Source organism: Pseudonaja textilis, chromosome 6 (assembly GCF_049901715.1).
Source record: "Pseudonaja textilis isolate UNSWEBS1 chromosome 6, rPseTex1.2, whole genome shotgun sequence".
NCBI classification, from domain to species: Eukaryota; Metazoa; Chordata; class Lepidosauria; order Squamata; family Elapidae; genus Pseudonaja; species Pseudonaja textilis.
The window spans coordinates 36,215,237-36,359,415 of record NC_141995.1 but is presented as its reverse complement, the minus strand read 5'-3'; positions in this window follow the sequence as shown (position 1 = coordinate 36,359,415).

The window sequence follows — 144,179 nt, the reverse complement described above, 5'->3', positions numbered from 1 at the left end:
GCTTCATAACTACAGACTGTTCCAAGAAATAAAGAATTTGGTGCCAAGAATTTGGTGCACTCTCATATTTCTCAACTGGAGAGAGGTTTAACTACATTCACCTGAATATACTTACAGAAGTGCCTGTGATTGGAAGCCTAAAATTACAATAAATAAGGAAATAAAATCCTAATGCAACAGAATAAATACATTTACTTTCAAATTCTTCTATGGTTAGAATTTCAGGAGTCAAACTGGTGAACATAGCACTACAATCCATCCATAGCAATATCTCAATTGTATCTGAATATGATTAGGTGATAAAAATACAATTCTGTATAAAGGGTTGGTCAGTTTTTTTGGCTGCAATGCCACTGGAAACAGATCACAAAGTATATTATGTTACACAATGTATCATGAACAATAGACACTCATTGAATTGTAGTAGTACAGAATGCATCCAATCAATCCTAAACCATGAAAAAATAACTACACATTATGGGGAGTCACATTGCAACTGAAAAGTCTGAATTAATCTTTCTTCCTTTCTTTTTTTTTCTTCCTTTGTTTTTTCTTTCTCTTTCTTTCTTTCTTCCTCTTTCTTTCCTTGCTTCTTCACTTTTGTAGTCTGTTGTTATCTCCAGAGAAAACCATTTTAAATGTGTTTTCCATGTTTCCTCTTGAACTTGACATTCAATATTCAGCATTTTTCATTCTTCCCTGTAGAACAGGGCTTCTTTCTGTTATATGTAGTTTTGAAAGCATTATACGTGTTTGACACTGATTTTGTGTGCAGTACCAGATTCATGTTAAGTTACTCAAAAGGATAATTTACGACTCCTTTCTTGTTAAAATGTCTCCAAAAAGAAATATGGCTGCTTTGCAGTTGTTAAAATTGCAATGGAACATCTTCTGTAGAAGCATATAGATGTAGAAATTACAACTCTGAATTTCCTAAAACAGAATCAAAAGACTAATGGTAATCAAGGACTTCTTGCTTGAAATATATGATGTGCCAAATAAAAGATAAAGACAGGCCTGAAATATAAGTCAGGGTCTACAGGAAGAGGTTAGTTCTGACATGCCTTTGGGACATTTCAACATTTTGAAAACTAACAGATTGGAGTTATATTTATGGTATGGTTCAAAAGAATAGAAAAGTTAGTATATTGGTGGATGACTTTTTAAAGAACTGAAGACCCAGAATGGATGCTATTCTCATTCAGAAAGGCACAAAGTAAGTTAGCTTGCAGGTATCTCCTTATTGGAACTCTTCATTGTTAGGTCTCTGAGTAGAAAAATAATAGAGAGATACTTGAAGGTATAGTCTGTTAAGAAGAGCCCTGTTTTGACTTGAACTAATTCTTTCTACAATTGAATTAAAGTTTACAAATACAAAGAGAAAAAAACTAATATAAACTAAGAAAAATATAAAAAGAAAGGTGTAGAGAGAAAAAAAGATGATAAAAAAAGACATATAAAAGAATGATCTCCCATTCCTCCAGTCAAATATAAACAACAGTAAATTAACACTTTCTCTGATATTTCAATTTTTAAAAATCTATTCTTCTCATATCTAATCTCTTATGAAATTTTAAAAAACTCATTATTCAGTCCAAATCAGCAAAAGTTCATTATGAGCTAGCAGAAATATTAAAATACATATTTTAACCCTAAGTTGTAATACAAAATAGATTTATTTGCTTATCGTTTTGTCTGAGAAATAAAGCAAAATAAATATTTGTTTATTTTCTTTTTCCTCTATAAACAAATGTTTTAAGCATAATCATTCAGTCCTATTAAAAAAATCCATTAATGGATTCTAGAAACTCCAACTATTTAACTCTAGTTGAATAAATTCATTTTATATTCCCTCCATTTCCTTTAAATAGCTTGATCTTTAATATGATCAAATAATGTTCCCCAAGTTTATTTCTTACATGGTCTCTTTGTCTCATCTCAGAAACAGCCTCAATTGTTTAACATATTCCTTTTATACATTCAAGACAAAGAGGATTTCCAATCACTCATCTGTTTTATTATTTATTATCACTCATCACTGGAGGTTTTTAAGAAGAAGTTGGACAATCATTTGTCCAAAATGTTATAGGGTCTCCTGTTAGAGCAGAAAGTTGGACTAGAAGACCTCCAAGGTCCCTTCCGTTACTCTGATGTAGTTTGTAAGACTCATTTAGTGATTACGTTATTAATACCTAATAGTTATTAAGACATCAGCTGGTTTAATTTGTAAATTAAAATGTGTAAATTTGTATGGTATCTTTTTTGGTATCATTCTTGTAATCTGACATTTTTCAAATCTATTTTCAAATCTATATTAAAATTAGTCTGTATTTGGTCCAGTAAAATGGGTTCTGTTTAACCTAATTTATAGTAGCAGACAAAGTTGAAAACAATTGCTGAGCACATTGTTTCCAAACAGCTTTAATTTCTTCTGCAGTCAAATAATATTGCTCTACAGGTCTCTTCTCCTTTAATTGTAATTCTTGGTCCTTTCTGGCTTTCTTTAGTCAACTTTCAAAATGTCCTCTTATATTTGTTGTTTATATCAAGCATCAAAACTTTCCCACTGGAATATTTCTTATAGTTAATTTCAAAAGATCATCATATACATTTTTATAAATTTTAAATAACCCACAGCAATTATACTTTCAACTCAGTCTGGTCCTTCACTTGCCAGAATCAATATTATTGTTCTCCTTTTCCTGTTTCACAAAAATTTAAAATTCTTCTATTTAATACTTAAACTTACATAAAACTTCTTTCATCCAGGGTAAAAGGAAACTCTCCTGGAATGACAAAAATGCCCTTCATAATGTTTTTCACATCTAAAGAAACCAATAACAAGGAATTTCCAAAGGTGGTTAGGAAAGGAAGGAGGAGAACCTAGTGTCAAATTGCAGTTTAGGCATGATGACTTGTCCATAGCTCCTAGAATTCTCTAACCTGCCAGAGATTACTATTTTATCATCTCTTTGCAGGAAACCTCTGTATGGAGCAAACATAAAAACGATTCTAGCCCTCTCCTTGACCTGACAGGAATTCCAAGGACTCGCTTGTGAATTCCATGGAAACATCTTTAATTCACCAAAGTTTCCCCAGAAATGGCTAGAACTAAAACAAAAGTCATTTGGTTTAATTTTAACTTGAATCAAATCAGTTGCTTATATTTCCCCATGGTCTTTAGTAAGAAAATCTAAATAGGGCTAAAAAGCTATAGCAGAGTTAATGAAGTCTACCCTATTTCAGGAAAATGGATTTTAGGGTTTGGAAGTTTTCAGCAAAATGAAAACAAATTCATTTATTCCCACTGTTTTTGAGGTGCACTTTGTTGGAGCATGCTTGATACCATTATAATCTGTGAAATATTACAAATCTGTGATTATTATTATTATTATTATTTGTGAGCTTCTAATGCTGTGAAGAGGGGATTTTTCTTCTCCTTGCTTTCAGGTGTTTTGATAGGATTTGTATGAAAATGGCACACATTAATTATTCCTAAACAAGGGTCTGAAAAATATTACAATGATTAGTTTAGGGTTCAGTTATTCATAATACATTGACAACACTTAAGCTAATTGAATGGTTACATTTTATTTGGGGTATTTTTGTTCACATGATAGAGGTGACATGATTATTTGAAAGGATAAGAAGGGAGAGAGAGAATTTCATTTGTAAAATCTATTTACCATATTTACACAACAGGAGGATAATGCTTTCCTAATTATTGTTCTGAGTTGGAAGGTGGCTCATTTGCACTGGAAATAAGTGGTAAATGACTGGACATATGCTTACTGATTAGCTTGAAAATTAGCCATTAGTTGGGGGGGACTGTTTGTCAGATGAATTTAATCCTTTTTTAAATACCAAAGAGAATGTTTCTCTCTTTGTCTCTCTTTTTCTTAGTCCAATTATCACTTGGCCTAATATCCTATTTTATCCCTTTCTCACTTCCTCTTAACTCATCTTTCTATTGGTAAAATGTATTGTTTCTTCTTTTGTATTATTTCTGATATTTGCAGACTGGGCAGTATCTGATTAAGGGACTGGAGGCTAAAACATATAAAGAATGCTTACTGGAATTGAGGAAGGCTATTTTGATTAAAAGAAAGACTAGGGTGACATGATAGCAGTGTTCCAATATATCAGAGGCAGCCACAAAGAAGAGGGAGTCAAGCTATTCTCCAAAGCTCCCGAGGGCAGGACAAGAAGCAAAGGGTAGAAATTAATCAAGGAGAAAAGCAACTTAGAACTAAGGAGAAATTTCCTGACAGTTAGAACAATTAATCAGTGGAAAACTTGCCTCCAGAAAGTTGTAAATGTTCCAACACTGGAAGTTTTTAAGAAAAGATGGATAACCATTTGTCTGAAGTAGTGTAGGGTATCCTGCCTAAGCAGGGGGTTGGACTAGAAGACCTCCAAGCTCCTATTCTATTCTATTCTATTCTATTCTATTCTATTCTACTCTACTCTACTCTACTCTACTCTACTCTACTCTACTCCACTCCACTCCACTCCACTCCACTCCACTCTATTCTATTGTGCATGTACTTTCTGTGCAAATGGCATCTACAAAGGACAGGTTGGCATACATAGATATTCTTTAGTATTATAAATAGGATATCTTATTTTACAGGCTATCAATTAGAAGATTAGAATGAGAAACCAGAGGTGGGAATTTTCTAAATAAGGCAATGTCATTGTCACCAAGAATCATAATGATCTGAAAGGCTGTCTTGTTTTTTACATTTTAATAAATGAAATGAATGTTGTATATTGGACCTTCCCATTTTTAAATGCGGCTTCTAGAATGAAGGAAGGGAGAGAGGGAGGGAGGGAGAGACAGAAGGAGGAGGAGAGAGGGAGGATGTCTATCTATCTATACATCCAACTATCTATTCATCTGTCATATCTATCTGTCTGTCTGTCTGTCTATCTACCTACCTACCTACCTACCTACCTACCTATTCAGTTATCCATCCACTCATCATTTATTCCTAATCCAGCACTGATTTCATCTAGAATTAGCAACCAGAGAAGCTATGATTTTGGGGAAAGTTTTTGTTTTTTATTGTATTTATGCCTATAATTCATTTTGTGGTAGGAAGGATTGTCTGAAAAGATCATAAATACATGTATACACTGCAGTGCTTGCATATGCTACATAATAAAAGGAAGCTTCTACCTGTGTATGGTTTTTAACTGGAGTTCTACTTCCCTGCCATCTCCACAACATTTTGTGAGCAATTTATTCCAATTCTTTAGGGTTTATATTACATACACAACCAAATGACCTTTTGATCAATTATAAGAATGGTCTTCGTCTGAAACAATGTCTCTGATCAGTTCTTATGAAGTAAGACTCCATCTCTGAAGCAGATATGGTGCGTCTTACTTCAGCTTTGTTTTCAAAGGAAAAGCTTGGCTCATCTTTGCCCCCAATATTTAGCAACGGAAACAGGTACAACCGAAGCAGAAAATCTGTTTTCACCCTCCTTCCAGTGTGTGCTCAGGTGCCAGGTTTGAATTGTACATCCAGTTACCAACAGCAAGTGTAGAAAAAGTCATGGAGACTTTGACTGAAATAACATTCAACTAAATAGCAGCAGTAGATATTGGCATTTTTGAATTACCTGTGGTCCCTCAAGCCATTCTCCAAAGCTTTAGAAACTGTTGCTGCCTCTGCTGTCACAGTCATTCAGTTGAAAAATGGAGAAAAAAAACACAGGAGTTCCTTTCCTGCACCTTTCCAAAAATTCAGAAAATGAAGTAATGCAGTTTTTCCCTGTGGCATATAGAGAGGACAGCTAAACAAATATAAGGCTTCTCTCATTGTGTGTCTCTGTCTCTCTCTTCCTCTGCTTCTCTGAATTTTTATTCTATGAAAAATTCTGAGATGGAGGCAAAGTATGTTTTTGAAGGCACTATTTCAACCTCCCTGTCCTTCTAATCTATAACTCTCTCAGTTTCAGCAGTAGCCAGATTTCTTTTTAACAACTTTGAAAGAAACATTTTTGGTTTTGATTCCAAACTTTCACAGTATTTCTTTACCCCAATCCCACCACAAATAAATTTAAAAATGAGTTTTCACAAGATATGTAATAAGAAATAGCTGATGTGGGTTAAGGAATGGATAACACTAAGAAATACTAGATTGTTGACATTAGAAGGACATGATTTGTTGTTGGGATGGCATGCTTTTTTATGGTATAAAGGAACTAAAACACAGGAGTATTTTAGAAGACATTATGTACAGGAGTCTCTGTGGTTAAACTGGGAGAAGACAAGAAGGCAATGTTATTTGAAAATTCCAGTCTGGCTACCAACTATTGAAGCATTTTCTTATCCTATAATATATAAAAAGGAACAAACAGTTAGATATGGTGAAATATTGAATGAAAAGGATGAACTTAAATCTATGCAAAAATTAGAGGAACAAGGTATAAAGATGAATTGGTTTTCATATGCGCAAATACATTCAAGGTATGACAAAGATGCTAAAACAGAAGGTTTCTATGGTAAACTGACTGATTTAGATAAGATTTTGACAGGTACTGATGAAAAGGTGATTAAAAAAATTGTATGGATAACAATTAAAAAATTAAAAAATTGTATGGATATTTATTAGAAATTAAACTAGAAGAAGAACAAGTTAAAGAAACTATGATTGCTTGGGGGAAGAATTTTGGATATGGGATTGATCTAGAAAAATGGCAAAAATTGTGGTCTCAAAATTATAAAATGACAATGTCAACAGCATATAAAGAAAATTTGTATAAGATGTTTTATAGGTGGCATTTTCCTCCAACAAGAATAGCAAGAATGTTCAAGAACAAATCTGAAAAATGTTGGAAATATCATCAGATACTTGGATCATATTACCATATGTGGTGGACTTGTGAGGACACTAGAAAATACTGGACTAAAATCCGCATGTGGTTAGAAAAAATGACAAAGAAACATATACACTTGAAAACAGAGATATTTTTATTGGGAGTTTTACCTGATACATACAGTAAAGATTTAAAATATTTGATTGTAAATGTATTAACAGCCGCTAGGATTGTATTTGCTAAGAATTGGAAAAATGAGAAAATACCATTACAGGAGGAAATTATTAAGAAAATATTGGAATGTGCTGAAATATTGGAATGTGCTGATTGACATTTGAAATTAGAGAACAAGAGGATAAACAATTTTATAAAATTTGGGACCTTTTTTTTATCAATGGTTAGATAATAAAATACAATAATAGAATATCTAGAATTATAGAAAATAATGAATATATAAAGATGTATTTCTTTTTTTGTTATCATATCTATAAAATGTTTTTTGGGTAGATTTGGGAGGATTATATGAATTGTTATAAAATAAACTAAGTAAATTATAGTTATCTCACAAAGTATGAATGAACAAAATTATAGTCAAATAATTGTTTAATAGTGATACTAGGGTATTCAATTTTTGATTGATAATATGAGTTATTATGCAATGTAACTGTAATTGAGACTATGAAATGGATGCAAAAAAAAATTGTAAACCAACCGACACACTGCTTGTACATTTATGAAAGAAAGTTGGATGTTTTTATGTTTTGTTTGTTTTTGTTTGTTTTTAAAAACCAATAAAACTTGTTTTTTTTTTTTAAAAAAAAGAAATTTAAAAATGATCACAATGGTCTTCAGTGTTGCAGTTCTTTGCCAAGATGCTGGTTTATATTTGCTAGTCTAGTGCTTGCAGAGAACACCATGAATCAATCAGTGTTCAGCTTGTATCTCTTTTGATGATCAATAGAAGGCTACAAAGAACTTTATCCAGTTAGTGCCTGCCCCTCTGGAATAGAAAAGAAAAGGCAAAGAGAAAAGAAAAGAAACACACGTGCATGTAATAATTATTGCTTTTCTATACTTGGGCTTATTATGTATATTTCTCTGGAATTGGGTGGAAAAGTCAGGTAGATTTCTGAGAGCAGAAGGTATATGTGAACTGCAAATAATATAAACAAATTAACTAATTTTTCATCATCCACAGGTGAAAATAAAAGCTTTGTACTTCCTCATGGTTCAGTATTGTTTTAAAGAGTCCTTGGGTTTATGGAGGTGGCAATTTGGCAACTATAGAATTTTTCTTACAGTTCTTACAGTTTGAATGATGAATGTATATCACTAAAGTAGTTAGAATCAGGAAGATACAAGTAATAGAAAATCCTCTTCCATAAACATATCACAAAACACTGGAGAAGTAAAACAGAAGCTCTGTTGCAGCAATTTGACCCTCAAAATTAAGGTTGCGGAGCCTGGCAAGAATTTCCTCAAACAGTATGTGTACTATTTAGATAAATAGCAGAAATGCCACTGGAAAAGGAGGGAGGGAGGGAGGGGGAGGGAATGAAGGTAGGTATGAAGGAAGGAAGGAAGGAAGGAAGGAAGGAAGGAAGGAAGGAAGGAAGGAAGGAAGGAAGGAAGGAAGTTCCAAAAGAAAGAACAATCCACTCTGAATCTAATCCTGAAGACATGGCAAAGCATTCAGTGGATATTTCCTGATGGATCTGTTTGGCTTAACAATGTGGGATTTATGCAAACTGAATGTACAATCCTAAAACTTCGGTAGATTTTCAGTTCTTTCTAAAACATCTTCATCAGTCATTTAGAGATATTAAGACAGTTTTCTGAAATGAAATCTTTGTCAGATACTATCCATCATCTTCATCAGTCATTTTAGAGATATTAAGACAGTTTTCTGAAATGAAATCTTTGTCAGATACTATCCATCAGTGATCCAAATCTGAAATGGGTCCTATAGTGACCTAATCTAGAGGAAGATCTTACCTACTTATTCTTTGGCTACGTTTTACAAATGAACAGAATTTGTGAGTTGTGCTTTACATTTCCTCATAGAGTTCATATAAGATTTTGTCAGCACTTTGCAGTTCATCAGGTGATAAATTGTTAGGTGGGCCCGCACATGAATGAGAGGCAGAACATGGCAGGAACTGGTCTTTATTGCAGTTTAAATCAAAAAGCCACTCAATCGCGGCTGTCCAAAGCTTCAGCCACTGACTGGACTTTATTTCTTTTGCCAGTGGCTGGGCCAATGAGTGGAGTTTGTTAGCTGACTCCACTCTCTGGCCATATTTGGTCATATGTAACATAAGACATAAGAATTTATAAGACATAAGAATTTATTTGTCATTACACTCACAAGCGGGTGCAACGAAATGAGGTGCTCTTCCACAAGTAAAACTGGACAACACCATTGAAAGAAAAATAAAACTAGACACAACAAACCGTACAATAATCTCTATACAATTTAAAAATGTAAATACCCCATTACTCTCAGCCATTAAATTCCACAAAAATCTTATGACCCTGCATTCAAACTCAAAACTGCACTTGGATAAAAACTGTTCTTAAATCTAGTCGTCCTTGTTCTTAATACCCTGATGCCACAATGGGCATACCCCATATGCCACAATAACAATTGAATTATACTTTATTATTATTATTTATTATTATATGACAGAATTCTGAAAGCCTGCAAGAGATTATGCTTCCTCTCTTTTATATCAAAGAGAATCAAGGCAAGGCAATTTTCTGTTTCTTTCTCACCTTCCAGGCCTAAGCTGCCTTTACATAAGAATTGAATTCCTTCTTTAAAGCTATCTCTATATCCCTGTATGTTTTTCCCAAAGAAGCAGTCTGGATTTGGGGAATTAAAGTCACAAGAGTAACATTCAGCTAATTTTCTACCTTTACCCAGCCTGCACATCTCAAACTGTTTATGAAATGTCTTGCGTGACCCAAAACATTAAACAAAATTGCCCCACCTCTTTGCACAGCTATAGGAGGCATCTATTTCTGCATGTGATGCTAGTACCACATGGTGCTTCCCCCATCACCATTGCACAAATTGATTTCATCTTCATGATAAGCAAGATCAATGCAAGATAGATGGGTGTTGCCTTAGTGTGGGATAGTGTGCCCCTTCCTACCAATGTGTGCAAATTTTCAACTGTATTATATTTATTCATCTGTTATATTTATATCCACAGAAATCAAGGACGTTCCATGGAACTCTCCATTTTTCTTTGGCCTCATGACAAAAATAAAAAAGTAGAAAATCCCATATTCATCATGGTCATAAAATAACTCAACAGTTTGCTAAACTTTCATGGATCCTTAAATCTGTTGCTGAAAATAATCATTCCCCTCTGCCTAATTTTAAATCCAAGTCTGATGACAAGCCTCAAAAGTTGCATGATCTTCCCACAGGTTTACATGCCAATACTTTTAAAAGGATCAGAGAAGAGAAGCAGTGAAAAATCAGATGAACTTTGAATACAGTTAGAGATCCATTTTATCTCTTGCTTGTGATAAGCATCAATCAGAGCCTTTGTGGCAGTTCATCTATGATTCTCCCACAATACTAGAAAAAGCAACAATTGAGAGAATGCTTTCATTTATTCATTCATATTATGGACAATCTCTGCAACTCTTTGCATATCTGTAATGAGAAATGTTATTTTCAGCAAATTTATGTCAATAACATCTAGACCAGAAACAGAAGTCCTGCATGTCACACTCCTCTGTTTTCTATTCAGCTATGGATAGCTTCATTCAATGCTCCAAATCAATCCTTGGGATTCAATCCATGATGTTTTCGGGACTTGTTTACTTATATTTAGTTAATGGCTTCTTTGTAAATGAACTGTAACTCCAAACATTCTGCCTAAAATTACATGATTCTCAGATATGTTTAAAAATTCATGCATCTGTGTTTTGTCTACTTTGTTATCGGAAAGTTTTGTAATACAATAAAGTTAATGGGAATGTTATGACTATAACACTTTTTAAAAGGAATGTATTATATTTGTGACATGCAATATAATTGGATCTATCCAGAAGCTGAAAAAGGTATTTGACATTTATATATGTTTTATAAATGGGTTCTTGACCCAACTAAAAAATTTCACAAAAGCCATTTAAATAGCATTAAAAGTCTGCAGAGGAAAAAAGACATTTCTCCCCATCCAGCTTAAACATGAATGGCAAATGCTGGGAGTGATTAGAAAACGCAAGGTGACAAACACTGTCAACCCTCACAGGTATTGCTGTGTTAAAAAAAACAACAACTGGAGTTTCTACTGATAAGAAGTTCTCTGATTGGTTAGGCCATACAATGAGACATGCTTTAGAAAATTCTAGGGTAAATTTAGGCTGCACTCCCACTAACCTAACATACTACTTAGGTTTGCTATTTTTGCTATTACCTTGGAGAAGGGTAACCTTTACTAGTGCCACTAGAAACTAGCATCATCTCTGTCTCTCTGATCAATGTTCTGATCAGAACTAGCAGTAAAATGAGTGTCTGGGAAGTTTGTTGCATCTGTAGCAGAAGATGGGCAATCTCTCCCAATGACAGGAATACTATTGCTAATAATTCCATATCCAAAGATAGATAAAGATTGACCAGGAACTATCTATATGATATGTGATTGTAGAAATGTTTTAAATAAATAAATGATCCCACTTTATATACTTTAATATGAGAATATTGGAGTTCATAACATGTGTTGGCAATGCCAATACACATGTTATGCTACCCAGATATAATTTGGGTATATACTATTGTTGTTCTCTGGCCCCATCTAGTCGCCAGGGCCAAATACCAATCTGTATTGTTTGGAAGTTGACAGGCTGTTTAAGGGTCATCTACCATAAACCCTTCCTCCCAAAACAAGTGCATCCTGGGAAGCCAGATTCTATTTCCTTTAGTACTGGAGAGGAAACAGAAGCACCAGGAAGAAACCAGCCTAATTCATGGCACACATTCATCTAAGGACAAAAATCCACATCCCATATGCACAGCACCATGGGTGAGATTTAGATTTATCTATATTTGTTAACTGTTATGCTCATCAGCCACTCAACACTGCTTACTCTGTATTCGGACTCTTATTATATATTTCTATTTCCCAAGTTTCACCTATTTTTTTCTTCATAAAACATCCAAATCAATGCAGATAGTCTGTTTTATTGGAGGATTGGGAGTTTATATCAGTGGTGGTATTCTACCCAGTGGTGGGATTCAATTTTTTTTATTACCGGTTCTATGGGCATGGCTTGGTGGGCGTGGCAGGGGAAGGATACTGTAAAATCTCCAATCAGAGGTGGTATTTACCGGTTCTCCGAACTACTCAAAATTTCCGCTACCGGTTCTCTGGAACTGGTCAGAACCTGCTGAATACCATCTCTGATTCTACCAGTTCGGCCTGGTTCTGGCATGCCGGTAGCAACAAAGAGCAGCAGATACCGGTTCTCTCTGAGGAGCTGCTGGAGCTGCTATTGGGCCCATCCAGCAGCCAGGGCTCTCACATTGACCTTTATTCCCTGCTCTTGAAGTGCAGCTGCTCTGTCCAGCAGAGCAGATTGCTGTGTATCAGCTACTGAAGCGATAGGGAGATTGCAGAAGGTGAGTTGGAAAGCCTCTGTGCCTGCGCAAAGTGCGTGTTTGTGTGCAAGCCACACTCACCGAACCAGTGGTAAACTTTTTTGAAATGTACCACTGGTTTAGATGCATGTCAAGTTGCACACAGAGTAACATGTAGTGAGAACAGAACACCAAATATGATTTTCCCTTTTTTTATTTGACTTTGGATGAGAAGTATAATTTTGTAACAATGCAAATCATTTTAAGTCAAGCAACATTTATTTAAAACATTTTTATTTCTCTCTACTAGATACACCTATATTTTCCTTTTTTAAATAAAACTATTCAAATAAAACAATACAGCAAATATTTTATGTGTTTTGACCAAACATTGCCAAATTAATTCTTTTTCTACAGAAAAAATAAAGCTTCCTCCTTCTAATAAGTGTAATAAGCTTTAAACATGGTATTATGTATTGAATGTATATAGTCATGTTAACTGTGCTAAAGTGAAACTAACCTTTAGATGATCGTGTGAACTCCAACTGTTTTGGAGAGAAATTTAGAACATTTATATTTGGGTGGGCTTTTTCTAGTTCTATGATTGGCTAAGGCCCTGTGGGCCAGGAGGCATTTCACAAATCACAGGCATTTACCTTCAGTTCCTCAGTTCCAGGTTTGAGTCAATAAATGCTGTTGCAGCTATGCTGGTCCGGTTCTTGCTTACTGAAGCCCACTACACAATACATAGCTATTTCTATAATCTTAACTATTTAAGATTAAGTAAGGGCATCGGTTACAGTGGTTGGGAATCTCTTTCAGACTGGCGGAAGTTGTTTTTCTAATTAAAACCTGCTTCAGAAACATCTGCAACAAGCAGTCGTCTGTCTCATTGCTCATCTTTCTTTAGTGACTTTTGGACATCCCCAGGTTCATTTCAGGAGTCAACAACCAACAGTGACTAGAATTTATTTTGTGTTATCAACCATAATTCGTTTCTTCCTCAGCCTCTCTTTATGTGTCTACCAGATCTCTCCTTTGTCTGACAGCAGGCCAATTTTCCTTTCTAATAAGAAAAATTATGTCTCTTGTTTGTATTTTATGCTGTAAAATAAAACAGTATATATAAACAGCAAATCCATATGTCAGGATTATAGAGAGCCTTGCACCTATGTACTCACACACTTCCTGTTCATAAACAATCACATTTTTGTAATATATTAAGAAGTCACATCTGAACAGGGTTTTCAGGTGGAAATCAATTCCCATGCCTGAAATCAAGGCTTTTTCAGCCTGATCTAACTCCTTGAATCACCAGCAATCAAAGAATTATAAACCACATTGTTCAGCAACACCATCGAGGTGAAATATCAAGTGATTTATTTTTTATTGATTCAAGGGTTAATAGGAAGTGATAAACATTGTCACAGAACTTGATCATGATCAGTTTGTTCTGAGGGTGAGAACTCTGCTTGACTTAAAATGATCTTGCACTCTGTATTATCGCTTAAGAAAAATCTTTAAAAATTGGCCAAAGGGGGAACTTAATACAGTACTTAAATTTGCATTGATACTTAAAAGCATCATTGCAATTTTTTTTAAAAAAAATCTATAAATTGAATAAAATAAGCACATGGACATGTGACCAAATGCTAGCTATTACTTGGATAATCTATTCCCTCTAATATCTGTTAGTTTTTTGTATTATTTAAAATAAGAGCTGAACTGCATAGATGATTTTCAGTAAATAGAATACTGCAGAGTTGGAAACAAAAATCCTGTATAAATAGATAAAAATTAACAGGACATGATTTTATACTCCCTTTGAAGGACAGAATTCCAGTCTGGAAAAACTTGTACTTTTCCGGGAGCCTGATGTTTCTGTAAGGAAGATTTTTTTTAATTAAAAGAAAAAAGAAAAAAACTCTTGACGAACATATAAGGTGCATTCTAAATGTCAGGGCAATCTGCAGCCATTTCAATCATATATATTTTTTCCCTTTTCTCCTTGAAAAGGACAGGCCACTAGCTGAAATTTGATTAACATTCATTTTGCATAGGATCAGCTGGAAATGGAACACCCAAATTCTCTCCAACCAGAATTCTCATCAAATTTCATTTTAATTGCTATCAGGAACTCCATTTTCTCCCTGTGTTGTAATAGGCTATTTTTTTCCAGTAAAGAATAAAGCATAAATGGAAAAATATACCACCATTATCCCTAAAAGCTTGGTTGCTCCTATGGATTACTAAAGTGAGATATTTAAGCATGATTATGATTATTCATTATACACATATATGACAATCACAAGAGCCACAAAGAATATGTTTGGGGCCACAGCTTAGCCTTGCCTAAGTTAAAGATCCAACTCACAATATTCATGCTTTTGTTGAAAGAAGTAGAAAGTATCCTTATTACTCACTTGCATGCTTGCTTGCTTGGTTGCTTAAACAAGAATTTATGTTTTTATTATGAATATATGAAAGCTCTAATTCAAGCTCACAATATCATGAAGAAATGTGTGGCTATTGCTGTGTGAGACAAAACCAAGGGCTTTTTTGTTCTGAAGTAACATAGGTAATGCAAAATAAATTCTTCTAAATGTTGTTAGTGAAAAACAGACATAGAAGGAAGACTATGTTTTCTAGAAAATGGAAGGATGGCCAGAAGCAGATGGTCATATTGCTTTGCTCAACTGTTTAAAATGGGGAACTTCACACAAAGCATTCAATAAAACAACATTTCAAGAGTTCTACTGACTATCATCATTAGCTTCTGAATTTTAGTATCATATTAAACACACACACTTTGATTAAAAAAAAGTATGTTCTTACTATCAGTGGATTGAATTCCCCAAAGAGGACAAAAGCAGACAATATGACTTTGTAGGACAAATATATACAACCTGAGATTTCAGGGCAAAATACCCTTCCTCCCCTAAGATTGGGGAGAGCTCTAGATTTCTGCAAGAGTTCCCACCAAATTCTCACTTTTAATGTGACAGAATACAAATTATCATGTCTCCGGATTGTCCAATTGTATTGTTCTTTTCAGGAAAGGAGCTAGGGATCAAACTCTGCCTAGGAAAATTCTTTCTCACAGACCATACATCGACCTTGGAATGCCAGCTTTTTGTAGCCGTCTCAGACATGAAAAATGTCACTTTATACAGAGGCATCCACTGAATGAGTTAAGAGATTCCAGGGTTGACTGATGTTTTATAGAAATACTAATGAAATCAGATAGAAAATGGTTTATGCTAAACATTTAATATTTTTTTTTAATAATTTTTTTTTATTTTTTAATAACAAAATAAACATAAACATACATAACAAAATAAACATAAACATACCACAAAAAACATAAAAAAATCCTTCTTCATAAATTTACATACAGTGCATCGATTGGTTTACCACTTTTTTTTGTGCATCCATTTCCTAGTCACCAGTATAATTATATTACATAATAGCTCATATTATCAATCAACAATTGTATAACCTAATATCATCACTAAAAAAAAAAAAATCATTTATAATTTTGTTAATTCATATTTTAATGAGATAACTATAGTTTGCTTAATTTATTTTGCAATAAATCATAAGATCATACCAAATCTACCTTAATAATGTTTTATAAAGATAATATTAAGAAAAAAAATTTTTTTATGCTAAATCTGAATATTCTATCATTATGTTTTATTATCTAACCATTGATAAAAAGATCCCAAACTTCATAAAATTGTTTATCTTCTTGTTCTCTGATTTCAAATGTCAATTTGCTCATTTCAGCACAATCCAATATTTTCTTAATAATTTCTTCTTCTGATGGAATTTTCTCACTCTTCCAGTTCTTAGCAAATACAATCCTAGCCGCTGTTAATATATTTACAATCAGATACTTCAAATTTTTATTATATATATCCGGTAAGATTCCCAATAAAAAAATCTCTGGTTTCAAGTCTATATGTGTCTTTGTCATTTTTCCAACCATATGCGAATTTTAGTCCAATATTTTCTAGCGTCCTCACAAGTCCACCACATATGGTAGTATGAGCCAGGTATCTGATGACATTTCCAACATTTTCAGATTTGTTCTTAAACATTTTTGCAATTCTTGTCGGGAAAATGCCACCTGTAAAACATCTTATACAAGTTTTCTTTATAAGCTGTTGACATTGTCATTTATAATTTTGAGACCACAATTTTTCCCAATTCTCCAAATCAATCCCATATCCAAAATTCTTCCCCAAACAATCATCGTTTCTTTAACTTGTTCCTCCTCTAATAAAATTTCCAACAAATAAGTGTATAATTTTTTAATCATTTTTTTCATCAGTACCTGTCAAGATCCTATCTAGATCAGTCAATTTATCATAAAATCCCTCCACTTTAGAATCTATAAGATACCTTGAATGTATTTGCGCATATGAAAACCAATTCATCTTTATGCCTTGTTCTTCTAGTTTTTGCATTGTTTTAAGTTCACTCTTTTCATCCAATATTTCCCCATATCTAACTGTTTGTTCCTTCTCATATATTATAGGATAAGAAAAAGCTTCAATAGTTGATAACCAGACTGGGATTTTCAAATAACATTTTCTCTTAATTTTCTCCCAATTCAACCATAAAGACTCCCTTATATAATGCCTTCTAAAATAGCCCTGTGATTTGGTTCCCTTATACCACAGAAAAGCATGCCATCCCAGTAATAAATCATGCCCCTCTAGAGTCAACAATCTAGTCTTTCTTAATGTTATCCAATCCTTAACCCACATTAAATTTGCAGCTTGGTAATACAACTCCCAATTCGGGAGGCCAAAACCTCCTCTAATTCTAGCATCTTGCAGGAGTTTTAATTTTATTCTGGCTTTCTTACCTTGCCATATGAACTTCAACACAATTTTATTTAATTCTTCAAAGTAATCTTTACCAAGCCTGATTGGTATGGTTTGGAATAAATATAAAATTCTGGGTAAAATATTCATCTTGATTGTTGATATTCTACCTATCAATGACAATTGTAGATTTTCCCATTTTTCAAATCAGATGCTATCTGTTGTTTAAGTTTGATATAGTTATTCTCTTTCAATGTAGTACATCTTGACGTCAAATATATCCCCAGATATTTGACCTTATTCGTAACTTGAATTTTCGATAAATCTGCCAGTTCATCTCTTTGTTTTAATAACATATTCTTTGTCAAGATCTTTGTTTTATCTTTGTTTATTTTCAAACCGCCATCTCACCATAAATCTCTATCTTTTCCAGTAGCTTTAAAGCTGTTCCTAGAGGATCTTCCAAAATAAAAACCAAATCATCCGCAAAGGCTTGCAATTTAAATTCCTCCTTCTTAATTTTCATTCCTTTTATATTTGGATCCTCTCTAATGTTTCTATTCAGCACTTCCAAAGTCAATACAAATAACAAAGGTGATAATGGGCAACCTTGTCTTGTGCCTTTTCTTATATTAATAGAATCTGTAAAATCTCCCTCTATCATCACTCTCGCCGTTTGTTTGTCATATATGGCTTCTATTGCTTGAATAAATTTTCTAGCAAAGCCCATCTGTTCCAATAACAAAAACATGAATCTCAATTCACATTATCAAATGCTTTTGGGCATCTAAAATACCAAAGCCATTTGTTTTTCAGGGTGTGCCTCGTAATATTCCAAAGTGTCCAGAATTACCCTCATATTATCCCTAATTTGTCTCCTTGGCAGGAATCCATTCTGGTCAGGATGAATAAAGTTATTTAGATATCTTTTGAGCCTTTCTGCCAAGATGGAAGCAAAGATTTTGTAATCTGCATTCAGTAAAGAAATAGGTCTATAGTTCTTAATTTGTGATGGATCAGCCCCTTCTTTTGGAATAAGTGTGATATAAGCTTCTGACCATGTTTTAGGTATTTTCTTATTTAACATGGCTTCATTCATAACTTCTAACAATGGAATGCTCAATGATTCTTGTAATGTTTTATAAAATTCTGCCGGGAGCCCATCTGGGCCTGGTGCTTTTCCATTATTCTGCCTATTAAGTGCTTCTGTTAGTTCCATCATTGTTATGGTACTTTCTAACATTTTTCAGTCTCTTCAGGTATCTTGGGTAGGTTAGCATTTTGTAGATAAAGCTTAATTCTTTCCTCATCAAAATCCTCCTGTTTATATAATTGTCCATAAAAGTCTTGGATAATTATCTTTTTCTCCTTATTACCATAACAAATTTGACCTTTATCATCTATTAACTGTACTATTCTCCTAGATTCTTTCTCCTTTCTCAATTTGTATGCTAGCCACCTACCTGGTTTATTTGCATCTTCAAAATAGTTCTGTTTAGCACTTCTAATTTTTTGTGCCAACTCCTCTTTCTCCGCCTGACCCATCTTATGTTTAATTATATCCATTTTGAATTTAATATCTTTTTTCTGTGGCATATTCTGCAATTCTTTTTCCAGTTTTTTATAATCATCTTCTAAAGCTTTAATAGTTTGCCTCTTCCTAATATTTTTTTCTTTGTATAGTCCATTATTAATCCTCTCGCATATGCCTTCATTGTATCCCAAACATTCTGCATTGAAGTATCTTCTTTTTTATTTTAATGAAAAAGAAGGCCAATTCTTTGTCCATCCATTGTGTAAAGTCTTTTCCTTTAAGATAGCGTTATTTAATGTCCATCTAGATCTTCTTCTTTGTCCTTTCCATTTAATTGTCATAGGGTTATGGTCTGCCCATATACCCGTTTCTATATTTATTTCTTGAATGTTAGATATTAGTTCTGATGAGGTCCAAATCATATCTATTCTGGACCATGATAAATGTCTATTTGAATAAAAAGTATATTGCTGCGTTTTACCATTTCTTTCTCTCCATATATCTTTTAAATTTAATTCATCTACCATTTTAAAAAAGGATTTAGGGAGAGTCTTTCTATTTTGTTTTAATGCTGTCGCTGTATAGTCCAATTTATTATCTACAATTCCATTAAGATCTCCCATCATAATTATATTGACATGGTCCAGTCCAATTAATTTCATATGTAACTTTTTATAAAATTCTTCTTGTTTATCGTTCGGAGCATAGATTGCAACAAGTAATGTTTTTATATTGTTATCCACTATTTCAACCATTAATACTCTTCCATCTTCATCAGTATAAACCAATTTTGCTACAATAGTTTCTTTAATATACAGGACCACTCCTCTTTTCTTACAGTTAGTCAAGGAAGTAAAAATTTTCCCCAGTTTTGGTCTTACCAATAATCGTTGATGTTGTTTTTTAATATGTACTTCTTGTAGGCAAATTATCTCAAATTTTAACTTCTCTAATTTATGAAAGATTTTTCTTCTTTTAATAGCTGAATTCAATCCATTTATATTCATAGAAATCAATTTTTTTTCCTCCATGGTTATGTTTTATATTTAGGTCTAACAGTTCTTGTGGATCTTACTTCACGTTGTTCTTTGGTCTCCATTTGTCCACCTACCGCACCTTCTTCCTTCCCGATCTCATCTGGTCTTCTTGAGGCTCAATTGCAAAGGTTTCTTTTTCTGTCTCTATTTCTCTTCTTCCAAAAAATTTGTTGTGGAATATTTCTGCTTTCTCAATTGAGTCGATTCTGTGTCTCTGTTCTTGCCATATAAACATTAATCCTTCTGGGATCAACCATCTATAATTCACGTCTTTTTCCAATAATTTTTGGTCAAAAATTGATATTCTCTTCTCATCTCTCTCACTCTTCTGAGGACTTGTTTTAAAACCATAATCTCTTTACCTTTATATTTCAGCCCCTTATCTCTTGCGACTTGTAATATTTGTGTTTTAATAGTCTTCTTAGTAAATCTGACATGGATCTCCCTTGGTAGCTTATTCCTCATTGCATATCTTGTAAAAACACGATATATCTCATCTACTCCGTCCATCATCTTTTCCTCTGTTATCTCCAAGGCTCCAGCCAGAATTTCTATCATTACAGCCACCAAATCCTGTCCTTTTTCTTCCTCAATATTTTGAAATCTGAGATAAAATTCTGACCTATCCATCTCCCACTTCAACATCCCATTTATATCTTGTTGCACCATTGTTAATTTGCTAACAATATTTCCAATTATCTCATCTCTTTGTTTATCTTTCTCCTCGATTTTTTGGAGTCTCTCCTCCTGTTTTGCCATCATCTGTTGAAAGTTTTCAATTTTTTCATCAGTCTTTGCAATTCTTTGTTCAATACTCTCTGTTCTTTGGTCAATGCTTATTTTGAGTTCTTGTATTCCTTGTATAATCGTTGCTAGATCCATTTGTACTTTATCTTGCTTCGCCATTATTGATAGTCGTCCTCCAGTTGATGGAGAAGCAGGAGCAGAAGTTGAACTGCCAGAAGGTAAAGTTTTCTTACTCATTTGAATAACTCAAGATCTTTAAGCTCCTTTAATCCAATCAGTAGGGTAGCCAATTATAATCCAATTGGGAAGAAGAAAAACATTTTAAAAAAAGCCAATAAAAATAAAGAGTCCAGGATTAAAAAGAGAGGGAGAAAAAGAAGATTAAAAGAAAAAAAAAGAAGGAGATTCTTCAGGTTCTTCTAGACCTTAATCCTATTGTAAGATGACCAATTATGATTCAAAAATAAAAATTAAGAATAGTAAAAAAAAAAAAGAGAGTAAGACCCAATAATATTAAAAAAACAATGATCAAAAAAAAAAAGGAAAAAGAAAGAATTCTTCAGGTTCTTCACACCCTAGTCCAATTGTAGAATCTCAAAAATAAAAAAAATAACCATAAAAATAAATAAAAATTAAAATGAAAAATAGAAAAGGCAAAAATCCCAATAAACAAAAGGAAAAAGAAAAGCTATTCTGAGCCTTTCCCTTTAAAAAAAAAAAAGTAAGTTTAAAAATTAAAAATAAAGTCAAAAAAAAAAAGAAAAAGAAAATAGAATATACAAATATTACAAAATACTATGGGATTGAGGAGGAGGGATGAAACAGCTAAAGAAAGATAAGAAAAAGAACACACTGCATCTTATTTAGTTATCCAAGGCTTTTATTATGGCTTCTCCACAAATTCCAAAGCCAAACTTCAAGCACTCAATAATAGAAGTTTCAAAGAACACCTGTTAAAACATTCTCCGGTGTTCTTCCCTCTATCTAATCAAGTTCCAGTGTCCTTGAGAAAGAATTCTTCACAGCTTTTTCAACTTTCAATAAAGTATTTTCAAGCCTCTAGTTGGCAGTGTTACAAAGTTTCTTTAGTCCACTCCCCTTCTTTCCCAAAAAGCCTAGGAAAAGAGGGAAATATACATGTATATATATATATTTAAAAGAAAAAAATTACTAAAGGGAGCCTCTATTCTCAAAAGGGAGAAAAAAGAAAGAAAAATTAGATAAATATAAAAGGAGAAACCAGTCTAGTTACAGTTACTAGATCACAATAGAAGTTCAATGAAAACAAAAGTAAAAGTAAAAAGCCAAGCCTCAATTTGACATTCTCTCTAAGAAATCGCCGCTAAATCAGTTCCATCAGTTTTTGTCCTAAGTCTTACAGGATTCTTCTCATTTTAGAGTGTCCTTGAGTTCCCCAAAAAAAAATTCTCACCAGCCGATGCACGTTCTCTCTCTTCCGGAGCTGCCACAGCTTCAGCAGCCAAGGGGGCTGCCTCTCCGCCGATGGTAAAAGGGCTTCTTCTGGATCAGCCAGGGACTTTGCGATGTCCCTGGGATCAGCAGAACGCGCCCCTTACAATCATCGTCTCTACGGGACGATTTAGATCCATAGGACCGACCAGGGACGAAGATATCAGCTGCAATCTCAGAGCCCCAAGATTGCAGCTGTATCGCAGCAACGTGGCTCCGCCTTCCTCCCAAACATTTAATATTTTTAATGCAACATGTATACTTTCCAAGAGCTGGTCTCAACAATAATACATATGCATGCTTGTATGTCTATGTATATATACATATATTAGAGGGAACACTTATCAGGATTCAGGTGGAGATGCATTATAAAGGCAACCTGGTACTGGTGTCACGCTTTTGGGGCATATTGAGATGCAAATTCCATTTTGATAATGAGACTCATTTATAGTTTGCTCTTTGGAAAAAAAAATCTTTGAAAATTAAATGGTAAATCATCATTTTGGAAAGTTTAGATAGAAGTTGGATTAAGACTTCAAATGAATTGTTATATAATAACTGTTTTAGGATATTTTTCCATCTTTGGATTGAATTTAAATTTCATATAATATATTCATGTATTTTTTTTAAAATTTTCCATTTAACCTTGGAGGTCTTCTAGTCCAACCCCTTGCTCAAGCAGAACAATCTTGCCTCCTCCCAAAAGATACTTGGCCCCAACACATTTAATGTTTAGGAAAATGCTAAAAACCTTCTTCATATCCAATGTAATAGAAAGTTTCGTTTCCTGTCTATTGAACATCCAGAAATTATAGTAAGGACTATAATTATCGCCATGCTGCTGGAGATGTATTTTAAAAGTAACCTAATGTAGGCTTATCCTACTCTTGCTATATTTTGTTTCAAATGTATAGAATTGTCAATATCATTTTGGACAATTGGCAAACACAATCTAGACATTTAACTTGCTATGAGGATTTAACAATGGTCTAGTCACCTCTGGGGGAGTAGACATAATATTGTAGCAGAGAATTGGCAGCAAGAGGACTAACGCTAGATGCCAAAATTTTGGATGAAAAAAAACCTGTAATATCTTCCAACTTGATCCCCAGACAGCTGTTCCCCATAAGCAAACTGCAGATACAGAAGTTTCTGTGGCACTCCTGTGAGTTGAGTGGCTAGAGGCATGGCATTCCATTCACATTCGCATCTACAGTGCAGCCTTTAATGACAATATGATCTGTTGTCCCATTTCTTAGCCACATTTTTAAACAATTATTTTACAGCTTCAGAGAGGTTGTGTTAGATTTTTTTTTTAGTCTTTTGGGGAGCAGGTTATAAAAATAAACAACTGACTTTGATCTCCTATGGGAAAGTCTTTTGCTTCGATTTAAAAGATTAGAGTCAATTGGTGGAATCTACATAATAAGAAATAATTTTTAAGGATTTATATAGAATTCAAACCAGTGCTTTTCTTTTGGGACTGATGGATAAACAGATGGAGAAAAAAATGTTTTTGTATCTGACAATTGCAGCAACACTATTATATGCACAATTTTACCCACAAGGAGGAATGAATAGTTAAGATGATGAAGTTTTCTGAGGTGGCCAAATTTATGATTTTAATTAGAAAGAGGATATTACCTAATTTTAATACTGATTGGAAACTCTTTATTGACTTTTTGCATGAAACTATACAAATGAAGTTAGGTTCTGTAGTTTAATGATTAAAAAAACTAGATTACAGAAAAAAGGTAAACAATGTTACAACTATGGAGTAAGAATTTAATTTGCATTTATACTTATAACCATCACATAAAAACCAGAAAACAATTTCTGTATTTTTCTTTTTTTTTCTGTATTATGTTTACTACATACTTGTTTCAGTTCTTTTTTATTTCTTTCCTTTTTTCCTTTTTTATTCTAAATAATAGTTTGTATTGTTTTTTTTTTTATTTTTAGCATAAAATTTTAATAAAATTATATAAAAAAAGATTGATGGCCCATTACACATAGGCAGTAAGGACAAAAATAATTATGTGACATTGAGAAGCTAAATCTACACATGGCTTATGAAAGAAGGTTGCTGATACATGAAGTTTGTCGACATTTAAATAATTCATTTTTTGACAGAAGAAAAATGTATCTTTCTCTTCTAAATGCTAATTATATATAGATTTTATACATTTATATATTAATTTCAAATTCATATTATAGGATTTTTACTAAATGTCTAAATTTAAAAGATGGATTTAAAATTTGTATTTTAGGCAGCCATTTATAAAGAAAATACTGCTGCTAATATTGTATTTTATAAAGGAAAACAGCATTACAAAACTGTTGTTGGCTTCAAATAAATCTGTAAAGAATGCAGAAGAAGCATAAAAATACTTTATGTGGCATTGCTCGCACATTTATCTGTCTGTTTAATATAGGTCAATCAATATTTCACTAGTATTTCAACAAAAGAGTGCTTGGGTTTGTAATAATTCCTGTTTGCATAACTTCCCTTTCCAAAATAACTGAAGCAACATGGAAACTTGGGGGGAGACTGTAATTCTCAAAAGACTGAAACGAAGTCATTTTTAAAATGAGATTCTTATACAATGTATAATCTACTGGATTTTGCTCTGATTACAATTAAGATTTATGTTTTTTTCTGTTTAATAATCTTCAAGTTTCACAGTTTCCACATTCAGGTTTACTGTATATCTAAAAAAATAGATTAACTTTTTCAAGGGGTACTTTCCGGCCATCCTCACCTCACAGGCCCTTTTTAAAAATCTCTGCAGAAACAAAAGCTGGGAAAACTGAGAGACAAAAAAGGATGGACACTCTCTGACTCCAGTTTTGTGCTCCCCTTTTAGAACTGGACAGAGGATAATTTGGCACCTAAATGGATTATAATTTATGGACATAAGTGACAAGGATAGTCAAAGTACAGTGGCTATTTTAAGGTTTTGCTAGGCTTAAATCACTCTTTGAACAGACTAGTTTCCATTCCTGGCAGTGATCTTTGCAGCCATCAGTTTACCTTTGCAGCTCAGATCCAATAACCCTCTTCCACAGAATTCTAGGTGTTCCTCTTAACTCATATGCAACTCAGAGTTAGTTCAATGGTAAATCATCAGTGACTTTATTTGAGCTGTGCCAATCATTCTTCAGGTCATATGGGATATAGTAGCCATCACTTAATATTTGAGCTCCTATTTTTTTTTAATTTATCTGTATCCTATCTTTATTTTTACAAATAACCCAAAGCGGCAAACATTTCCAATATACGCTCTTCCTCTTATTTTCATGACAGCTACAGTCCTGCAAGGTGGGTTAAGTTGAGAGACCAAAGAATCATAGCAGTGCCATAAGTTCTTGATTCCATATTCTATTGTTTGCTCTTTTTGTGCTTGTTTCTATTTTTTCCTTACCTATTGTTTATTAAGGAATATTATTTTCAATTATTATTCCTGTTAAAAGTTAATAATATATATTTATTTCTATTGGCTTACCATATGGCATAATAGATGATTGTTTGGCAGTCTAATTAATCAAGAGCCTCTTGGCAGAATTAATTATGTATATAGCCAAAGTCATTACTTCAACTTTATTCCAATGGGACCTACAAATAAATTAGGATATCATATATTTCAGTTTAATTTGGAATCCATGATATGAAAGTGTTAATTTAGATTAAATATTAAGTGACTCAAACCTATCCCAGAGATTACATTGCTTTTCTTAGCTATAAATTGCTGCCCTTTTCCCAATTCTGTGTCTCAGGCCCATTTAAATTATCATTATCAATTGCTATGATATACTGCTGAATGAAAAATATATATATTATCAGATATATATTTTATTGTGTTCAGATTATGGTAAAAATTGTGCAATGTCATTATTTAATGGGAACCACCAAAGTACCTACTGAGGTGTTTAAAAAAGAGATATATATGTTTCAACTTATCTGTCCTGCCATAAGACTATTGAAGAATGTATGAGTTGTTACACAATACATTCTGCTTTAAAGCCTTCAGTAATGAAAGACTGAGCTCTTTTATATTGTTTTTATAAGAAGAATATATAAAAGCAGTAGGGAGGGGAGCTATAAAGTACAGCTGATTGAACAAATGGGTTGGATAGATACAGAAACATATAGGACTGAAATAGAACTGAATTCAGAGCTTTATTGCAATTCTAATATTGTTATTCCTAAATATGATGAAGCCTAACCCAGAAATTTCCACCCAAGTTTCTGTAATGCAACAAGTTTCACACTTGTGCTTTCTATGAATTGGTTGGTTTCATATTGTACTTCTAGAATTTGGCAGCTGCTAATATTTAACTCTTTCTTGGTTTTCTTTTTTCTGAAATCAATTATGTCACCACTTTTTACCTGTGTTTGTATGCAATTATTGTTTTTGTACCTTTATTGTTTTTAAAATGACAGAGAAACAGAAAAAAAAACAAAATATAAGATAAAAATACATGTATTGTCAAAGGAAAGAAAAAAATCCATAGAAAGTGTTTTCATTAAAAAAATGAAAAAAGTTCAAGAAAAAAGGTATATTATTTTAGCTATCAGTAGTTACAATTCTGTATATAATTACCTAATAATTCACCTATTATTCAAGTACCTACATATTTCTAATACATTTATAGAACAATCTAATTTTTAATCAACTGTATTTTATAAGATGTTTGATGGCCTAGTAACAACATTCCATGTGCCTCAACATATAGTCATGCTCACCACATGATCACCGAAAGTTTTCAGCTCCTTCAGCTAAGAAACAGAAATAAGTATCTCCCCCTAGAATCAGACATGATTGGACAGGGGAAACCTTTAATCTTCTATTTTTTTTTATAAATGAGTCTCATATTTCATTAGATTTGTTTGGAAATCTATGTCTATAGGCCGTCACATCACAGATGGCAAGTGCAATCAGGCCTTCAATCCATTAAGTGAAAGGGGTAATACATTTATGTGGTGATCCGGGGTGTGGCACAAAGGCACACAGCCCTTTAAGTACAGACCCTTTAAGTAGAGGTCCCTTTATTAGTTCCAACTTTATTTATTTATTTATTTATTTATTTATTTATTTATTTATTTATTTGATTTGTTAATCGCTTACAAGATAATAGGTATAAGTATATACATAGTTATGAATACATGAAATGGGTACATATAAGAAAAATAAAAGAAACAATGGGACAGGGATGGTAGGCACATTGGTGTGCTTATGCACGCCCCCTACAGACCTCTTAGGAAAGGGGTGAGGTCAATAGTAGACAGTCTAAGGTTAAAGTTTTTGGGGTTTGAGGAAGAAACCACAGAGTCAGGTAGAGCATTCCAGACATTGACCACTCTGTTGCTGAAGTCATATTTCCTGCAATCAAGTTTGGTGCGGTTAACCTTGAGTTTGTATCTATTGTGTGCTCTTGTGTTGTTATGGTTGAAGCTGAAGTATTCATTGATGGGTAAGTCATTGCAATGTATGATTTTATATACCATACTTAGATCAGACCGAAGACGGCATAATTCAAGGTTTTCTAGGTCTAGAATTTCAAGTCTGGTGGCATAAGGTATTCTACAACAAGTAGAGGATGGAGAACTCTTCTTGTGAAATATTTCTGGACTTTTTCAACTGTGCTAATATCAGATACGTAATGTGGGTTCCAGACTGATGAGCTGTATTTGAGTTCATCTAGCTGTATTTGAGTTGTATCTAGCAAATGTTTTGTATGCTCTAGTTAGTAGTGTGATATTACCAGAGAAGAAGCTACGTAGGATTGGATTAACACTCTTAATGCCTTTTTGGCTATATAGTTACAGTGGGTGGTAGCATTTAGATCATTAGAGATGAGTATTCCAAAGTCCTTTACAGAGCTTGGATCATCAACAAGATCTTGACTATTCAGCTTGTATTTTATTTTCTGATTATTTTTTTTGCCAATATGTAAGACAGAGCATTTATTTGTTGAGATTTGAAGATGCCATTTGTTTGACCATTCTGATACATAGTCAAGATCTTTTTGAAGGGTAGCAGTATTGTCTGTGGTATTGAAAAACTTTGCCCCCAATGATCTGGTTACCTTCCGATCTGGAGTAAAACTCTCCCATGAACCTGCACCAGCCTTTGGCTGCAGATATTCCAGTCCAAGTGTTATAAACTGGAAACTTTAAACTATAAATCCAACAAGGCAAAATAAGGTAATAAATCTGGCAGAGCAAGATACGGAATTCCAGAAATGAAGTAACAAGTAATCAAACCAGTTGGGAGGATGTGAGGAATTCATAACAGCAGCCAACACAAGATAAACTCAACATTTGTTCCTGACAAACACACCTCCCAACTGGTTCTCCTTTAAACTCCCTTCCTAGGTGTGCCTTGTGAAGGGAATCAGGGCCCTTTCCTCTCTCATAAGCCATGCAATCCACGTTGCTCTCTTCTCCATTCTTCCCTGCCTGCCCTAGGATGAAGAGGGGATGGGCCTTGTTCTTCGTCTATATCCCTTCTCCCTTGTTCTACCTCTTCCCTGCTCTGCCCAGCCTGACTTTGACCTTCCCCAGTTTCCTCCACAGCCAACAGAGCCACTCCCCCTCTCCCTGATGGCTGTTCATCTTCTTCCTCAGATTGAGACCCTGACAGGGAGCATGACACATTTATATTTCAAATGCTGCAACATCTTTCAGCCATAACAAGGGCATGGACAATGATGTCCAGATGTTCAATTCCTAGTACTAGGCATATAGTTCAAAAGAATTTTATTGACAGAAAATTTTAGCTTTTGTCACACAATTGTATTTATATAATATAATACATTCTCAAAAAATGAAGTAAATGAAAAACATTGCATATGTTCATTTAATGTAGTAATAATTTCACAGTTCCTTTCCCAGGCCAATATATTTTTATGTGGGAATAAGTTCTATATGTAATGAGATTTAAATATTCATAGGACTGGGCAGTTAATGAAGAAACATTGCTGTTGATGTTTTCTTTCCTTATTCCATATTTGTTTGCTACCACTTAAGTATCTATATTACCTCATGTGAGTTTCATTTAATTGCATTCATTGCTCATAACATAATGTTTCCTATACCCTTAGCCTGTTGGTTATAATGGGTTATTAGTAAATGGTTTATTGTAATCTGAGAACTGTTAAATTGATGTTATGTTTGTGCTCAGGAGACAAAACCATTTTTCTCTTTGAATTTTTTAAAAAATCACTGAACAATTCTCTAGAAATTATTGATTTCTAGTAGGGGTGTTTTCTATTTAATTCTTGCACCTCTATTTCTGTTTCTGCTATTACCTGCTGATTGCTTTATCTATAGTTAAAGTCAATAAAAGTCTTCTTAATGTAGTAAATTCTTGTGTCTCACTAGGTAGTACTGGCAATTGTAAAACAATTTTGAAGGTAACATTTAGAGCCTGCCCTTAAAATATTTACTTTAATTCTGGTTAATAGAGTGATATATAACTGAAATGCATAAAGCATGATCCATTAACATAATTTCATTCTGAATCACAAATACTGTTTTGCCATCTACAATCCATTTACCTACCCTATTTAATCAGTATTGTTGCTTTCAAATAGCAGGGACAGAATCAAGAATGAGAAACTATATTACTGTGGGCATTCCTTAGCTGGAGCAAAATAACTAAAACAAGGTTTTCTTGAATACCATTCATCTATACTTCAACTTATATTTTTCCTAATCCCAAGAAAGCACCCCTCTACATTTATGGTTGGAGGGAAGCACTAAGATTAAGTTTTGAAAAATATTTTAATACAAATAGAGGCAACACATTTTCTGGAACATTCTCCAGGCATGCAATATTTATTTATTAAAATATTTATAGTCCACACACTCCTTAAGATTTCCTGGATAGGTATGGATAAAAATTAATCAACATAATTATATAGAAATACTAGCATGGCTCCCCACATTTGAAGTGTTAATGCACCCAAATTTTATTAATTTGAGGAAAGTTATTATATATAAAGATATACTAAATGAAAATGGGGAACTAAAATCCAGACAAGAATTAAAAGAAGAAGGGGTACAAGCCATTTTATATAAAGAGAACCTATATAAAATGTTCTATAAGTGGCACCTTCCCCCAATAAGATTGGCAAAAATAAGTTAAAATGTGTCAATGCAATGCTGGAAATGTAACACAGTGCTAGGGACATCCTATCATATGTGGTGGTTGTATACAAAGGGACAAGAATTTTGGTGGAAAAGATGATTGGCTAAAAGTAGTTTATACCAGAAGTGTTCCTATTTGGAATTATAGAAGAAAAATATAGTAAAGCAATGATATATTTAATGATACATCTTATAATTGCTGAAAGATTGGTTTATGCCCCAAATTAGAAGATTGGAAACAAAAGATCAGGGCTATCAAACTTGCAGCCTGTGGGCCGGATGCATACGCGCTGGCCACACTCATGCCTAGTTTAGCGAAGGGGAAACATGTCACAATACATCATGTGATGACTCTGTGAGGATGTGAATTTGACACCCCTGCAATAGATAATCAGCTCAGTAGAATACTACAGCTGAACCTATTGAGAGGTTCAGCATGGCTAACAAAGGTACACTTTCTATGGATTAGTTTTCAGTGCTGAAGCCTAGTTTGAAACTTGACTGCAATGGTTCCACATATTCTATATTCTCAAAGCATATTAATTGCTCATCAGTATTTACCATCACATAGTATAATTTCTAAACACATCTGAATCCAGAGTTATTTTTAGGAGCAGCTGCTCCATTCCTTTTTCAAGGTTGAGAGGAATCATCCCTGACACCATGCTGCCTCTCATCCTCTTAAATATAACACTCAAGTTGGGTAAGGGTCAAGCTTATATACTATGAGCTAGAATTTCTTTATTTATTTCCTTTGATCTCAGAAACTAAAACCGATCCCCTGAAAATATGACCAAATGATGTTTCAGTCACTTGCTCCTTTATTTCTTCATTAGTGGCATTAAAGTCTTAGAGGTGATTCACTTTTTCCTTAAAATAACTAGCCAATGCTTGTAGCCCTATCCAAGGATTTGGGCACTGCCAGTAATGAAAATTTGGTCAAAATGACCTTAAAGCAATTCACATACAACTGATAAATTTATTTAAAATGCTAGACAGACAGACAGACAGACAGACAGACAGACAGACATGGAGACAGAGACAGATACGCCATGAAAACACATTTAAAAGGACAAATTATTTTGCTACCTCAGGAAAAAAAAACTATTCCTACTAAATCCTTGACTCACTTAATTTCTACACATTATTTTTAAGAATATAGTATAAGAAATTCATAAAATTTCTGAATCCCACGGATTTTATACTCTAAAATATCACATCACTGCTAGAATCCATAATTACAATGCACTCTCACTCTGAATACTTATTTTGCAACAAACACAAGTTTAGTTCTATCCACTACTGAAAAATACCAGAATTAAAATTAAATCATATTAATATATTGCACTGCTATAAAAAGTGACAATAATTATAAGTAATATTCATTTATAGAATTGTGAAATTATTTATCTACAAAGAAATGTATACAAAAGAAATCAATGAGGATATTTTCTCCCTTTTGTCTTTCTTGAGTGTGTATAATTATACTGATGCCAGTGGTGGGATTCACATTATTTTTTTTACTACTGGTTCTGTGGGCATAGCTTGGTGGGTATGGCAGGGGAAGGATACTGTAAAATCTCCAGTCAGAGGTTATATTTGCTGGTTCTCTGTACTATTCAAAATTTCTGCTAGCGGTTCTCCAGAACCTGCTGCATACCACTTCTGACTGATTACTGAAAATTTCCTGCATAAATATTTCCATGAAGTTGAAAACAAAAGAAAGGCAATGAATAAATGTCTTCATTCTATGAAGAATAGCATTGTGAAAAGCATGTTATGAAAAAACATGTATTAGCTATTCATAAGTATAATTACTGGTAAGAATGGGGAACACTGATCTTTTGAAGTTTCTTAAATGCTGATCAAATAATATTTCAGTGGTTCCATTCTTCTGGCAGCTTGTTTTTTGTTATTTGGTTTTTTTTTTAACAAATGATATTTCAGTTTTGTCAAACATGACAATATAATAAGATTCATTGGTTCATTGGTTACCTCATTTTCAATAAATAACAAAACAACAACAACCCTCTATTCATGAAGAGTTGTTTAAGACAGATGAATGGAGGTATGAAGCTGGCATTTCTCAATTTGATGGTTCCAGATGTGCAATCTTCACTTTCACTAATTACCAGCAGGCCTGGGCATGATACAATCATGGTCTGATACCAACAAAATGACTTAATTCTTGTAATTATGTAAGTTCTAAATCAGAAATGACTAAATGAAAAGATCTTTCGGTGAACCCAATGACACTGATTCAATCCATAAGGATATACTGATCAGAAAGGCTTGTGAGCTGTAGACAGAAAGCAAATGATGCACTCTGTGAACCATCTTCATCTATTATTTTGCCTTTCTTTGTTTAAGAAATTGCTACCCATGGTCCATTTCCTCCTATGTTGTTTCCAAAGCATAGAGCACATTGTGCTCTTTAATTTTCATTCCAGTTGCACATAATTTCTTTTCTGTAAGTAAATTTCTTTTCTCTTATAAACTCATTGCCCAGGTAAGATTTCTTTTCTTGAGAACACACACATATACACAATGTCTCATTCTCTAGTAAGAAAATCCCTTATCACATCCTGTCAGTAGACAATATCTGGAATCCTCATCAACCAACCATTTAACCACAGAGCTTGGCTCTGAAGTGGCTAGCATTGCTCTTAAAATATCTGCTATAATTCAACCAGTCTTCTGTGGAAGATTCAGACCATAACAGTTGTCAAAAATTATCTTCATATTAATAGCAGACTTCCAGATACCAAATAAGAATATTAATTAGTTCTATGAGCTGAATATTTATGGCACAACCAATTGTGCTATTCTTTCCTTTGTATGACTTGGATTTTTGCTAAAAACTGTTTTCTTTCTCTTTACTCGGAAATTAAAAAGAGGAGCTACATATCTCGTTACTTACTCTTCATAATTTGAGGAACATAATTTCTTTTTTTTTTTAGTATAGGATGTAAGATGTGAGTTTTCATTGCTCAAAGACTCTAGAGAGGAAGATACTTTAGTGATTGTCCATTACTTAGTACTTACCTGCTTGACCAGGATTTTAGAATATCCTCATTAGAATTCATTAACAAATAAGCTACAACAAAATCTCATTAGAATTTATTTTATTTATTTGATTTGTCAATCGCTTACAAGATAATAGGTATAAGTATAAACATAGTTAGGAATACATGAGATGGATACGTATAAAAAAAATAAAAAGAAACAATAGGACAGGGACAATAGGCATGATTGGTTTGCTTATACACGCCCCCTACAGGCCTCTTGGGAAAGGGGTGAGGTCAATAGTAGACAGTCTAAGGTTAAGGTTTTTGGGGTTTGGGAAGAAACCACAGAGTCAGGTAGAGTATTCCAAACATTGACCACTCTGTTGCTGAAGTCGTATTTCCTGCAATCAAGTTTGGTGTGGTTAACCTTGAGTTTGTATCTATTGTGTGCTCTTGTATTGTTATGATTGAAGCTGAAGTATTCAGTGACAGATAGGACATTGCAGTAGATAATTTTATGTACTATACTTAGATCAGACCGAAGGCAGCATAGTTCTAGGTTTTCTAGGTCTAGAATTTCAAGTCTGGTGGCATAAGGTATCCTGCAATGAGTAGATGAGCAGAGAACTCTTCTTGTGAAATATTTCTGGACTTTCTCAACTGTGTTAATATCAGATATATGATATGGATTCCAGATTGATGAGCTTTTATTCAAGTATAGGTCTAGCAAATGTTTTGTATGCTCTAGTTAGTAGTGTAGTTAGTTAGTTAGTGTAGTTAGTAGTATTAGTAGTAGTAGTAGTCATCTAACAAATTTGCTACTTCTTGCTCAGATTTTATTTTAATTTTTTTGGTCTTTTGTCTTTCATTCTCTCTCATCAGTACCTAGGATATACTGACTCAAATTTCCTCCCTAATTGTTGTGAAACTCAAAAACAAAAGTAGATTTATTTCTCCCCTAAACATGGAGTGTTTTGAACAAATATATCCTATGTCTTTCTTTGTGTATTGTGAGGTCTTGTCTAAATCAAGTACCATAATAGATCGATACCAGAGAATATATGCAGTGGTGCTTAAAAGTTTGTGAATCCATTTGAATTTTCAATATTCCTGTATAAGATTTATTGAGGATTGCTTTCCTCAATAAATAACTGAATAGCTATAATGCTTTTGTACTTATTTATTGTCTTTATCTAGTTTTAGGTCTTGTGTGGAAAACAGAAAACATTTTAGGTCATATTTATGCAGAAATATTGCAAATTCAAAAGAGTTCACAACTTTTAAGTACTTTTAAGCACTATATATTTAGAAGGGTAAAGACCATAATTTTCCTGCAAGGGTACCTTTGTCAAATGAAGGAAAAGAGGTTTAAGACATATTTTCCTTTTTTATTTCCACTGCTTTATTTATTTTTATTTCATGCTTGATTAAACCTTAAACTGCCAAAATGAGGCCAATTTCTTGGCTTTATCGTTAGCCAGAAACGAACTGTTTCCAATGCATTCTACTGGTAGTAATCAACAGACCAACAGATGGGCCAGTCTCTTCACATTCACACGGTGTGTTGTTATCCACCAGCAACCCTCACTTGAAAATATTGGTTTTACATTTAGGTACTTTCACCCTCAACCTATTCAATGTCCTCCAAGTGAAATAGAGGAGATCATTTGGATGTAAGGCACTATACATACTGTTTCATTGGCAGCAATGCCAACTTGGTTCACATGCGGGGATGCACTCCATACTGGAGCAGCATACTCTGCTGCAGAAATACTCAGGGCTAAAACTGATATTCGCAGCATGGGGAGTTGAACCTCCCCATGTACAGGGGTGGGATCCAACCAGTGTAACTACCAGTTTCGGTTATTTATTTTTGCGGTTCTGTGTCTGCTGCTCTTCAGAGTTACCAGTTCTACAAAGCTGGGAAGAACCAGTAGAATCCCACCCCTGCCCATGTATAATTTCCTGATAATGTTATTCCTTGCACTGGCTTTAATTTTAGTATTCAAGCAATGTTTTTTAAGTGAAAACTTGATCTTTGTGTGGCCACTGCTTTATCATCTGAACAGATAAATAATCGTATGCAATCAGGAACTGGTTGATCATTCAAATATATGTTATACAGAGTCAGAGACGATACACTTCCTTGTGGCAGTCTATTCTTCTGTAACCACCATCTACCATAAAGCGTCACACAAAATTTCTGATTCTGCAGGGAAGTTCCAATAACTCTAGTGAGCCTATTGTCTCCAATAAGTTTACCTTACATAACAATATTTTATGGTTCATAGTATCATATGCTGCAATCTATAAGAACCATTCCAGGGATCAGCTTTCATTCATAGCCATCTTCAATATATTATGTAAGTTAAAGAATTTGACCACAGCATGACCTCCCCAGTTTGCTTGCTCCCTCAGAGATCTTTCCATCAATAGTTCTTAAAATACAGTTAAAAAATCACCCATTCCAACACCTTGTACAGGTGGCAGAGGAGTGACGCTTGTCTATAATTTGGGGGATCATCTGGTTCTTTGCCTGGTTTCAGTAAGACAGTCACTTTAGCCTGCCTCCATAGTTTAGGGATCTTAAACTGGTCAATACATTATTTGCAAAAACCACTTCAATGTACATGGGCCAAACTATTTTTCTTCTTATATCATCAATGACCACTGCTTTATTTAATTTCATGTTCTTTAGGACTTCCTTTAATTCAGATTTCACAAATGGGGCATTTAATAGTCCCTCCTCTTGTTCCTCTGCTTGAATAACTTGTTCCTGCTGTTTTCTTTGTGTTTTCCCATTCATCAACAACTGACTAGTGAGCTGGTCAGCTATTATGCCAGTATGATTATAGCAATAGCAATAACACTTAGATTTACATACCATTTCATAATGCTTTATAGCACTCTCAAGCGGATTGCAGAGCCAGCATATTACCCCCAACAATCTGGCTCCCCATTTTACCAACCTTGGAAGGATGAAAGGTTGAGTCAATCTTGAGCGGTCAGGTTCAAACTCCTGGCAGTGAACAGTGACCAACAGTCAGACAGCCTGCAATATCTAATTCTAATCACTGTGCTACCACAGCTGTAATACTGTGGTTATGTTGAATCATTACTGATTATTGACCTAGATCAATATATTCCCACTAAAACTCTTGAAGGCTTATTATTGTATACCAATAGGATATCAAATATTTCTCTTATTTATGGACAGAGAAATGTCTTATTTGTCCTGGAAAAGGATGTTTTTAATAGTTCCTGCAAGATGAGATTCACAATCAAGAATGACAGATGTGGGGGGGGGCGGAGCTGGCATCGCGACGATATGGCATGCAATCTTGGAGGTCTGAGATCGCTTCCGATATCTTTGCTCCTGGATGGTCCAAGCGGATCTAAACCATCCTGAAGAGATGGTGAATGTAAAGAGTGCATCCTGTCAATCCCAGGGATACCACAAAGTCCCTGGTAGATCCAGGAGAAGCTCTTTTTGCCAGAGGCAAAGAGGAAGCCATTAAAGCTGCTGAAGTTGGGACAGCTCCGAAACGAAAGAGAACGGAAAGAGAAAGTGTGCCGGTTTGGTGAGAATTTTTTCTTTACTTTAAGATTTGAAAGGACACTCTAAGGAAAAGAAAGAATCTGTAAAATTTTAGACAGAAGTGATTAAGCGGAGATTTTAAACAGGAAGTCAAAGTATTTTTTTTTCTCTTTGCTGGATTTTTTTATGTATGATTTTATATTTTGAAACTGTACTGATTTTTTTTCTACCTATTCTTTCTCTCCTGTTTGACTTTATAATATTTTAGGATAGAGACTCCCTTCTGGTGATCTTTTTTAATATCTCTTTCCCTTTTAAATTATTTTTTATTATATCTTGTTTGGAAAAGGAGGAGGAAAATGAAAGCAGAAGAAACTTTATAACACTGCCAACTAGAGGCTTGGAAATATTCTATCTCTTTTTTCTCTTGACCAGACAAAGCTGAGAAAAAACTGAGACTTCTTTTCAAGGACATTGCCTATTTGATAAGATAGAGGGAAGAGCATGGGAGAATATTATTGCAGGTGCTCTTCTGAGTTTCTCTCAGTAGCTGCAGTCTGGTGTTGAAGTTTACAGGAAAAAAAAAGACGATAAGACTCTGGAGAAGACTTATAAATTTTAACAAAAGACTTGGATAATTAAATAAGGTGCAGTGTGCTCTTTTTACTTTTTTTAAGCTGGGCTATTTCTTACTTTAACATACCCCCTTCTTACTAGCTTTCTTTTTGTAATAGCTACCTGGATCTTTGGCCTTTTGGAACTTGTTTTTGTCTTTCATTTTGTTTTTGAAGTCTAATTTATATGTTTGCATTTTATTTTAAAGGAAAAGTTTTAGTATTAATGCTTTCCTTCTTCTTTTTTAAAGGGAGTAGTCTCTTTTCTTTGTTCTCTCTCCCTCCCTTGTATTTTTTTTTCTATTTACCTTCCATATTGGCTTTTTGTTATTGGTGGTGGTGGTGGTTTTTTGTGGCTTTCTTTTTTTTATGCATCCTTTTATACCTGAGACTTTTTAATTGGATTAAGGTGTTGAAGAACCTGAAGAACTTCTTTTTTTTTCTTCTTTAATTTTTAATTTTCTATTTTTCCACCTCTTCCAGGATTTAACAATTTTTTCCAGTTTTCAGTTTTTACTGCTATCTAACCAATTAATTGGATTAAGGTATACAAAAACCTGAAGAATTTTTTTAAATTATTATTACTATTTTTACTTGGAATTACAATTGGCTATTTCACAAGTGGATTAAGGTTGAGAAGAGCCTGAAGATTTTGAATTGTCTGAAATGAGTAGGAAGCTAACAGTGCCTGGTCCTTCAACTTCTACTTCTTCCTCTTCACCATCTGGAGGACAACGCTCAATACAGACGATGTTACAGCAAGAAAAAGAACAGGAAAAAGTGACGCTGCAGATGATTATGCAAGGAATTCAAAATATACAAATAAGAAGAGAGAATATTGAAAAGAGAACAGAGAACATTGAACAAAGAACAGGAAAAATTGATGAAAAGGTGGAGAACATTCAACAAATGATGATGAAGTATGATGAGAGATTCCAAAAAATTGAAGAAGAAGAAGATAAACAAAGAGATAAGATGATCGGAGATACTGATAGCAGATTAACTGTGGTTGAACAAGATAAAAGTGGGATGTTGGGATGGGAGATGGATAGATCAGAATTTTATCTCAGATTCCAAAACATAGAGGAAGAAAAGGGAAAAAACCTAGCTGAGATAATGATAGAAATTTTGGCTGAAGCTCTGGAAATAACCAAAGAGAAGATGATGGATGGAATAGACAAGGTTTATCGAGTTTTCACAAGATATGTAATGAGAAATAGCTGATGTGGGTTAAGGAATGGATAACACTAAGAAATACTAGATTGTTGACATTAGAAGGACATGATTTGTTGTTGGGGTGGCATGCTTTTTTATGGTATAAAGGAACTAACACACAGGGGTATTTTAGAAGACATTATATACAGGGATATATAATGGGATCTATTCTGTCAATGGTTAGACAATAAAACATGGTAATGAAATATGTTGATCTTTAGAAAATAATAAATATATAAAGATGTATTGTTTTCTTATTATATCTACAAAATGATTGTAGGATAGATTTGAGATATTAATATGAACTGTCATAAAACAAATTAAGTAAAATATGGATTATTTCGTAAAGCATGAATGAATAATAGTATAGTCAAATGATTGACTAACAATGATATTAATGTATTTAATATTTGATTGGAAATATGAGAATATATACAATTTAATTGTAATTGAAGACTATGAAATGGAAGCACAAAACAATCTGTAAACCAACCGACACACTGTATGTATATATATGGAAGATGGCTTGATGTTTTTATGTTTTGTTTATGTTTGTTTTTAAAAACCAATAAAAACTTTTAAAAAAAGAAACCTGCCATACTTTGCATTTTACAAGAGGTACAGTAAAAAGTGTTGGTAAGCTATCTTTAACTATTTTTGTCTTATTGTATGTCTTTATTCCCCCCCCCCCACGCACACACTATTTCTTACTCCTTTTCTATCCTTTGCATATTGTTGCTTATCCCTCCTAAATACAGCAGGATGACTATAGTTATATAGCAGATAATCCTCTGCTATGTATAAAAAATTAATATAATTTTGAGGGGGGAAATTCTTCTTTTGATCTGCAGAATGCAGACTTTTAATTTGTATCACATGAAGACAGTGGGGAATCATATAGATTCATTATATTTATATTCTGGTGGACTTTAATAGCTGCTAGCTTTTTTAAAATGATGGCAGACATGCAAGAGAATAAAACAGGAGTCCAGTATTATTATTATTATTATTATGATAACATTTTCCATTATATTCACTAAAAGAACATGAAAGAAACTTGTAGCCTGGAATAGATTAATTTACTGCAGCAAGTCTAAAGCTCAGTTTTTATAAATGTACCTTTCTGTCCATTTCAGTACAGGGAATGCATGTGGCAGTTGCAAATCCTTCATTCAGTGATCTGTACATTTCTCTTTAGGACACGCTTCATGGCTTGCACATTTATTCAAAATTATGTCTCTGAAATGTAGCTTTTTTTCAGTGTTTTTCAACCTTGGCAACTTCAAGATGGGTGTGCAGTTCCTATAATTCCCCAGCCAGCCATGGGAATTGCCTTTGGATATGTCATCTTCCACCTAGGGCTTTCTCACAAGCCTTTAATAACAAGAAAATCACCTTGAGCTTCTGCGGAAAAAAATGGGATAATAATCATGTTAATCACAATGATAATAACAACAGCCTATGTGCGAGATATTCTGGATTGGCTTTTAACTAGAATTAGTAGACTATCTGTAGGGGATGACATCAAATGAATCATGTTTGGAGTTGCTTCGCTCCCACAAAAGATCTAGTTTTTTTAGTATTTATTTGATTTGTCAATTGCTTAAAAGATACAGGTCACTACTACGAGATGGCTGAATTTTCCCTCCATGAGCTGAATATGCATTAGTAAATCTTGTGAATAATCTTATTAAAGAGCAGGGAGAGACCACATATCCCTAATGAGCTTCTGCTTCTGTGTAATGTGAGACATGCATTTTTGTGTCACAGCAGGAAAGAAAAGCCTGAATTAAATAGAATGTGTAGAGTGTTAAGATGGGGTGGAATTCTGGCTTGCTTAACAGGCAAAGAACAACTAATATGAGAATTTTCTATATTTGTGCTCTCAGTATAGTAGGCCTGGTTTTATAGAACAGGAATAAAGAACATTTTGTCTTTCCCCAACTTTCCCCCCCTCACTTTTCTCATATGTGCAAATGGGTGAGTTGGTGACTGGCTGCTTCATGTAAGTTAAGGAGTTCCTTCTTCACACCTTTGTCAATAATATATGTAGTGCTAAGAGCTTTCCCCCCACCTCATCATGGAGCTCCCTATTTCAAGAAATTCAGTTGCAACTGAAGGAGGAATGTAGGCCTCCTTTAAAAGCAACTGTTCATTTGAAAAAGTAACTCCTGCCAGCTGAAAATTTCCCCAGGCAAAGATTCTTGTTAGCATTGAAGCAGAATATATATACTTGGAAATGTATTTGGGAAAATAATTATAACTTGGAAATTCAATTCATGCTGTTGCTCATGCTTTCTGATATTGCTTCAGTATGTTTCTACCTGAAAAACTGATTCAGATTGATAAGACATTAATTATTGACTATAGTTTAGGTGTTTGGCATACAATTTAATAATAACACTCAGAAGGCTAATAGGTCTGTAATTACCTGGGTCATTTCCATTACCTTTTTTATAGATTGGTATGATAATTGCTAATCCCCAATCTTTTGGCATATGGCCCATTTTATCTATAAATGTAAACAGAGATGCTAAAAGTAGAGCCCACCAACTGGCATTCTTTTTCATTATTTCTGGCAGGACATAAATCAAAAGTTTTAGTTTTTGCTAAAAGACCTAGACAATACTCCTGGAAAATAGAAGTGTATAGTTTAGAACACGTCAGGACATTCCAATGTCTTGGAGTAGTTTTCCACTCACAAGGGACATGGAAGGCACACCTATAGGTCCTCAAATGCAATTAGATACTTTTTTAGATCGGTGGAGGGCAATTAGTACCTGCAGCCTTAAAACTTTTAAAGGCCAAAAGATTGGCACAAATTCTATATGGGGCACAAACAGGAATCCTTGCAAAAAAAAAAAAAAGACTTGCTAGAACCTATACAAACTAAATTCCTGCAAGCCATCTTAGCTGCACCCAAAGGAACTCCAAATGCCCAGGTAAGAATTCAGACAGGCATGCCTCAAATTCAGGTAAGAGCCTGGAAGATGATCATCATTCATTGGCTAAAAATTTCTTCCCGAAGGGACTGACTCCTCTAGTATTGACTGATAACTACCGCTCTCCCTGGAAACAGGCAATTAGACCACAAGCTGGGCTCTTATGGGCTCTCACCAGTATTCTTAATGTCCCCAGGCTTTGACCAAGCAAAGCAAGTAGTAATCAATAGAATGAAGGACATGGAGTTCCAAGAAGAACTAAATAGGTTGGCTCGCCACAGCAGGGACAGAATTAAACAGGGAGTGTGGGAATCAGCAAGATATCTAAATGATCTGATCTTCCCAAAACAAAGAATAGCATTCTTCAGAGCCAGATTTAATATTCTCCCATAAGCACTCCTTCAGGGCAGGTATAAGAAAACACCAATAGCAGAATGGGTATGTATATGTGGTAAAGGAAAAGTTGAAGATATCTCACATGTTTTATTGTACTGTGAGTTATACAGAGTTTATAGGTAATTGTATATTCTCCCCTTACTAGAGAGATTGCCAGGGAGGGCAGACAATTTTTATGTAGACTTTCTCCTCTAGGATTCAAACCCAGCTATTATGCGTGCAGTGGCAAAATTCTGTGTTGCTGCAATGCCTACTAGAAAAAAAAACGGTTACAGAATTATAGCTGTCAATTTGTGACAATTTTTGGAGATAGAACAAACTTTGGAAAATGACATTTACACACATACTTATTGGCTCTTCACTCATATAAACCAGGGAGTGCCCCTAATTGTTTGAGAACATGTATTTTCTTAACAGATGTTTTTATCCACTATTAATGTATTATAATGTGTCAGTATTTTTATGTATATTGTAAATAGTGATGTCTATTGCTGGTCTAAGACCATAATAAAGTTATATTCATTCATTCATTATTGACTATCTGTACTACCAATCATTATAGTTTGGCTAGATGACATAGTTTATTGTATATTGTTATTCCAATCCACAGATTTCTCTGTCCCATCATTTTGAATAAAACTATAAGAAGTAAGAATAAAGATGTTGGAATTCCCTATCAAAGTAGCTTAATTCACAAGTTCATGCAAGTTAGATGATTAAATATGTCTTGATGGCAAGTATTAAGGTATTATTTAAATTCTAACGATGATTTTATAAATGTATGTTTAAAGCCTTTCATGATAATTCTTGCTTTTAACATTTATTGAAATATTAAAATAGTATATATCTCACTCTGTCTCCCCTTTTTTTCTTTCTTTGTATATCAACAAGTAAAACAATATAAAAAGATTAAAAATCATAAAAAACATGTAAGGGTTTAGAGCTAAAACTGATAGCTATGCCTGTAACAACGATTTTGCTTGATAATTATTGATGCTGCATAAAGTTCAAACTTTTTCCATTTTTCTTCTCTCTATATAATAGTAACAATTCTGAGGATGTTTGCTTTAACATTTTTAAATACATTTCCATTTCCAACATGTTTTTATGTTAAAAACAAGACCAACATGTTTTTAGTAATTAAAATGCCCTTCTTAGCCATTAGGACCTTCGTGTGTGTCTTTGCTCCTATTAGCTAAAGTGTCCATATTTTCCTGTCCTTGAGGAAAATCCTAAGGGATAACTCACTGAATGGTAGACTCAGAGCAGTTTAATCTTCTGCTCAGAGCAGAAATTCAGAAGAAAGCATGGGAAAGAAATAGTAGAAGATCTCATGAGGAAATGCCCTTCACAAAGTTTTCTTCAGTTGTGAAGTTCCCTTTTGAAGAGAATTCTGTCATGTGAGAAATTGTTGAAAATTTCCCTTCTCTCTGGAGAAAATTTTCTTTCCCATTAATTTCATGAATTTTTTTAGAAAGACCATTCATGCCAGAGTTAATTGGAATCATGGTTTCTTTTAAATTAACAGTGATAAGGAGATGGGTTTAGACTAGGTCTTCAAATACCATTTCAATGAAGAAAGAAATATGCAATTCTGTGGTTCTCTTTTTGATGATGTATTTTCCCTTGCTTATAAAAGAAGTGGGCACACTAGAATGACTATTTATCTCTTTCCTTTCCTTTTGCTTCCTATGATTGATTTGGAAAAGCTCAAACATTGCATAGCTAATCAATAGTTCAGAATTGATGAGCTTATCCTGAAACTTTTTTCTGTTATTCTATTCCACTGGAGCAAGATGGTGACTTTCTTTCATAACAGAAAGAAAGTCACTGCAATGGTTAGAACAATTTTCTCTGCCATATCTATTTCTACTTGGAGTAAAGGCAGTACCAGGGGAAATGAATTTGAAAATGGTGTATTATAACTACAGTCAGACATCCCATCCTCTTGCATTAATTTCAATCTGGCTCATTCTCCTATCAACTCTACTTTATTTCTCAGTCAAAGTACTATATGTGTGTAAATAATTGAATTTGTTTAAAAGAAAGCAGAAAGATACAAAATAGTTTTTTCCCTTAAGATACTTAGGTATATTTGCTTAATACTGTATTTTATTGTTTGAATATTGCCAATATAATTTCAATATTTGTTTGTGCAAATGTATTCTTTGCATTTAGCTGGAGAAATGGGCAAAAGTTACCCTGGAGAATCTTTTACTCTAGAGAATTTAACCATGATTCACTCAACAATGTAACAGATGGGGGAATTGGCAGGGACCATTCCTACTTAGGAGCATCCTATACATGAGTACTTCTCATACTTATAACAGAGCTTGATCTATAAGAGTTTGATAACTGATACTGATGGAAAGGAAAGGAAGGAAACTTTAAAAGCATGAATAAATCCGATGTGATGATTTTCCTAGGCACTTCTCTACAGATCTCTACAGATGTCACCTCAGAGGAAGAAGAACCAGTTCCAAGCATATCTGGAGTGGACTTGGTTAATGGCTCCAAGCAGCTGTCTAAGAGGGATTTAGCTCAAGCACTGTTGCAGCAGAACAGTCCTGAGGCTTCAGGTGGAGAAAGCATGCAGCTGCAGCCAGTTAGTGGTGAAGAGGAACTACCTTCTGTATCTGTTCCAAGAATATGTAGGGGCAGAGAAAAGGCAGGAGCAGAGAAGGTCAGTCAGATTATTCACAAGAAGAAAGCCTTGGCCTTCTTGATGGGCTGCATCAGCAGCTGGTTATTTAGCACAGCAGGCAGATGGAAGCTATGCTTGGAACGACATATTCATTTCCTAGCTGGGTATTTTCTGGTCATTGTGATTCTTGCCTTGCCTTACTTTGGATTGACACTGCACTTTGACTTGGATTGTACCTTATGAACTCTGGACTTTTCTTGCCTCATGGACCCTCTTGTCTTGTGGATTTAATTTTGCCTGGTGGTTTATTTTGATTGGGAAACTTTCAAGTGCCCTATGGACTCAATGGTCATGGTTCTGTGGACTTACATTGATCTACTCATGGCTGGACTTAAGTGGGACAGTTCTGTGATTTTGGTGAATAGAATTGTGGGGGAATATTAATAAACCAAAGTAGTGGGGGGGACGACATGAGCAGGACAGCACATCTGAAGACAAGAGTTAACTGGGCTCTGAAATTGCAAAATATTCAAGGTTCCAACTTCAGAGCAAACTCTATTAATGTGAAGTAAGATGGCTGGCATATTTATCCATAGCTCATTTTAAAGATTCTTGGGGAATGAATATGTGGAGATCAAATAAATTCCTTTGTTTGCTCTGCCTAGGGATTACTACATCTGGACTGAAAAAATCCAGATCATCACAAAATAGAAGAGGCATATGTAGAATAGGCTCTTTGTTTCCAATGGTGGCCTTCTAGATTTTAGCTGCCCAGGTCTGCTTCTTCCTCAGTTTTGGTCTGACGATTTGCCTATCTCTTGCTTGTGTTTCTTTGGCTTTATTTCTGTTCGTGTTACAAAATACCCCATTGGGATTTATTCCTTGATATATACACTAATTTCATCACTGACTTAATATTTTTGATACTAACGACAGTGAAATATTGTTTTGCCTGAGGGAACTGGCTGCAATGAAAACACTTACCTCTCACATTTTAATTGCATTGATTTGGGGCTCATAATGAAGCTGACAACATCTTTGAAATAAATGCATCATGTATGATACATTTGTATGATACATTGGGTCATCGTCTGACTTCATGGGGAAGTCAACCATATTCACTTGTCCTTTTATTCAGAAACTCTTAGAAAAGTCATCTGACATTTTTACATTTGCAGACTGTTCCTATAATAATAATAATACGAAGCTATGCATCTCCTGTAAACAAATGCAGAACATTATTTGATATAAGATATTTTTTTCCTTTATAAATTTGGGATTTCTTGGACACTATGGGTCTTTTGGGACTGAGTTGGATTATTATTTTTTTGGCTTAGGATTTTCTGTTGGTTAAATAAAATGGTTGTTTATTAAGCTTAAGTATTTTTAAATATTATTCATGGGATTTCAATCCCTTCTTTTCCTTCAGAAATTAAGATTCTGCACATATAATTTCTTATACTAGTGTTTATGAAAACTTACTTCATGTTAAATATTTCCAAAAACAGAAACTACAGGTTTAAGTTTTCTTTAGGTAAAATTCAGTAACAACTGACCCAAAGGAAAAAAGTTCAACTTTGCTTATTTAGAAATCTGGATTTCATTTGTGTTTTTCTTCATGATATTCTTCAAAACTTTCATTCGTACTAGCAAGAAAACTATCTCTGTGTCTAGAAATGACAATAATCATAACATTGCCATAAAACAAATTGGCAGAAAGAAAAGAATCAATAGGAGAAAAAAGTCCTGTCATCGCACCCCAAACAGCTGCCGATTTGGGCAAGACCATTAATTAGAAGCAGAATAACTGAAGCAAGATCCATTATGGTTTCCACACAACAGTGACTCATTTAATGTTCTCTGACAATATAACTGGGGTTTGTGTGTTAAGAAATCTGTATTTCTAATTAAAAATAAAGTGAAAAATAGCATTTTCATTTCTTTAAGTATATTTCAAAGTCTACCATAACCTCAAGATTTGTGTTCTGCATCTCAGTCCAAAGGGTTTGATGTTCAACCAGTTTAATGTTCTTTTAAAGATACAAATTGGAAATCCACGAGTTGAACATATCCCTGAGATCCTTTAGGGTATTATAACTGAGTTTCCATTTTTCATTTTGTCAGCTACATGCTGTACATTTATTAACACCATGGAACTTTTGCTGAGTTTCAGTGAACTATGTTCACCCTTCAGGCAAACAAGCACCTCAAAGCTCCAGGGCTTTGCCTCACAGGCTGTCTGTTGTTTTGTTGGTTAAGGTTGATTTCTTGTTGTAAACCTTAATGTGCACAATAGGATCACAATGAAGGAATAGCCTAAAGGAAATATGAAGGATACTGACAATATACTGGCAATGCACACATTTAAAAGGAAAGGACTTATCTCACCCATTTCTTTGCATGCTCTTATTTCTGTGTCCAGTGATGCTCAGCAGGAGATCATTATTAAGACAGGGTATAAGTCAGTGATGGTGTTCAAATCTTGCAAACAAAAGACCCTTTGTTCAATTACTAGCATCTTCAGTTAAAACAGTCTCAAGCAGCAGAATTGGAAAAGCCCAGAGAGCCTGCAGAATCACTGTCTGTCAGACAAATTGCCCTCACCCAGCAGAAGGAAACTTTATGGAATGTTTGAGTTCATAAACATTTTATTAAGGAAAGAATGTCAGCAGAAAACTTTCTCACCCGTTTGCTTTTTCAGAAATGTGAATACAATCACATTTAAAAATGGTAAAAAAAAAAATGTGTCTTCCTTTTTTAAAAAACCTTTTCCTCTTCCAGCCCGGAAAAGGAAGTGGAGGATGAAGATGAAGGAGAAAAAAAAATAAAAGAAAGAAGAGCAGGGGATAGAAGAAAAATCTTCTCTCTAGGCATCTTGCCTGAGTGGTTTCATCTTCCAATGTTAACAAATAATCCTAGGTCTGCTACATCGGAAGGATACGAAAAGCACTAATTCATATATGTCTCTCCTAAAAATAACGATTATATTTTAGGCAGGGGGAAATTGTGCATCTGTCATTCTTTTTTTTAAATAAATTTTATTGTTTTTTAAGACAAACATAGACAAACAAAACATAAAAACATCAAGCCATCTTCCATATATATACATACAGTGTGTCGGTTGGTTTACAGATTGTTTTGTGCTTCCATTTCGTAGTCTTCAATTACAATTACATTGTATATATTCTCATATTTCCAATCAAATATTAAATACATTAATATCATTGTTAATCAATCATTTGACTATACTATTATTTATTCATGCTTTATGAAATAATCCATATTTTACTTAATTTGTTTTATGACAGTTCATATTAATATCTCAAATCTATCCTACAATCATTTTGTAGATATAATAAGAAAACAATACATCTTTATATATTTATTATTTTCTAAAGATCAACATATTTCATTACCATGTTTTATTGTCTAACCATTGATAGAATAGATCCCAAATTTTATAAAATTGTTTATCATCTTGTTCTCTGATTTCAAATGTCAATCTACTCATTTCAGCACATTCCAATATTTTCTTAATAATTTCCTCCTGTGATGGTATTTTCTCATTTTTCCAGTTTTTGGCAAATACAATCCTAGCTGTTAATACATTTACAATCAGATATTTCAATTCTTTACTATATGTTTCAGGTAAGATTCCCAATAAAAACATCTCTGGTTTCAAATTTATATGCTTTTTTGTCATTTTTTCCAACCACATGTGGATTTTAGTCCAATATTTTTTCGTATATGCACAAGTCCACCACATATGGTAATATGAGCCAGGTATCTGATGACATTTCCAACATTTTTCAGATTTGTTCTTGAACATTCTTGCTATTCTTGTTGGAGGAAAATGCCACTTATAAAACATCTTATACAAATTTTCTTTATATGCTGTTGACATTGTCATTTTATAATTTTGAGACCACAATTTTTGCCATTTTTCTAGATCAATCCCATATCCAAAATTTTTTCCCCAAGCAATCATAGTTTCTTTAACTTGTTCTTCTTCTAGTTTAATTTCTAATAAATATCCATACAATTTTTTAATCACCTTTTCATCAGTACCTGTCAAAATCTTATCTAAATCAGTCAGTTTATCATAGAAACCTTCTGTTTTAGCATCTTTGTCATACCTTGAATGTACTTGCTCATATGAAAACCAATTCATCTTTATACCTTGTTCCTCTAGTTTTTGCATAGATTTAAGTTCACCCTTTTTCATTCAATATTTCACCATAGCTAACTGTTTGTTCCTTTTTATATATTATAGGATAAGAAAATGTTTCAATAGTCAATAGCCAGACTGGAATTTTCAAATAACTTTGCTTTTTAGTCTTCTCCCAGTTTAACCACAGAGACTCCCGTACATAATGTCTTCTAAAATACTCCTGTGTTTTAGTTTCTTTATACCATAAAAAAGCCTGCCACCCCAACAACAGATCATGTCCTTCTAATATCAACAATCTAGTATTTCTTAATGTTATCCATTCCTTAACCCACATCAAATTTGTAGCTTGGTAATACAACTACCAATTAGGCAAACCAAATCCTTCTCTTATTTTAGCATCTTGCAAAAGTTTTAACTTTATTCTCGCTTTCTTACCTTGCCATATATATTTCAACACAATTTTATTTAAATCTTCAAAATAGTCTTTTCCAAGCCTAATTGGAATTGTTTGAAACAAATATAAAATTCTGGGTAATATATTCATCTTGATTGTTGATATTCTCCCTATTAATGACAGTTGTAAATTTTCCCATTTCACCAAATCTAGCGCTATCTGTTGCTTAAGTTGATATAATTATTCTCTTTTAGTGTACTACATCTTGCTGTCAAATGTATCCCTAAGTACTTGATCTTATTCATGACCTGGATTTTCAATACATCCTCCAGTTCTTCATTTTGTCTTGATAGCATATTCTTTGTCAAAATCTTTGTTTTGTCTTTATTTATTTTCAAACCAGCCACCTTTCCATATACCTCTATCTTTTCTATCAATTTTGATGCTGTTTCTAGTGGGTCTTCTAAAATGAAAACCATATCATCTGCGAATGCTTGCAACTTAAATTCTTCCTTTTAATTTTCATCCCTTTTATATCCTTTTCTTCTCTAATATTTCTGTTTAATACTTCCAAGGTTAACACAAACAAAGGTGATAGTGGGCATCCTTGTCTTGTTCCTTTTCTTATATCAATAGAGTCTGTCAGTTCTCCCTCTATCAATACCTTTGTCGTTTGATTATGATATATAGCTTCTATTGCTAGAGTAAATTTTTTACCAAAGCCCATCTGTTCCGAGTAACACGACCACCTGATAGATATCAGGCTAGTGTTGTATGCCAAGTGAATACAGTTCCAAGTAATTATAGTGAATTAAAACTGTTTCCTGCTAAGGATCAGGCTGCTTGGCAGAAAGCAATGGATAAGGAACTGGAATCATTAAAAAGACTGGAGGTATACGAAAATGTTAAGTTACCACCAGGTAAACATGCCATAGGATGTCAATGGATATATAAGTTAAGACAGGTGTAGATGGAACTGTTACCCATAACGCCAGGTTAGTAGCACAAGGATTTAATCAGAAAGCAAATGAATATGATGAGGTGTTTGCACCTAGTCTGAATGCTACTACATTAAGGGCAGCATTAGTGTGGGCAGCTAAGGAGAAATACATTGTAAATCATTTGGATGTAGAGACGGCATATTACATGTACCGTTGCAACACACTATATATTTAAAGAAACCTTTAGGTATCAAAGATGATAATACAAATGATTGCTGGAAATTGAAAAAGAGTCTTTATGGCTTAAAGCAATCAGGATATGAGTGGAACCAATCTATAGTTAAAGAATTAACTAAGATAGGTTTTGTAGCTGGCATGGCTGATCCATGTTTGTTTAAAAAGGAAACTAATGGTATAATTTCATTGTTGCTATTATTTACTGATGACATAGCATTAATCACCAAAACTGAACAAGAAGCTACTGAGATAATTTCACTACTGGAAAAGAAATTTAAGATAAAACAATTAGGAGAAATCAAACAATATCTTGGTTTAAAGATAAATAAAACTAGGGGAGGATACAAGATCTCACAGGCAGAAAAAATTAACCAATTACTAAAAAGTTTTAAAATGGAACTTTGTAAGCCGGCTAAGACACCAATGAGCCAGGAGTTTAGCCATAGTGATGTTCAAAGTCCTGTTTTTGATAAGCACATTTATGAGTCCTTGATTAGTAGTTTATCTTATCTCAGTAATTGGTCGAGGCCAGATATTGCATACTGTGTTAATCAATTAGCGAGATTTAATGCTGAGCCAACTGAAAGTCACTGGCAAGCTGCTAAATGTGTGTTAAGATACCTGAAACAAACAATGCATTATGCATTGTATTTGGAGCCTAAAAATGAACTGAGTTTAACTGCATATGCTGATGCAAGTTTTGCTACAGACATAAATGCATGAAAATCTACATCAGGTACTGCTGTATTATTGGGAAAAGCATTGATTGGATGGAGGTCTATTAGACAGAAACATCTAAGTTTGTCTCCAATGGAGACTGAATTCTCATGTTTGTCTTTACTATGTACAGATTTAGTTTTGTATAAGCAATTATTAATTTATATGGGAATTGATGTAACAGATCCTATTGTTTACGAAGATAACCAATCAGCAATACAGATGGCTTCAAATATTGCTGTTAAAACAAGAACGAAACACACAGATTTAAGATATTTAAATGTGAGACAATGTGTGCAAAGTAAGATGATTACTCTAGAATACTGTATGTCAGAAAACAATATAGCAGATCATTTTACAAAGGCCCAAGGCTCTATAAAGCATAAGGCTAGCTGTGAAGATTATGGACTTAGAATGTAAGGTTGTATATATTGTCTTACCCCAAAGGGGAGAATGTTAGGAATATGAGTCACCTAACAGCTATTTGGGTTAGAAATATATAAACCAGGATAAACATTTTAAAACTGTATCTTTAAGAAAATGCAAAACTGTAATTAGGTGTGGTTACTCAAATGGCCATAAGATGGAGCCAGAAACCTGGGCTGTTTAGTCTTAGTCTTAGTCTCAGAAGAAGTCTGAGTGAGTCTGTTTTTCCTTCTGTTGGAAAGTATTGCCGTTCCTCCATTTTTCCTAATTGACTGATATTTCTGGATTTAATGTAAGTCTGTTACTGAACTGTTTTTGACACTGGAATTTGTTATTGGATCATCCCTGGATTAAAAAACTGACTGATTTACCTGTGAATGATTTTTGGACTGCCTATTTTGAACCTTTCTGGAAGTAAAAATGTACATTTACTGTACAGTGTTTCTGTGTTCTGTGTGTGTATTATTCAAACACTATTCTCTGTACGTCTCCCTGTATGCGCTCATTCTCCTAATGCGGAATTACCTCAACAATTACTTATTAGAATCTTTTCTTCAGCTGGCCTGCTTTTGAGACTGTATGTCTAATCCGCAGAGCTCAGCCTACTGCTATTGTATCATTCATGCAAGTCTCTCCTTTGTACTTGGTGGCTGAACTTCAAAGTCTAAAATATTTTGAGTGATGCAGTCAAGGAGTCCTGAACACTTGCTGGCTCTAACTTCACCAGAGTTGAGACGTTGGTTCTAATGCTGTTGGAATCAGTCCAAGACTATTATCCCTAACCATATCTTTCTAGCTTTACTTCCCTTTCCTCCTAATCAGAAAACAATCAAAGCAGTGCCATAAAAAGCAGTGATTTTGTTTTATATTTTTAATGTATGTACAAATATATGGACACAATCTAACTTTTCTCTTGATCATACTGAGGTTATTGGATTTCAGTTTTCTAATAGAAAAATGTGTCCTTTTGATATCCGAAATGTTTAAGGGAGCATATAAATTAGGAATACTATTAGGACATTATATCATTCTTCAAATTACCTAAATTTTCTCTTCACATATACTTATTTTTAAGAAATAATTAGTAATTTTGGCAACATTAAAAAGTATTGTCCATTTTGCCATGCCCACAAATTGATTCAAGCAATATTAAAAGTGTTGATTTAGTATCTGTCTTTAAGTATCCACTAGTATTATGCTCATTATAATATGCATATTGATAATATCTGCATTTTTATTTGCAGCAGGGTAAGGTTAGTTTTATCTACATTCAAAACTGGCACATCTGTTTTTATATCTACTTGCTGATTAGACTGATTAGCATATCATTCTCCAGCAAAATGTCAAATCTTTTTGGAATAATTATACTGAAGACTCTTAGCATCTTCTATAACTCGCCAGACACTGTAATGGGCCACATGAAAACATGAACTCCATATTCATTAATTTTATTGCATTCTTTGCATAAGTGAATATTTCTCACTTATATAAATGGTACAGATATGCCGATTTCTGTTTAATAAAATCCATTAATTTGAACTTATTCACATTGTTTCCATTTATAGTGCAATTGTTTTTAATAAAAAAAAATCATATCCAAAAATTTATATTATAAAGTATGTCATAGATATGTATATCAATTAGCTGCCCTTTTCCAAATTACACAAATTAAATCACTTTCTAACAAGCTGTTATATAAATATAAGCCCATTAATGTTGGGCTTATATTTCTCATTGGGTTTCCTTGCAGCTATGGCTGTTCAAGAAAATATTTGGAAGCAATCAGGCAAAGGTGCTTTTTTCAAAAGGCAACTGGACATTGTTTTTCCTTGAAGATATTTTGCTTTTCATCCAAGATGCTTCTTCAGTTCAAAACTTGGATAAGAATTGAAATGTTTTTAAGGAAAAACAAAGTCCAGTTGCCTTTTGAAAAAAGCACCTTTGGGACAGACATGACCTGGATGACTGAGAATTTTATAGACAACCAAAACGAGACCATTTCCATTGTAGCAGCCCTTTATTACCCATCATCTTCCCTATTTCTTTTGGAGATATCGCTCTAAACCACCACACCAGCCTCATCTTATTATGAGTTTCAGCTTTCTTAACAGTCAAACTGCCACTTTATACTCCTTAATTACTAGAATCTATATCCCATTCCTATATAGTTATTGTTTAGTTTTGCTCTTCGTCCCTACAGATCATTTAACCTTCTCTCTCTCTTTTTTTACTTCCTTGGGGAATTGTTTGTATTTCTGTGTTAATAATTCATTCTTTTCAGGATCTCTCACTGATTTTTTAAACTTGTTTATTCTTTAAGATTTCAAGACAATTTCTACCAAAGAAAGTCAAAAAGATGATCTTGAACAGAAAAATCAAGAGCCATTAAATAAGCAAAGAGGGCTGAAATAATCCTTAAGTCCTATGAGGCAAGATAGTATTCTGAAAAGTTTCAGGCAGACTCCTTCCTGATTCAATGGGGTATAGAGGAGGAGAAGGAAAGCACAGCCAGGTTTATAAAATTCAGTTACTATATTAGCCTCTCTTAATAAAGTATAGCCCTAATCTTTCTGGAACTCAATTCACAATCTGCTCTATCTTGTAAGGCTGATCTCTAGTGCTCATATTTTCCATCACATTCATTAAAAAAAAAATCTGACTTCCTCAGGTCCAAGATATATGATTATTTTTCCTCAGTGTAAGTAATCCTCAAATTACAATAGTTTGTTTAGTGACCATTCTAAATTACATTCAGAGTTAGAAATGGATGGAAACTAATCAAGGAGACATCCGACCTAGAACCAAGGAGAAATTTCCTGAAAATTAGAACAATTGATCAGTGGAACAACTTGGCCCCAAAAGTCATGGGTGCTCCAACACTGGAGGTTTTTACGAAGAGTTGGACTAGAAATTCTCTAAGGTCCCTTCTAACTCTGTTATTCTGTTATAATGGCACTTTAAAAAGTGACTTATGACTATTTTTATACTTACAACCACTGCAGCATCCCCATAGCTACATAATCAAAATTTGCATGCTTGGCAACTACTTCATATTTATGATAGTTGTGATGTGCCAGGGTAACATTCTCACCTTTTGTGACTTCTAACAAGCAAAGTCAATAGGAAAGTCAGATTCATTTAATAACCGTGTTACTAATTTAACAACTGCAGTTATTCACTCAACAACTGTGGTAGAAGGTTATAAGATGGGTCAAAACTCACTTAACAGCGGTCTCATTTGGTAACAGAAATTTTGGGCTCAGTTGTGTCATAAGTCGGGGACTACCTCTATCTGGTCCATCATGCAGTAAACACAAATATATGATTATGCATTAACAGGGTTATTATAACTATATGCCGGCTCTCCTCCTGCCACAGCTGTGAAAAGAGGTGGGGGGAATTAAATGGTATGAAAAATATAATGTCTTCTTAATGAATTCTATGCAAATTATCCCAGGCTTCTTTACTTTAGCTGCTTACATTTCCAATTAAGATATCTACATTTTCTGATGTTAACATATTTTAAAATCAGAGGACACCAAGTTAAACAGCTACACAAGCTTTTTTTTCTTTTGCAACAAGAGCAACCAAGAAAGATGACTTTTTCAACAATTCCTTCTTACACTTAACTGCACATTTGACATAATAATGGGTGAGTTAATTTACTATAATTAAATACCAACTGGCCATTAATGTGTTGTTGACAGAAACCAGCTAAGTATTAATTTAATGTGTTGTTCAAATATTTAAAAACTACCAATGTAAAAAACCAGAACAGCTTCTTAGTGTTTATGAAATAAATCTAAATCTGAGGTGATTGCATGAAAATAATTGGATGATTATTATGTATCTGGCAAATAAAAGCTATGCGTGAGGCTGAAAATATGTTACGGGAGATGGTCCCATAAAATCAACATGCATTAAAAATTACCTCTAAAATATAATAAATAGCAATGATCTCTCAAGAAATGAAGATTTCTTAATATTCTCTTTAGCACCACTTTCTTATTTAGCACTGAAGCTATTCAGAATTTTATTATATTTTTCTGTTTTGAAATAGAGAAATATTTGTTTTTGAGTTCTCTAGGGCATATCAGCTAGAATCAGTCCTGTTCATCTTTCCGTGTTTTCCATCATGACATAATAGAAGCTAAAATAAATCTCCCATCAGTGGATGGTAGATTCAAACAACTCCAAAATTAAAATAAAAGCAATACATATTTAATTCATCTTTGAAAGAGGTAAGAGAAATTATACCATGGATTTTTATTAACCATGCCTGTATCAATACTGCAAGAGAATCTTGCTTTGGAGGAATTTGTTCCATATTTTCTCATTTCCCAGGTAAATCAAAGATCCAATTTTCTCCCTACAATTTTCCAGAAATAATTTATGCCCAGATTTAGCTTGGAAGATAAGGGGATCCTTATGGGATAATATTCAGGTAAAAGTTTCTGACAGGAAAGAAGGCTGGCCGTTTTCAAAATCCAATTATTATAAGCTATGTTATTACCAACTGGAGTTGAACAGCCTAGCTTAATTTAAAATTATGTCCGCGCAGAATCAAGATTTTAGAACAGCAGAACAAGATATACCACAAACCCTTTCTTTGTTTTCTTCCAAATGCTTACTCAAAAAAGCACTGACATAAAACACAACATTTCTAAATGAATAAATTACCCAAAAACCCTGACTCATTAAAAAAAAACCCTTTTTTAGGATTCCATTGTCACTGGCCAATGTATTTTGCATTAAAAACAAATGACCATTATTTAGCATTTAATTTTCAAACAAAAAAAGCTTACAACAAAATCTATACAGGGCAGGGTTGTCACATTGCTAACCTTTCTGCTGATTTATTACATTGATGGGGCTTCAAAGCTAGTCAGCAGAAACGGGCTAAACAATTGAGGGTGAGGGTAGGGGTAAGACAACAGGCTTTCAAGGCCCTTTCAATTCTGAACAACTTCATTCATCAGTTTTGTAGGATTCTAATATTTCTACAGCACTGCGCATGAATAGGCCCAGTGTGGACTTCAGAGATGTGATTGTCTTTATTCATTTATGTCCATTAAGTACATTTGTATGTCTTAACAAGGCTATTAAAAATCCACTAGAAAAATCAACTACACAGAGATATAAAAGTAGTATTTCTTGAATGATCAATTAAGTTTAATGTTTTGAATAAGAAGGGAGTCTCAACAAGATTAGCTTGATTTAATTTGCTCATTTAACAGTTTCAGTTCCATGATCTTTAAGTTGGAAAAACCAAATAATAGCCATTGGTCAAATGCAATATTTACTTTTCCTTCCTTCCTGTAAGGGTCCCTTTCCACCATGGAAGAGATGATAACTATTTGTTTACAGCACCTTTCCTTGTTACATTTTCCCAATTGTCTTTTCCCTGAGGAATTGCAATTTAACATGATACAGTATAAGAATTGTTTTCTCAGTGATGGATTTTTGCATCTAGATCACATGTTCATTACAATTCATCTCAGTTTCTCAGGCTGCTTTTTAAAATCACAAAATGGATTACGGGAATATTTAATCAGTGAGTCCTTTAATTGCTTATTTTGTGAACATGAAAAGAAACAGAAAAAAACTTTTTACAAGCAAGATGTAATAAAATAGTAAAAATCAAGGTTTTCCATATTTTATATGCTGCCAGTTTTGTAGGGGGAAAAGTGTGTGTCCAAAGCCCATGTTTATGGATATTGAAGATATCCAATTTATATCTTCTAATGTATAATTCACCAAAGAAGCCTAGTAGGCTGAAAAAGCAGTTTAGTGAATTGACTGCACAATCATGTTGCTATAATAATATTTAACCTTATTGTGCAGATGGCTCTTAATATTAAAATGTTATCTTAACTCTCAATTTCTGTCTCTCTATATCCTGCATAAAGATATGTCCTATTTACTTGAATGATCTTCTTATTATGGCTCAATTCTATGCCAATGGAAAATCCTCTATTATTTCTCAATTCTATGCCCATCAGATTCACTAGTGCATCTTTTTCTCATCAGTGAATTACATTAGTTTTCTTTCTCACTTTTTATGTAAAACATTATTGATATATTAGTTTTATCTGAGCTTATTCCTGTCCATCAATAAATTACCTGTAAGTGCTTCAAAAAGACTTACAACAAGTTGCACATAAGCGGATATTGCAAGTCAATGTTTTTGGTTATTTAAGTATCCTTTTTAATTAAAAGTTACATGAAGCAAGTCACACAAGACACTCAGCACTCCCAAGGAATTATTTCAAATATAGGAGAAAAATTTGTTCCCTTCTTTCTTAAACATATTTGAACTTTTCCAATCACTCCAAAAAAAATTGGCAATTCATATCACTTGTTCCTTGCATTTTGCCAATGTTGCTGCAGTACTCCAAAATTCAGCTACAGAAGATAGATACCAAATCATAATTCAAAATGGTGGATTTGGAATTGAGATTTACTCAGCTCAACTATCATCAGGATCTTCTTCCTTATGTTAGAATTCTCATCAAAGTTCCATTTTTATTCCATACAATTTTGTTTGATTCACAGAGAGAGTCTGAACAAACCCAGCAGCTTTGTTGGCAAGATTTTTCAGAAGTGGTTTGCCATTGGCTCCTTCTTAGGGCTGAGAGATAGTGACTGGTCCAAGGTCACCCAGTTGGCTTTGTTCTTAAGCTGCCTAGAGTAACGCCATGATGAAATAGGCAGCAAATAATGTCACAGTTTGTAGCAATCCAGCCAGCACACAAACAAATAATTCAGCAGGATTCATTTATAGAAGAAGCTTATTTATATACAATAATATAAAATATGATGCATGTATACAATACCCATGCCGCTCTTTCAACGTGGTAGAAGAAAAAGCAAGTTCAAGAACAAGGACTAGAACTCTATAGCAAACACAAAATGAACTCTTTTATACACAGAATAGTTAACTAAGCCAAACCAGGCTCCTAGCTGTCTCAGTCACCCAACATTGGCTGAGTTGTTGCCATGCCTTATTCTAGTTCATGAATCCTTATACACTGAAAAATAATCAATCAATTGACAATAAAGAACTACTCAGAAATAACTCATTGTTGGGTCTTTGAGCTTGACAAGAAAGGTTTAATGTAATACCGGTAGTCCTCAACTTTAGACTGCAATGGAGCTCAGAATATCCATTACATGCCATGAGGTCATAAGTCAAGGCATCCACATGACCAACCCAATTGTATGATATATTTTTTTTTGCAGTAGTTGTTAAGTGAATGCAGGTATAAAGCAAATACTGCAATCATTATGCAAAACTAATTTACACAATGATCTTCCTTCCTTCCTTCCTTCCTTCCTTCCTTCCTTCCTTTTTTTTTCTTTCTTTTTCTGGAAACCAGAAGTAAACACTGGTTTCCAGAAAAAAAAAAGTGAATGTCAGTCACATGACTGTGACACTCTGCAAGTAATCCCAAATATGGGCTGGTTGCCAAATGCCCAAAATGCAATCACAAATCCATGTTTTAAGTATCTTTGAGGAGTCTCTCATAACTTCAAACAATCATTAAGTAATCAGTTGTAAGTTAAAAACTACTTGGACTCCAATATTAGACAAAATTCTTATATCAAGTACAAAGTAACTCCAAAACTATTCAAAAGAAGGTAGGGAGGGGGACTTGGAATCTGAACTTTATGAATTAGCTTTTATAGCAACATTTTAAATCAGTTTTGGCAAGCATCAAAAATGGCCAATTAAAATTATTTAGAGATAACTCTCCAACCCCTTCAAATTACATCAAATTAATTAAATCTTTCCAGATTGTGCTATCAAGTTGGTTAATATTATCATATCAGTGACATTGCCTAGTTAATTATTAGTTTTGGATGGATGCTTTTGGGAAAATTTGAAAAGGTATGCCACAATATTTCATAATTAATTCTAATTTAGTTTTAATAATAATTTTGCCCATGATATATAAAATGGGTACATTCCATATGAGAAATTGTATAATGAAGTACATATTTCTTTGAATCAATGATATTGAAAATTGTGGGAAATAGCACTGGTGATAGTTGTTTAGTTGTTAATTATTTAGTTGTTTAATTGAAATTTTTAAGAAAAGAAAAAAAATGACACAAAAGAGAAAAGTAAAGTAAAAGAGGAAAAAAAAGAAAAATAAATGGATTAAGTTGCCAATTTATAAGCATTATCACCTCTTATTGATTGTGTTGCATCAGGTCCAGCATCCTGAATATAATCTTCTATTTTTCTTAGGCCATAAAAATGTGTTAATTATTTAATTCCATGTTTTCAATGTTTATTGTTGTCAATTTGAAACATCAAAATTAAGCCTTGGTAGAATGTTCATTTTAATATTGCAATTCTTTCTAACAAAGGTTGTTCTGATTTTCCCCATCTAAAAAAAGGTCGTCATAATTTTCCAGTTATGTGAATAATTATTTTTATTTTTTAATATAAAGTCCTAGTTATTTAGTATTTTAAACTGTTGCACTGAACTTCATCCTTGGATTAAATATTAGCAGCATATGTATTCAGTTTATACTTTTGAGTTGTTGTTTTTTTCACTTATCTTCTTTGTCAAAGACTCTAATGCCATTAAGACTGAGAAATGATATGGAGGACAGCTTATACCAGGGGTGTCAAACTCAAGGCCCAGGGGCTGCATCCGGCCCATGGAGGGCTTAGATCTGGCCTGCGGCACTGCCCTGGAAATAGCAAAGGACTAGCTACGGTGCTTCTGCCAGCAAAAAACAGGCTCCCAAGCTCCGTTTTCAGCTGCCACAGCCTCCTACAACCTTCTGCCAGTGAAAACGGAACTCAGGAGCCCGTTTTCACTGACAAATTGCTTGGGCCACCACAGACACCCTCAACATGAGTGACATCAAGCTGGCCATGCCCACCTTGGCCCCCGAAGTCAAACAATCCTGATGTGGCCCTCAATGAAATTGAGTTTGACATTCCTGGCTTACACAGTCCCCCTATTATAGTGTACTTTTCTGATTTAAAAAATTACTGTGGTATTGGCTTCTTGTTTTTTATCAATACACTGAGGCCATTAAAAATTTAGAGATATAATTCATGTTCTTTTGAGTCATAAGTCTGAAATACCATTTGAAATTATAAATCATTTTCACAGCTTCAAAAAAAAATAATTGCCTTCAGATTGTTCTGATTTATATTACCAATAATATTCAATATATATCTACTATCTCTCATGTATCAACATGGGATAAATGGTTTTTAATTTACTTTGCAGGTATTGATGTGAAAGGTTATAATTCATTCAATAAAGAAAGAGGTCTGCAGTTGGTTCAATTATACAAATAGATAGATAGATAGATAGATAGATAGATAGATAGATAGATAGATAGATAGATAGATAGACAGACAGACAGACAGACAGACAGACAGGAGGTGACCAGGATGAGCCCAAGGGAGAAGTCAACTATGACATCAATCTTGAATCACTTTGTGCCCATCAGAGATTTAAGTCCAGCCAACCTTGAAATCCATTGACTCTTGTCTACTGCTTTGACAATTAGTAGTTCAGATTCTTGTAGAGAGCTTTAGCTTACAATAAATCTAAATGTTCATTTGAAATGCCTGGACTACTGATTTTCTGCACTTGACAATATACACAACAAAGGAATTAAATTGATGTTTGAATCTCATTTGTTTCCAAAGGAATCATTTAATCATTTAAAAAAAAATATTTGCAGCATATTGTCATCATGTTTTGGATTTTTCTTCCCTTTTCATTTAAATGGTGCTGAGAAAAAACCCTCCTACAACAATGCATTAATCCCTGCTTGGACCATCTGCAGGTCACTGCCCTGGACTATTTCACCAACTAGGAGGGGCAGGGATCTAATAAGCAGGTAACAGCCTGCTTAACATTCTAAGGATCCTGTCCACTGCCTCAGGTCCAATAGGGTCAAACCAGATAATCTGGCAAATGCATTCTCCAGCAACTTCAATGGACCTGTTCCATACTTGGACTCAAACTGAGAATGTATCTGAACAATTTATGCAGCAGGTATTCAACAAATTCCCCTGCAGTTTGAAATGTATGATTGGTTTGAACTAGTTTTGTAACAAAATATTTATGATGATTTCTTCCTTTATAATATATATTTTGCATTTACATTTAGTTAAACATGGACACTTGATGCTCTTATTGCACAATGTTACACTTCAAAAGTTTTAAATCGTGTTAAGATGATAAGAGTTCTCAGAAATTAGAAAGTTCTGGCTGATTATTTTTTATCGAAGCATTTTTCTTCATACCTAGAATGTCATACTTGTAACATTCTAGGCTTGAAGACTAATCCACTGATAAAAATGTTAACAATTGTTAACATTTATTTATTTATTTAATTTCTATATTGCCCATCTCCATAGATGACTTGGAACAGTTTACAACATCATAACAAAACCATATAGTGTAAGTGTAAATGCAGGAAAAAAAGTGTAAATTAAAAATATTTAAAGTTTTCAAATAAAAATCAAGATTTTGGACTTTACATTACATTTGGGTTTTCATGCTTTTCATGCCCACAAGATTTCCCTTGCACAGTATAATTCAGTGTCTTGTCAGTGCATAACACCACCACATACTCTGCATTATTAAAACACAGAAATAACTCTGTGAATATTAAGTTTCCTGTCTGAATGTATTTGTTCCTGACATATTTTGAATAAGAATGAATGGTTTCTGATCAGAATAAAAAGAAGAACCAGGCCGAATGTCCCAGTTAGCATTTCCAATGTGAAATCTTGCATTCTTTATCCCGACAGATTTTTTTTCTAAAAATATAAATTAAAGTATTTTGGGTTCAGCAATTTCTATTCACAAAGACCATTCACAGATGGCTTCAGCTCAATGAGTTTACTTGTGGTAGTTATATCACCCATTCCAACACTATTTACTTTATCTGCAACTAAGCTTGAGTCAATTGGATTGAGATGGGCAGCTATAGAAATTGAATAAATAAATGAAGTATACAGATTGCTAAACAGGTTTCTATATTTTTTAAAAAATTACAATATTATTAATACATAGAGATATTTTCCTACTTGCTTATAAAGACATGGTTTTGGGGTTACCTAATGAATAAAATTTAAATTGTCAGTATTAAGAAATGTAACTACAACTTTTCAGAATGTTTACTCATATTGCTATTTATTAACCAACCCAATATTGACAAACTCCAGTGATGAATATGACTGAGATATAAACTTAATACAGCATCATACATGACTCAGTTGTTATTTTAAGAAATAATTAATGTAACCTAAATGGTAAATACAAAAAGTATATTATACGCAAGGGCAAGAAGTGATAGAAAAGCAACTGGAATCACCACTGAACATTGAAGCTTTTCCCCCAATCCTGCAACTCCGTCTCATTTCCAGTTTGCTTTTTAAAACTCCAATAGCTAGGCTTTGTTTTGTTTTTCTTTGCTCGATTTGTGTGTGTGTGTGTGTGTGAATGTATGTGTGTTTCTTCATGGCAAATAATGTGAATCCTAGTTTCTAGAAAAACTATCACATCAATAGACATCTGGTTGCTGCTTTGAGTTCTGGCTCCTAGAATAAATGTGTGTGTGTTTGTGTGTGTGTGTGTGTGTGTGTGTGTGTGTGTGTGTGTGTACTGTTTTAGTTAACACATTTAAACTGAATTGCATCTTCTGAATAGCATTTCTTTGGATGTTTTCTTGGTATTTGAAAACCAAATGGTATCAGTAAAGGGTAGTTCTTGTTCAGCACTGACACAATAACAGAGATGGAAAAAAAAACCTTGGAGGTCTTCTTAGTCCAGTCCTCTGCTCAAACAGGAAACTCCATACCATTTCAGACAAATGGTTGTTCAATCTTTTCCTAAAAACCTCCAGTGATGGAGCACCCACAACTTTTGGAGGCAAATTGTTCACTGATGAACTTTTCTGTCATGAAATTTCTCCTTAGTTCTAGGTTGTTTCTCTCCTTGATTAGTTTTCATCCATTGCTTCTTTTCCTGCTTTCAGATGCTTTGGAGAATAGGTTTACCCTCCTCTTCTTCATGGCAGCCACTTAGATATTGGAACATTGCTCTCATGTCACTTCTAGTCCTTTTTATTAAATTAGACATACCCAATTCCTGAAAGTCTTCATATATTTTATCCTCCAGTCCCTAATCATCTTTGTTGTTCTTCTCTTTCTAGAATCTCAAAGTCTTTTTCATACCTTGATGACCAATTTACATAAAATAAGTATCCCATCATCATGAGAAATGCTAAAGTCATTATCACACAAGAACAATAATTAAGAACATAGGAAAAATGCAGACCAATAAGCCAACTTTTGGTTCTGTACGAACTTCTCATACAAATTATTTAAAAATGAATCATATAACATTGGACTTTACCCAACAAGTTAGTTTCAGCAGTGGATGTAGCACTATAAATCATATAGACATGGTTCAATAAATTATTGAATGTCATAAGAAAAACCAGATGCCATTTTGCTTAGACTCCACTTACTCTGAAAAAGTTTGAAACTCTGTTAAATTGGGTGCTATATTCCAAGCACTATAAAGATAATATATGGAACAACCATACATCAGTTTTCTGAAATCAATATATAAAAATGTGACACCTAGCACCCACATAAACAAAAAGAGAGACATCATCAATACCCAAAGGAATTTGACTAGGGGTTCAATTTCACCAAAACAGTTCTCAGAAAACTTAGAAAAGATATCAAGATGATACCAACTGTCCAAAGGTTAATGGTGCCTACCTACATTTTGCTAATGACTTGGTTTTCCTTTCAATAATATGGAAATCCTTCAAATCTGAATAAGCAAAAAGAGAACAAGTTATCAGGCTTGAAAATAAACTTGAAGGAGACACAAATAACATTGAAAAACTAGAATTAGAGAATTAGCGAGTGGCAGGACAGGAGAACGGAGGTGAAGAAGTCTGGTGCAGGCTTTGAACACCTTTTCTGGCGTCAGGAGAGATCCCCCAGGGATACATGAACCCCGGAGAGGTTTGTGTCAACGTGGAGATCCTCGAGCTGCAGAGGGGGGAAGGCAACTCCCCGACAGTGAAGAGGGAAGCTCCCGAGCTCGGCGCTAAAGAGTAAGCTGTCATTTTATGGCGGCTTCCAATCCGGTCTGCCACTTGAGTGAATAAGCAAAGCAGTGACAGCCTGCGAGATCGAGTAACAGGAGCAGAGAAACGGTTTATATCTTGGATTCTTTGAAGTCTGAAGGGAGTAGAATGACAGAAGAATGATAGCATAAATTCTTCTCTCCTGGTTGTGATAAGCACCTTTTGGAAGTCGGGTGAAGAGCGGCCAGAAAAGCAATTGGGAAAATGGAAAGATTATAATGGAGAGCGAAGGAAAGCACAGTTTTACCCTGTGAGGGGGAAGCTCTGGGGAAAGAGGGAGATTGCTAAAACCTGGAGATTGGAGGTCCGGAACTGGTGAGGGGCTTTATTTGATTCTTGGACCTTTCTTTTTGACTCTATTTGAGAAGAGGGAGGCGATGGAGGTGAAAGAATATTGACATTGATTGAGTCTTATGAATCCTCAGGTCTGAGCACAACATGACTATTACATCTACTTAATATTGGGGAGAAGATAAATTGAGCATTATATTGGACTTTGGAAGATTTGTATGTGGATTTAAAAGTTGGAAAGCAAAGAAAGAAGCAGCAGCAAGAGGAAGAAGCCAGAGGCGAACAGTAGGCTGGGAAAGACGGTTTTGGGACTGCAGATTAGTCAGCACATTTCACCATTTGCTGATTGGAAGGCTGAAAAGAAACCTCTAGCTGGAAGATGGAACTTTAGCTCACCCAATTTGCTTTCTTTATTACGTGGTACTACTTAAGTTTACTAAGTTGGCACTATTTTCTCTTTAAGATGACTTCCTTGTTGTTTGTTTGTTGATTTTCTGAAGCTGTGGTAATCTCTCTTCTACCCCTTCTCTTATTATCTTGCCCCCTGCCTCCCTATTGTATCTCCTAAATACTTTACATAATTTTACTTACTGGGGGGAAGAGGAGGATACACTATTATCAAAGAGTTAAGAGTTTACTGTTGTAAGTATTAATAGTAAAAGGGATAAACTTTGTTGATATAATCTATTTATAAATTATTTAGACTACTTATGACATTTAAGATTAATCCCTTAAAGTGTTAATTGATGTACTATTGTTGACCAATTTTCTTATTACATTGACAAGAATATTGTTGCAGATCTCTATTTATGATATAGGGGAAAAGACTGTGGAGTGAGATATAAAATTGAAATACGTGAATAGTCTTTCAAGTACAGGACCCAAATACTGAATGGTGATTTGGGATAATATATTTAAAATTGTGCATCAACAAAAACAAATACTTAGAGAGATGACATCCACAACAACTATGGCCTTAAAAACAGGAAAGAAGGCTATCCCGACCCTATCGACTATGTTGACAGCCACCGCACCAACATCTCAAAAAACTATCGAGGAGTCTTTAATAGGGGAAAAGCAGCCCAATGTCCCCAATATTAATATACAAACTTCCATATTAGCCTTGCAGGAAGCTATATCTAAAATGCAAGAAATGATGATTAAAAATCACAGGGAAACTAGAGCAGATATAAGCGAATTGAAAGATGAGATGGGGAAACTGAAGGCTGAAATGAAAGCGGATATATCGAAGGTGGAGGGTAAGATAGGGTCTCTACAGCAGGCCATGGAGAGAAACGAAGTGAAAATAAAAGATATAGAGAGTAGAACAACACGCATGGAGACTAACTTTGAAAGGATGGATGAGGAATTTAAAAATGTACTTAGAGAAACGGAAGACTCTCTGGTCCACCTCGAGATGGACAAAGCAATGGCGTATTTAAGATTCCAGAATGTGGCGGAAGCCAAAAATGAAGAATTGGAACATTTGATGGCAGAAATATTGGCTGAATGGCTAGGAAAGGAAAAAGATGATCTAATTAAAGAGTTTGATGAGGTATATAGGGTAAGCACAAGCTACGCCAGGCGTAACAACTGTCCAAGAGAAATTCATATCCGCTTCTCTAGGAGATGTCTGAGGGATTTAATTTTGAAAATGTCTAGGGAGGAAACAATATCATATAAAGGCAGAGAAATTAGGATTTTAAAACAAATTCCAAAGAGAGTGAGGATGATAAGACAAGATTATAAATTTTTAGCTAATGATTTAAATAAAGAAGGAATCCATTTTAAATGGTTAATCCCGGAAGGGATGTTAATTACATGGAAAGAGAGGAAAATCAAAATAGAATCGATAGAACAGGCCCAAGTTTTTCATCAACAGCTCACAGATAAGAATAGTCAACCCACCAAAGAAGAACCTAAAACAAGACCACAGGAGGTCCGATATTATCACAGAACCCAAAAGGAATGACTTTCTCCAATTTCAGGAAGTGATAATCCACAACATGGGAGAGAAGAGCAAATCCCACAACAACAACAACAAGAGAACCGAATCATTACTAGGCAAAAATCTAAGCAGAAGTAGATAAATGGTGGAGGGGAAGAAGTTGCTCTCCATCAATATAAACGGATTAAATTCATTATTAAAAAGAAAAAGGATATTCTCAAAACTTATTCAACATAACGCAGATATAATATGTCTTCAAGAGACACATATTTCGAAGAATGACGAAAGACATCTAATTTGTCCAAAATTAGGTAAACTTTTTACAGCACCGGCTGACCAACACAAGAAAAAAGGAATTGCAATTTATGTAAAACAAGATGTAAAGGCAGAATTAATCTGGTCGGATCCCGAAGGAAGAACTCTGGTTATACAAGTTTGGATAAACCACATCACATTTTTACTTGTAGCAATCTATGCCCCAAATGATGACCAGGGGAAATTTTTTAAACACCTTCACCAAAAATAGTAGGCTTTGAAAAAGAAACATTTGCTTGATTGGCGATTTTAACTCCATTGCAGACTACCAGAAAGACCATAGTAATATGGGGAAAAACAAGAAGGGAAAAGGGAACTTTCTGCGGCATGTAAGGAAATGTTGAGAGAGTTAAATTTAAAAGATCTATGGAGGGAACGGAATCTTGAAGGAAAACAATTTACATATTATTCTAACCCACATAAGACTTGGACCAGAATAGATATGGCTTGGATGGATTTGGACTTGGCTAATGAAATAAAAGAAATCAAAATCCTACTGAATGAATGGGCTGATCATAACCCAATACAGCTAATTTGGAGAGATAGGAGACAAATAAAAAAAAGATGGACACTAAATAACCAAATTGTAAACGAAGAAGAGTATATTAATAAACTGAAAGAGGAGCTAAACTATTTTCTAAAAGATAATAATAATGAAACAACTTCAAAACAGAACATTTGGGATACAATGAAAGCAATTATAAGAGGCACAACAATTTCCTATAATGCTATGAGAAACAAAAGAATTTATGCCCAACAAAACGCGTTACAACAACAAATCCAAGACTTAGAAATACAATTACAAAAAACCCCTAAGACCCAAGGACTACAAAATCAGTTAATACTAGCCAAACATAAGCTGAATTTAATTGAACAAGATAAAATAGAAGTTAGCTTGAGAAGGTCCAAACAAAATTATTTTGAACACGCCAATAAACCAGGAAGATGGCTATCTTATAAACTTAAAAAAGAAAAAGAAAAGAGATTGATACACCAATTAATAGACGAGAAAGGCATCCCACAACATGAGATTGAGAAGAAAAAAGGATATTATATTAAACTATTTCCAAAGATTATATAAAAAAGAAGAAATCAATGAGGATAAAATAAGAACTTATCTGGAGAATACGAATGATAAAACAATAGGGGAAGGAGACAAAGAATTACTAAATAAGGATATTACATGGTCTGAGTTAAAATCTGCAATGGAAAATCAATGTAATAATAAATCCTCTGGTCCAGATGGGATTCCAGTAGAATTGTATAAAGCCACAATAGATTTAGTAGGGCCTCTGATGCTGGAAGTGTTTAACGAAGTACTTTTGGCTGCCAAAATGCCAGACTCATGGAGGGAGGCGTTGATTGCGTTAATTCCGAAGGAGGATGTGGATGCCAGATATATCAACAATTATAGACCAATCTCACTTTTAAACGCCGATTATAAATTATTTACCTCAATTATTGCGAATAGAGTAAAACAAGTTTTAAATTTATACATTCATGAAGACCAAAATGGTTTCCTTCCATTCCGCCAAATTAAAAACAATTTAAGAACCGTTATTGACGTCTTAGAATATTATGAAGCTCATCCAGAGAAACAATTTACACTCATGTTTCTAGATGCGGAGAAAGCATTCGATAACTTACATTGGCACTTTTTAATACAAAAATCTATAACATGAATCTGGGCACTAAATTCGAGAATATTATCACAACAATTTACAATACCCAACAAGCCAATATACTAATTAATGGTGAACAAACAGGCCCACTAAGCATTGAAAAGGGCATTAGACAGGGTTGCCCTCTCTCACCCCTCTTATTTATATTTGCTTTAGAATCATTGTTAACGCGGATAAGACAAAATTCTGAAATCCAAGGGGTTAGGGTCAAAGCAGAGGAATATAAATTACAGGCGTTTGCAGACGATATGGTTTTCTTCCTAGAGGATCCCATGGAAAAAGGACATAATCTAATAAAAGAACTAGAACAATATGGTTCAGTAGCAGGATTAAAGATTAACAGAAATAAGGCGAAATTACTGACTAAAAATCTAACAGAGAACCAGAGGAAAGAATTAGAAAAAACCATGGGGATACAGGCAACAAAAAGGTCAAATATTTAGGCATATGGTTAACACCACATAGTAAATCACTCAAAGAGAATAATTATGATAAACTGTTACAGCAAATTAAGAAAGATCTAGAATCTTGGAATAAGTTGCAGCTTTCTTTACTGGGCAGGATTGCCACAATCAAAATGAACATTTTACCAAAACTCCTTTACTTATTCCAGACAATCCCAATAAAATTACCAAAAAAAATTTTTGATGATATAAATAAGGTAACTCTTAAATTTATTTGGCAAGGGAAAAAAGCTAGAATCAGTATTAAGGCCTTACAAGATGCAAAAAGTAGAGGTGGGCTAGCGCTTCCAAACTGGGAATTATATTATTGGGCAGCCAACTTATTATGGTTAAAAAGCTGGGTCAATTTACGGAATAAAAGAACTCTAGCCTTGGAAGGGCACGACCTTCAGAGAGGATGGCACGCATTTCTATGGGATGTGGGGAAAACTAAACAGGCGTACTTTCATAGACATCTTATTAGAGATTCACTATTAACTAATTGGAAAAAATATGTAAAAACATTATTTAAAAATTCGATTTGGCTTTCAACAATGGAGGCAATGGTTCATCCCAACAATTTGGATATAACAAAAACGACTAAATATAAAGATTTATTAGACCCTTTAGGAAAATTAAGAACTCGACAGGACTTACAGGAACAGGGATTTAAAATTGATCAGTGGTTATATATACAAATCCATAGTAGATACAAACAAGATATCAAAGAGTTTGGAATCTATAGCAAATTACAACACTTAGATAAAATCTTATTAGGATCAAATAAAAAGAATATCTCTAAATTTTATAAATATTTATTGGAGGTAGAATTAGAGCAAGAGATAGTGAAAGGGAACATGATAATGTGGAGTAGGAATATTGGAAGAAGCATTACATTAACAGAATGGGAAAAGATCTGGAATAGAATCATTAAGATTACGAAATCTGCGCGTACAAAGAAAATATGTATAAAATGTTATATAGATGGCACTTACCCCTTCGAGGTTAGCGAAAATGAACCCAAACTCTAGTCCAAAATGTTGGAAATGTAAAAACATAGAGGGAACCTACTTTCATATGTGGTGGACCTGTAAAGAAGCCCAGAAATACTGGCAAAAAATTAGAAAATGGCTGGAGGAGATAACCAAAGAACAAATTGAATACAAACCAGAGTTCTTCCTACTAGGGATCTCTGATAAACATTTTTCTAAAAAGACGAAATATATAATAATTCATATTCTAACTGCGCCAGATTAGCATTTGCCCAGTGCTGGAAATCATCCCGTTTACCTACAGATCAATTGGTCATTCAGAAAATATGTGACTGCGCAGAAATGGACAATTTAACCATAGCTCTTAAAAATAAAGAGTCTTCAGCATTTGATAATAATTGGAATGCGTGGTATAATTGGTTATATCAGAGATAAACTGTTCAATGAGCATAAATAAGCATAAATAACCATAAATAGTGATAAGATGTGTATATTTAAAGTAAGGTAGGAGAATTAGATCTTGTAGACTGTCAAAAAGAATATCTGTCTGGTTTTAACGTATTTTCTTTTTTCTTCCGTCTCTTTGTTTTTTTTCTCTCTTTTATACTTCTTTTTCTCCTTTTTCGGTCGCAAGACCGAGCATTTTTTTTTTTCCTCTCTCTTTCTCTTCTTTCTTTCTTCTTTTTCTCTCTCTGTTTCTTATGTAATGTTGTTATGTTATTTTTTTAATTGTAAATTCAATAAAATTTATATATATAAAAAAAGAAAAACTATTTCCAACTGTCTGTTTGTCTGCCTGCTTGCCTGCCTGCCTGCCTAACTGGGTGAGTGACTATCCATTTATCTATCACTCATCCATCCATCCATCCATCCATCCATCCATCCATCCATCCATAAGTCCTTCTTCTTCCAAATGAATCAGACTGAATATGGACTAATGATCTGGAATTGAAAAGGAGCTCCTTTTTAAAGGATGCCACAGAAGAATCCTATTTCATAATTTAAAGCATGTTATTGTTTTGCAAGCATACATGTGTGATAACAGAGATATTCAAGGTACAGAAGTGGAACTTACCCATACACAGTAGACACCTCAAGAAGATAAGAACATTTTAGTTTTTCAGTTACTTAACAGTTAGAGAAAAGAGAGAGATTTTGAGAAAGAAAAAATAGTAGAGGGGAATAAGTTACAAATGGAAAGGAGAATCTCCTTCATAAAACTAGATAATCAAAACAGAGAGATTCAGGTCCAATAAAAGTACTTTCTTCACCCAGTGCAACCTTAAACTATAGAATTCAATACCACAAGATGTCCAACAAATTAGAAGGCTTTAAAAGAGATTAGACAATTTCAAGGAGGATTAGGCTCTTAATGGCTAATATTCATGATGACCCTATTTCCTCCAGGCCACAGTGCTATAGATCTAGGAAAGAAGGCATGCCATTTTATTTAATTGATTTTTATCACCCAAACAAAAGCAGAATGATCAAGTCTGCTCTGCAAGATAGTTTGAAGAGGACATTAGCTAGGCCAATATAAGACATGAAATTATGCAATTTTTAAATTATTTTAAAACATACAAACACCAAACAAACATTAATTTATTCAAAGATTCAACCATTCATATTTATATTGGTACATATGACTGACAGGTTAGAGAAGAAGAATTAGTGGATGCAGGGTTGTAGATGTGTTTCTTCTCTCATGGGTGATTTGGAATTCTCTCCCCGACCCCCACAATAGCTTATGGCCTGGAAAAATGTCACTGCGTTCATTGTATACAAATGTGAATTCATTTCAGTGGAAGATTCCTGATGCATCCATGCATATAGTCACACCAACAATGCTATTTTTCAAAATGTGTCATTGGCTTAATAAAAGTGAACAAAAGAACTGAACGAGCTGAAGAATTAGATTCTTATGTCAAATTGTGACTATAAGTTTATCCTGTGTATATTTGGGAAGAAAAAAGTGAAGAATTTCTAAAGTTTTGAGTTATAAAAAAAAAAAAATCTTGGAACTCCAATACTTACTTGGAACTCCAAATTTCAGGTAGAAATCTGGACAAATGGCATCGGGGAGCTTTTCTGTTTCCCTTTATGATACATAGAAGAAGCCTCATCTTTTATATCTGATGAAAAAAATGATATATAGTGGAAAAGTCACTCTTTCCTGTATTTCATTGGATTTGCTTATGGCCATTGTTCTCCATGGAAAATAAATGAATAGGCCACTAATGCTCTCACTATTACAAGAAATGGCTTTTGAAAGATAACTAGCTAAGCCACAGCGATCTATAGCCATCCTGATTAAAAGCAACAAAAAATGAAGGTAACATTTTTTGCAAGCCAGAGCAGAGTATGCAGTCAGCCAAGTGAAGAAAAATAGACACAAGTTTCAGCTTTTGAATCATTTAAATCTCTTAATACTCCCTAGCAGAGTTGCTGATGTATGACTTTTCATGGAAAAGAGAATGTTCCTATTTTAGTATTAGCACTGTAGATTCAGAGAGAATAAGAGGCAGAGATTAAAAAGAAAGGGAAGGAAGTACAGCTGAGAAGATTTATCTATTCATTTATTAGACAGAAAGGAAATGCCATATTGAATGAATGACTTACCACTTTGAAGATTACCCATGAGGGACTACACCTATTGGATTTAGAAGATTCAGGATGGGACAGCTGCTTTGTGTTAATATGACAATAGTGACATTATTTGACTGTATTTTGAAGTACTGCTATTCTTCTTGAGGCAGTTTGCACAAGGCGTGGCATTAGGTAGTTAATGCAGGAGATGACCAGGCTGAGTCTGAGGAAGGATTCAAACACATCATCAATATTGAATCTCCGTGCGCACACAAGAGAACTAATCTATCCCATTTTGAATTCCTTTTACTTTTATCTGCCATCAATTGCTTTCACCAAAGCAAATCGTTCAGATTCTTGTAGAGAGCATGACCGTGCAATAAACTTTTATATTTATTTTAAACTGCATGGACTTCCTGATATTCCTATGCTTGGCAGTTAAATCTAGATGTGTGGCTATGGTGCTTGGAAATAAATCTTTTTGGGAATGGTATCCATGGATCTAATAACCTTGATAATCTGATAACCATCCCATACCTTGAGAATGTGGTGGCACAGTGGTTAGAATGCAGCATTGCAGGCTTATTCACTGCTCACTACAGGAGTTTGACTCTGAATGACTTCTGAATGACTTCTGAAGTCAGTAAAATGAGGACACAGATTGTTTTTTTTAAAAAAATTAAAAAACAACTTTATTTACAAATTTAAAAATGTACAATTTCAAAAATACAAAAACAATAATATATGAATAACATATAATTCTTTACATTTGTTATTGAATTTGGTAAGTCCTAAAAATCAGTATTGGCTAGTACTAGTCACATCTTCATTCATTATCACATCCTAAGCACTAAATAATTCACAATATACTCTATTTATTTTCACGTTGGTTTATAACTATTCTTCTATTACGAATACATGTCCCTCCAATTGTAAAATCCTATTATTACTTAAATCAATCCAATCTTTTATCCACACTAATGCCGCTGCTCTATAATATATCTCCCAGACAGGTAGCCTGAATCCACCCCTGCTTTTATTTTCTTGTAAATAAGTTTTTTTATCCTTGTTTTTTTCTTTGCCCAAATAAATTTCATCACAATTTTATCTAAATCTTTTTAAAAAATTGTCCAGTAATATCGGAATTGTTTGAAACAAATATAGTATTTTAGGTAGAACATTCATTTTGATTGTTGCTATTCTACCTAATTATGAAATTTGCATCTTATTCCAATTTTCCAAGTCCTTTTCAACCTGTTTCAGTTATTTTGTATAATTATCCACTTGCAAATTTAATGTTCTATCTCTTAACCAAATTCCTAAATATTTAATTTTATTTACAATTTGTAATCCTGTCTTTTCTTCCAATTTTTTTTGTTTACTATTTGTTATGTTTTTAACTAGCATTTTGGTTTTTTCCTTATTGATTTTTAATCCTGCTAATTTACCGAATTTATCTATTTCATTTAGTAAAGCTGATCCTGAGCCTATTGGATCTTCTATAACAAAAACCATATCATCTGTGAAGGCTTGTAATTTATATTCTTGATTTTTAATTTTAATTCCTTTAATTTCTTTATTTAACCTAATTCTATCCAGCAAAGTTTCCAAAATTGTTATAAAAAACAGAGGTGAAAGCGGACATCCCTGTCTGACCCCCTTCCTTATCTTTAATGATTTGGTAATTTCTCCATTTAATAATACATTGGCCTTTTGTGTGACATAGATTGCATTCAACATTTTTACAAAATTATCTCCAAAATCCATCAGATTAATCTGCTTTTTCATAAGTTTAAGTTATCAAAGGCTTTTTGTGCATTCAGGAAGACCAAAGCCACTTGGCTTCCTGGATGCTTTTCATAATATTCCAATATGTCTATTATTGTTCTTGTGTTATATCTGATCTGCCTCATGGGAAAAAATCCATTTTGGTCCGGGTTAATTTTATTACTGAGTATTTTCTTTCATCTTTCCGCCATTACCGCCATAAAAATTTTGTAAGCTGAATTTAAAAGGGATGTTGGTCTGTAATTCTTTGATTGGCATCTGCACCCTCTTTCAAAATCAATCAAAATCAATCTTCCTTCCAAGATTCTGGTATTTTGGCTTCTAGTAATACCCCATTGCAGACCTCTAATAGCATTATCTCTAGTATATCACCTATTTCTTTATATCGCTCATTTGGTAGCCCATCTGAGCCTGGTGTTTTGTTTCTTTTTTGTTTTTGAATTGCTGCCTTTAACTCATCTAAAGTTATTTCTTTATTCAGCATCTCTTTTTTATCCTCTGATATTAGATAGAGAGTTCCTTTTTTCAAATATTCTTCTGTTTTATTTAAATCAACTACTTCTTGTTTGTAAAGATCTTCGAAGTACTCTCTTACAATTTCCTTTTTTTTCTCCTGATCTGTCTCTATTATTCCATTTGTATCCTGTAATTAATATATTGTTCTTTTCTGATTTTCTTTTCTTAATTTATATGCCAGCCACCTTCCGGGTTTATTTGCATGTTCAAAATACTTTTATTTTGTATATAATAATTTTTTAATTAGTTCCTCTTGATCTAAAATATTCATCTCATGTTTAACTAATGCTAATTCATTTCTAATATGTTCATCTCCCGGGGTTTCCATTTGCTTATTTTCCAATTTCTCTATTCTTTTTGTTAGGGCTTTTCGCTTCCCCTCTCTTTCTTTCTTTCTATTTGCTATATAAGCTATCGATATTCCCCTTAAATCTGCCTTCATTGTATCCCATAGTTTCTACAATGAGGTATCCTGTTTTTTATTAAATCTAAAAAAACGAATCAATTTTTCCCTAACTTTTTGAATATATTCTTCCTCTTTCAGTACTTGGGAATTAAGTGGAGGACACAGATTGTTGTGGGCAATATGTTGACTCTATAAACCAAAGAGAAGGCTGTAAAGCACTATGAAGTGGTATACAAGTGTAAGCACTATTGCTATTGCTAATGTTGCTGGTGTATTCCTTATGGCAAAGAAAATACTATTTTGCACTTATGTTCTGTAATGATCGGGGGACATAGTGGCTCAGCAATTAAAGCTGCGGAGCTTGTCAGCTGAAAAGCCAACAGTCCAACTTCAAGACCCAAGCACTATGCAATGGTGAACTCCCATTTTTTGCCCCAGCTCCTGACCACTCAGCAAATGTGAGTAGATACAATAAATAGGTACAATCTCAGTAGGAAGGTAACAGCACTCTGAGAAGCTTGGCATATATTCATGCTGGCCACATGACCTCAAAAGTGTTTTTAAACAATGCTGGCTCCCTCAGCCCCCTAGAATCATATACAACTCAATAGGGAAAATTTTTACCTTTACCATACTATGATGATCACATATGATTAGTGTGACCAATGTGCTGCTATCATCAATATGGTTTTGGATAGCATCCATATCTTTGCAACACAGGCACCAACCCACTCTTACAGCATAGCCTGGCTTGTTCATCCTCTGCTTCAAAACATTCCCATTATTTCATATATTTGTAGGAAGCAAAAGTGCAGCTGTCAAATATATGAAACTGGCTCGGTACCTATGCTTCTCTACGAAACTATGTGGTTGGGCTTAGTTTTGGGGGAGGAAAATAAGGGGGAAAAAATCTGCCTTTGCCTACCAGCATCCATCGGTATTCATTTGGCTAGCATCCTGTCAGTGTATGAGAGAGTTGAGGGCTGTTTTGAAACTGAAGTAGTATTTTCTGTGTGAGCAAGAAGGAGTCAGCAAGGAGCCTGGGCGTGGCTTAGTTCAACTGTTCTGTACTAAAGCTGCTTGGTACTGTGAAACTAAAACTGAAACTCTTCCTCTGCTTGTGTTTTGCATTTGGAACAGATTTCTTTTCAGGTGGGGAGGGGAAGTAGAACCCCCTAGCATCAGAGCATGTTAATAATAATATATGAAATGCTAATGCTCTGATCGTCATTTCAAAAAATCCTTTCTTAGTGAGCACCTAGAAGCCAAGAGGAACGTACATGCCAAATTTCAAGTTTGTAGGCTTTACGGTTCTGGACATTTTGTGGTGATGCATGAGTGGTATTTCGCTTTTATATATATAGATAACACAGGAAGCAAAGGATCAGTCAATTTCAACTCCAGATTTAGTTTTGATTTTAATTTAAAATAATTGTAGTTCAGAAATTCAAAAACATAGTAGCTTAATTTGCTAAAACACATCTGACAGAAGCAATCTGTGTGTTCAAGCAATCTATGCAAAAGTATAAGTGGTGGTTTAAATGAGAGATGAATAGGCTATACTGAAATTCATTACTTTTTATTTCACCTCTCTGCTGTATCCCATAATTGCACATTCTTTCTTATTTTAACTTTGACAGAACATGACCCACCATTCAAGTTTCACTAAACTGTAGTGCCATGAAGCTCTACAGAAGAAGGCATCTCATGACTGTGCTTTGTAGCCTTGATATACTATTACTACTATTACTGCATTCTTTTCTGGCCAGTGTTCTGATGAGAGTTTAACTAAGTTACCCTGTCAAGTGAACACAGCAGCAGCTCTGTTTATATAAGGATGCCGAAAGGTATTGATTTGTCTGAGCAGTTCTGATTTGCCTACCAACCAAAGCATCAAGATATCATTACATATCTGAGTCTCCACTGGGAATTTATGGCATGCTGATTGCTTATTTTGCTAATGATTTGTGCCCACTGTTTATAATGCCATTTATGGCCTTCTCCTAATACAGCCGTAATTCATACTTGGCTTATTTTGTAAGCAGGAATGTAACATCTTTTCAATAAGCTTTCTCTCAATGGCATTATGAATTTACTAGCTGCAGTTGAGTTGCATAAGCTTTTTTAGATTTACCTCTAAAATGAAGAAAATAACATATTAATTCCTGCTACATTATTTATATGCTGTTCCTTTTGTCTAAACTTCAGCAATACACAGAATAAAATATTTTCAAATCTCCAACTGTAATATCCACATAAAATTATAAACTAAGTAGTTATCTATAAACAATAAGGGGCAAAAAGGTATCTAACAGTCTTTTCACCTACCCCAAAAGCTCAACAATAAGATAGTATTTTTCTATTTCCAGAAGTGTGAGCAAGGAGAATTTTAAACATTGAGACATTTTCTTAGATTCAGAATTTTCTACCCTATCATTTCTCAAGAAACCTGGGGAAAAAGTAGCACCAGAAAATATTTCCCAGGATGGACGGATTGAATAATGGAAAATCACCTCATACAAATAGAACCTTTTCTATAATATATTTATTACATCATTTTATATTATTTTAATGTAATTTTTATTGCAATATTATTATATTATATGAGTCATGGTGGCATAGTGGTTAGAATGCAGTATTGATCTTTCTTTCATATTGCTCCTTCTCTCAGGGCCAGGCCAAGTCAGGAAGCATTCTGATACTTTATATTTTAAAATCAATGATGAAGCCTGCAAGAACAGACATGCCAGAAATATGAGAGAGATAAAAAAAATCTACTTAGACTTTCACATGATCATAACAAATCTGTAAAACAAGGCTAATAACCTTGGTTCTGAACTATGCTGATTGATAGTACAATTAAAATCAAAACTTGGCTTGACTTTATAAACATTTTCATTGTAGCTGATATATAGTTATTGCCATTTCACTAATTTATTCCCCTTAGCCAATGTAATAGTACTATTCCCCTTCTATTACAACACATAGAAATAACCAAAGTTTCAACTATGGAGTTGTGGTTGTACTAGCCATCTTAACACTTTTTACCTCTGCTCTGTCACAGATGTCCCCATTCAACAATTAGTCACCCTATTTTTAGTCAGCAACTAGAGAACTTAGGTTTGAGTGGGTTGCTATTGTTGTAGATGGAGCAATGAGAGGCTAGACCAGGGCATGGATGCAACAAGACTTTATTAGAGTAATAAAGGACTGAACATGTTAGCCCTGCCTGGAGCAGGCTCACAGCGATCAGCGGCTGGCCGAACCCTGCAGCTGGCTTTTATAGCCGGTTGTCGAGGGAGGCCAGCCAATGAGGGGCAGCAAACGCCCCCGCAGCATGAACGGACCTGGGTGGGGACTTTGGCAAGTTCCAGGGACATAACACCCCTTCCCCCCAGATGCGAACATTCATAGTCACTTAAATAAGCGGGCGGTCTGTGCTGGCGCCCCGAGCATTGTAACTCCGGTGAGTTACCAAGTGTCTCAGAGTTCGAGGAACCGGTAGGGTTGGTGATGGGGTGCAGCCCCGCTCTGAGGTCTGCGCTGGTACCGGTGCAGTGCTTCTGGCCGGCGATGTCGTGGTCTCATCTGCTGGATCGGGTGGAGGACCCATCGGGCAGTCCCGGTCTACTGCCTGCTCCCTTGGCTCGGGTGATGGTGGCGAAGAGCCTCTGGCATGGTCTTCGATGAGAGTTTGATGAGGCACCTGGGGACCGACCTGAGCCCACGATCCAGTACTGGCGAAGGTACCCTGTCGCTTCCTTAGCTGGTCCAGGTGCCTTCTCCAGATGCGGCCGTCTTCCAGCTGGACTCGGTACGACCTGGGGCCGGTGATTGATACTATCACTCCTGGAATCCAAAGTGGGTCTCCGGCATAGTTCCTTGCAAAGACATGTTCCTGCAAGACAAAATCTCTGACCCCCGTCATTGAAGCGAGAGGGGTGTCAGGGCAATAGTGAGGGTGGAGCCTATCCAATACAGTTCTTAGGCGTCTACCCATCAGAAGTTCAGCTGGGGATTTGTTGGTGACCATGCAAGGGGTTGAGTGTTGGCTTAACAAGAAGCGGGAGAGTCTGTGATGCCAATCTTCTTTGCTGAATCTGGCTAACGCTTCTTTAGTGGATCTAACGGCTCTCTCTGCCAGTCCGTTGCTGGCAGGATGAAAGGGGGCCGTGAAGATGTGTCGGATGCCAAGATTGGTGGCAAAATGGCTAAATTCTGTTGAGGCAAACTGGGGGCCATTATCCGAAACTATGTTATCTGGTAGCCCGTGTGTTACGAATAGGCGGGTCAGGGCCTTGGTAACCGCTTGTGTGGTGGTCGTGGATAGTTGGGCCACATCGATCCATTTAGAGTATGAATCTACGACCACCAAGAAGGTTTTGCCGTGTATTGGTCCCGCTAAGTCAATGTGTAGCCTTGACCAAGGCGCGTTGGCACTCTCCCACTTTGTGGGGGTGGTGACTGGAGGGGATGGTCTGGATTCCTGACAGGGTTGGCAAGAGCTTACCCACTTGATGATGTCGTTGTCCAAGCCAGGCCACCAGACGTAACTCCAAGCCAACGCTTTCATCCGGACGATGCCCGGGTGGCCCTCGTGTAGTGCCTCTAAGACTGGTGTGCGAAGCGAGGCCAGAATGACAACTCGGGTGCCCCACAACAGGCAGCCCTGTAAGCTGGATAGTTCCTGTTGACGGGTCTTAAAAGGTGTGAATTCGACTGCGAGGTTAGAGCCCGGCCACCCCCTCCTCACCCAGTCCAGTACCTGGGCGATGGTTTTGTCCGTCTTGGATTTGGTGGCGATGTCGAGGGCGGTGACAGGAAGGTCGAGCTCGGTGACATCGAAGATGGCATGGACCGGGGCTGGGTCTTCAGCTGGAGCTGGCAGGGGGCAGCGGCTGAGGGCGTCTGCGTGGCTTAATGTTTTTCCTGGGCGGTGGATGAGCTTGTACGAGTAAGCCGCCAGGAACAAGGTCCACCTCGTCATTCTGGGAGACAACACTTGGGAGTCTGCTTGTCTCCAGATAGAAGACCCAGGAGAGGCTTGTGATCCGTGATTAGTTAAGTTGTGGCCAAAAGGAATTCATGAAATTTCTTTACTGCTGCCACTGCGGCTAAAAGCCTCCTTGTCGATTTGACTATAGTTACGCTCTGTTGCTGAGAGCGTTCTGGAAAGAAAGCGATTGGTGCCTCGGAGCCGTTGGGTAGTCTATGGCTTAATACGGCTCCAATCCCAAAAGGGGATGCATCTGCTGCTAGTACCAATGGGAGATGTGGGTCAAATTGAATAAGGACCGCATCTGATGTGAGCAGTGATTTGACTGCGCGAAAAGCGGTGTCTTCCTTGTGTCCCCAGTGCCAAGGTGATTTTTTATCTAAGAGCCTGTGTAAAGGCTCTGCTACTGATGCTTTGTGAGGTAGGAATGACGCATAAAAGTTCAATAATCCCAAAAAGGCTTGTAGCTCGGCTTTAGTGGTTGGCGTGGGTGCCTCATGGATTGCCTTGACCTTGGATTCTAGGGGGTGGATGCCTGAGGCGTCAATTCTATAGCCCAGAAAGTCCACCTGTCTAGTGGCAATGGCACATTTCTCCCTTTTTAATTTGAGGCCATGCTGTCTGAACCTGTCTAACACTGCTCTGACTCTCTGGAAGAGTTGGGGCCTGTCCCTGGCCGAGACCAATATGTCGTCGAAGTAGGGCACTACGCCAGGGAGGCCCTGAAGTATACGCTCCATGAGGGATTGGAAGATGCCGGGGCAACACTTACGCCAAACTGGAGATGCCTGCACCGGAAGGCACCCTGTGGGTCACAATAGTTTGCAGTTCGGCTGTTTGGTTGTCAACAGGGAACTGTTGATACGCTTGTGACATGTCCAATTTGGCAAAAATGTTGCCAGGCTCAAAGGTGTGCAATAAATGTTGAATGACCGGGACTGGGTAAGCGCTAACTTGTAGAAAGCGGTTAATTGTTGTTTTGTAATCTGAACAAATTCTCAGACTGCCATCCTTTTTAAGGGGTGTGACAATTGGCGTCTCCCATTTGGCGAAGTCTGTCGGCTCAATGACCCTTTGCTTTAATAATTTATCCAGCTCTGCGTCCAGTTTAGGCCGAATGGCGAATGGGACTCTACGAGGTTTCAGCCGGACTGGAACCACTTGGGGGTCAACTGCAAATGAGATGGGGGTACCATTATAACACCCTAACTCATCACTGAATACGTCTGAGTAGTCAGTGAATAAGGAGTCAGTGTCAGAAGCTGAGACAGCATGGACTCCTGTTAACCCTAGGCCGAGGTAGGGGAACCAATCACGCCCCAAGAGACTAGGGAGGTTGCCGTTAACTACCACTAGAGGCAGGTGGCCTTTGAAAGCTTTAAAATTAACAAGGAACTTGCCTTTGCCGAGTACTGGAATGTCCTTTCCCTGATAGTCCCTCAAGGTGATCTGGCACTTCTGGAGCTGGTCTCTGGATAGTCTGGGCTGGATTTTCTTGAGAGTGCTCCAGGAGATGATTGAGAGCGCTGACCCCATGTCAACCTCCATACGACAAGGTTTACCTTCTAATAAAATGGAGAGTGTGATTTTACTAATAGAATGACAGGTGTGGTTAGCATGGTAGCAAGTGTGACAATTTAGTACTTGCCTTTGGGGTCCAGAATGGGAAAAGGAAGGGACCTTTTGTGCTGAGTTGTGCGCGGCCTGGCAGACTCTGGCGATGTGGCCTTTTTTGTGGCAATTGTTGCAGATGGCACCCTTGAATTTGCACAAAGCTCTCGAGTGAGGTCCTCCACAGGATAGGCACAGTATGATGTGTTTGGGTGCACTGTTGCTTTCTTGCCTGGATCCTGTCTGTGGTTGTTTGGCATGGGCGAGGCGGTGGATGTCTGTTTGATCGTCGGGATCATCTTCGTTGACCACCTCTTCTGAGTGAATGGTGGCACAGCTCTGTTTGGGAACGGGACCTTGAATTTCAGTGGCTGACTGGGTTGCCAGTTCTGCAGCCAAGGCTTCCTCGACGGCCTGGGAGAGGTTGAGATCCTTCCTGGCAAGTAGTCGCCTTTGGAGGTGAAGGTCTTTGACCCCGCAGACGAGCTGTTCTAGGAGCATGTCATCTAAATAGTTCCCGAACCCGCAGTGGAGAGCTGCAGTCCTCAAGGCGGCCATATACTGGTTGACGGTTTCCTTTTCCGCTTGCTTCGTCATCCGGAAGGTGAAGCGCCTCGCGATCTGTGAGGGCCTGGGGGAGTAATGATTGGTGAGGATCTCCAGCAATTCTGCCCAGGGGACATTCTTTAACTCACGTGGAGCAACGAGTGCTGTGGCGGTATCAAAAACGATGGCTCCGCAATAACTGAGGAAGAATGACTTCTTTCTGTGCTCCCCAGCATCAGCCAGACCAATGGCATCGATGTAGTGGTTAAAACGATTTTTGTATGATTCCCACTTTTCTTCATCAGGTTTGAACGGTGGGAAGGCTGGGTTGGAGTTCATGTTGAGAACTTCTGCAGGTTACACTGCTGTGAGGTCTCTCTGGGATGACAAATGGCCCTTCGTGCTCTTGTCAGGCTAGTGACTTCAGCTCTTGAGAGGTTACACAGAATCTCTCTGTTCTCTCTGGGTTACGCTATGGCTCAGGCTGCAACGGTCATTGGCAGCGTTATTTGAATTTCGCGCTCCTGGAGAGCGTAGGCGGTAGTGGCTGACCGCAACTGACAGTGATTTGAATCTCGCGCCCTGTGCTGGCGTCAGAGACTCCCGGAATGGCAGCACCGCGCTGTATTCCAACTCGAATTCAAATGACAGCCGTTTGAATTCCGCGCTCTTTTTGTGCTGAGCGGCTGCGGCTCGCAGCGCTTCACTTTCCCTGTAGCTTGCTAACTGAGCAGCTACAGACGCTCTTCCTTTCGCTTTTGCTGACCGAGCTCTCCGGCGGCGCGGCTGCGGCTCAGCAATTGAGTGATTTCAGCTGTTGCGGATTGCCTCTGGTAGCCATCCCACCTTCGTCGCCAGTGTTGTAGATGGAGCAATGAGAGGCTAGACCAGGGCATGGATGCAACAAGACTTTATTAGAGTAATAAAGGACTGAACGTGTTAGCCCTGCCTGGAGCAGGCTCACAGCGATCAGCGGCTGGCCGAACCCTGCAGCTGGCTTTTATAGCCGGCTGTCGAGGGAGGCCAGCCAATGAGGGGCAGCAAACGCCCCTGCAGCATGAACGGACCTGGGTGGGGACTTTGGCAAGTTCCAGGGACATAACAGCTATTGTTAAGTTTGAGCAATGAGAGGCTGAACCAGAGCATGAGTGCAACAGTACTTTATTTTACAAATAAAGGGCTGACCGTGCTTGCCAAGCCTGGAACTGGCTCGCAGCAATCAGCAACCAGTTGGACCCGCAGCCTGCTTTTATAGCTGGCTGCTGGGAGAACCAACCAATGGGAATGGGGGAATATCGCCCACACAAAGTGAGTGGACCTGAGTGAGAACTCCTTGAGTCCTCAGGACATAACACCCCTTCCCCCAGATGCAAACACGCATAGTCCTTGAGGTAGACGGGGGTTTGTGTTGGCGCCCGGAGCGGCGCAACTCGGGAACATTGTCTGTCTGTTCGGTATCAGTCTGTGACGGTTGAGCTGGCATAGTGTCGCCAACACTCTCTCTGGACTGGGCATCCTCGGAAACCACCGGGTTGGTTTCTGGGGTCGAGCTCTCGTGGGTTGGATCAGGTTGGTCAACTCTCTGGGCGCTGTTGTCCGAGTTTGGGCTGCGGGCGACCGCTGGCGCAGACTGGTCGCTGGGTGCGATGTGGCTGGGCGGCGGATGAGACGGTTCCCCTTCGACTGGAGACTCTGGATTCTTGTTTGCGAGGTTGCTGAGGCGCCTTCTGAGTTGGTCTATGTGTCTCCTCCAGACGCGACCATCCTCCAGCCTGACTCTATACGATCTCGGCCCGGTGACGGCGATGACCTCGCCCGGAATCCAAAGTGGGTCCCCAGCGAAATTCCTTGCGAATACCGGCTCCTGTAACATAAAATGTCTAACCCCCGAAGTGGAAGCGAGGGGAGAGTCAGGGCAGTATTGTGGGTGCAGTCTATCTAATACAGTCCTCAGGCGCCGGCCCATCAGAAGTTCCACTGGGGACTTATTGGTGACTGCACAGGGGGTTGAGTGCTGGCTCATCAGGAACCGTGAGAGTTTGTGGTGCCAGTCATCTCTGCCAAACCTAGCGAGGGCCTCTTTGGTGGTCCTGACGGCCCTTTCAGCCAACCCATTACTCGCAGGGTGAAATAGGGCTGTGAAAATGTGGCGAATGCCTAGGTTGGCTGCAAAACGGCTGAATTCTACTGATGCGAACTGTGGGCCATTATCGGAGACCAAGGAGTCGGGTAGTCCATGTGTAACGAACAGGCGCGTTAACACGTTGGTGATTGCTAGTGTGGTGGTCGTGGATAGCTGTGCCACGTCTATCCATTTGGAATAAGCGTCCACGACCACTAGGAACATCTTTCCATGCAGGGCCGCCAGATCGATATGGATTCTAGACCAAGGGCGCTGGCGCTCTCCCATCTGGTAGGGGTGGCGATGGGGGGGAGCAGGACGGGATTCCTGGCAAATGCTGCAGGAACTTACCCAATTGACAATGTCCTCGTCTAGACCCGGCCACCACACGTAGCTGCGTGCCAACGCCTTCATTCTCACAATGCCAGGGTGTCCCTCGTGCAACGCCTCCAGGACTCGGGTACGCAGCGAGGTCAGAATGACCACTCGAGTGCCCCACAGTAGACAACCCTGCAAACTGGACAGCTCCTGCATGCGAGTCTTAAAGGGTGCGAATTTGTTATCAACGTTGCCTCCCGGCCACCCCTCCTCACCCAGTCGAGCACCTGGGCGGCGTTTGGTCTGCCTTGGTTTTGGCGGCGATGTCAAGGGCGGTGATGGGCAGGTCCAACTGGGTGATTTCAAAAATGGCATTGACAGGAGCTGGGTCTTCAGCCGGAGCGGGTAAGGGGCAGCGACTGAGCGCGTCAGCGTGGGATAGAGTTTTGCCCGGGCGGTGGATAAGTTTGTATGAGTAGGCCGCTAGGAAAAGTGTCCACCTTGTCATCCGAGGGGAGAGGACTTGAGGTGTCTGTTTGTCGCCGGCCAGTAGGCCCAGGAGGGGCTTATGGTCGGTGACCAGTTCAAGAAGTGGCCAAAAGGAATTCGTGAAACTTTTCACGGCTGCAACAGCTGCTAGGGCTTCCTTGTCTATTTGGCTGTAATTTCGCTCCGTGGCCGAGAGCGTCCTGGAGAAAAAGGCGATGGGGGCCTCGGCGCCATTGGCGAGTCGGTGACTAAGGACCGCCCCAATTCCAAAAGGGGATGCGTCTGCTGCCAGTACTAAAGGAAGGTTGGGGTCGAATTGGATGAGCACTGCCTCTGGACGTAAGTAGTGATTTGACGGCGTTAAACGCCTGGTCTTCTTTGTGCCCCCAGTGCCACGGTGACGTTTTGTCTAGTAATCTGTGTAGGGGTTCGGCTACTGAGGCTTTATGGGGCAAGAAGGATGCATAAAAGTTTAGGAGCCCCAAGAAAGCTTGTAGCTCCGTTTTGGAGGTCGGTGTGGGAGCTTCGTGGATCGCCCTAACCTTGGACTCCAGGGGTGAATGCCAGAGGCGTCAATTTTATAACCCAGAAAGTCCACCTGTCTAGTGGCAATGGCGCATTTTTTTTTTTTAACTTGAGGCCATGCTGTCTGAACCTCTCTAACACTGCTCACACTCTCTGGAAGAGTTGGGGTCTGTCCCTGGCCGAGACCAAGATGTCGTCGAAGTAGGGTACTACACCAGGGAGGCCCTGTAAAATCCGCTCCATGAGGGACTGAAAAATACCCGGGGCAACACTTACGCCAAATTGGAGACGCTTGCATCGGAAGGCACCCCTGTGAGTGACGATGGTCTGAAGTTCCGCTGTTTGGTTATCAACAGGGAACTGTTGATATGCTTGAGACATGTCCAATTTAGCAAAAATACTGCCCGGTTCGAATGTGTGCAATAAGTGCTGAATGACAGGCACAGGGTAGGCGCTAACTTGTAAATATTTATTGATTGTTGTCTTGTAGTCCGAACAAATTCTCAGGCTACCATCTTTTTGAGGGTGTGACAATGGGCGTCTCCCACTTGGCGAAATCTGTTGGCTCAATGACCCCTTGTTTTAGTAGTTTATCCAATTCAGCGTCTAGTTTTGGTCGAATAGCAAATGGAACTCTACGTGGTTTTAATCTGATTGGGACTGCCTGGGGTCAACGGTGAACGAGATGGGGTTCCATTATAACACCCCAGCTCCTCGCTGAACACATCTGCGTAGTCAGCGAATAAGGAGTCAGTGTCTGAGGTTGAGACAGCATGGACTCCTGTTAACCCTAGGCCGAGGTGGGGAAACCAATCGAGCCCCAATAAGGTGGGTAGATTGCCGTTAACTACCACTAGAGGTAGGTGGCCTTTAAAAGCTCTAAAACTGACAAAGAACTTGCCTCTGCCGATCACGGGAATGGCCTTCCCCTGGTAGTCCTTCAGACCGAACTGGCATCTCTGAAGCCGGGTAGTAGATAGGCTGGGGTGGAGTCTCTTGAGGGTGTTCCACGAGATTATTGAGAGCGCTGACCCTGTGTCAACCTCCATGTGGCACGGTTTACCTTCTAGGGAAACGGAGAGAGAAATTTTACTAACAGTGTGGCCAGTACGCCTGGCAAGGCGGTGCGTGCGACAGTTTAATACTTGCCTCTGTGGTCCCGAGTGCGAGGACGGGGGTCTGTGTGCAGCGCTTTGGGGGGCTTGGCAGACTCTCGCAATGTGCCCCCTCTTATGGCAGTTGTTGCAAACGGCTCCTTTAAACTTGCAGGTGGCCCCTTGATGTGATCCCCCACAGGCTAGGCACAGCGTGATGTGCTTGGGTGGACCGGTGTATTCTTGTTTGGCCCCTACCTGCGACCGTCTGTCATTGGTGAGGCGATGGACATCGTTCTCATCGTTGTGGGCTTCCTCCGCTTCCACCTCTTCGGAATGGACTGGGAACGATGCTAGCTTGGCACTTGGGCCCTGAATTTCGGTGGCTGAGTTCGTTGCTAGCTCGGCTGCTAGGGCCTCCTCTACCGCTTGCGCAAGGTTGAGGTCTTTTTTAGCTAGCAGTCACCTCTGTAGGTTGAGATCCTTGACCCCACAAACTAATTGATCGAGGAGCATGTCCTCCAGGTATGTTCCAAACCCGCAGTGCAGGGCTGCTGTTCTGAGGGCGGCCATATATTGATTGATGGTCTCCTTACTTGATTGCTTCCTCATACGGAACGTGAACCTCCTGGCGATTTGTGAAGGCCTGGGAGCGTAGTGGTTAGTGAGGATCTCAAGCAACTCGGACCACGGAACGTTTTTTAATTCTCTCGGCGCTACGAGTGCTGCGGCGGTATCGTAAACGGTGGCTCCACAGTAGATTAGGAAATAGGATTTTTTCCGATGCTCTCCCGCATCCGCCAGGCCGACCGCATCGATGTAATGATTGAAACGGTTCTTATACGATTCCCACTTCTCTTCGTCTGGTTTAAACGCTGGGAATACTGGGTTGGAACTCATGGTGCTGGAACGGCTGGGCTACCTGCGGAAAAAATCTCTCTGGGACTACGAGCGCTCGTGAGTTACTAGTGATATCAGCTCTGGAGAGGTTTTTTGCTAACCTCTCTTTCTCTCTCTGGGTTACCACGTTGGCTGCTAGCCGTTGGAGGTGTCTAGATTTGCGCCAAAAAAAGTGGGCGTTAGTGACTCTCTACAGCGCTGTGCTGCGATTCCTACTGGCTCGAAATTCAAATGACACCCGTTTGAATTTCGCGCCAAATGCAGAACGGCTGCGGCTCGCAGGGCTTCACTTTCCCCGTAGCGGGGCTAACAAGCGGCTACAGACGCTTCTAACTTTTTGACTCAGACCGCTTTCTCTGGCTGCGGATCAGCGTTTCCCTTATCGCCAGCCGATCGCTCTCTCTGGGCTGCGGATCGGTGGCTAGTGACTCAGCGGTTGCAAGGTGCATCTGGTAGCCATCCCACCTTCGTCGCCAGTGTTAAGTTTGAGCAATGAGAGGCTGAACCAGAGCATGAGTGCAACAGTACTTTATTTTACAAATAAAGGGCTGACCGTGCTTGCCAAGCCTGGAACTGGCTCGCAGCAATCAGCAACCAGTTGGACCCCGCAGCCTGCTTTTATAGCTGGCTGCTGGGGAGAACCAACCAATGGGAATGGGGGAATATCGCCCACACAAAGTGAGTGGACCTGAGTGAGAACTCCTTGAGTCCTCAGGACATAACAGCTATCTCTCCTCATGAGTTATAAAGCCAGAGATAATGCACACCCAACTGTAATGACTAGGTGCAAAATGTTACAGACACTTCACAACTCATTTTTTTTTTGTTTCAAAAGATACCAATAATGTTGCATCTGAAAAGTTAATTCTCAAATGTTAAGAGAATCCTGCCACTATATCTTTCTTTTTCTCTCTCTTTGTGGTCCTGCCTCCCCTTGAAACATGAGGCACCACTCAGTTGTTCACTGAATATCTGAAAAAGCACTGCTGTTGCTGCAGGGTAAAATGTATTTAAGTGCAAATTATAGGCCTCTTAATGAAACAGGATGACTTCAACTGAAATAAACTGGTAAAAGGCAATTCCCAGGGGAAAAAATTCCTTTTGGGAGCATCTTTAAAAAGGAGTAGCAGATTGCAAAATGAAACTTTTAAGATACAGCTTGAGTTTAGACCATATAAGAGATCTTCAGCTGCTAGCACTTAGAAAAGGCTTGAATTAGATACAAGGGATTTATTTGGGGGCAGAAGGAAGACATAATGACTCTAATGACTCAAACAATTTAGCCTTTCAAACATTGTAACTGGGGTTGCTCCCTTGTTTTTTCTTCAAAGCCATCAAGGAGCCATTCTTTCCATCCAGCCAATATCCTTTACTGAATGGATCCTGGAAGTATAGACCCATGAAGCAGCTTTTGCAGCTTTCATTGCAGACAAAACCATGCGTCCACATGCTGTAAAGTGATGTACTTTACCTTGATGCACAATTTTGCAAAACAGAAACAGAGTCACTTGCTTGAAATAGGAAACTATCATCATTCAATACCATCATTCCAGATATTCTTCTCACTAAACTGAATCAGCTAGCTGTACCTAACCACACTTGTAAATTGATCATAAGCTTCCTAACAGACAGGAAGCAGCAGGTGAAGCTACACAAAACCACACCAGATACATGTTCAGTTAGCACAGGGTCCCTCCAGGGTTGTATTCTCTTTCCACTCCTCTTCTCTATATATACCAAGGTCTCCATTTCAAAAGTTTTCTCTGTTAAAGTAATGAAGTTTGGAAATGATACAACATTGGTTGGTTTCATTCAAGACAAAGATGAATCTGCATACAGATGGGAGGTTGAACAACTAACCTTGTGGTACATGTTAGATCTGGGAGGACGGTTCAAGAACGGAGGCAAGACTCAGATAGCAACAACAGCTCTTTATTTGTGACTTCAGATCTGAGCAACTAACCCCAGTCGCAGCATATAGGGCTGGCTGCGGCTAGGCAGCCAATGAAGGCAATTTGAGTTTGCCGCTCATGGCAGGGCCAATCGCGGCAGCCCGTTTACTGGCCAATCGCATCAGTCTATGGCGACCAATCACAATCGGTTATCAGCGGGACAATCAGATTTGCAGGCTACGAGCCTGCTAGTCCGGAACAGTACAACTGGAACAATCTTGAACTAAACACACTCAAAACCTTAGAAATGATAGTAGATTTTAGGAGAAACCCTCCCATACTACCCCCTCTTATAATACTGGACAACACAGTATCAACAGTAGACACCTTCAAGTTTCTAGGTTCTGTCATATCTCAAAACTTAAAATGGACATTTAATATAAAAAAGTCATCAACAAAGCACAACAAAGAATGTTCTTTCTGTGCAACTCAGAAAGTTCAGTCTGCCCGAGGAGCTGCTGATTCAATTCTATAGATAAATTACTGAGTCTGTCATATGCACCTCTATAACTGTCTGGTTTGGTTCTGCAACCAAACAAGACAGACACAAATTTCAACAGATAATTAGAACTGCAGAAAAAAACATTGCTACCACCCGCCTTCCATGGAGCACCTGTATACTGCACAAAACAAGAAGGTTGTGAAAATATCTACAGATCTCTCATATACTGGACATAAATTGTTTCAACTTCTACCCTCAAAACGACATTATAGAGCATTGCACACCAGAATAAGGGCAGTTTTTCCCCGAATGCCATCACTCTGCTAAACAGCTAATTTCCACAACATTGTCAGACTATTTACTAAGATAGTATTACTATTCTTCTTCTCATCCTTCCTATTACCTATTTCCTCTTACTTATGACTGTAACCTTGTTGCTTGATTTTTAAGATTTATATTGCTTTATTTAGTTTCTTAGTATGATTTGATTGCTGATTTAGTATCCTATCACTATCACTAAGTGTTGTATCTTATGATTCTTGATGAATGTATTTTCATGTACACTGAGAGCTTATGCAGTGAAGACAAATTCCTTGCATGTCCAGTCACACTTGGCCAAGAAAGAATTCTGTTCTGTTCCATTCTGTTCTATTATATAATTAATACATAGTACCCCAAAGCATATAAACCTCCCTGGATCACTGCACTGGGTACAATAAAGTTCTTGGGTTAAGCCATTCAGGAGGACACCAATGTGAGTTCAGCTTCAGTATACCAATTTTCCCTGGCCTGTCACCTAGAAAAATCATTTCATTCTGCCACTTCAGAAGGTTCCAGAAAAGCAAGATGCTCCCAGGAAGAATTCTCTTGGGCAAAGTTAAATCAAGGCCACAATAAGAACTAATCGTCTGTATAGAATAAAATAAGGGATCCTTTTGTCTTAGATCAAATGATAGATTTTTTTAAATGTCAAATATGTGTGATTGTTATAGGTTTTCCTGTTGCCCTGTGAAGCTATAAAAGAGTGAAAGTTTCCTTTCAAATATCAGTTCCATTAAAATAGTGCAACCATTGTTATAGCTACAGATTTTTAAGAAACTGTTTTTTGCTCCTAGGTCTTTAACAATGGGCCATACAAACTGGTATTTTTCTGTCCAGCTTTTCTCCACATTTGTCAACATTCCAGGAAAAATCATTTGCTAGTTTAATATAGGCCCTGTCTGCTGTTTAGGCACCAGTTCAAGACAAAGTGTTCTTGCTCTCTCTCTCCTTCTCTCCCTCTCCCTCTCTCTCTCTCTCTCTCTCTCTCTGTGTGTGTGTGTGTGTGTACACAGATGCATGTATATACCTATCTTGAAGAAAAATATGTTTAAAATACCCTTTTCACCCAATTTATTTTAGGATCAGTTTATTTAACAGTGTAGTTCAGAATGGTTGACTTTTTTTGCAGGATTTGTTTCAGTCTGAAAGATCTTGTTCCCTCTGGGCATTTCATTAATTGATGCCCATAAAAACATTCTTTCTCCTGTGATCCCATTTAGAGAAGTCTCTCTGGGCAGGATTTGATGAGCCAGGGATCATCAAACTGTACTCTTAAGAATTGGTTGAACTGCCAAGGTTTAACCCTCCATGAAATTGAGTAATTATTCATTAAGTACACTTCTCCCAATTGGGGTAAAATCATAGAGTAAGGGATCTTATTTCTTAGCTACTAAGAGATGCTCCAGACATTTCCAAAAATAGAGGAAACAAAAGAGCCGATTCCTTGCTGGTTGAGGGGATGAGAGGCAAATGCTCATTTTCTAGAGAGGACAAATCCCCAGTAACCTTGCAGAAATGTATTTCCCCATTGAAAAAGCACCACTAGAAGAAACAATACAAGCTACCTCTGCTCTTCCATGCCATTGAAACTAATTAATTTAAAAGGTTGCATTTCAGTGACATCGTAAATGAATAGCTTTGGCTAATTTCCAAAAAGCTAAAGTGGATATATTGCCACCTTTTTGAAGCTACATAACAAGTAGAAAATGTAGTAGTAGTAGTAGTAGTAGTAGTAGTAGTAGTATTGGAATGGCAGAAAAATTCGGGACAGAAGACTTGTCTGAAAAATTGAAAAACAAATTTAAAAAATCCTAAATGACAACAGTAGCAAATAACTTTCTTTCCTTTTTTTAGAGCAGATTCATCCAGTATTTAAGGGAGCCTTTGTAATTCAGATGTTTTCTATTAAGTAAAACACCTTGGTCCAATAGTTCAGTGCTATATATTCTAACTGAAAATCCAGACACATCCTTTCCTGTTAAAGTACAGGGCTATCTGCAGTGTATAGTCAAAAAAGTAAAGATGGCAAACACAATGGTATGATTGAAATTGCATCAATGCTTTAAATGCATTGCAGACATAGCACACTCTAATTGTATCAATAAAGCCAGTATCTTACCTTTTTTTACCATACCCAAAGGATTCAGCTTTGTGTGTGAGAGAGGGGGGGGGAGAGGGAGGAAGAAAGAGGGAGAGAACAAGAGAGAATGAGAGAGAGAACAAGAAAGAGAGGGAGGAAGGAAGAGAAAGAGAGAGAGAGTTTGCTGTTGATATTAAAGCAGGTATATTCTTTACCACATTTTATTTTTAGACTGAACTGGGGGGAGCAGTCATAACACAGAGATTTAGTAGAGTAAGGCCGAATGAGAGGAACCTTCATGTCTCCTTACCAAACCACTGTGCTTATTGTAAAACCAAGATCTCCTTCTACGTGATTAATGACTAGGTGGACATATTAGGAAGAAAGTTAGGTGCCTCCTTTTCTATTCATCCTGAGAGTTTGGTTTCTATAATAATTGGTATTGAAGAATATGCTAGAAATTGGGAAGGGCTTTGTTATCATTTTTGTGGATCTGTATTCCCCTACATACACCCCCTCACAAAGCACTAAAAATTAGTGCATAGCTGAAAACTAAAACTCTTTCATCTAAAGCTTTCAATATCCACATAAGCAGCCAAAATCTCCTATGCTTCTGAAGCTCAGAGATTCTTGCTGGAGATTTGATATATGCAAGCTCTGTTTGGGAAGAAAGTTCCATAAACAGGCTTAATTCCATTCCTACAATTGTGAATAGTCACTGCCATCTATAGGCAAGACTTCAAATGAACTGAAAGCTAGCACAAAAATAAGAAGAATATGAAGCAAAATTATGAGCAATAGATTATAAACCCATACATTTGACTTGTTTAAAGATCAGCATTTTAAAATGGATAGGACATGTCCAACTCATGATAGCATTTCCTCTGTAGCTCGTTTCTGGTTCTTGTAGAATGAACACAGTGTGATTTATTCAGCCAGACTTTGATTGCAAAATATCAAGCTGAACAAAACTAAATTGTATACTGCCCAGTGTTAATATTGAGCTGTTTAATTTCAAGCTTGATTCAGAGTACAGGAGTACAATAAATTACTGCCTTTCCTGATTTTTGCATGTAAGTCTCTGTCTCTCCCTCCTTCTTTCCCTCCCTGTGTTGTGTGTGTGTGTGAGAGAGAGAGAGACAAAGAGAGAGGTCACATACTACAGTATATACAAGACTTCATAGCTAATCAATTCATATAGGTACTACAACCTGCCTTTTCAGCCACCAATTTTTTCTTCCAAACCAGAGGTTGTCACCAAACTATCCCTCTTGAAATATAAAATTTGCATATTTCACACCTTAAATGACTACCTTTCCAATCCATGATAAGCCTGGTGAATGTATTGTATGCATGAGTGGGGCACAATATTGTTATATCAGCAAAATATTTGTATTGATAGATATATGCAAGAAAAGTTGGTCTAAATCTAAGGATGTCCCTTCAGTGTTTACTAGTGGCACTGCAGTGCCTATAGACAAGGTCATCTTTCTACATTCTTTCAATTTATTTCTTTAATTTAATTTACTTTGTAAAGCCATCCTACTCTGTAAGGACTTTGGGCAGGATACAGTAAAAGCAGTTCTAAAATGTAATTAAAAACGCAAATGTCTGCAATAAGAAAACACCCAGAACCAACCATTCACTCTAACCCAAGAACGGTCAAAAAGCCAAAACTCATTTTAAAATGCTGTGCATAAGGAGAGGTGTATTCAGTCATTTATGATGTTTAGATTACACTGTCCTCTATTTGTAAGTCTCCTGACTCTTGGCAACACTTGTTCTGTCATTCTCTCTTCCTTTCAGAAAGTATATGCTATAAAGTAGAAATACTGTATGGAATAGCTGCATGATGTTTTTTCCACAGGGAAATCTCCTGTCCCTTTTCTAAGGTACAGAGCAGCTAATGTGCTTTCAAACCCACCAGGTAGCAAAATGTTATTTTTAACAGCAAGAAAAGCAAGTTCAATAGCAGGCTTAGGACAAGTCATTATATAAGTCATATTTTACAGTTTTTAAATGACTTTGAACTTTGGTTTTCAGCTTAGGATATCTTGCAGATTGTTGTTAATGAACTTACAAGAGATGAGGCAGGATCATCTTTGTACATTGCATGTAAAACTGACATGGATTGAATTCAGTTTCTGGTTGTGCCCTAGCATATTAGGACTGCAGAAAAAACAATTATTACCAACCTGCCTTCCATGGAGGACCTGTATACTGTACGAGTCAAAAAGAAGGGTATTTACAGACCCCTCACATCCTGTACATAAACTGTTTCAACTCCTTCCCTCAAAATGATGCTATAGAGCATTGCACACCAGAACAACTAGACAAAAGGACAGGTTTTTTTTCCTGAACACCATAACTCTGCAAAAAAAAATAATTCCCTCAACACTGTCCAACCATTTATAAAGTGTACATTACTATTACTATTAACCTTCTCACACTCCTTATCACCCATCCCCTCCCACTTATGACTATATGACTGTAACTTTGTCACTTGCATCCCTACGATTTATATTGACAGTTTCCTAGTATGATTTGATTGCTTATTGTGCCTTATGACTATTATGAAGTGTTGTACCTTATGATTCTTGACAAATATATCTTTTCTTTTATGTACACTGAAAGCATAGACACCAAGACAAATTCCCTGGTTGTCCAGTCACACTTGGCCAATAAAGAATTCTATTCTATACGGCATTATGGGTTATGAAAGGTAAAGCCATGGGATCTGTAAAACAAGTATTTTACAATATGCCATGCTGCCTTTCTAGGAATTACCTCAATTTCTTTCTCCTGGTCAGAAAATGAATGTCTATTCATGGAAAATATCCTCTTACAACTGATGCAAAGGAGAATCTTTATTAAAAATTGGTGTGTGCCACTCTTTTCTGTATTCAGTAACTCTCCAGTCACTCCAAGTCATACTAACAGCTGGTGCATAGAAGGAAATTAATGCAGAAAAGTGTCTTTCATCCTTGTTATATTCTGATGTCGTGCTCTCTGAAACATTTAGAATATAATTCTGCACATGAAATGCCCCCAGCTATTTTAAGGGGTCATATTCCTACAAAGAACCTACCGCATTTCCAACTACTCATTGATTAAAACATTTCAGTCTCCTATGACTGATGTCTGTGTACAGTGCTGGATATTTTCCCTCTTCTCAGCTATTTGGTTCAATGGAAATTTATTTTGGAAGACCATATCTGTATTTGTGAAGACAGGCTGGGAGATACACATACTCTGAGCTCTTTATTTATTGATACCATGATTTCTGAATCACTGGTTGACCCAAAGAATATATTCAAGGCAACACACGGTATAAAATTTTAAAAATATTTTAAGGCTTTTTCAAACAATATCATAGCACAGTAACAGTAAGGAAAGAAGCCGTAAAAAAGGATCAGCACACCTATTTTACTTATGGTACTCATGATAAGTGTTAATGATTCATCTGAAACTGAACAAAGAGTCAGGAAGAAAATTGTGGAATCTACAAAAACAACCTTTCCTCTATTTTCACCAGCTAAGTGGACAGATGAAAGAACCTCTAAAGCAGAAATTAAACTTTGGGCAGAATGAGACAAGAGAAATGCATACCTACCAATGATCAAGATATATCTTGCAGAGAAATATGAATGTCTGAATGTTCTAAAAACTTAGCTAGATTAGCAAAGAAGATGCAAAATATGAAGGAAGAATTAAAGACAAGTATGCTGAGCAAATGATGCAATGACTGATGTGATTACTTACATGGCATCAACAAATTTAGAACACAATAGACAGTGTATCCTTGAATAAAAGAATCTCCATATGCAGCCAAACCAGCTGAGATTATTATATGTGTACAACCAAGTTATTCAATAAATATTCCAATAGTTCTTTCCCATGTAAGCAAAATTTCAGTGTCTTTTTTATCAAAATTACCTATGTAATTACCTATGTACAGATATAAAATATTATCTGTGCTCTTACTTATTATGTCCAACTCCTGGTGTAATTCTAGGCATGTTATTCTACGATGTATCATATCATTTTGAGCCAGCAGTATAGCTTCAGTCTAAGTGACAGGCTACAGTGGATATTTTTCTCTGTGTACATAAAAACTGTTGTGGATATATACTTGTATCCATGCTACAGAATGTGCAGAAGTTTGCTAATTAATACAGTAAATATTTTGGTCTTGCTCAGTAGTTAAGATCATAAACAATACTCAGTATTTAGAATAACAAGACAATTGTGTATGTTATTTTGGATTCTACCATAGCAACTCCCTTAAAATCAGAGGTATTTGTGATTTGGCCTTAATTTAAGGAAAGTAACAAGTTACTTTTTCGGAATAATATGTGCATATAAATCTTTTGCAATATCTTTAAAAGTAAAAAATATTCAATATTTTTAATGGAGCAGGAATGGCAATATAAACACAGATCTGGCAATTAAATATGCTTTACTATGAGAAAGGACAGATTGAACTATTACATATTTTTAAAATTCTGTACCCTCTTGGTAATTGATTAAATACACAACATTTACAGTATAAATCCCTGTATTTCTTTTCCATAGATCCAACACGATTAATACAAGTTCTTACAATTTTTAAGATCTGTGAGTACACTATATGTGCAAGTCTAGGACATTTGCTTGTTGAGGAAAAAAGAGATAGTTACAGTCTCCCTGTGGATAATCTACCTACCAAACAAAATAACAAGATTTTGATGTAGTGCAGATTTGAGTGAATACAGGACGAGAAGGATACACCCGCTTATCTACAAACTAATCAGATTATTTTGTAAAAGGAATATATTTGGTCAATTTATAAAGCTTACAATTCACCACTGGTTTGATATCACTCCATCTCCAAATCTATAGTAAAAAGGCTTGTACTGCATAAGTGGATGAAAAGGCAATTTCCTAAAGCTTTGCCAAATTGATGTAAATCAATCACTAGAGCCAAAGGGAACCTGCACACTGTTCCACTATCTCGTGTGTGAGAAAGCTTTTCTTTGCAGATCAGCAGTGCTTATAAATGAGGATGTCTAATTTTCAATAGTTAAAAAAACTAATTGTTACTCACTGGAAAAAGAATGAGAAAGAATCTATATTTCAGAAATTATTTGAAACAGACCTAAAAGATTTGAGGAAATGGAAAGTCAGTTCTAAGCCTTTTGTAGCAGTTCATTTGTGTGAGCTAAAAATGCACTAGGACAAAAAGAGCTGTACAAGTCCTTGCCAACATCTCTTTGTACAAGACCAGAAGTACAATGAGAACTCAGAACATCAATACACTAGGGCTAAGGCTCCACTGTTATCCTTCCACCTCACCTGCAGAGTACTTAGGCCTAAGTGCACTCAATGGGAGACATCAGCATGGGCATAATTTTCTTCAGCCTTCTGAATGAGACTCTGAGATTGATGTGAACTCCAGAGGCCAGTACCAACTATTTCTCTGGAAGAAAATCAACAGCAGGGCTGTGTGTAGGGTTCAACACTTTGATAGAACAAGGTCTTTTGCTTGAGTCCATGGCAACACTCCACCCAACACAATCCTATGTTTAAAGCAAACAAGGAAGAAAATGAATAAGCTATTAGCAGACTGCAAGAGAAGTTCTTGTATTAAAAGCTCTGCTGCAAGTTCTTGATGTTGAATATACATATAGCACCGGTTCTGCAGGAATGGCTAGGTGGATGTGGCCATGTGATTGGGTGGGCATGGCGCGCTTTTTTTTGCAGCACCACCCCCACCCCACCGCCCCATTTTTGGGGCCTTCCTGGGCTCAGGGTAGCTCCAGGGGGTTGCCTCCAGAAGGCTCCCCTGGGGCTCAGGAAGAAAAAAATGAAGCATAGGAGGGGCGTGCAGCACCCTCCACACTCCATTTTGGGGCCTTCCTGGTCTCAGAGGATCCTCCAGGGGGGGATGTATTTGCTCCCAGGAAGCTTCCCTGGGGCCCAGGAAGGCAAAAAATGGAAGCGGGGCTGCACCCCCTCCCTCCATTTTTTGCCTTCCTGGGCCTCAGGGAAGCCTCCTGGGTGAAGCAGTAAGAAGCAAGGAGAATCCCAGCACAGCTGTCCATAGGAACAGCTGATTGTCAAGAGGTTAAAAAAAAAGAAATACCTTAAGGAGTGACTGGGCAGGCAGGCATTGGGAAGATGGGGTAAGTGAGTATTGGGCATTGGGCAGGCGGGGCAAGCAGGCAAGCAGTGACCAGCCAGAAGTTACTACCAGTTCAGCAACCCATGCCAAATCCTTGCTACCAGTTCGCCCAAACCGGTGGGAACTGGCTGAATATCACCACTGGTCCACATTGCAAATGACAACCAGAACTATGAAATTAATGGATGCCTGCTCCTTTGGAAGAAAGCTATGGTTAACCTAGACAGCATATTTAAAACAGACAAAGTTATGGTTTTTCCAGTACTAATGTATGGCTGTGAGTGCTGGACCATGGAAGGCTGGGAGCCAAAGAATTGATCCTATTGAATTGTGGTGTTAGAGGACTCTTGAGAGTCCCTTAGACTGCAAGGAGATTAAACCAGTCAATCTTAAAAGAAATCAACTCTTACTTTTCTCTGGAAGGACACATACTGAAGCTGACATTCAAATGGCCACCAAATGAGAAGACTCATTTGAAGAGACTTTGATGTTGGGAAAGATTAAAGGCAAAGAGAGAAGGGCGTGCCAGAGTATAAGACTGCTAGATAGTGTCTTTGATGCAATGAACATGAGCTTGGGCAAGTTCCAGGATACAGTGGAGAACAAGGGGCGGGAGGAGGTTGAGGTGCCATGGTCTATGGAGTTAAGAACAGTCAGACATGATATCAAGCATGGATAATCAGGAAGTCCAGCCAGTTCAAATGAATATTAAGGTTTATTGCAAACTTATGCTTACTACAAGAATCTGAAATACTAATGGTCAAAGCAAATAAGTGGTAGATAAGAATCAATATAATTCAAGCTGGGCTGGACTTAGATCTCTTGTGAAGTGACCCACTATTGATGATGCACTTGACCCGCCCTTGGGTTCAGCTCTGGTCATCTCCTATATACGATTTAGCAACTGAACAACAAAAAACATTTTTTTGGTTTTCCTCTTCACCTCTGAGTCTTATATAAGTCTGCTTTATCTATGGATGTTCACTTTTTTATAGTGAAAAGTATGGAACTTTTTGGGGACACATGCAAGTTCAAATCTAACATTCATTTATTTTAAAAGTACTAATTTATATAATAACAATATAATTCTTATATTAAAATAAGAATCATTAAAATGTTCAAACATTGTTACAGAATATATGTTTAAAATACAAGCACTAATGAATCTCAATCCATAAGTTATAAACTTAACTTCATGAAGTCTTATCAAATCAGAAAATTTAGTTCCAACAGAAATTAAATATTAGTTCTCTGGGTCAAACTAATGCAGTAAAATTTTATATATCTCCCTCAGCTTTGACATTTAACAAATTGTTGCTTCAATGATAAAGATTCACATTTTAACTGCAGTTAATAAATTCCAAAGCAGCTATTGATGGTCTTGTCGAGTGGATTCATCTTAAGATAATGAGAGTTATGGTGTAATTTAACATCAAATGTAAAGTACTGTCTGTACAGGAACATTATATATGCAGCCTACATGTAAATCTTCAGGAACATATATTTATACTATGCAATGATTTTATAATTAAAAGAAACTGAGATATTGCTGATGAGTTAAAATGATTTGGCAGTATAATTTGTAGCACATAAATAAGTAGGCATCAATTGTCTCCTTCAAGGATGAAACCAGAAGGAGGAACATTTCTATTTTCTATTCATTTCTACCTTTATTTTGTTTCTGTGCTGGATGAATTATAATGTATTTCTGAAACAGAGTGTCTCCATATATGATTTTTTTTAAAAAATACTGAGTACATGTTTCATGGGCTGCTTACATCTGATACTGTCTTCCTACTTTTGGAGAATACATGAAATGTGAATTTTAACTGAGTGAGGGAAAGAAACAAAGATCATTCTTTAGTGTGGCTTCAGTCATGCCACATACTTAACTGATACAATGCATTATAACAGCCTGCTAATTCAGTCCAAAATTGGCCCCAAAACAGCCTGAAAATGGCTTGAAAAACAGGCCAAAAATGAGTGAGGGCGGGGCCAGCCAGTGGTTGGATTTGTCAGTTCACCGAACTGCACAGAATCTTAACCTGTGCAAATGGAACCTGTGCAAACTGGCAGCCTGAACCTATGCAAACTGGCAGCAGCCTGCCTCCAGGGTCACAAAACGCTGCCTTCAGCAATATGAAGTAAGACAGGAAGTGAGAACAGTGTACATTCGCTAAATTAGATTCTCTTGACTTTGTGATACTAGATCCAAATTGTTATGTCCTGAGGACTCTAGGAGTTCTCACTCAGGTCCATTCACTTCGCGGGGGCGTTCTCCCCTTTACTCATTGGTTGGTTCTCCCCAGCAGCCAGCTATAAAAGCAGGCTGCGGGGTCCAACCAGTTGCTGATTGCTGCGAGCCAGTTCCAGGCGTGGCAAGCACGGTCAGCCCTTTATTGTTATAATAAAGTATTGTTGCACTCATGCTCTGGTTCAGCCTCTCTTTTCCCAAACTTAACACTGGCGACGAGGATGGGATGGCTACCAGAAGCACCATGCAACCGCTGAGTCACTAGCCGCCGATCCGCAGCCAGAGAGAGCGATCGGCCGGCGATAAGAGCAACGCTGATCCGCAGCCAGATAGAGCGGTCAGCAAGCAAAAAGAGCAAACAAAAAGAGCAAACGCTGGTCCGCTGACAGAGAAAGCGGCCAGCAAGCAATAGAAGCGAACACTGATCCGCAGCCAGAGAGAGCGGTCAGATCGAAAGTTAGAAGCGTCTGTAGCCGCTTGTTAGCCCAGCTACAGGGAAAGTGAAGCGCTGCGAGCCGCAGCCGCTCATTGTTTAGGCGCGAAATTCAAACGGCTGTCATTTGAATTTCAAACCTAAAAGGTACAGCACGGTGCTGTAGTCAAGTCACTGACGCCCACACAGGCGCGAATTCAAACGCCGCCAATGGCCGATGGCCAAACGTGGCTAACCCAGAGAGAGAGAGAGGATTGCGAAAAGCCTCTCCAGAGCTGAAATCACTTGCCTGCCACAGGCACTAGAACATTTTTCTGCTGCCCCAGAGAGATTTTGTCCACAGGTTGTTCTACCGGCCCCATCACCATGAATTCCAATCCAGTCTTCCCAGCGTTCAAACCGGATGAGGAGAAGTGGGAATCATACAAGAACCGTTTTAACCATTATATCGACGCAATTGGGCTGGCTGATGCTGGAGAGCATCGGAAAAAATCGTATTTCCTGATATACTGTGGAGCCATCATCTTCGATACGGCCACAGCCCTCGTGGTTCCACGTGAGTTGAAAAACGTTCCTTGGTCAGAGCTACTTGAAATCCTCACCAACTACTATTCTCCCAGGCCCTCACAGATTGCCAGGAGATTCACCTTCCGTATGAGGAAGCAAGCAGACAAGGAGACCATCAATCAGTATATGGCCGCCCTCAGAACAGCAGCACTGCATTGTGGGTTTGGAACCTACCTAGAGGACATGCTCCTTGATCAACTAGTCTGCGGGGTCAAGGACCTACACCTTCAAAGGCGCCTTCTCGCGAAAAAAGACCTCAATCTCGCACAAGCAGTCGAGGAGGCCTTGGCAGCAGAACTGGCAGCGCACTCAGCCACCGAAATCCATGGCCCGACTGCCAAGCTGACGACAATTCCAGTCCACTCCGAGGAGGTGGTAGCAGAGGAATCCCTTAGTGACGAAAACGACGTCCACCGCCTCTCCAACGACAGACGGCCGCAGGTAGGAGCCAAACAAGAAAACATCGGTTCACCCAAGCACATCACCCTGTGCCTAGCCTGTGGTGGATCTCATCTGAGGGCCACCTGCAAGTTCAAAGGAGCCACCTGCAATAACTGCCATAAAAGGGGGCACATCGCGAGAGTCTGCCAAGTCCCTCAAAGCTCAACACAAAGGCACCCCCCCTTCTCTCACTCAGGGCCGCAGAGACAAGTATTGAACTGTCGCACGCACCACCATGCCAAGCACACTTGCCACACTGTTAGTAAAATCTCTCTCTCCGTTTCCTTAGAAGGTAAACCGTGCCGCATGGAGGTTGACACAGGGTCAGCGCTCTCAATTATCTCATGGAACACCCTCAAGAGGCTCCAGCCCAGCCTGTCCACTAGCCGGCTCCAGAAGTGCCAGTTTAGCTTGAAGGACTACCAGGGGAAGACCATTCCTGTAATCGGCAGAGGCAAGTTCCTTGTCAATTTTAGAGCTTTTAAAGGTCACCTACCTCTAGTGGTAGTTAGCGGCAATCTCCCTACCTTATTGGGGCTCGATTGGTTTCCCCATCTCGGCCTAGGGCTGACAGGAGTCCATGCTGTCTCAACCTCTGACACTGACTCCTTATTCGCTGATTACTCAGATGTATTCAGCGATGAATAGTCTTGGTTAGAAGCACTCAAATTTCTACAGTGGAATTTTCCTCGGAAAGTGGGACTCAAAGGAGGAAAATAACTGTGATTAATGATCTGGAGTGACTGTCAGATTTAGTAAAAAAAGGTATTGCAACTAGAAGTAACTTTAAAAGTAAAGGACAGATTGGATTAGTTAACCCAAATCTCTGGACTGTATTATTTTTTTTACTTTTTTAGTACTATTCAACTTGAAGAAAACTATTACAAAACAATCTTATTCAGAGACACACTGATTGTAGTTAAAGTGTTTTAATTCAGAGAGTTTTGCTCTCTTTCAAAAACCCAGCGTGCTTTGAACATCCTGTTACAGCCTTTTGTTTACAGAGCAATAACAGCAGCATTCAGAGCAATAAATTCCTCTTACCCAGTCTATCACAGCTGCTAGAAAAACAAACAACCCTTTCCTTAAAGACTCTCAATACTACCTCATTACTTTAATCAAACACCCATTAATTCATTACCTCAAAACTTACAACTTTTCTACCTCATCATCTACATCAATGATTAGATAATCAATTTCTATAAAATATTTTATTAATGGTTTAATTGATTTATTGTATTAATTGATTATTGTGATTAGAGTGTTTAGTGCAAAGAGTGTGATTATTGACTAGTTTTAAAGATCAAGATTCATGTAATTTAATTGATTAGTAAAATCAGTGATTTAGTGAATTTAATTGAACAGTGTGACTAATGATTAGTGTAATTAATTGATTAGTAGTTAGTGTAATTAATTGATTAGGTTGATTGTTGCTTAGGAAATTATCTGACTAGAGAGATTACTGCAATTGATTGATTGGTGTGATATTGGCTATATTGATTACCCAAAATTGTTCCATTAATTAATTCAATCAACGTACTATCTTAACAAACCTACCATGCCAAGAAAAAATCCAATGCCAAACCACAACCTAAAGAGAATTTAATCCCCAACAATGAACCACAAGACTCCTGCACATGCCTTAAATGCTACAAAACTCTAAAGGATAATGAAAACTCCATCAAATGTTCTCTGTGTAACAAATACGCTCATCATGACTGCTTGGGATTACCCAAGCAATTGATTCAATACCTAAAATCATCCAATGAGTTTCCATTTCTCTGCAATTCATGCAGACCCATACTGGATCTGTTGGAAAGAGTCGATACCATTGAAACACGATTAACATCCCTTGACACCAAAGTAGCATCCCTGGACGCCTTAATAGAAAGATTATCCAACCTCAAAAAAAAGACACAATGCAAAAACCTGAACACCCAATAGCTACAAACCACATCTCTACTCAACAACCACAACCCAATCCACAAAAAACATAACCCAGACAAATATTGATATCCCAATCCTCATCAGAGAGGCTGTTGAGCGTGAACGGAAACGTCCAAACGCCATCTTATTTGGTCTAGAGGGCATCAATGAAAATGATGACATCACAACTGTCGAAACATCATCAGTGATTATCAAGCATCAACCATCTCCCTGATGAAATACTTGACATTTCCCCGCATTGGCCGAGAGCTCAAAAACAGTGACGGCTCTGTGACCCCACGCTTCTGCAGGGTCATTTGCAAAAATGAATCAAGCAAACGCAAATTCATTTACACTATAAATTCACTCGCCAAAACCAACACCAACCATAAGAACCTCCGTTGTCGCCCTGACCTAACCATACAGCAACGTGCCCGCTCCCGTGTACTCCGCACTGAACTCAAAAACGTCTCGACAATGGGGAGAAGGACCTGTACATTGACTACCATGCTGACTGTATCAAAAGTAAGTCACACATCCCACAACTCAGCTTTAACCTTCAACCACAACCCTACCTCAACCAATCCACCATCACCCAAGACTAGGCATGCACGCCCTAACTACCTCAACTCCAACTACTGCTGGCCTTAAATGCAAGCTACTCAATGCAAGAAGCCTTGTAAATAAAATACCTGAATTTTTCCTCCTACTAAATATGGCTAAATTCGACATTATATTTGTCTGTGAAACATGGCTCAATGCATCTCTCCCCGACTCCATTACCACAGTAAGAGACTATCATGTTTACCGATCAGATCGTGAAATTCGTAGAGGAGGTGGTGTTGCTATCTTCTACAAAAAGTCCTTACATCTAAAAATATCCAAGTTACCCAGGAGCTTGCTCTTCCTGAGACCATTATCTGTGAACTGTCCTTAAATATCACAATTCGATTCTTACTATGTTACAGAGCACCTGATTATGACATTGAACATGTAAACAAGCTAAATACACTACTAACATGGGCAGCATCCTGCCCATACCCTTTATCTTTCTTGGTGATTTCAATCTGCCTCATATTGACTGGACCCTAAATGAATGTACAACTGAAACCATACATGCAACCTTTTACAATGCTGTTACAAATCTGGGACTGGAACAGCTAGTATCCAACAACACTAGACTAAACAACTGCCTCGATCTCATCTTCTGCAATAGTTTGAATTTAATTTATGGAATACAAACTAAAGAACCTTTTCCAGCAGTGACCACAATATGATTGACTTTTGTCTAAACATACGTCCACACAAAAAACACCACAATGATGTGATCCCCAATTATAATTTCAAAAAGGCAACTATGATCTTATAAACAACGATCTCTCATCCCTTGATTGGCAATCTCTATTCAATGGATGCAATACTGTTGAAGACCATTACAACATATTTTTACTTGAAGTCAAAAGAGTCATCAAACTATATGTACCAACAACTACTCCCAAAACAAAACAAAAAAACAGATTGCCCATAACAATAAGGAAACTTCAATCCAAAAGAGATCACTCTGGCGGAAAAACAAATCTGGTCACGTTGCCAATTTCAAAAGCCGATACAAAAATTTATGCCACCAAATAAAGACCGAATGCACCAATTATCATATTAAACAAGAGGAAAACCTTCTAAGCACCAATTCCACCAATGCTTTTTACAATTTTGTAAACAACAAACTAAAAGATTCAAGGTCCATCCCACCCCTGATAGGACCTAATGGTAAAGACTGCAATGACGACACCATTAAAGCCAACATCTTTAACACATTTTTGGCTCAGTATTTGTAAACAGCAATGGATCATGCCCAGCATTTCCTAGCCGAACCACAGATAACTACAGTGATCTAATACATATCGATTTTACAGAAGACAATGTTGAAAAAGCACTACGCAATCTAAAACCATCCCTATCTATTGGACCGGATGGAATATGTGCCTATCTCTTAAAAAAGTTATCCACTGCCATAGCGAACCTCTAAGCATAATCTTTGAAAAATCTTTCAGGACCAGTTCCTTGCCTAACCTATGGTCACAAGCCACAGTCATCCCCATCTTCAAAAAGGGAGACCCTTGCCTAGTTGAAAATTACAGACCAATCTCCTTATGCTGCGTCACCTGTAAAGTCATGGAATCAATTATTAACCAATCCATCATCCTCCACTTAGAGACAAACAACCTACTCTCCAATAAACAATTTGGTTTCAGAAAAAGCTATCCTGTAATCTGCAACTCTTACACTGCAAAAACATATGGACTACACAACTTGATCAGGGCAAAACAATAGATGCAATCTACATAGACTTCTGTAAAGCCTTTGATTCAGTGGTACATGACAAACTACTACTAAAAATAAAATCCTATGGTATCTCTGGACAACTGCATAACTGGATAGAAGCATTCCTGTCAAACAGACAACAAATGGTCAAAATTGGGAGTGTCCTATCAAATTCTGTACCTGTCAATAGTGGTGTCCCCCAAGGCAGTGTTCTAGGACCAACTCTCTTCATACTCTACATAAATGACCTCTGTGATCATATTAAGAGCAACTGCGTTCTTTTCGCTGATGATGTAAAGCTGTTCAATACCACAGACAATACTGCTACCCTTCAAAAAGATCTTGACTATGTATCAGAATGGTCAAACAAATGGCAACTTCAAATCTCAACAAATAAATGCTCTGTCTTACATATTGGCAAAAAAATCCGAAAATAAAATACAAGCTGAATAGTCAAGATCTTGTTGATGATCCAAGCTCTGTAAAGGACCTTGGAATACTCACCTCTAATGATCTAAGTGCTAGTGCCCACTGCAACTACATAGCCAAAAAGGCATTAAGAGTTGTTAACCTAATCTTACGTAGCTTTTTCTCTGGTAATATCACACTACTAACTAGAGCATACAAAACATTTGCTAGACCAATACTCGAATACAGCTCATCAGTCTGGAACCCACATTACGTATCTGATATTAGCACAATTGAGAAAGTCCAGAAATATTTCACAAGAAGAGTTCTCCACTCCTCTACTCGTTGTAGAATACCTTATGCCACCAGACTTGAAATTCTAGAACTAGAAAACCTTGAATTACGCCTGCCTTCGGTCTGATTTAAGCATGGTATATAAAATCATACATTGCAATGTCCTACCTGTCAATGAATACTTCAGCTTCAACCATAACAACACAAGAACACACAACAGATACAAACTCAAGGTTAACCGCACCAAGCTTGACTGCAGGAAATACGACTTTAGCAACAGAGTGGTCAATGTCTGGAATACTCTACCCGACTCTGTAGTTTCTTCCCCAAACCCCAAAACTTTAACCTTAGACTGTCTACTATTGACCTCACCCCTTTCCTAAGAGGTCTGTAGGGGCGTGCATAAGCGCACCAACGTGCCTACCGTCCCTGTCCTATTGTTTCTTTTATTTTTCTTTTATTTTTCTTATATGTACTCATTTCATGTATTCATAATTATGTATACACTTTTACTTATCTCGTAAACAATTGACAAATAAATAAAATAAAATAAATAAAATAAATAAATAAATGAGCTGGGGTGTTATAACGGTACCTATATCATTCTCAGTCGACCCCCAGGCAGTCCCAATCAGGCTAAAACTGCATAGGGTCCCCTTCGCTATTCGGCCAAAACTAGATGCTGAATTGGATAAACTATTAAAACAAGGGGTCATTGAGCCAACAGATTTCGCCAAATGGGAGACGCCCATTGTCACACCCCTCAAAAAAGACGGTAGCCTGAGAATTTGCTTGGACTACAAGACCACAATCAATAAGTTTCTACAAGTTAGCGCTTACCCGGTGCCCGTCATTCAGCATTTATTACACACTTTTGAACCTGGCAGTATTTTTGCCAAATTGGACATGTCTCAAGCGTATCAACAGTTCCCTGTTGACAACCAAACAGCGGAACTCCAGACCATTGTCACTCACAGGGGTGCTTTCCGATGCAAGCGTCTCCAATTTGGCGTAAGTGTTGCCCCAGGTATCTTTCAATCCCTCATGGAGCGGATTTTACAGGGCCTCCCTGGAGTAGTACCCTACTTCGACGACATCTTAGTCTCGGCCAGGGACAGACCCCAACTCTTCCAGAGAGTTCGAGCAGTGTTAGAGAGGTTCAGACAGCATGGCCTCAAATTGAAAAAGAAAAATGCGCCATTGCCACTAGACAGGTGGACTTTCTGGGTTATAAAATTGACGCCTCAGGCATTCACCCCTGGAGTCCAAGGTTAAGGCAATTCACGAGGCACCCACTCCAACCTCCAAAACTGAACTACAGGCTTTCTTGGGGCTATTGAACTTTTACGCGTCCTTCTTGCCCCATAAAGCATCAGTAGCTGAACCCCTACACAGATTACTGGATAAAAAGTCACCTTGGCACTGGGGGCACAAAGAAGACCACGCTTTTCACGCCGTCAAATCCCTACTCACGTCAGAGGCGGTACTTATTCAATTCGACCCCAACCTTCCTTTAGTGCTGGCAGCAGACGCATCCCCTTTTTGGAATTGGGGCAGTATTAAGCCACAGGCTTCCCAATGGCGCCGAGGCTCCCATTGCCTTTTTCTCCAGAACGCCTCTGCAACAGAGCGTAATTACAGCCAGATCGATAAGGAAGCTCTAGCAGCTGTTGCAGCAGTGAAAAATTTCACGAATTTCTCTTTGGCCATTTTTTCGAGCTGGTCACAGACCACAAGCCCCTCCTGGGTCTACTAGCTGGGGACAAACAGACCCCTCAAGTCCTTTCTCCTAGGATGACGAGATGGACCCTCTTCCTAGCAGCCTACTCCTACAGACTCATACACCGCCCAGGTAAAACATTGTCCCACGCTGACGCTCTCAGCCGCTGTCCCTTGCCGGCTCCGGCTGAAGACCCTGCTCCTGTACACGCTATTTTCGAGGTCACCCAATTGGACCTCCCCATCACTGCCCTTGACATTGCTGCTAAAACCAAGGCAGACAAAACGCTCGCCCAGGTGCTCGACTGGGTGAGGAGGGGGTGGCCGGGTGGCAATGTTGAAACCAAATTCACACCTTTCAAAACCCGCATGCAGGAATTGTCAAGTTTGCAGGGCTGTCTACTGTGGGGCACTCGAGTGGTCATCCCGACCTCACTGCGTACCCGAGTTCTGGAGGCGTTGCACGAGGGACACCTGGGCATCGTGAGAATGAAGGCATTAGCACGCAGCTACGTGTGGTGGCCGGGCCTCGACGAGGACATCGCTAGATGGGTAAGCTCCTGCAACCCCTGCCAGGAATCCCGTCCAGCTCCTCCTATTGCCACCCCTACTAAATGGGAGAGCACCAGCGCTCCGTGGTCCAGAATTCACATCGACCTGGCCGGCCCTTTGCATGGGAAGATGTTCCTAGTGGTCGTGGACGCCTATTCTAAATGGATTGACGTAGCACAGCTATCCACGACCACCACACAAGCAATCACCAACGTATTAACACGCCTGTTTGTTACACACGGGCTACCCGACTCCATTGTCTCCGACAATGGCCCACAGTTCGCATCAACCGAGTTCAGCCGTTTCGCTGCCAACCTGGGTATCCGCCACATTTTCACAGCCCCATTTCATCCTGCCAGTAACGGATTGGCTGAAAGGGCCGTCAGGACCACTAAAGAAGCCCTGGCTAGGTTCAGCAAGGATGACTGGCACCACAAACTCTCGCGTTTCCTGATGAGCCAGCATTCAACTCCATGTTCAGTCACCAACAAGTCCCCAGCTGAGCTCCTGATGGGCAGGCGTCTGAGGACTGTATTGGACAGACTTCACCCACAATACTGCCCTGACTCTCCCCTCGCTTCCACATCGGGGGGTTAGACAGGAGCCAGTATTCGCGAGGAACTTCGCTGGAGACCCCCTGTGGATCCCGGGCGAGATCGTGGCCATCACCGGACCAAGGTCGTATCGGGTCAGACTGGAGGACGGCCGGGTCTGGAGAAGGCACCTGGACCAGCTGCGTAGGCGTCTCAACACCCACACTAGCAGGGACCCAGAATCACAAAGCGACGGGAGGTCTCAGCATCAACCCCACATCCACATCCTTCCCGGCGACCAGTGCGCACCAACACTCATTCCAGAAAGCCCGAACACGGACAGCGGCGCCCAGACGGCAGACCAGCCCGATCCAGTCTACGGGAGCACGTCCCCAGTGACCAACCCTACAAGTCCCGGGCCTGCCCGAACCGAGGGGCACGTTGGTGACACTTACCCGGCTCTGCCTTCCCAGACAGACTCTGAACGGACAGTCAGCGTTCCAGAGCTGCGCCGTTCCGGGTGCCAACATAAACCTCCTGCCTACCTCAAAGACTATGCGTGTTCGCATCTGGGGGGAAGGGGTGTTATGTCCTGAGGACTCTAGGAGTTCTCACTCAGGTCCATTCACTTCGCGGGGGCGTTCTCCCCTTTACTCATTGGTTGGTTCTCCCCAGCAGCCAGCTATAAAAGCAGGCTGCGGGGTCCAACCAGTTGCTGATTGCTGCGAGCCAGTTCCAGGCGTGGCAAGCACGGTCAGCCCTTTATTGTTATAATAAAGTATTGTTGCACTCATGCTCTGGTTCAGCCTCTCTTTTCCCAAACTTAACACAAATAATGAAAGAGAAGCTATGATTCCATCAAGTGTGCTATGTGAACTAATTCGTATTATACTAAATGAAGTTAGTAGATGGATAGTTCTTCTAGTGTGTGAGATGTTCTTTTCTCAAATTCACTGTGCTCAAGAAGATGAGAGAAGAAGGAAAGGGAGAAAACCAGAAGTGGTATTCCACAGGTTCTGACCAATTCTGGATAACCAGTAGTGGAAATTTTGAGTAGTTTGGAGAACTGGAAAATACCACCTCTGACTGGAGATTTTACAGTATCCTTCCCCTGTCATGCCCACCAAGCTGTGCCCACAGAATTGGTAGTAAAAAAAATTTTTTGAATCCCACCACTGGAGAAAACAGTCATGCCTTCAGTGGTGGTATCCAAAAACTTTTACTACCGGTTCTGTGGGCCTGGCCTGGTGGGTGTGGCCATGTGGCTGGGTGGGCATGCCTTTTTTGCAGCCCCCACCCATTTTGGGGAGCTTCCTAGCCTCAGAGAAGCCAATGGGGGGGGGCATTTTTGCTCCTCCAAGGCTCCTCTGGGGCTCTGGAAGGCAAAAAATGGAGGGTGGGCCTGAGCTCCTCCCTCCATTTTTTGCCTTCCTGGGCCTCCGCAAGGAGAATCCCAGCACAGCTGATTATCGGGAGGGGAAAAAAAGAAAGAAATACCTTAGGCGAATGTCAGGCAGGCGGGTGGGGTGAGCAAGCATTGGGTGGGAAGGTGACTAGGTGCAGGCCGTGGCCAGGCAAAACTTACTACCGGTTTGGCAACCCACGCCAAATTCTTGCTACCGGTTCACCCGATCCATTGTGACCAGCTGAATGCCACTACTGCATGCCTTAAATCACTGGACCTTACAGGATGTAGTCAATAAAAGTATTTCATTTCTTTGTAAAGTCCAACATTTTAATATTAACATGGAGTAACAGGCAGCTTCATGAATGTCTCAAACAAACTGGGAAGAAAAGAATGAACAAAAAGGTAGCACACAATATTGAACACAAAGGCTATTATTTCTCCAGGATATTTTTTTTAATATAATAGTCTAAATACTTATTTGAAATGCCAGTAAAAATACAGTGGAATCTGGAGTGGAGAAAATAGATTAGGGCACTAATAGCATACGTTTCCCTTGAACTTACGTAAGAAGTATTCAGCTATCATGTCAGACTTTTTCTAGGACTTCAGATTACTCAACGTGTTTCTAATGATTGGAACATTGACTTCAATGTAGAAAAAATAATGGAGGAAAAAAATGACCCTGATGTAGGATACAATGAGAAATTAAGTGTGACTGGAAAGAAGAGTGCTCAAATAATATTCAGTTGCCAGCCTCTTAGAAAATTTAAATGCTCTACATACATCTGCAAGAACAAGATCTTAATACTCTAGAAGCACTTCTCTACTTCAGGAAACATTGAGAAATTATGTAGAATAAAAACGTATTATTAAATTGACTCAAGGACTTTACATTTCCATTGTTGTATTGCAATGCTTCTCAGCCTTAGCTGTTTAGTTCATGAGTTCCATCCAATAATCCATAGTTTTAAAAACATCTATGGTACACCTGTTCATTTGTTTTTGTTTTCTTAAGTAACAAAGTCTGCCTTATCTGACTTAAATGCCATTATGTTCTTTTCAGCCCACTTCAAGATTGATTTTTTTCCCTGCCTGCCTTTTAGGATACTAACTATGCCACCAACTTTTCTTCCATCTGCAAATTTCATCAATGATCTGTAAATCATTAACGAAAAGGATTAAGAGAATAATGCCCAGACTGACCCCCTCAACAGCCTACCTGATTTCTCATTTCAATGTGAAGGGTAACATTAATGGGTACTTTTCTGAGTGCTTTTAAACCAGATGTGAATCTAGATAATAAACTTACCCTGAAGGAACACTGTTTTTTCATAAAGTCTTTATGAATTGCTATTCCAAAACCTTATGCCATTTTAGCCACTCCTCCTTTGTCTGTAAGAAACAAAACTTCTATACAAGTAAGCAAACAGCTCTCTTCATTGTTTATTCCCAGTCAAAAATAAAGATACACAGTGCTTTCCACAAATCACAAATAATGCACAAAGAACATCTTTTGGAATTTATAATTTGTTCATGTTCAAGAATGTCCTGTTTTCTCTAAATCATGTGGTTTTCCTAGAGAAATGTAATGAAGTGCATCCAGTGGTGGGATTCAAAAAATTTTACTACTGGTTCTGTGGGCGTGGCTTGGTGAACATGGCAGGGGAAGGATACTGTAAAATCTCCAGTCAGAGGTGGTATTTGCTGTTTCTCCGAACTACTCAAAATTTCTGCTACAGGTCAGAACCTGCTGACTACCACTTCTGAGTCCATCCTGTCATACTAGATTTCTAAATATAAGCCATGACTTACATGTAAAACTGCTATTTGTATTATTTTGTCATAATATACTGTGTGCTAATAGGAGATTGCTTTTTTTTCCCCGATTCTTAATGCCAAGAAAAGGTTTTATATCACAACTGCAATTTTCCCTGGTTGTTTCAATGGGTTTTTCAAATAAATTCTTCAACAAAACCAACTTGCCTAGATTAATTAGTTTGTTAATGAAATTGTCATGGGTATTTTATCAAAGGCTTTACTATGGTCAAGGTATATTTTGCCTGCAGCTTTCCTATTATCTACTAAGGAAGTTTTCTGATTTTCAAAAAATTAATCTTGACAAATCCATGCTGCCTTCTATTAATTAGTGCATTATTATCATGTTTAAAGTTCAGTCTATTCTAGGAAGTTCCTTTGCTTGTCTCTCATTCCAATTTTGTTTCTTTTTTCAAGAGCCAAACAACATGTGTTCTCTTCCGCATCTCATGCTTTCTCTAGGATTTCTTAAAGATGGTGATTTATGAGTTTGATCATTAATGAATTAGATCATTAATGAATTCCTTCAACAGCCTGGGATGTGCTCTATATGACCTTAAAGAAGTGAACTATCAGTCAATATTTTCTGGCTATGTTTCTATCCTACTCCTTCAATTCATTTTTCAAATCATGATTTATCTCATTGGAGTTGATTGAACCAAAATAAGAATGGATTCATTTTCCTTCTTATGTACCATATTTCTGTATATCATCTTTGTTCAGAAGAAAGTATAAACACACACACACACACACACACACATACACACACCGTATATTGGGGTGGGATTCAAACTTCTTAGCAACCTGTTCTGTGGGTGTGGCCTAATTTTGGGGTGTGGCTTGATGTCATGTGACTGGCTGGGCATGGCTTTTATGTAAATATTATAAATATTGATGTAAATATTGATTTTTTTTATTAAAAAAGAGCAACTTTTACCCAAAATCAGGCAAAGCAGGCAGGCAGATTGAGTGGCTTGCAGAATCACAGATTTATTCAGAGATCTATCTTTCTGCAATCTGCTACCTGAGTCTGTCACATAAAATAAAATAGCAATTTACCAAATGCAGGCAAGTTTGATGGTGCACATGCCAGGTAAGAAGTGAGGGGGGGCGGGCAGTTTTCTGAACTGCGTAGAATTGTAACAACTAGTTCTATAGAACCGGTCTGACCAGGTAGAATCCCACCTTTGCCGTATACACACACACAGCAAACCCAGAAAACTAAACAACTGGAAAGAAAGATCTATTTGAACAATTCAAACAGAATCAGTACCCACAAGCATTTATTACAAGATGCCTGCACAAAAAGCAAAAGGAGGGAAAGAGGGGGAAAAACGGTAAAAGAACTCCTCTATGGCACAGTCTGCCATACACCAAAAACATTTTGAAAGCAGTAGAATGCAGTTTTTGAGATCTGCAAGTGGACATTGCACACCACCCAGAGACTACCACATAAAGACAAATTATGCATTGTAAAGATTACTTGGAGTTGTGAGATACTTCTAATGTAATCTACCAGATCCGCTGTATGGACTGCACCTGTATGGATTGCTCCTGTAGGACAAATGGGGAGGAAGTTAACCACTAGGTTGCAAGAACACAAGTGAATAGTCAGATGAGGAAACCCAAAATCATTGGTGGACTCACATTGCAATGAACAAGGACACACATTCAATTTTAAAGCTGCTAAAATCATTGGCCCTGCAGGTATAAAGATAGGGAAATTATTGAAGCATGGGAAATGGGCCTCTTGTCAGTTAAAAAGAGTGCTGGTTTACCACCAGCTTATTAAGTACTTAGGAGCCAAAGGCTTGGCAGTAGCAAGGAAATAACAGCCAATCACCAGCCATCAACACGCCAATAGGAAAGCACCATAGAAATACAACTCACAGAATAACCCAAGGCATATTCTAGTAGAGAGTTCCCTGAAGATGAGCTTCAGCATGAATCTGAAAGCTAGGAAAAGTAAAACTCTGGTTTGGGTGACTGACCAAAGATTTGATCTTGGAAACAGTATACTGTTCCTTTTCTCTTTATTTTATCTTGAACATACTATATATGAAGAACTTCTTTTTCATTGTTCACTAATCTTATCTTTTTCTAGTCTTTACATTGTCCTGAAATTGTCTTTACAATTAATAATATATCCCTTCCAAATATATGTACTCTCCTCCCTCCACTCTCAGTGTCTTCCCTAAACCTTTTGTGTAGTTATGTGTCTTCTTTATTATATTCTGAAAGAAACCTGAAAGAATATTCTTTGAAATTGGTAACAGCAATTATCTTCAAATACAAAGTGAAATCTTCACAGAAATCTAAGACATGTAATTTCCAGGAGGAACCATTTATCTCTTTATTATTTATTTAAGACACACTTTTTATAATATAAAACCCTTTTAATGTAGTTGACTATAAAAGCACTATAGTGGTAAATATTAGAATTAAAAAAAATAGTGACAATAAACCAGTTAACCAGTTAACATTATTTTATAGTTAGGTAATTTCAAAAACATGTAGTTATTTTAAGTGAATTTTTATATCATGTAACTTCAAATTGTGAAGTTATTGTTAACTTAAGTTCTTTTCTCTGCTACTTCTCAGAAACAGAATCTTTTTAACTTACATCATTTAACTTATCAGGTACTTTTCTGAATGTAATGCTGTATGCAAACAGCTCAGAAAGAAGGGGAATATTAATCTACAGATCACATTTGATCATTTGAATAATGAACTCTCTTAAGTGTAGTATGAAGGATTTTGGGGGAGGTTCTTTGGAAGTGGTGCTGATGGATGATATTGTAACCATCATAACATTTAAACCACAGTAGATATATGGTTTTGTTACCACAGTTTTTCTATATACATGAGAACAAATTAACTTCTAATTCCATGCATATGTTTCAACAAAACAACTTTTTAAAATTTAGCTTTGAAAAAATATTGCAGATCCCTCCCAAAAGTAACATTTTATTTATGGAAAATAAATATTCCTGGCAACTGGACAACAACAACAAAAAGTTTTGTTGTTGCTTAATTGCATAAGACAGCTGTTTATATGTGGCACCTGTAATATAGCCTGCTAAAATAACAGAATGTCACAAATATGTTTCTTATTCCTATGTGGATTTGTAACAGATTCTAAATCTTCATGCAGTATACACTGAGCTTCTGTAACATGTTATTATAAATAGCATCCTGCTTTCTACATCACACCACAGACAATATGCTGCAATACAGACAGTGAGCTGAATAATTTCCTTACAGAAAATCCTAGGAATGCTAGCCATTTTATTTCATTTCTAGTCCCCAGCCAATAAAACACTACAATAGAATAAAATTTAAAATACATAAACTGCAATGGAAAATATTAGAATGCACAACAAAAAAGCCTCAAAGCTGAAACAATAATGAGATAAGGAAAACATCTGGTTTCTTCTTCTATAGCTGTTACTAAAAACTTGGAGATTGTGATAGATAGTCTCTCTGGAGAGGGAGGAGTGGTGATAGAACACAGTGAAGGGTCTATTTCTCATGAAGGAGGGAGTACCAAGGAAGGGGCAAGACAAGAGGCAGATCTGTATAGGAGACATCCTATCCAGAATCTCCCTGTTAGGTCAGAGTAGTAAAGGTTTAGTCTGGCAAGATTCTGTCTATGTTGGAGCGAAACAGAGAGAGAACTGAATTTTAGCTAGATTGTTCTATGTCATTGCTGGACTAGGCCTAATGGCAAACTTTACAGTTTTGAATTATATCTTGCAAATGGAAGATTGAAATTTCTTGATCAGGAGAAAGCTAAACTTGCTGATGATCAGTTACAAAGGGATGCCATGTGTTGTAAAATGGGTGAGTAACAATGTAAAAGTTACCGATTAAATCTTTGTTTCGTAGCAGAAACACATATAATTGCTGTATGAAAGGCTATTATATATGTATATAGTCTCCATAAGAGGTAGTGTACCAATTCAAGGTAAATACAAAATCTCCTGTGTGAAACATATAGAATAGTTATAGATATATAAAAGATATGGACAACATGTACTTTTTTCATAATAGGGATGATAATTGTGACCATATCAAATACTGTTTACATTTGTTTAGGGCTTTATCTTAATTTTCTGAGATTGATTTCATTTTAACATGCATTAACATTCCTTCATATAAGGTTCAGTTTTATTTTCTTTTGTTTTTGCATTTGGAAGAAATTTTACTCCTGGCAACTACATGGACAAATCTAATCCATTTTCTAAGCGGTGTTTGCCATTGCCTTTTTCTTAGGCCACCCAGTTTGTGGCCTGAAGCCACCAAGTTGGCTTCAATGCACAAGACAGAATTAGAAGTCTGGTTTCTTAAGTCCTAGTCCAAAACCTTAATCACAAATCTGGCTCTCAGTATAAGCATGTTAGAATATATTAGCTGAGATAAATACTATCCATCCTGTCCAAATCAACCCTTCATTTTTAACATAGCAATACAATTTCATAAACATTAACCAGCTGAAACTACTTAATTATTTTATTCAAAGTTTATTCCAAGATAAAGGAATAGAACTGCTTGGTTTCTTCCTAATTTTTTTGGCAACATAAATTGGAATATTGGATTAAAGAGTGGGTCTGAGGATCACAAATGGCCTATATATTGGAATTATGTGTGCCTACATTTTTCTGGATTTTTCTCCTCAATTTCAAATTATCCAGCTAATGAATTTTAATATTAAGCACAAATCATTTTATTTATTTAGTTATCAAATTTCTATACCATTCATCACACTTGTGTACCTCTGAATTAGAACTCTAATATCTGGTTCTAGATCACCACTCTATATAACTTTTTACACCATCTCTCCTATTTAAAATCTATAAATCTATAAAATCTAAAATTGATCCTTCTATAAAAGCTGCGACTTCTTATAAGATAACAGCTAAACAGAACATTTCTTCAATAATTTTCCTATTGTTCTTGTTCTTTATACATTTCTCTCCTTTCGTCCCCCTCTTCCCCCCTCTCTTCAGTCGTTGTTCCAAAAGACCTGAATTTCAAAAATCCCAATAATTTCTAAATCTCTTTTCTGAATTTTATCAAGCCAATTAAGAATTGATTTCCTTAATAACACAGCATGTAGTCTCTTGGTAGTTTCCACGTGTGTGTTTGTGTGTGTGAGAGAGAGAGAGAGAGAGTGAGATAGAACACTGTTTCTATGATAGCATATATTACGTTTTTATTATTAAGGGTTTTGGTTATGCTAGTATCTCATATACTCAGTTTAATTCTTGTGTTGTATATTTTCAACTTTCACTGGCCATTGCCTGAATAAACAGTATTTTACACACATATACACAGCTCTATGTCATGCTGACAGCATCCCTAAAAAGATAGGTTCCATGAGAGTAGCAGAGTGATTGGACAGCTCTTCATACAGTGAAGATACAACCCCAAAAATGTTGAGGCTGTAGGTCCTTTACTGGAAAAAAAAAGGTGCTATAGTTGGCAATTTGCTGATAGCATAAAAATGAAAGGGATAGGTTAAAACAATATTTCTTGTAAGCTATGATTTACTTCTGAACAGAACTTATGTTTGTGCTTTATCTACTTGTACAACTTGTATATTTTGATCTCAAAATCTAGTTGAATGCAGAAATCATCAAATTGAACTAGCACTATTGAGGCAGAAACACCTGAATCTTAAATGATGCAATCAGTGGATGGACTCATTAGAAACATTTAGCGAAGCTTCCTACACTTCCTACTGTGGCATGCAGTTAAGAGCTAATAACTGGAAGGCATCATGTCATGAATTCTTGGTGGCTTTAAATGTAGCATTTGTCTTTTATGTAGGGCTGATAGCATTTGTGTCCCTGAAAAGTTGTTAAATAATTAGGGAAATAGTGCATGTTTGACTTTGACTTTAAGGAACGTGTAACAACAGCTGAGCTAACAGTATTTTTTCTCAATTTTTCTTCAATACCACCATATTAAAGAAACACATGATATGGCATCAACATGGACCCCATTCATTTCTGTTTGTATGAGGAAAAAGTGGAGAGCCTACTGTAATATGAGTTGCAGGACACATAAAATCAAATCAAATATTTATTACAATGATAGACCAAGATTGATTCAGGAAAAAAAACTGGGTTGAGAATTGTCCTCAATGGAAAAAAGCAGTTGAAAAAAAAAGGAAGGAAGGAAGAAAGGAAGGAAGGAAGGAAGGAAGGAAGGAAGGAAGGAGGGAGGGAGGGAGGATCGGAAGGGGAACATGTACCAAAGGTTGCAGGTTGGAGAATTTCATTCAAAGGTTATCTCAAAGGTGCTTTTTCAAGAGGCAACTGGATTTTCTGGTTTTCCTTTGAAGACATGTCACTTCTCTTCAGCTGTCTGCAAGGGATATAAATCCTTCCATTCCACACCTTTCATTCAGAAATTAAGAAGCTTCTTGGATAAGAAACGAAACATCTTCAAAGAAAAAAGATAAAATTCAGTAGCCTTTTGAAAAAGTACCTTGATCTGCATGACTGAGAATGTCTATAGACATTCAAATGTTAGATTAGGTCCATGGGAAATTCTTATTCAATTCTTGAAACAAGGTGGTAAATATTTGTATTGGGGGAGGGTATAATCTGATAACTACTATTTATGCCATTTCACTAATTAATGATGGGCAGGTTTGCAAGAAACTATCTTGCTGATGGAATCATTTACAAAAGTAGTCCAAAAATAGAAGGGAGAAAGTCCCTAAATTGCAACTGTTCTTTATGTCACATAACGTAGATCAAATCTAAATGAAACCTAAAAGAAAGTCTGAGATACAATAATAGTTATTTGCTCTTTGGCATGCTCTTACATTACATGTATATATGTGAAATAGTTGTTTAAATTTATGGATATTAAAAATAGCATTGCTCCAACTATGGGAGGAAGGAGTAGGTACAGTAATTCAATCCTGTTTGAAACTGACATCTTTTTATGTCAGCTTTTTATGAATCTTTAGAGCATTTTTTATTGTCTGTTTCACAATTTCACTTCTATCAGAAATATCAGAAAAACTTGGTGGACTATTCACTTCTTTTGCCACTGCAAATCATCCAACTCTTTTGAAACCTCTTTTGGTTTTCAAAAAGATGGGGGAAAGAAATAATAAATGGGATTTTTTTTTTAATTCTAAGTCAAATCAAATAAAAATAAATACATTTGAATTCCACAAAATCTATATTTGTCTTACTTTATTATTTAGAAACTTATTATGTCTAAAGTTACACAAATTCAGGAAAACATCAAAAGTAAGTAAGTAATAATAAAGGCACTTATCATAAGAGTGGAGACTTAAGGACATGCAGATGTTGAACAGAGGGGTTGCGAACAAGTGTCCATTCAATTTTCCAACATATCTGGAATCAACTGGGGAACAAATTCTGCATTGAGTGGGAGATCAAAGAGATTCCTGTCATGCCTAGCTGATGACTTTGTCATCAAAAAAGTGCAGGAAGAACTAGAGGGTCAGCTATATTGAACCCAATTCTTACTAAGAGGGAAGAAGGGTTGAAGAAGTGGAAGTTGTAGGAATTGGGGGGGGAAGGTGACTGTGTCATATTAGAATTCACCATAATGAAGGCACAGGTAATTGAACAAAGTCAGACTAGTGTTTAGAATTTTAAGAGAGCTGACTTCAAAAAACTAAGAGAGTAAAGATTCCATGGATAGAAACCCTAAAGTAAAAAAATACCCCAGAATACCTGGAAAACTCTGAAAAATGACATAATAAAAGTCTAAACAAAAACAATGCCACAGACAAAGAAAAACAAGAAATACAAAATGAAACCTTAATGATTGCACAAAGAGCTATTTGACAAACTGAGTGTTATGGGTGTGTCAGATGCCTGCTCCAACAAGGAAGATGAGTCAGAACTGGGGTCATTAGAAAAAGGTGATGTGAAGCAACTGGAAACTGAGAAGGGTGCCATGGCTGACAAGAATACAGTTCTGAAAAGGTAGAAAAGTGGGGTGAGCATTTGACTGTACAAGCAGCTGTCTGTGTAAGCAGAAGACCAATTTATGGGTGAGACACAGCAGTAGGGTTGGTTTCAACAAGCAACAGTGTCACCTTACCCAATCCATGGATGAGTTGAATGCTGAGAGGCACAAAGGACATTGGTGAGTCTACCCACAAGGAAGCAGCCTTGCCCCTTCTAATGAGAAATATTGGCCAATGTTGATTTAAGTGGACAGTTGGTTGTTGGAGACAACAGTTCACAATCTGTTGTCTTGTACATGATCTTTGACCTTCTTGTGCCTTAAATCTCTTGACTTCCCATTGACTTCATCATGCCTTGACTACTTGGACTGTAGTGTCAATTTTCTCATGCCTTGAACCTATTGATTTCACATTGACTTCTATGGGCTTTGAACTCATGGAACTATCTTTGCCAGTGTTATGCTACAAAGCCTGAGAGTTGGGATGATTTACCTGGCTAACATCTCCCACACCAATGCCTTAAATGCAGATAGGACTGTGGTTTATTGGGAACACACTTCTGAAGGATTGTACTTGCAGTTGGGACCTGGAGAATGACAAAGGGGATTGACTGTATGAAACAAACATGTTGAACCTTGCTTGTGTGTGCATCCATGGACTAGAACAGGACACTGAGGGACAAAAGTAATATGTATAAAAATGTAAAAAGAACCATATATCTAGAACATAATATCAGCAAATAGCTTGAATTTGCAAAGATGGAAGGCTAATACTTAGAATGAACTAAGGCTTCCAACAAATTCCCTCCAAAAAAGAAAAAAAAGTTTCTTTGTAAGGAACAAAAAGAAAGTCAAGGAAATGGTAATTCCACTAATGGAATAAGATGGCAAGAAGGTGATGGGCAGGACAAGAAAGCTTGAGCATTGGGTTGATCTAACAAGATACAATTTGGTGATGAGAAAAGTAAAGTCCTGAACTTAGGCAAGAAAAACCAAATGCACAAGCACAGAATAAGCAGCACCTAGCTCAATAGTAGTGCCTGTGAGAGAGATCTAGATGTCCTGGTATGAGCAATTGACATCTAGATGTCCTGGAAGGTGACATCTAGATGTCCCGGTATGAGCCAGCAGTGTGCTGCATCTGTCAAAAAAGCCAGTGCAGTCCTAGGCTGCATCAATAGAAAGATAGCATCAAGATCATGAAAAGTGATCGTACCATTCTACATTGCACTAGTGAAACCACACTTGGAATAGTGTGTCCAGATCTGGTGATTAAGATACAAAACAGATGCTGAAGCCCTAGAAACCATGCAGAGAAGAGCAACAAAGATGATAAGAGGTTGGAAGCTAAATTATATAAGGCTAATAGAACTAAATACAAATCAAAATTCCATAGGAACCTTGCAGGTCTTCTGGAAATGAGTTTTAACTGATGCCACAGTTTGATTCTGTATATTAAACTGCAGTGAAAACATTTTTTTTCATTTTCATCAGATGTAAAGCATTTAACCCATTTTGATATAGACAATTCAATAACATGCATGAATACTGATCAGCCAAAGTAAAGATGATCCCTAAAATTCAAACAGTCACAATGCAAAGATCCCCATACACACTATAACAAGTGAAAAGTTCAAAATCACTAGAAAAACTTTAACCAACTAGTGGTTACTACATCAGAAATGATTAAAAACAACTGATGTTCAGCTGAGATTGTTTGTAGAAAAATGACTTACAATGTGACTCACTAATGTACAGAACATTGTCAGACTTACTGTGGGAAGGAATCAGCAAGATGTAATATACAACATTATCTTCTTCGGATGTTATTGGATCATTAGGATCATTTAAGGAAAATTACATAGATGTTGCTTTGTAGTAAATCTGTACAGCCAGAATGGACTAAATGCTGTGCTCTCCCATTCTTTTGTTTCATAAATCCATGAATAAAAGTCAGCCTTAGGCAGAAGAAAAGAATGCATGCACAGTGAAAAATAAATTGATCAAGTTTAAAAGGCAGAGGATTGGAGATTGATAAAGACTATTAGGAATAAATCTAATTTAGTATTGGAACTATAATACACATGATTTGGTGCAACAGAATTATTGGTTGAACATGAGACCATAAATTGATGGGATATACATTATATCTCAATGAGGTAAGGGCAATGAAGTAATGAAGGTGGTACTACAATAACATATTCTTGTATGCAAACACTATGTTTTTGAATAAAAGTTTCTATAAGTGTTCCAGGGGCATGATGGCTTAGTGGTTAAGACGTTGGGCTTGTTATCTGGAAAGTCAACACCCTGGTTCAAGACTCAAGTGCAGTGTAACAGGGCAAGCTCCTATTACTTTTCCCAGCTCCTGCCCATCTAGCAGTTCAAAATCATTCAAATGCAAGTAGATAAATAGGGACCTCTCCGTTGGAAAGATAACAGTGTGTCTCGATATATAGTCATGCCAGGTACTTGACCACGATGTCTTTGGACAATGCTAGTTTTCTCAGCTAAAAAACAGAGATGAGCACTGCCCCCTCAACTTGGACACAACTGGACAGAGAAACCTTTATAGATGTGCCTTTTTCTATGCACTAAGGTCATCTTAAAATGACCTTTCTTTCCAGAGCTGTTTCTTCTCTCTTAACCAGCAGTCTTATAGCTACATTTTCGGGCGTAATTTTCTGTGGGAAAATGGATTTGGTGAGAGGCAATCTATTTATCCTAACTAACTTCATTGTTTGTCTTCACCTCTGAATAACACAGTGCTCTAGGCAGGATTCAAACTAGTGCATTACCAGAGCATAAAAAAGTTAAATCAGTCAATTGCTCTTCCATAGCTTCTGCAATACCTGTACTCCAAATTTTTGTAACTTCATTGGGTCTGCTATAGCTGAGAACTGCTTTACCTCCCTTCCTTTCTTAAAGGATTGAAATCCAGAAACTTCTCTTTTTCTGTTTACGTTACATTTTCTTTACCAAAATAGTGGAGATGGGCGAAAAATTGCAAAAGCAGCAAGTCTTCAGCGTGGCTAAATCTCTTATCTCCTGCTTTCCAGCCATCTGTCAGAAGGAGAGAGCCATCCCCCTAAATAGATGAAGTTTCCCTTCTTTTATTTTCTGGTGACTCCTATTAATTACTTAGCAAAACAGCTACTAGATTTGTTTTGCACAGATAGCATTTCCAGCAATGAAATATGTTCAACCTTTTCTTTTTTAAAGCTACTTTCGAGTTTTGTGTCAGTTTATAATTTAGCTAGTTAGAAGTACATATTTCTGGTTTTCAAATGATATGAACGGAAGAATGATCCTTCCGTTTGTTTGAGACTGGATTTTTAAATTATTTTTAATAGTTAATCTAATTCCTAAATGCCTTTTGCCAAATCTCTTACTTTATTGCTTTAACCATTGCTGTCTTCCTTTCCCCGCTCCCTTTTCACAACAGCAACATTTCAGATACTGGCTTTATGCATAATATTCTATTTTCAGCTTCTACCTCATGTATTTTGACCAACAATTTAGAATATTTTACTACTTAATTTTTTCAGCTTCATATAGTTGATCCCTTTATCTGTCATGTAGTCTCCTTTTTTCTCAGCCACCCAACTGAAGCAAGTGTTTAGGATCTTGTGGATCTTTGGCTTTGTAGAATTTGGGAGACTTAGAAAACCACCACTGAGTCTTGGTAAGATCAAAGTGAAGGTAATGAATGGTCCAGAATATTAGAAAACATGATTCTAATGTGGTTGAAGAATCACATCCTTCCCTTCAAGAGTGGCCCTTATTATTATATAAAGTAAAATGGCTTTCTCTGTCAGTTTTGATTTGAAGTACTAGGAAAGAAGGTAAATAGTCACTGAATTTACTAATGCCTTTATATTTCCAAGAAGTGCATATGTAGGGTTTTTACCAGTATAACTTAGTTTATAACTTTGGTCTTGGCTTGAAAGTAACATTTGACTTCAGGAAGCAAAGTATCATGGAGTGGATATGAAAAAAAAAATGACTTAGCAATAGCCTTTATCACATGCAAATGAATGGCCATGGTTGTTATGACTATTGTTGCTATTGTTATTCAAGCTATTAAAGTATTATTAAACAAAAAAGGATGATATTAAGGTTTATGCGAATTGAGAATTAGGAAAGCAGCAATCTCCTGCATGTTGTGTTAGGCAGTCCTTAGTAATACAGTTTCCACCTTTCAACTAGCATAAGCCTTAGTAGGCCACTGTGTCCCCACTGTTGATCCAAACCTGGAAACTGAAAGAAAAAAAGAGACTGAATTGAAAGGTTTGTGGCATGCATTTTATAAAGTTTAGCTTTTTCAAACCTAATCTTCTACAGAACCATCAGTAATTCCATCAGCAAGATTCTGATTAATATTGCCAGTGGCATTATAATGAATGGTTAGGAAGAACGCTGTCTATTGAATCACATTGTCTTTCAGTGAAAACTCATCCCCTCTCTAAACAATTAACCTTGTAACTCACAAAATAAAGGCTTTGTTTTCATCATCATTAGTAGTTATTTCCAGATTCTACTCTCATGGAAATGCATTAAATTGTGGCTTATACTGCTTCAGAGAATCTATAATACTCAAAATGAAGCCTCTGAAATCCACAAACTTAATGAAACACTGTAAATTATGCATATGTAAAACAGAATTGCTGCATTTGAGGTTGATGGTTTAAGCTAAGCATCTGGTCAGATCTTCAAGATCATTCCCTTTACAACTCTATAGAGCTTGTGGCCTCCTTGGTTTAAATTTCTCAGTGCAGTTATTTAAATCTTTAGAGCCCCATATTCAACCATTTGATATTCAGAAGCCACCTATGAATTTACCAGACTCAAAAAGTCAATCACCTGTAGCATGACATCTGGTCCTAGGTTGATTGCTTTTAAGGTTGCTGTCCACTAATTTGCACAGCTCACAATATAACCAGACACTGCACATAATCAATTTCATGCATGACTGATAATATTAATCACCATGATCATTATTACTAGTGTGCTATTTTTTAAAGACACACTGGGTATTTTCTAAAGTTCAAGAAATTAGAGTGGCACAAAGCATAGAGTGCCACAAATATTGTTCTGTCTACTTCTTGATCATTTTCATGAGGACCTTGGAAATCCAAAGAATGTTTTGTCCAGTTTCATCATTTAGCTATGAGATTCTTGTTCCTTCCTTAATGATGAGGTGAGTTTGATATCTGTTTCATTAATGGAAAGATAGTTCGGACACAAGTCACTGACTTGAGTCATTTGACTTGATGTGGTCAAGTATCATACTCAAGGAGCCTATAAATTAAGTTTGGACAGGTGGCATTAATACAAAACCACCACAATGCTACTGGAATGCACAGCAAAACTAACAGTCTCATTCCACAGTAATCTTGTAAAGTTTCTTATTCATTCATATTGTACATTTAAAAAAAAAACATTTTCTACCCTCAGTCTTTTGCCTAGTTCATGACAACATTATTCAACTAGAAGTTATGTTTCTTTTAGGTCAATTGAAGAAAAAGAAATGATGCTACTTTAAGCCAACAGAATCTAATCTTTGCCCTATGAACATCAATCCAAGCTAGAGTGCACTTAGTTTGATTCATAGTCATATTCTCCTAACTAAACTGTCAGTGACCAAGTAACATTTCTTGAAAGAAGAAGAACTATGGCCCCTATCAGTCTCCCTTTGTCATACTGGACCACATCAGTGGTACTGTGTTTTGTTTTTGTTTTTTGACAGTTCAATAAATAACTGGCAAAGAAAAAAATTAGAAGACATACAATAGTAGAAAAGTCAACTCTTCCTTCTTGGATACAAAAGGCAGGAAATTGCTTGAACTCTGGTATGATCATGTCTTAAAGAGTCAAATCATCATAAACTGATATCATTGAGGAATGAGCTGCCTTTACCATAATTCCAAATGTTGTAATTAATTTGAAAATCCAAAATATAAACCTAGATGAAAACTCTTCTGAGTTTTTAGATCACACCTATATTAGCATATGTGCATTGCAAAATACATTGAGAAATTTCTCTCTGTTTTCATGAATCAAATTGTCTTCTTTTTGTGAAATACATTTTTTCTGCTCACCATTACACAAAATACTAGCTGAGAAACAAAGTCAAATGTCTGACCCTTCTGAAAATGATTGTTGTATTGTTTCAGTTACACAACTCCCATTGAATTCAGTAGGACTTTGTGATATAATACCATAGAGCTTAATTGGTTTTGGCAAAAAGACATTTATTGTTCTCCTGATGTATTGAATCACAGCTACTTAAATCCATAGGAAATGAGAGCCACTGAGAGTTTTATATAAGAGAAGCAGTTATATAAGTGTTTTTAAATAAATAAATAAATAAAATTAGCGTGGATTATGTGAGCTGAACTAAAAACTTCAAATTTTGTAAATCAAACTGTATAAGTTCACTGAATTAAGTATCAAAGTGAACAAGTACATATGAACATGTTTTGAAAAATTAGAACATATCATGGAAAATTCAAACAGAACACAATACTAAAAAAAAAATGGCCCACTATTTATTTACTGATGTCTTAACCACCAAACCAAACTGGATACATGAATAAAACTTTGAAAAGAAATGTAACATTTCAAGATATATATGTGAAATTAAGCTCTATTCTTGAAATATTGAATTTGTCATTTCATAAAGAGCTTTGGTTGTACTGTGCCTGAGGCTTAGTAAAGAGAATAATCTTGCATAAACGGAAAGTACTTTTTCCTGCATGATCCTCCTTGTCAAATTTTGGAATATTAAAACTTGCTTCCAATATGTGACTGGATAGCTTTGAAAGAATAGCTTTGTCAGTGAAATGTACAATTTCATATGGTACAAAGAAAGAATGTGCATTCCAGTAAGCAAGGCTTACCATGCTTTTTCTTTAAAAAATGTTTTAAATTTGTTGTTTGGGGGAAAAAATGAGGGGAATGAAAAATATCCCGAAGAAGATCAAACACAGTAGTCAGAAGGACAGATGGGAATAGAAATTGGTAAGCAAGTTAAAAGTTAGGATTTATCCACCTTTACACATTGTGTACACATTGTAAAGGTGGATAAAAAAGCTAAAATGAGCCTGCAGAAGAGTATCTCCCTGGCCCCTTTGCCCTCCACAAGTGAACTAAGCTGATTCTTTCTATCTAAAGCAGATTTTCCCAATCTTGGCAACTTTAAAATAAGTGGACTTCAATTCCCAAGATTCCACAATCAACCATGCTGAGCAGAGGTGCTATTCAGCCAGTTTGCACCTATTCGGGCAAACTGGTAAGCAAGAATTTGGCATGGGCTGCTGAACCAGTAGCAACATTTGGCTGGCCACACCCCCAACCCGGTTGCCCGGTTTCTGCTCATTCGCTTTCCCCACCCGCCCGATGCTCACTCGACCCAGTTTAAAGGAGGACTGCTCCCCCGCCCTATCCATGCATTTTCAAGCAGCCACTTGAAAACACATGACTGTGGGCGGAGCAGCAGTCCATTAACCGGCAAAACTGTTCCAAGGCTGGATTCTTCATGGACACTAGAAGTATTGCTTCCCCTTGTGACTAAAGTGTCTGAAGTGAGAGGGAATCCAGCCACAGAGAAGTTCGAATGAGCTGCAAATGCGTGTTCATTAACCTGCAAAACTTCCCCAGTGCTGGATTTGTTTCCCCTTGTGAGTAAAGTGGCTGGATTGAGAGGGAATGAAGGCTGACGGGGGTGTGTGTGTGTATGAGAGAGAGAGAAGAAAGAAAAAAAGAAAGAAAGAAAGAAAGAAAGAAAGAAAGAAAGAAAGAAAGAAAGAAAGAAAGAAAGAAAGAAAGAAAGAAAGAGGAAGGGAGAGAAAGAAAGAAAAAGAAATAGGGAGAGTGTGTGGTGTGTGTGTGTGAGGGGGGGGAGAAAGAAAGGAAGGCAGAGAAAGACAGAAAGAGACAAAGAAAGAGAAAGAAAGAAAAAGAAATAGGAAGGAAGGGAGAGAGAGAGAGAGAGAGAGAGAGACAGAGAAAACTCTGTGCTATTATTTTTAATTGTCCCATTATTTATCATGTGTTAATATTTTACATCACCCCTACACCTAAAGTAATTTTACTGCCTTTCTTTTGCCCAGGGCTACCACATATTTTTCAGGGTTTACATGCATTCAATGTCTATAGTCCAGATCATAAATACATGTGTATTTAAAGGGACCTTGGAGGTCTTCTAGTTCAATCCCCTGCTCAGACAGGAATACTGAGGATGCCAAACTCTGAGTAGAGGTCCTGGGAAAGGTGTCAGAATAACAGAATAAAATTTAGAAGGGACCTTGGGAGGAACCCTATACCATTTCAGAGAAATGGCTGTCCAATCTTTTAAAAATTTCCAGTGATTGATCACCCAGAACTTCTGGGGACAAGCAGGTCCACTGGCTAATTGTTCTTACTGTCAGGAAGTTTCTTCTGTCTTTGTTCAGTTTCCATCCGTTGCTTCTTGTTTGCCTTCTGGTGCTTTGGAAAATACATTCCCCCCACTTCTTTCTGGCAGCCCCTTAAAAGCCTTTTGCCTATCGCACTCTTGGGTAAAGCATGTGAGCCATTTCCTCCTTTCAGTGGTCATGAAAATACATCTATAGTATGTAGATAATAAAGTCAAGAAAAGATGAACAACATTTTTACAGAACTATAGATAAGTTGAGGCTGGATGTGACAAGGAATGGCTGGGAAGGGAGGGGCCAGGAGAGGCAGCCCTTGACTTGAGTGACATTAAGTTGGCCACACCCACTCAGTCACATGACCACCCAGCCACATCCACAGTCACATGACCACCCAGCCACACCCACCCACGCCTACAGAATGGTAGTAAAAAAAATTGAATCCCACCACTGATGCTGAGAGTCGAAGTCCACATACCTCCACCTTGCCAAGATTAAGAAACATAGGTCTAGAATCTAACTAGAAGGAATCAGAACAGCAAAGCAGAGATCCAAAGGATTGTCTCATGTTGTATCGCCAATCATTCCAATTGCAGAGATAATGAACCTCATTGGCCAGCTATTTCTGTCAATATTAGCCAAACCATCCCACCACTCAACTCACTCATCCTTCTTTTCCAGTTATGGAAGGGAAGCTACAATAGCATTTTAGTTGCTACCAAAGCTAGAAGTCTCACAAAGATGCAGTGAATTATAAATTTAATTCAAATCACACTAAAATACTTCAGAAGCAATCTATTTGGTTTCACATCTCAAATCAAGAAGACTTGATTATTTGGGGAAGTTTTACTGATTTCCCTTTGAATCAAATATTCAAAAGCTTTCATAACTAATAATCAGTTTGTTCTACTTTCTCTAAATTATATATTTTTCAAATAAAAGTGCATGCCATCCCCAAATATATGTTAGTTTGCTTAATAATGTTGTTCATAAGTTTGAATACTATTTTATTCATACTGTACCTTCTAATTCATTTATTTTTATTTTTATATTTAAATTTATTTATTAAATATATATTTTATATTTTCCCAAAATTTCTCTGCAATTGTGGTGGAGAAAAATAGATGTTACAAATGAAATGAAGGCTCCTGACACTTCCTTCCTCCCTTGGATGTAAAGCCCAGTTCCTCTGTTTGCCTAAAATCCTATCAGGGACACTCCAATATCTCCTTAACAATGGAACTCTTCTACCATTCCTTAAAGAACTATTTTGTCTAATAATAGAAATAAACACCAGGTATGTTAAGAAGGACATGTTCTAGCTTCCCCACAAGTCTCCCAAATATCAGATTCCTAGATTTTCCTGTAGCCCTCAACTTCTATTCAACTCTTTACTTTCTCATTGTTCAGGTTTTCCCTTATTAATTTTATTATTATTATGGTTTGGCATGAAGTCAGCCACATGGTCAAACTGGATTTGCCATTTTTGTCTACCTATTGAATCCTTACCAATGACTTAGGATAGGCAAATGTGGGTGTTTTATGGTGTTACAGATATCATCGCAGGATGTTTCTTCATTTCCTTTGTGTAGGAAGTACTTATTGTCTGTTCCTGTCTTCTCAATTCTGGCTTTGTATGCATTTATCTTTAAAGCTTGGCCTTATGCAGCCAGAATTAGTTCCTTGGTTACTTTCTTCAATTTTTCTGTTGTTAGTCATTGCCAGGTTTTGTTATTATCTGCTTTCCCTGCTATTTTTTTTAACAAGCTGGCCATGTCATGTTTTGTCTTCTCATACCTCCACTCTGTTCTTCATTTGATCTTTCCTGTGGGCTAGTTTGGTCTCTCAGCAGTCAGTAAGTCTTTGTGTTATACTAACTTCAGTGTATCTTCTTCATTGTCTTTCAGATATTCTTCTATTTTTTCTTCTTCAATCATATGATATACTTGCAATATTCCACTCCCATCTTGCCATCGTAGGTAGAGTCTATCAATGTCACTGCAAGAATAAAGGCATGATACATTGTCATTATTTGTCTGGTCTTCCTATTGATTGTTTTTATTTCTGCTTGAGTCCAGTCCACTAATCCAGCTTTGTATCTAATGACTGGAATTGTCCAGGTGTTGATTGCCTTGATGATATTTCCTCCATTGAGTTTGAACTTTAAGATTTTCTTCATTCTCTTGATGGATTCACTTCTAGTCTTTTTCTTGACTTCAGTGTGTTTAATGTTGTCAGCTTGAAGGATACCTAGGTATCTGTATTAATCATCTTTATCCAGATTCTTAAAGTTATATTCATGAAGCATCTTGATTCCTTCAGTTTTCACTATTTTCCTTGTTTGATAGTAAGTATAGCACATTTGTCCAGTTCCAGCTCCATTGCAATATCTTGGCTATATATATGGACAGTGTTGAGCAACAATTCTATTTCAGATGGTGTTCCATACAGCTTCAGACTGTCCATGTAAAGGAGGTGGGATCATTTGTCAGAGTTTTTTATTTTGATTCTGTACGTAGTTCTTTCCAGAACTGCTGCATTCATTTCAAATATCCTTTTTTTGTTGCACTTGATCTGTAATAACAGATCATTATTTCTTTGTTTTCAGCTGTTGTATATTTACGACAGGTAAACACCTTTTCTTCCAGTAGTGCTGCAATTGCGGGACCTAGTTGCTCAACCAACAGTCCTGAGTCCCATAGCCCATTTTTCACCAGATATCCAGGAACTCCCACATCTAGCCTGGACCTTGTTAACCAGGATGACACCTGAGCTGGTATGGCTTTCTGAAATTTACACCATACCATAATTTTTATGGGAGAGACACATATTTATTTTTACACCTCTGATGAGACCTTTCCAGTATGGTTGAACCTCTGGCATAGCTCTCATCTTCCTCAGAGCACACAAGGCCCACAACCCCGTCATGGTACTGCCACACTGGGAGGACCATTATTATTATATTATTATTATTATTACTGTTAAAATTTATCTTTAATTTGATTCACAGTCTGGGACTGGTAAAAATTTAACAGTTCAAGTCCTAACCAAGGACCTAATAGCTATTAAGGTAATGTCTGAGTATACAGGCAGTTCCAAGTAAGGTGGTTTTTTGCTAAGTCAGAATATTCAAGTCTAATAAGTTCAAACTATCCATGTATCTAGGCAACCCTTAGAATATTGCTCCAAGGATTTCTATTACTATTGGTACAACTATTTATTTCTTCCTCCATAATAGCTCAATTTCAGTTTGCATATTGTGGTATTATTATAGTTGTTTATATTATTACTATTTTAGTTCTGTTAATAAACTATACACTGTGTGCATACAATATCCAGTAGTACAAGTTTATCCCACCTAACCCCTAGTTTTTTTTCATTAAGTAGAATATGTGTGTCTTGCAATATAATCCTAGTTGGTGATGATTTTAACGGCTTGATACAAATGTGTACTTTCATTCTTTTTTTAGATCTGAATCATTAAATTCCAGTTGCTAATTTTAACCACCATTCCTTCATGTAGATGGAATATTTCTCTAAATCAATTTCTCAACATTACCGACATCTCACATTGTACAAAGCTTAAATTTAGAAAACCTAAAAATAAAGCTTTTAAATAATAAATATGGATCTAAAGTTTAAAAAGTTAAAAAATAAGCATAATGCCACAAAGGTGATTTAAAAATGCACAACTCTAACATTACAAAAGAAAAAAGAAAAAATCTCTCAATTTTAAATTTCTAATTTTGTTTCTGTTTCCCTACTGCCACCCAAACCTGGAAATAAAGAAATCAAAGATGAAATATGTGTATTCATATAGTAGTAAAGACTGTTGAAGAAGAAAGAAAAGGATATTCATTCATTCATGTACTCATTCACAATATGTACGATATTGTGGGCATTTTAGGAATCTGGAGAAGATTCCAATGAGACACTGCTACAAAATCCTACTGAATTTGTCAGTCAGGATTAGGTTTTTAGGTAGCAATATAAAGTTCTGGTTTTCTCATATCTCCATGAAACTTGGAGCAATATACATTTGTTCATTTCAAAGATGTGAGCTACATTATTAAATGTGCTCCCTCTTCATGCCGGTTATGGAAAATGTGTTTTGCATCACTGAATCTCCTATTATTAAATATCAGACAATGCTGATACACTGCCAAGAAAAGAATCATTAAATGTAACAGTATTGATTGGCATGTAATTGTCCCATTAAAATTCATGGTGTCCTATTATTGCTTTTTTCCAATAAAATAATTTATTGGGTGAATGTGTTTTTGACCTCATATTGTACTATTGATATTTTACAATGAAAGAATGAGAGGACAGAGAAGAGGGTAAGGAAGCAAGAGAGAGCAGGGGAGGAAAAAGGAAGTAAGTAAGTAAGGCTTTCTAAAGATTATCCATAGATGAAACGAAGTGGAGTATCTTGTATTCCTGATTATTAAAATAATTCACAGAAAATGTGGACAAAAATGTGAAAAATAGATCTAGTCTTGCAATAGGAGCCCTGAAACTGCCAAAGTCCTATGAAACATAATTTTAAAAATTATGAAGCTACATTTATCATCACACTGTGATGTGTCAATTTTCAGTGAAAATGTCCTAACCATTGAGAATAAGACTATTTAATCTAAACAGTAACTAAACTATTCATTACCAAAATGATATTTCTTGCCATTCATATTTAATGTAATTATTTCCATATTAAAATAAATCCAGATTTAATCTGAATCTATTGCAGATTACAACACATTAATTAAACAAGCACTTTGTGAGTGAACCAAGGAAATCAGTGAGGGGAAGACAAAAGAATTCTGCAGAAGATTTTAAAGATCCATGGTCAGAATAAAGATCTAAATGGATAGTCACTGTGATGACTCAGGGCGTGGCACAAAGGCAACACAGTCACATAAGTAAGAAAAGTCCCTTTAATGCCTCCAACTTTGCCCCCAGTGTCCAGATTACCTTCAGCTAGAGAAAAAACTCTCCCAAGAACAGTCTTTAAGTGGAGGAAATTCAGTCTGAAAACAAAGTACATACAAACTGTAAATAAAAATCTACACAAATCATGCTGCAGCAATTAACTGGGCAGGGCAGGATAAGGAATTGCAGACTTGAAAGGCAAACAAAACACACACAGTTGGGAAGACACCAGGAACCCAGGTAAGCCTTGACAATAGCAGATAACTCATAATTTGCTTCCAACAAGTTGCTGTGCTCAGCTTTCTTTTTTAAACACTGTGTTCCCAGCTGCAGCTAATGAAGGGAATCAGGGCCCTTTTCTGCTCCATAAGCTATGCAACTCACGTTGCTCCTTTCTCCATTCCTCCCTGCATGCCCTAGGATGAAGAGGGCGTAGGCCTGGTCTTCCTCCAAATTCCTTCTGCCTTGCTCAACCTCTCCTCTATTCTGCCCAGCCAGACTGTGCCCTTCCTCAGTTTCTTCCACAGCCAGTGGAGCCATACTCCCACTCTCTGTCAGCTACTCTGCCTCCCCCTCAGAATCAGATTCTGACAGGGGAATGACAGTCACTGATGCATGGCATGATACATGCTTTATCTGCGAGAAGCACAGATTTCTTCTGTTGTTTCATATTAACTAAAATAATGTTTTATGGGATGGTTTGAAAAAAACATTTAATTAACATTAAAAGAGTGACTAAGACCAGGAAAGAAAATCTGTCACAGTATATTTGTATGCTTAAGGTTGTATTCTGAGATCTTTGCATTTCTGTTCCTAAGAAATGCAGAGCCTTTTTTCCAATTGAACCTAAGTACAAATATTCCCTAACATTTTGTTTTAATCTGGATAAGTCCTCATGATGATTTTTTCATTCTCATTTGAGACACTTTAAAGCCATCTTTAGATGTTCCAGTGTTAAAGTGGTATTTTGACAGTTAAGCAGGCAACATCCAATTTAGGGAGTGATATCAACCCATATTTATTGGCCATGTTAACTAGTGTAAGATTCCCTGATCACTGTTAGCTCTGGCCTGTATTTCACAGAGCCATTCTGTTTTGGGGAGCGGAAAAGCCAGTTCTGTCAACTGGCAATTCCCTTTCTCCACTCTCTGTCTTTGGGCCAATATCCAAATCATTTTCTGGAATCCATTCATGAAATGATTTTTATGACTTTTAAAAATTTTGCTGCATTGATTTTTGTTTTGTGAAGTTCATGGGAACACTGTGAAACTCAGAAGATAACTGCCTTCCAATTTGGCTGTGATTCAAGAAGGTGTAGAACTGTCAATTCAGACAGGAATTTTGAAAGAACGGTTTCCTCAGGCATTCCTGATTCAATTAAATTCTATCACATATCTAAAAAAAAAAAATCTATCACACATCTGAAACTTTAATGAGTGCAAAATCAACACTCAGGCAAAAAGTGATATAAATTGTCTCAAGTTTGTCTGACACATTGTAAACTGTGTCTTCTCTTTCAAAAGAAAAAGAAAGAAAATGGAGAAGGGGAATAAAAATAATTTATTGATCCTTGTACTCAAATACAGGTTGTCATATTGTTCTGCTATTCTTGTAACTGAATATTGTGAACATATTTCTGGTATCAGGAAGGAAGAATACTGTGATATTTCCATACAGCAATTTAGCATATTTATCCTTATAGCTATATATCACGAATGAGGACAGGCTTTATCTCACCACAGTGATAGCTGGATGATGATGTGAATCACTAGTGCAGAAATGCCTTCAATAAAAATCATGTTTTGACTTTCTCTTGTAACTGTTGAGAGCCAAAGTTTTAGATAACTCTTAAAGTTTTCTAAATTACCCATTCCTGCATCCAGAAATCTGAGAGTACATCATTTACAGGACAGCTGGTGCAATCACTGGACTTGGTGGGAAAGAAAGGCTTGGTGATAATTTAATGAGCAATATTAGTTGAATGTTCAATTATCTTGTATGATTATTTGACAACTAGCTCATTATGATCTTTTTTCTTTTTCTTTTTTTGCTGGTGGGGGGAGAAGAATATGCAAAGGGTAATTGGAAAAGATCTTTATGAAGACAGATGCATCCAAAAAGATTTGCCAAGGTCTGTAAAAGCATTTGTATAAGTGCATCCTATCAATTAGAATGGCAGTGAAACTAAGAAAAAGATTACTAGAGAAGCAAAGAGAACAATGCAACCCTTCCGATTTCAGTTATTATATTATTTTGTAATAGTTTAGCCATTTTATGCATCTGATGAACTGATCTGTAACAACTCACAAAAACTTTTACATTTTAATAACATGTGTTAGTCAGGAAATGTGCCTGGGGAGAAAACTCCAGTTCTGACTTTTCTTGCTGTTTTTTCCCCATAGGTGGATAAGGATGACAGCAATAACCACTACCTTTCTTCACTCTGATCAAGCTTCATGGTGACATTTTGCTCACTGAGTTCTGATTTATTTAGAGCAGAATTTATAATCCTTCTTCCAAGAGAAATAAAGCAGATAGCAAAAGATATAAAACATGATAATTCAATTCACAGCATATAAGTCATTCAATATCAGGAAAACAGCCATCCAAAGCAGGGGTAGCATTTTAGGGGGTTATAATGAGGGGTAGAGAAAAATAGTGTGAGGAGAGGAATATACTTTAGTCACCGGGTCACAGACAATCTCCAAATGAGCCAACTAAAGTTAGCTATCATAAAAATGGATGGTGAAGTACTCATGTGGAGAAGATTACTTTTGCTCTGCTGTAGCAACAGAAATAGCAATAGCACTTAGATTTATATACCACTTTACAGTGTTAGTTCAAAAATCAAACAATAAACCATAAATTTATTTATTACCTCCTGAGACTATGCATAAATAAAATGGTCATGTAACACCGTAGATACTTTAAAGACCTTTATGAATCACCTGCTTTAAGAATATAACTACAATGTCACCCAATTATATTACTTTTGCCTCAAAAATCAGTAGTTTCCATTGACTTCTGTGGAAGGCTTATGAAGTTATAATCAAGAGCAAGCTGATAGAATACAAAAGATGGTTCTTAAACTTACAACAATGGGTCTGCTTGGAAATTTTTTTGCAAATATCAACATTTCCATATTATTACTCAGTTTTTCCCATAGAGTTCAACAGGAAACATATCATTTCTAGATGCCAGTGGACCACCTAACAGACATTAGTCTAAAGGAAAAGATCTTCAAACCATTAGGATGAATTGCTCCTCGTCAGGACCTTCAAATTCCATTGAATGTTTATGAAGGAATCATTTGGACAGATACAAGAAATATATTGTCACATTGTAAGTGATTGTTTCTTGCTTTCACTTAAGAAAAGAGTGCATTTAGTATAACAATATCTATACTAGTTGCTACCATATTTGCCTTTTATAGAATTTGTGTGACAACTAGGAAGTAACAGTTTGAATAAAATATGAAGCAACCAAGTGCTTTAGAAATGTAGTGAAATGTAGTGAATTTATATACCATCCCCTTATTTAGTTAATGCAGAATTTATCCTGAAAAATGCTGGACTAGAAGGCATAGAAGTTGGAAATTGTAGTCCTTGACTTACAACCACTCATTTAGTGATCATTTGAAGTTACAGCAGCACAGAAAAAGTTACTTATGACCAGACCATCACAGTATCCCCATGGTATTGGGGATGCATGGCAACTGGCATGTATTATAATGGTTATGGGATCACCTTTTGCAACCTTCCGACAAGCAAAGTCAATGTAGAAGTTGGATTCACTTAACAAAACGTTACTAACTACACAACTGCAGCAATTTACTTAACAACTGTTAAGAAAGAAATGTCATAAAATGTCATAAAAATACACTTAACAACTGTTTTGCTTAGCAATTAAAACTTTGGGTTCAATTGTGGTCGTAAGACAAGGACTAACTGTAAAACCTCTAGAAATAACACAACAACAAAACTCTAATATTCTGCTAATACAAGTTCAATGGGTAAAAGCAAGGAAAATGCAAGGATTCTCTTGTTGGAGGTAAAAGAGAATCTAAAGCTGGTTTATTCTTGATTTTAAAAAACACAAAGATTGACAATGCCATCTCAACACAAAGAGGCAGAAATGAACGTAGGCTTAAAAACCAGCTAAGTCTAGCCCAATGGTCACCAACCGGTGTGCTGCAGCCCACTGGTGGTCCGTGAGAATATTTTGGTGGTCCAAAGAAAAATGCCACCCTAAAACACCTCCCAAAGCAATTAATCCAGGCTGTGGGGAACACAAGGCTGCGCCACCCACATGGCCTGCAGGAGCACAAGGCTTCCATTGCTTGTATTAGGAACAACACAAGGTAGTGAGGGGAGGGGGGGAAGGGTGGAGGGGGGGGACTTGCCTGGCCACCGGGTGGCTTCTTCCACTTCTTTCTTCTGTTTTTGGCTGCACGCAAGGAAAGCAGCCAAAGTCTTTTTTTTCTCTCCCCAAACTCCACCAGAAATGAGTCTTTGGGACCCTGCAAGGCATCCTGCTCCAAGAGGCTGTACCAGCAAAGACTCATTTCTGGTGGAGTTTGGGGGAAGAGAAAGAAAGATTGGCTACTTTCCTTGTGTGCAGCCTGAGAACATGAGGGATGTGAGGGATCTCTGTTTGTGTGTGTGTGTGTGTGTGTGTGAGAGAGAGAGAGAGAGAGAGAGACAGAGAGAGACAGAGAGAGAGACAGAGAGAACACATCACTAGCCCTCCGAGGTTAGATCAGATCTCTCTTTCTCTCTCCTTCTCCCTCCCACCAATGTCAGCAAGCCATGTCAGTCAAAATTCACATTAGTGGTCCCCAGAATTTAAAATAATAAGTTTGGTAGTCCCTGAGGTCCAAAAGGTTGGTGAACCCTGGTCTAGTCCATCACCTCTTAGAGTTGCTGTAAGAACAATAGGAAGAGGACAGAGTATTATGTTTGTTTGCCACTTTGATTTACTTACAAAAGTAATAAAGGTGGGATTTAAAAAATCTAAAAATTAAATAAATACCTTATTTTTCTATACTGAAAAGTTCACCGGAATGGTGACTGTAACCAAGAAACAGACATCTGCTTCTTGGAATAAATATTATTAAAAATCTAGACAAAATAGTGAAATTCAGTATCAGCACACTGACAACAAACACATGTATTTCAAGGCCATGATTTTCCCAAGTGTACTATATTAGCATTAGGCCATCAGAAAACCTGAATCAATTTTTACAAATCATGTCTTTGAACATTGCTTCTGAGAAAATCATTGAGAATATCTTGGATCATAAGTAGAACAAATTATTCTGTATGTGAGAGGACCTTGGTAGTCTCTGAGCTTAGTTGTTTTCTTACACACATTTCATTACCCAAGCTAGGTAACTTCATAAGACGTGGGCTTTGCTCTCAATTTATATTCTAGTGGCTTGCCCTGTCAGTATGGTTGGGAGTAGTTTTAGTGGGATTTTTTTTTTATTGGTCTGTTTCTATTGGCTTCTTTAGCAATTCTTTGATTGGACTTTTGTTCGCTTCTTGATTGTTGGTTAGAGTTTAATCTTGGTGTTAATCTACCCTCATCTAGATATTGATTGCTGGTGGGGATATGTCTTGGTCTTTTTTCTTTCTTTTTGGCTTGTTGATTGTCTCTTTTACACAGTTTGCAAAAAGTTTGTTGCTTATGCCTATCAATGGCAATTTACAAAATGCCAGACTTCCAGGAATTGTCTAGTGTTTTGGGACTTGGCTTGTTCTAGGATGGTGTCAACAACTTCCCAGTTGAAACTATGATTAAGTGTCTCCATATGTTGTGAATTTAAAGAGTTTTTATTGTATCTTCTGACTGCTAGTTGGTGTACATGAAGGTGTTCTGCTAGTCTTCTGTTTGTTTGTCCTACCTAATAGCTGTTGCAGTCTTTACACTGACTGTTGTAGGTGATTCCTGTTTTTATTTGGATCTTTTTATTTACTTAGGATGCTTTGGAAGGCTTTAGTTGGTTGTGTTCTATGGTGATGCCATGTGGTTGTAATAGTCTGTTGGTTTCTGAAATAGTTTTGATGTATGGCAATGTTCTTCTTTATCAACTGTTCAGTACGAGACAAAAACCCGACAAAAACATTTGAAGCACCAATAAAGAAACTAAAAATTAAATATTTTGGACATAAAATGTAAAAGCAAGACTCCAATGCAAATATAATAACTTGCATGATGATTTAAATATCTGGGCATTATGTCATTTTGGCATCACAATGGATAGTAATGAAAGCCACTAATGGTAATACAACTGAAAATAATGTCTTGTTCTGAACATTTTTTCTACTGAAGGGCAGAATTTTTCAAATTGTTGACTTTTATCAAAACTGTGAAAATTGTAACTAGTTTCTACTAAGCTCAATTTATTCCTTTTTTTCCCAAAGTGAGATATTAATATAACTTGTTTATTTAATTCATGCATTCTGGTCACACCCATAATGTTTTCTTTCAGCACCAAACTTAGAACACTCATTTTGCTGTTGTAAACAATTTTTTATGTTACAGCTTCTAGTGATGTTTTAACAAATATTATAGCTGATAAGTTTTTATAACCTGTGGTGCAATCTTACCAGGAAAGTAGGCATCAGAAAAAAAAATTACTAATTACAGTAAATTCATTCACTGACAACTGTCAGAAAAATTAATACAATAAACAACTTGCTATAAGTTGTCATTTAATTAAAGGCAAGCATTAATAAAAACATTACAGTTTGGGCTTCCTCCCGTCTCCTGTACATTCCAGACAAATTTTTCAGCTCTACTTTATAGTAGATTGATGGGTTAGTGAGTCAGAAAGTCTAGACCCAACTTGATTCTTTCAAAATTTCATAAAAACATTAAAGGAGTCAAAGGAGGTCCTTCGGATTGTCAGTTAACTAGGAGACTAAGGTTAACTACTTTAGACAGATTCTTATCTTTTGTCAACAAGTCAGCTGGATTTCCTGGGTCTATAAAATAATCTTTGATCATTCTCTCATTGTAAAATATACCTTCAGGCCTTTTTTGGAATTTCCCATTTTCAAAGCCAAGGAAGCTCATGTCTCCTGTAGCAACCTCAGCTTTCATTTTCAAACTTCAGACATATTTACTGCTACTCATACATACAGAAAACTATGTAAAAGTTAATATATTTTATGTTTAAGAATTCTTAATTTTTCTTATCATATATATAGCTTACTTTCCAGTAAAATTGTCAACATTGACAGAAAAATGTATAGGTTATTCCTACAAATTTATTTTGCTCTACTGTTTGTTATGGAAAAATTATTTTTAGGACCCTCTTTCCTGTATGTGTGTGGTTCTTTTTAAAGAATTTCACAAACTTTTTGGAGAAACAAATTGAAAAAGATGGAACGGCATCTTTTTAATTTAAAATAACTCTTTCACCTTTAATTTTAAAAATTAACACTTGCTTTCAGTTGTTTATATTCCAGTCATTTTTGGATTGACCATATAACCAAAATATTGTTTCATTACCAGGATCATTTCAGAAAGTCACACACAAAAAAAGAATGATTAGTGAAAATTGTTGTAATTGTACTGGATTTTTATAATATTAAATAAATATGTATTTAAATAAAATTAAATGAAGCTTATTCCACAGTCAGATTGTAGATTTATAAGAAATCCAGACTTGGTTTTCAGGAGAAACATTCTAACTTTGGCCATTGTGGTTTCACAATAGGTCAGTGATGGCTAACCTTTTCGGCATTAAGTGCCCAAAGCACAAGTGCTTTGGCCACTTAATATAATGTAATGTAACACGTGCGTGCCCCACAAATGTGCTCCCCACTTATGTGTGTGAGACTCCCCGTGCCCCTGCGCATTCGCATATGACCCTGTGCATGCACCCTGCCTCCACACATGTGCACATGACCCCCATGCATGCCCCACCCCCCCACCCATGCATGGCAAAGACCCTAAGGCCAGCTGGCCAGTGGAAGGCATGCACACATGCGTGGTGGGGCTGAGATGGGGCGATGGCTCATGTGCCCAGAGAGAAGGCTCTTCATGCCACCTCTGTGTGCCTGAGGTTCACCATTACAGCAATAGGTTGTTCTTGAGCAGAAACCTTGACTCATGCCAGCAAAATGGGTAACATTGTTTTAAAATCTTTAATGTTCAAAGCATCTTTTCATATTCAATGTCTAATTAAAAGTGTTAATAATAAACTTTTTTATATCTAGATTGGATTTATTTATTAACTGACTGTCACATTTCTGTCCATGTTGTCTTCTCATGTTTGGGGATTGGCGAGTTAGTGGGAATCCACTTAGTTGTGGATTTGAGTTATTGTCAATTGACTTTTAATCTCAACTACCTTTATAGTTTTCTAATGCTGTTATGATATTATTTTAATTGTGTTTAATTGGTTTTAATTATATCTAGTTCCCTAGAGTTGCTACAGTGAGATGGACAGCCACTTAAATCCAATTTAAAAATAACCATAGCAACATAAAATTATTTACATTGGCAAAAATAATATATTTTCTTCACGTCACTCTAGCAGGTTTTTACTATTGCCTCTGCAGGATTTATTTTTCGCAACTTCCCAGTCTAGTCCACAGTGTTGATATTCTACTGAGGTGTCTCCTCCAAAAATTAACCAGCCTGCTTAGCGTATGAAACCAGATAAAGTCAACTTTCAAATTCCTAGCCAACAGTCATGCTGGCTGGGCAAATTAGAACTTGTATCCCAACAGATTAAGAGAGCATTGGGCTGTGGAAAACTGTATCGGTTCAGGACTATATACATATGCAAAGTACTAGCAAAGCTGATTATCCCCTTGCAATACAAATTACCATAGAATGTGCCAAAAGGCAGAATAGCCTACAATATTCCATATATTTTAAATATTTACATGCCAAAGCCCAACCAACCTACTTTTCCAGTAAGGTTTGCATCCATTCATTTGCAATTCTGTTCATTTTTTATCCTCAGAAAAATGTGAATTTTAAAATGTGCATCAAAACTGTGTGTGTGTGTGCACGCGCATACGTGTATGCCTGTGTGTGTATAAGTGTGT